The sequence below is a fragment of the Ictidomys tridecemlineatus genome, unplaced genomic scaffold, assembly GCF_052094955.1.
Source record: "Ictidomys tridecemlineatus isolate mIctTri1 unplaced genomic scaffold, mIctTri1.hap1 Scaffold_140, whole genome shotgun sequence".
Lineage (NCBI taxonomy): Eukaryota > Metazoa > Chordata > Mammalia > Rodentia > Sciuridae > Ictidomys > Ictidomys tridecemlineatus.
Genome location: NW_027521246.1, coordinates 90,581 through 234,759, shown reverse-complemented (window position 1 = coordinate 234,759; position 144,179 = coordinate 90,581). Strand labels below are relative to the sequence as shown.

The window sequence follows — 144,179 nt, the reverse complement described above, 5'->3', positions numbered from 1 at the left end:
AATTGGATGAATTAATACATGTGAAGTCCATCATTGATGAAGAGCATGTTGTAAGTGGCTTAATAAATATTAGCCATTAATGATAGTATAGATTTTGTTTTCATGCATCTTGGCTTAGTGCAAAATGAATAGATTTTTAAAGAGATTAAGTTCAAATTCAATACTCCTTATTCCTGAGGAGTGGCAGACACCTCAATGCCCTAGGCCAGGCTTTGGGATCCTAACATCTAAATGCATCAACCAATATCTAAGAAGAAATTGTGTTTAGTAGGTAGTAATAAACTTATTTTGCTAATATAGGTAATAGGTTATTTTTTTACCTTAAGTGAATAATTTCATGCACTAGGAATAAAAAATATCATTCTCTCTAGAATAATGCTAGCACAGTATATATGTTGATGTTATGAAAGTCCTTTTTCATGTACTTTAAATAATGCAATTCACATATACATACACACTCTCACAAAATGAAATATGGCCTAATGATTTAAGATTTAAAGTCTAAAATAAAATGTGGATCTTCTTCCTGGAAGATTCCCCAAGAAATATGTCTTCATATTAAACATTCTTCAAAATTGCTAATGGTAAGTTTGGTCTCCTGAATCAGAGCATCAGTATCTGCTATTTTATTTACCTAAGCTGCTCCTCCAAGTTTCTTCCATCCTTACCATCAAGCACTCTTTTCCCATGAAGTCTTGATTGGCTCTCCATTTCTTTGTTAGTGTCCCTACCTCTGATTTTTTTTGGATTATCTCTGCCATAGTCCTGCACCACATAATAATGACTAGGCAAATTATGTTCCTAACCACACTGTAGACTCCAAAATGAAAGAAAATTGCTTTCATTTTGGTATTTTAGAAGTCTGAAATGGTCTCTTGCAGAAACTCAGTAGATGTTTGATTAAGTAAAGATCCAGTTACTTTACATAATTAGGGTGATATGGATCCTTGATACTTTTTCCTCATACTTTATATTCCTAATTATTTCTTTTTCAGATTCCCTAAATTATTTGAACAGGTAAACCCTATTGCTTTATATACATATTTACCCTGAAAGATTTTACCAGCTGTTACCTTGAAAATACAAAATCTTTGTAATGAAGTTAAAATTTTCACATTTTTAAAAACCTTTATCTAAGAATGTTATAAATATAAAACTTTAATATTGTTTCCATCTGAGGTTGGAAATATTTTCTCTGTGCTACTATCTGCAGATGGTAAATAAATCATAGTTATAAGAAAAATATTGTCTTTGGATTTAAGAAAACTTTTAGTCATCCTTCACAACTCATTGCAGATATAATTTTATATCTCCTTTCTTGTCTGTTCCCTTCATAGGGATCCTTCTAATCTCTGGTCTGTTGCTAAATCTTATAGTGAGGCATGTGCCATTCTATAATATTGTAATTTTTGATGTCCATCTTCATATGTAGGCTGCTTTCTAGTAAAATTTAAATCCTAAACATTTTAACCAGATAAATTTTCTGGGTTGAGACACCACCAGTCCTCACAGGCTAAACTGAAGCCACATCTTTGCCCAACCTGCTTTCTGACATGAAAATCTGAAAAGAAGGGAAACCTTCCTCCTATCATCATCTCCTAAATTTATGTCATCTTAAAGAAGAGAGAAGGCTGAAAGAGGAAATTGTAGTTGGACACAATACCTTTATTTTATTTATTTATTTTTCCTTTAATTGATTTATGTAGATTTAAAATTTCTTTAATCAAATCCTGATATATTGATAGGTTTAATTTTTGCATGAAACTCCTTGTGAAAAAGATAAAAGAAATAGTTTAAAAATTTTAAGTTATTATTTCATTTCAATAGATCAAAAATCTTTAAAAAGTATTATCCTTTCCTAAATTCACTAGTACAAACATCATTTTAATTGAATTTTCAACTACCTAAAATTATTATAAAAAATTAGAGCTTCTTTCTCTGTAATAACGCTATCTGAGGAAAATCCTATATTTATTTTAAAAAAGCATGAGCATTTTAAACAACCATTATTTTGATTATTTCTCACTGTTTATTTATTAAGACATATTAGTTATGAACTTGACAGAACACTGACCATAATGTAAAATAGATATCTTATAATTAAGATAAATCATAACCCATTCTGTTGGAAACCAGTATGCCAGTCTTTTATTTAATGTTACCCATTCATGTAAATAAATAATATGGGTAAGGTGAAATTAAAAGTTAATATTTTCTGGAGATTTACTGATGATTGATATGTTTGAATAAAAAATAATGACTGCATAGAATATTAACAGTATGCAGAAGTGCATCTCTTCAAATTAAGGTTTCCTCTGTTCCCAGCCTTCATTCCTGCTCAGCTCCACAAAAGGCAATAATTTAATCAGTGTGAGAGATTAAGCTGCACAAGCCTGTTCCTGCATTGTTCAGTAGGACAGATGTCTTCAATTACTATGACAGTGTACTCTGTGTGTGAGTCAGAGGTGAAGTGTTGAGATTTTTAGTTGAATTTTATTTGGATCAAATCATTTACAAAGAGCAAGCTAAGGATGAATTGCTAATGGAGAATCTGAAAGAAGTATTACTAGAAGGTACTCTAGGATGGCATGACTCAGCAGAGAACTTCTCAGTGATTTGGGCTGATGACACCCAATCTGATTTGGAGTGTTTGATCTCTTCTGTGTAAAAAGTATAAGGATATTGAGAGATTGTGTTATAACCCATTTTGATTCATGTTGCCTATCCATGAAATATATTTCTTCAAGTGATAAGGACATGCATTCTTTTTTTTAAATTATTTTTTTAGTTGTAGTTGGAAACAATAACTTTATTTTATTTATTTATTTATTTTTCTATGGTGCTGAGGATTGAACCCAGGGTTCTACACATGTGAGGTGAATGCTCTTCCACTGAACCACAACCCCAGCCCATGTGTTCATTTTAATAGTAAAGAAATACTAATTCTAAACTCTTCTTCTCTACTTTGGCATATTCTTGGAATTTAATATTTTTTCATGATTATACTTGAAATATCCAGTTACATATCTCTCAAACCTTACCTCTCAGGCCGAATTTTTGCTTGCAAATTTCCCCAAATACATGAGTTACCCAATATTTCTACAGATTTTCTCAAGATTTAAATCTATTCAAAGAGGGATGCTGGAGTCACATAATTGAAGGGTTTATCAATTTTAAATTGGAGCTCACAGCTTAATTGTAGTATCACAGTGAGATTCCTGTGTCTACTCCAGCTCACAGGCTAACCTGAAGCCACACCTTTGCCTAACCTGCTTTGTGACATGAAAAGCTGAAAAAAAAGGGAAGCCTTCCTCCTAGCATCATCTCTTATATTTACCTCCTCTTAAAGAAGAGAGAGAAGGCTGAAAGAGGAAAGAGATCTACATTAGTTAAGGGTCCTTGATTTGGAAATGTGCATTCAAGAGAAAGTAGATTCCTCCTCCATACCTCTACATACCTTATCTCCATAAATGACCATAACTTCTGCCCACATCAACAAGTGTTCTCATCTTTAAAACAAACTGTTACTTCTTTGAACATCGAAAATCATGGAAGCCTTGTACCTTCCCTGAAACTTTCATTCTTCCACCCAGATAATGGTTTTCAGATGAGTCACATCACTTTTAAAGACTCCCAGTGGCCTTCAAACATTTCAGGCTTCCAAACTTCTGACCTCCGAAATTGTCACATTTTTTTTCTCTTACCTTTTCTCTCCTCTCCCTCAATTCCAGCCAATGAGTCCCCTTTTAATTTCTCAAACACATCAACATACTCTGTGTAAGGCCTGCTCTGCTTAGGCTGATTTTTCACCAGGTCTGCAGCTGGTTTCTGTTTATTATATATGTTTCATCTTAACTATAGTTCCCTCAGAGAGATATTTCGTGACCTCATCATTTCCCATCCAGACATACTTCATCATAATACATATTCCTCCCTGGTACTTTCTAGCTAATTTGTTTTTATTCATTGTTTTCCTTGATTTATTAAAGACTTATTTTATCTCTTTCCACTTCAAAATATTCTGCTTTGTTTACTTATCTTCTTGAAGGCATCTCAGCCCAGAACAGCATATATGACATAATGAAAGTTTAGTAACAGGTGCTGAATGAGTTAATAAATGCACATTCAGAAGATGAGCTGAATGATTATTTCTATTTACAGGATAAAAACCCTTCCAGATGATGTTAGCTATGTGCCAGAGATGTGTAGGTGAAAGGGTACAGTTGTTGTGATTGACTTATGCTTAATGATTTCTCCTGTCATATCATTACAATATCAATATCTTGAGTGAATTCATTTTAACAGAGATTTGAGTTTTATGGAATAAGAGCCTTATGAAAAATTGGTTTTGTTTCTAGACATGTTAAATGTAGCTCAGTGGCTCTTGATTTTAAAATAGAGTGCAAATATCAATTTGGCTTTAGACTGTATTAACCTCTGAGATTTAGGTGTGCCTGCTGACTACAACAGGCTTTTCAATAATTTACATAGATCCAAGAGACATAATGAGAAAAAAAAATTGTGCACACAACTGATTAAGTCAAGCTGTACACATAAGATAAATGTGTGCATAACAGTGATGATAAAGGTGGCTGCCTTTTTTTTTTACTGTATAACAGGTGAGCTATTATGTTCTTTACAGAAATCTTATACACACATATTTTTTTGGGGGGTTACCAAGGATTGACCCCAGAGGTACTTAACCACTGAGTCACATCCCCAGCTCTTTTTTAAATATTTTGTCTAGAGACAGGGTCTCAGTGTCTTTTTAAGTTGCTGAGGCTGCTTTAAACTTACAATCCTCCTCCCTCAGCCTCTAGAGCCACTGGAATTTCAGGCATGTGCCACAGGCTACAGGATTAATTCTTAATTCTTTCACAGTGATGTTGCAACTGAGTCTTAAATGTTAAGAAAATGACAGTTACTGTCAAGTAACTTAAGTTTGAGAATCAGATCAAACCTGGGAATGGATCCAGAAATGTTTTTTAAACTATTGTTTCTCTAAATATTTTTTAATAATAGGAAGGTTCTACAAAGTAGCTCTTTACTCTGTACTTATCCTCATTTAAAACCCTGGGAAGTACTTTTGTGTGAGTGTGGGGGGTGGTGGTACTGGGTATTGAAATCAAGGCCACTCAATCACTGAGCCACATCCTTGGCCCTTTTTGTATTTTATTTAGAGACATGACCTCATTGAGTGCTTAGCACATAGCTTTTGCTGAGTCTGGCTTTGAACTTGCCATCCTCCTGCCTCAGCCTCCTGAGCCACTGGGATCACAGGTGTGCCATGAAGGAAAAAACTCTGGGAGATTCTGAGAATAGAATGGATACCTTAACAGTACAACCTTGGTTCAACATCAGGAAAGAGGTTGCTTATTCTTTTTAGCTCTCTCTCTTTTCTATTTTACCTAAGATGCATTATTTTGAGATCCTGCTGAGGGTGTGGTACAAACTCTGTTTCCTAGCCTCTCCCAACCCATCCACCAGTCAACACAATGTGATTCTTCTGGCAGAGCACATGCATATACAGGTTAATATCCAGTTTCTTGCCTGTTAGATTAGCAGGTACCAGGAGCAGAAGGTTCTCTGAGTTTCAAAGCACAGCCAGGCAGAGAATCTGGGGGAAAAGGTAACAGTGGAAGAGGATTGGAATGGTTAGTGCATGTGTGAGCCCTTAAAAGGTGTTAAGAGAAGAATCCCATAAATATTTGGGAAGAACTGCAGGGGAATGGAGTCTTTGGGTTAACATCTGGGAGCAAAATCTATACATTTTAGTTATTATGGTTAATTTGCAGTATGTAATGAAAGATAAACTTTTTTGTCATAAAAGACTGTAAAATGAATTAAACTTCTAGCAACTGGAAATGAAGAGAATTGTTGTAGTGTTAGTCTCCATATACCAGATAAGTAGAAAGAAGGAGAAGCAAAGGGAGATTCAGGAGCAACAGAAACAGCAGGAAAGAAAGATAAAAATAATTTGATGAATAGACCATCACGTTAAGTGAAAAAAGTCAGACTCAGAAGATTAAGTGTCAGATATTTTCTCTCATATGCCGAAGCTAGAGAGGAAAAGGGAAAGCAAAGGTAAGGGTGAACTTTCTTAAAAATCAAAGGAATATCAAAAGAGGAAAGGCACCAAGAGATGGGAGGTAGGGAGGGAGGGGAGAAATGCTGGGAGGTGATATTGGCCAGATTGTATGGTTAGATTGTGTGCATATACAAGTATATAAAAATAAATTCCATCAATATATATAATTATAATTCACCAATAAAAATATGGGAAAAACAATCATTGAAAAGATAATTAAATTACAAACAAACAAGAATTTAATAGGCTGGTAGAATAGAGAGATTGGAAACTGCCAGGACTGTACAATTTATTACTTACTTCTATGAACATATGTTTCAGGTAACAATGAAAGGTTATAATCAGTTTTATTTATAGTGTTCATTCAGACATTCTCAAATAATACATCTCAGACTTTAAAATTTCTAAGTCTTACTATAAACATTTTATATCAGTAGGCTCTATTAGAATTTTGAGGCCCATAATTAGGTCCAAGATTTCAGAGATCTTTTTTTTAAATAAAATATGGAACACTTCACGAATTTGCATGTCATCCTTATGCAGGGGCCATGCTAATCTTCTCTGTATCATTCAAATTTTAGTATATGTGCTGCCAAAGTGAGCACTTGCAGAAATCTTAAGAAGACTGCTTAGGTTAGTTCTCCCTAGAGAAAATAGCCATGTAGCAGTAACTGAGAAATCATAAATTGCTTTTCTTTATAGAGCTGTAATTGTCCTGACAGAATTGTGAGACTATTTTAATGTTTACATCTGCCCTGAAGGAAATGTTCCTTTTATAAAATGGATATAGACTACTAGTCAAAATCCATTGAGGTGTCCTAGAAGAAGTGTCCGTGCGGGAGGTCAAATGTGTGGACACCTGTTCAAAGGTACAGACAGCTGGTGAACAGAACCTAGTATTTCTTGAACAGAAATATTTTGGGGCTTAAAACCAATAAAAACCACTGCAGTCTCTTTCTGGTGTTTATCAAGCCACTATTTGTTAAGTCCTTTGTGAAGAAATAAGTAATAATCAGCCTTCACCTACAAGGAAGCGTGAAAAATGAAGATACCATTTCTCTTTAAGTAGGTTATATTTGGAACCTGCACTTGTGGCCACACATAAAACCCACAGTAACACCCCCTACACACACCACACACACACACACACACACACACACACACACACACACACACAATGTCAATATCTTGGGGGCCTGACTCCATGCCCAGCACATACTTTGGGCTCCATGGAATTTGTTTGTTTACAGAATGGTTGGGTCCTTTTATATTGAGAGCTGCATGCCAGCAGATCCTACCAACTGTGGTAGTTTCTCATTGCTTACATAAATGCTGCAGAGCCTCAGTCTCATTTTTAGTACATTTTTGAAGATTTTCATGAGACCACTCATGTTCAGCCTAATTACCCTCCATCATTTAAGAAGAGAGATATTTGAACAAATAGGTTTTATTATTTCTACTATCCTTAAGAAATTGAGATTATTGCCTTGTTTTTGATCCAGCTCCTAAATGTGGCTACCTTTTACTTTTAGTATTTCTATCTTGATTGCAGAAGAAAGCTTTAGCTGTAGAAATAGCAGTTAACTAGGAAACTGTGTGTTGAAGCTGTCCAAACAAAGGGCTTCCTGTCGATGCATCCCTCAATTTTCAATTTTCTTTTATTTTGTCATAAAGCTTTTAAATGCATAAATGTTTCTCTTTAATCATAAATATTTACTTAGCATAAAACATGGCAGATTCTATTTTTCATATTACTTCTTTTCTTTAAAATAACTCTGCATGAGGAGAATTAAGAATCATTAAGTAATTGGTTCGAATGTGTAATATTCTGGGAACTTTTCACAGCATCAAACTGCCTTTATTGGTTTGCTCTCTTTTCTCCTTCCTTGACACTGATTATCTCAAAAGATGCCTGTATTGGATTCACTGGATCTGGAAGGGGAAAGGAGAGGGGAGAGAGAAGGAAAGAAGAAGAGAGGAGGATGGGAAGAAGGAGCACATTGGGAAAAGAAAATAGACATATTTAAGTAAATTCAAGTGCCTTTGCGGAATTATTGAAAGCTATATATTTCTTTGCATTATAGGTAAGGGGAAAAATTAAATGCACCCCACTTCAATTCATGGGAATAAAATACATCCTCAAAGAAGCCCTTTTCATCCATAACAACTTTATTATTCCATTATTCATATCAATTTATTTTCAATCTGCTTGCTTGTTCATAAGGGTTCATAGCTAAAAATCTTACTTACATACAGCCAAAGAGATATATTAGGACAATCCAATCCATCTAGATTTTTATTTCTGGAAAGGGATACATATTTTTGAATAAATAATTACATAGGAAAGACAAGTCTATTACATTTTCATTGATTCATCACATGTTATGTGCATTTTTCTCTAACGCACACCAGATATCATTTTTAAGTGCTACCACAACTTCATCCCTTAAAAATCAGCTTATTTGCCATTAAGATGTTTGCATCAGACACCATTTCTGCACAATAGCTTTTCAAAATATAAGCCTCATACAAAGATGACATTAAACATTCTAAATGTGGTCTGGCAATTTACATATTGAAAAAAAAAACACACATCTTCCTCTGTCCTAACAAATAAAAGTAAAAATGATCACTGAATAGAAACGATAAACAGAGAGACAGAGAGAGTAATTTACACCTTCACCTCCAGGATTAATAATAAATTGGATATAATTGAAAAATTTCTACATAATTCATTACTTTGGATGAAGATAGATTCAAAGATTTTTTAATAAGAAAGGAAAAATGCACAGAGAATTGTATTTGTAGGTTCAAATACAGATGCAAAATTATGCCAAGATTTCATAATATATTTCTATTGATAAACACTATAGTTAAATGAATAAAAAAATGATGAATTATATTATTTTATGTAACCATAATTCTATAATTCTCCTTTATTAGGATCATTTGAATGAATAGTATCATATTTTATGCACAATATTCAAATAATAATTTCATGAATAAAAATATTTGGGGAAAACTTCTTTAAATAATATTTTAAACAGAAACATATTTTTTTGCCTTTAACAGACTAGAATATAGTTTGTCAAGCATGTAATTTTTGGAGGGAAAATGTGTATTGTAATTTAGAAGGTACTATTACATGACAGAAGCATTTATTTAAAATTAAGAAAGTTTAGGATTTAGTATTAAAAAGTATCATATAATTGCAGGAATTACAATGAAAAAAGTAGTGTAATTGATAGATCTCAATGTGCTCATATAGATTAAGTAAATTCTTAAATATTTATGAAAAAGTTTTGATTAATTTTAAAGTAATATTTCTTATAAATTACCACTGACATAATGACAGTAAATTTAGCAGCAAATTCCCAGTCTGAAGTTTTGTTTTTTGTGCTTTCAGTTACATTCAATGAAATTGACAATTTCAAAGATAAAAAACATGTTAAGTTTAAAATGGAAGGTTTTTCTGAGTAACAAGAAGAAATATCACACTATCCCACTTCATCCCACCTGGGACAAAAATCATCCCTTAGTCCAGCATACTATTCAGTGTATTCTACTTTGCCATTAGTCATTTCATAGTTGTCTTGATTATCAGATTGACTGTAACATTGCAGCAATATTTATGTTCAAGTAACATATATTTTACTTAATAATAGCCCCAAAGTACAAGAGTAGTAATACTGGAATTGAGACATTTCAAAGAGAAACTGTACAGTTTTTCCTTTAAAAGAAAAGATGAAAGATTTTAATTTAATAAGGAAAGAAATAAATCATATGCTGACATTGCTAAGAACTGTCATAAGAACAAATCTCTATAAAATTGCAAAGAAGGATATGTGAATATTTCCAGTTTTATTCTCATACTTCAAAATGAAAAGACATAAAATACTTAGTTAAAATGGAAAAGGAAAAAATGAAAGAGGCATTAAATCTGTGTATTAATGAATAGAAAAAAATTAGTAAATATAGGATTTGACATTATCTGTGCTTTCATGCATGCACTGAGATTTGCAATATATCTCCCCCAAAGATAAGTGGTGCTACTGTAAATAAATGCAGTTGGCTTCTTAATGAAGAAATGCATAAAATGAAATAATGTCTTAAAATAGTTTCTATTGAGATATCTATATATACTAGATATATTTGAATCCAAAATTTATTAAAATTAAATGCTAATGCTAATTATTTTTTAATCATTAAGAGATTAAAATATCAAAGCATAAATTATAAATAATTAAATTAAATAAATTATTTGTATTTAAAGAACTTTGTTTTTTTCTTTCTACAGGTTTTTAAAATTTATATATTACAGCAGAATAAATTACAATTCTTATTATACATATAGAGCACAATTTTTCATATCTCTGGTTGTACACAAAGTATATTCACACCACCTCATGTCTTTATACATGTACTTTGAATAATAATGTTCATCACATTCCACCATCATTTATAACCCCATGCCCCCTCCTTTTCCCTCCAACAACTCTGCCTTATCTAGAGTTGGTCTATTCCTCCCATGCTCCCTCTTCCTATCCCATTATGATCCAGCCTCCTTTAATCAGAAAAAAAATTGGACATTTGGTTTTTGGGGATTGGCTAACATCACTTAGCATTATCTTCTCTAATTCCATCCATTTACCTGCCAATGACATAATTTTATTCTCTTTTATTAATAAGTAATCATCCATTTGTGAATATGCCACATTTTTTAATCCCTTCATCTATTGAAGGGCACCTAGGTTTGCAGAACAGACTTTTAAAAAATTCTTCCTTAGTTGTAGATAGATACAATATCTTTTTTTTCTTTTTATGTATTGCTCAGGATCAAACCCAATGTCTAATACATGCGAGGCAAGTGCTCTACAACTGAGCCACAATCCCAATCCCTACAGAACAGATGTTTAGATTTATTTCCCTTCATATGGACATGAAATTCAAGGATAATTGTTTTCTTAGCATTTTAACAACAGAATAGCATTATTTCTATCCCTAGGTGGTAACTATTCATTTCTGATACCAGATCATCTCTTCTTATTACATCAAAGTTAGAAGAAAAAATATGCTAATAGGTATTTTACCAAAATTATAAAGCAAAAGGTCTTTTATGCTATATTATTACCTGTTCTTATACTTAGGCTTGAGTGAAGGAAACAACAGAAAACTAAAAAAAAGAAAAAAAAAAGAAAAAATTTCTTGGTTTTGAACATGTCTATATAATCATCACTACAGAGGAAATTTTAAGATTCATTGTTACAATTATTTTAAGAATTAAAATAGACAAAGTTTCATACATGTTGAAAAAAGCAGCTTATTCAAATTTTCTATTTGATTAATATGCAGAGATATCATAAGTAGTTATGTAGAGAATCCTTGGTATGTCTGAGTAATACATTTATAAGATTCTTAGAAGGATCTTCTAACCCAGAACCTTCTTGTTGACAGCTGGTAAAATTATTAGCTGAGGATTTTTCATCATCCTCTGTATATTGTTTTATAGCACAGTCCATGAGACTTTGAGCTGTATCTCTCAAGTTCTTTCTTTTTCACAGGAAGGTTGAACTAAATCTATCTCTGAATCTTCTTACTAAAATAAACTTGTAAAACTATAGGGACAACTGCATAAGTTGAATAAGGATATGTGAAATACAGGAAATAATGCTATATGACTTTGGTATTGAATGTGTGCACCCAGGCATGTTTGTGCATGTATGGTGTGAGTGTTGGCAACAAATTCAATATGAGAACAGTTTTTGGCTTAAGAAGAAATTCAATTGTCAATGAAATAAAATTATTCATTTTATATTTTAAACTTCTTTTATTTAACAGCTTAGTTATTGTTTATCAGGTTTTTTTATTTTGCATTTGAAGATATTGGGCCAATAAAATAAATTTTCATAAACTTTAAATTGCTTTTGCTTAACTGTGGTTACACATGTCATGGTTTTCTTGAAATTTCCAAGGACACTTTTGTAATAAATAAAAGAGAAACCAAGTAGTGAAATTATCATAATGATTGATAAAATATGACAGAAATGCAATTGAGTCATTTGTTAAAGAGATAAAAGTCTCTACAGATTTGTGAGAGATTTCCAGAGCAAATGAGAGAAGGCTACAAAAATTCAGGAAGTGGTGCCATGTGGTATGGGGGCCACAAGTAGGTGAAGAGATATGTAGATACAGAAAATAAGGTAATATCCAAAATTAATATCTATTTGATAGAAAGAGTTAGAATGAGGAGATTTTATGATTTTTTTCTAAATATTTTTATAGAAAATCTGGAAAACACAGAAAAAAGACAACATTTTTAATATGTTAGAATTGACTTATGATTTGAAGAAAGAAATTTGTTTCTTGGTAGAAATACTAAACATGTTAAAAGAAAAATATGAACTCTAATGAAAACATATTTGAATTAATTTTTAAAATTCCATTTATAGCATTATATCTGACATATTTCTCTTACATATATTGGGTTGACTTTATATTCTCCACATTAATAAATAGTGGTGTTCATTCCAAACAGCAATGATACTTCAATTAGTATTTCACAGAGACATACCTGATGCTTTTTCGTTATTTTAATATTAAGATACATGTAAACTAAGGGTACTTTTTAATTTAAGCTTGTTTTTTCCAGACTTTTTTATTTAATTTGTTTTTTTAAATACACTAGGCACATTAATTTTTCTTTTATAGATGAGGAAATTGAGAAACAGAGATGTGCCCTGCAGTCACACAGTCAGCAGTGACAGAGACAGGATCTGCAGCTGGCTCCTTACTGATACATCATACTTTAACATTATTTCCTGTTTCATCTCACACCATGTTGTGATTTGTATGAAACTACAATCAGAAATTTTCAGAACTGAATAACTAAATTTAAGTACTTAAAAGATTGCAAGATAGAATTAATTAAAATCTAAAATTCTTTCAAAAGTTAAAGACTGTATTCTGTACAGTCTTTTTCTGTACAGAATTCTATACAGAATACTCTACCTAGTCACAAAACTGCACATACTTTCTAGAAAAGAATTCTAAAATTATCTAAATATAATTTTATATTCAAGACTGGAAATACACACATTAAAAATATTTTCATATCATGGTTAAATATCAAATGGAGCTTTCACATTTTGTGTTTCTTTATTGTCATTTTGAAGATATGTTTTTGCCCTTGGAGAAGCTAACTGCTTGTTTGTGGAGGGAAAAAAATGTTTTTATTCAGTCCTTGAATATTTGGTACTACTGTTGTTGCAACAACTAATTGTACCAAAGAGCTAACTTAGCACCCTATATTTCCCTCTTCAGTTATTTTCAAGAGTTATTATTCATTTTCTGAAAAATAATTAATACATTATTTCTTCAAATGCAAAATACAGTATTTTTATGCCTTAATATTTTAGTATGCAAAAGTCAATATTTTGTCTAGCTTTCTTTGCAGTATAGAAATGTCCAAAGAGGTACATTTAAAATTTCCTAATAGTATAATTCTCAATATTAACCATCTTGTGAAATGTAGATTGAAATTTTAGGATAATAGCCTATTTGTGAAAATATCAATTTAGAAAAAAATTATTGTCTCGGATTTTCTTTTAAAGAGTCTAATTTTTTGACAAATATCACCATAGATGAATCACCAGCAGTGTACATTCCAATAAGAGTTTGAAGATTTTTCTGTATATTTTTAGTGTATGTTGATTAACTCTGGACATTTTGAGGAACTTTTTTACAAAACAGAAATTGGTTAATGGGTTACTGAAAATTTTATTAATAAATTGATATATTATGATAGTTTTCCTAGGGCTTTTCTACCACAATATTATAGGAGAAGGGTCATACCATGAGCAATTATCTTGCACCTAAAACATTTTTTCTAATTAGGTTTTAACCTAACAATTTCTAATAAAAGTATAAAATTTAGAAACATTGAGTGTTATAGAACTCAGCCTAAATGTAAAATTGGCAAATGTATAAAATTAATCATCGAAATAATATTCCAAGATTCCATATATTCAGAAGGAAATTATAATCTAAGGCCTTATATTTCATTCACAGAAAATGATTTTAGATTCAATTACTATTTAGGGTTTGAGTGTGATGACCAAAAATGGCAAAGGAATTTATCACACCATTGTCAGTGGTGACCATCCTGTGTAAATATCACTCAGATGGCTTTCCAATTTTTAATGGTGATTTTAGAAATATTTTATAGTGTATGTAAACATTTTCAGATATTTAGCATAAGAACATCAATGTTACCTATTTTGTATTATTGTAATATTAATACTGTTTATTTTTTATAATTTATAATGTTAAATGAACTATCCATATTAAAATAATTGAAAAATTGCTTGAATTAGAAAATGAAGTTTACTAAGTCATTTTAACTGGATGTTAATTAACCTCTTAATGGGGCAGATTTTAATATAGAAATCTCTGAACTTCATACCATCTAGGGGATGGCTTTTATGTTTCTGAAATACTCTTTATTACAGCCATTGACTATATTATAGTTCTATGCCACCGTAAAAAAAAATTTTGGCGAGAGAGTCAAATAAAAAAAATCCAGCTAAAAACCACTTAAAATTTATAATTGTGGTCACAGGGTTTTATTAAACACCACCTGTCAGATACCTGGCTTTTAGGCAGTGGGCTCTTGAGGAATATAATTTCGCAGGCCAAGATTTCTCCTGAATTCCAGCCTCATGAAATATCCCCTTTTCCCCCACATCACGGTCCTCTCTCCAAAGCCATCCCATAATCACAACCACAACCTAGCCCTGTCCCGCTTTTGATTGTTTCCATCCTGTGCAACAGGTGAAATCACCAGACCCTGATCCAGAAGTGCTGGTATCCCCAACCCCACCCCTTCCCTAGCTGTGTGGTTGGGGTAGGTGTTTAATCTTTCTAAGCCCCATTCGTCGAACACTTATTGTCTGCTGGTCCCTGATTAAATATTTTACATGCATTGTCTCATTTAATCCTCAAAGTAGCCCTGTGAGCTCAGTACCATCTTTAACCCTGAATTTGGCTAATAGGAAAACCAAGACCAGAAGGACGAGGCCCCTCATTATAACCATTGACCACTGTGCCTGCCTTAGTGGCTAAAGTATCCAGCTAAAACCACTCTGTCCTCCACTCAGAGACGTGACCCATCTTCTTCTCCCTTTCACTCCAAGGGAAGAGTTCAAAACCAGCTGTTGAAGCAGTGTCTCCCCACAGCCTCGTGAAGATGCCCCCTCCTTTCTTTTTCTGATCTCTTCTTCGGCCTCTGACTACAGCTCTTTCCCCAAGCAACTGTGGTCTCCTAGAGCTGCCAGAATAAGGTAAAAATATAAAAGGAGCAGATTCATGACAACTTGGGAGAATTTACTATCTTTGTGAAATCAGGACATTCCACAGAAAGAGCCATGCAAAGCCTCAAGAGCAGGCCAGAGCAATGACTTTGGGCCCATGTTCAGGTCAGCTACAGAGACCTGTTCCCAGGACACAGCATAAGGGGAGTCTTTGGGTGTCCATCTTTATCAGGATTGAAATTCAAATCTGAGATTTAGCTGGAATTCACTAGCGTGGTTGTGAAAATTATAAAATATATACTGGGCACAGTGGTGCACACCTGTAATCCCAGCTACTCAGGAGGCTGAGGGAGAAGGCTTGCAAGGCCAGTCTGGATAACATAGCAAGACCCTGCCTCAAAATAAAATAGAAATGACTGGGGATGTATCTCAGGGTAGAATCCATCTGCAAAGTACTGGATTCAATGCCATGTACCACCAAAAAATTTAAAAATTAAAACAATTATATGTACACACACACACACACACACACACACACACACACACACATACACATAGATATACATATGTGAAATGTGTCTATAAAAGTTAGAAGATCCAGTGCCCCAAGGCCCTCGAATGCTTTCCTAAGGCATTTCTGCCCTGGGAGGCCCTTCATGGGCACCACTGGTGGGTGTCACTGCAGTGCTGCCAACTGGTTCCTTCTAATTCAAAGGGGTGCCTCCCTTCCCTGTGTGTCCCCCTAGTCCCAGATAGAGTGTACCTGGAACAGGGAAGGAAGAGGTCTTCCTGGAGGTAGCACAGAAATATCAGTATTAAATGTTAGGGTCCCTGGCCCCCTGCACTGGTGTCCCTCAGGGGGCTGCTTTGGGGACCTGCAGTCTCCATGGTGCTATTTGCTTTTGTTATGGTTGGGGATGTGATTCTGCGCAGCTCAGAGAGTCAGGGACTAGAGTTGTACTCACCTAACATCGACTTTCCAGAAAGGATGGAAACCCCACAGGATGAGAGCCCCAGGAAAAGGAACACCACCAAGGGATATGCAGGTAACTAGGCATTCAAATAACTCTGCCTTAATGTAACTGTCAAGTACCTAGGAGTGAATGTGAGGGGGTTGGATAAGAGGGAGGATCAAAAGCTCCCCTACTTACTTAAGGTTTCCCTTATTCCCTTAAATGTCAGCCTCAAACTCACCACTAATTAACCCACCACAGATTGCCAATGGGATCTACGACAACTGTAAGACAGAGATGTGAAGCCCTAATTGACTTCCCTCAGTGCAACCCCCATAGCCATTGGGACACCTTTAAGTCCTAAGCGAGCCGTGGGAGCCCCCACGGTGAGATCCAGCTTCCTCCACAGCTTCAGTTCCTGCTCCTCTGCCCCTTCCTATGCCACACAGTCACTTGGGCCTCCTATAGTGCCGCAGTTCTCACCTCCGTGCTCTACTGTCCTTCCTCCAGCCAAGAGTCCTGTTCCTTCCTCTCTGCCTCCCTATTCTGGGAGGATTTCCCTAGGGGCCCCCTCCATTTACACAGCCCTCTGGGTACCCACAGTAACCAGGCTCCTGAGTCACTGCCTTCCCCTTTAACTACATGTGCTATCTAAAAGTTCCATGGGCTCTTTCTGCACAGTGGAGGGCAACACTCATATTGTGTGCATGATGACATCAACCTTGCTCCTGTCCCTGTCTGATCAGCACTTACTGATTCCTCATCTAGAGACAGTATATTGCACAGAGGCCTGGCACTAGCTATCTGAAGGCCAAATCTGCAGCATGACCTGTTTGTTTAATGGGCACATTTATTTCTCATGGTGTTCATTTTTTTTAAAAAGAATTTCCAACAGTTAACAATCAGGGTATTTCCCCTAAATGCCTACATTCCTGGTCCCTAAGTAAATGCACACTGCTTTACCACAAGCAGAATCGGGGTAAAATGTCAGTACCCATCCTTAGTTTGAGCATGTACACAGTCCTAGCACTCCTTCTTCTCCCCCAATTGAGGCAAGTCTCCACTGCCATTGACCATTAGATTTCCACAATTGCTTTCTTAAGACAAAGAACAAAAACGAAATCTGCTTGAGCTTGTGTACCACCCAAAGTAGGTAAACAAGAGAGGAGGAGAGGGTCTCTATTTCAGGAAACCTGGGAAAAGGAGTATCTGAGTCCAGATCTGAAAACCAGTCCTAGATGTCCAGCTGGGTTGAAAGCTTTTTTCTTAGAGTAGCCATGATAAAAACAGACCCAGTTTGCCTCATCACTTCAGTTGCCTGCTGAGGAGGCACTGAGGGCACTGAGCTGTGACCACTAGTGGCTGTATTGGAGGTCACCATTTCTGGTCAGGCCTAAGGAAGGGATTTGGGTAATAGCAACCAACAGAGTCAAGCCCTCCCATTTCTGAAATATACAAGACACTTGTTTCTGGAGAGAGCCAAGCAAGACCTGGGTGCCTCTGCAACAATTGCTGACTTGGAGAAATAGGGACCAGAGCAACTGTGTGGCTCCAGAGGAGACAGTGAGGCTTCCTAAGGTCTTGTGTTCGGCACTAGGCCTTCAGCAATGTGGGCACATCTGTCCCTTACCCAGGAAGTCCTATGCACATCAACAAACCATGATGTATTTGTTGACTTACTGGACTTCATCCATCGCTATGGGATGAAGGCTCCTGGGTACCACAGTTATTGAGAGCCCGTCCTGTTAGGAGCCATTTAGGTACTGAGGATACACCTCAGGGAAAAATGAGGTTCAGACTACTGTGGATCTGATCCATGAGCAGGAAAGGCACAAAATCAACAAGAATACAGTCAGGTTTCCTAGAGAATCAGCAAAGAAATGATAGACAGAGCATCCCAGGGGAGCAAAGGTGGGGAGTGGAGTGAAGGGCCTTCTGAAAAAGTAATATTAACAAGGGATGCCTAGGAATTCCGAGCTCAGAGAGACAAACCACAAATGCAAAGGTCCTAAAGGGAACAGAGTTGGTAAATTCAAGATGTACCAAACTTTTCCCCTCTTTACTACTCCCCTTCCAGCCCTGCCACCCTTGCACCCTCCTTAGCAGCTTCTCTTCCAGACGCCCTAAACCCTTCAACTCTCCAATCACTCTTTCATTCCCAGCTCCCCTCCAACATTCCACCATAACTTCATACTTCCCATCCCATCTCCACTCCACCATTCTTCCTCCATTGACCCTTCCTTTCCCTTCTCCATCCAACCATTCCACCCTACCTTGACCCTTGCCTTCCCTCCTTCCCTCCACCATTCCACCCACCCCTCACCCTTCCCAAGTGGCAACCCCATCATCCTTCCACGCTCCCACAACATTCCCTTCCCTCTACGCCTCCACACTTCCTCCCTCCCCTCACCCATCACACTCCTCCTGAATCCACCCTTCTACCCTCACATAACCCTTCCCAGGAAATCCCCTCCATCCTGTCAGCATTCCTCCCCCTTCTCTTCCCTCCTTCCCTCCAACCTTCTACCTTCCCAGCACCCTTCCCTAGGGGCATCCCCTCCACCCTTCCACCCTCCCTCACCCTTCCCTTCCCTCCTCCCCTCCACCCTTCCACCCTCCCTCACCCTTCCCTTCCCTCCTCCCTTCCACCTTTCCACCCTCCCTCACCATTCAATTTCCTCCTCCCCTCCACCCTTCCACACTCCCTCACCCTTCCCTTTCCTCCTCCCCTCCACACTTCCACCATCCCTCAACCTTCCCATCATGCATTTCCTACACCCTTCCACCCTCCCTTATCCTTCCCTTCCCTCCTCCTCTCCACCCTTCCACCCTCCCTCACCCTTCCCTTCCCACCTACCATCCACCATTCCTTTCTACCTCACCCTTCCCTTCCTCCTCCACTCCACCCTACCACCCTCCCTCACCCTTCCCTCCCTCCTCCCCTCCACCCTCCCTCACCCTTCCCATCATGCATGCCCTCCACCCTTCCACCCTCCCTCACCATTCCTTTTTCTCCTTCCATCCACGCTTCCTTTCTCCCTTCCCCTTCCCTTCCCTCCTCCCCTCCACCCACCCTCACCCTTCCCTTCCATCCTCCTCTCCACCCTTCCACCCTCCCTCACCTTTCCCTTCCCTCCTCCCATCCACCCTTCCACCCTCCCTGACCCTTCTCTTCCTCCTTCCTTTCACCCTTAAACCCTCCCTCACCTTTCCCTTCCCTCCTCCCATCCACCCTTCCACCCTCCCGTGACCATTCCCTTCCCTCCTCCCCTCCACCCTTTCAACCTCACTTCATTCTTAACAAGGGGCATCCTAACCACCCTTCCAGCCTCCCTAACCTTTCTTTTTCCCTCCTCCCTTCCACCATACCACCCTCCCATTTCGCAAGGCGCATCTCCTCCACCCTTCCACCCTCCCTCACCCTTCCCATCCCTCCTCCCTTCCACCCTCCCTCCCTCACACTTCCCTTCCCTCCACCCCTCCACCCTTCCTCCCTCCCTCAAACCCTTCCTCCCTCCCTCACCCTTCCCTTCCCTCCTCCCATCCACCCTTCCTCCCTCCCTAAAACCCTTCCTCCCTCCCCTCACCCTTCCCTTCCTTCCTCCCCTCCACCCTTCCACCCTCCCTCACCCTTCCCTTCCCTCCTCCCCTCCACCCTTCCACCCTCCCTCACCCTTCCCTTTCCTTCTCCCCTCTGACCTTCCACCCTCCCTCACCTTCCCATCATGCATACCCTCCACCATTCCACCCTTTCTCACCCTTCCCATCCCTCCTCCCCTCCACCCTTCCACCCTCCCCTCACCCTTCCCTTTCCTCCTCCCATCCACCCTTTTACCTCCCATCACACTTCTCAGTGGCATCCCCTCCACCCTTCCACCCTCCCTCACCCTTCCCAATCCCTCCTCCCCTCCAACCTACCTCCCTCCCTCACCCATCCCTTCAATCCTCCCCTCCACCCTTCCACCCCTCCCTCACCCTTCCATTCCCTTCTCCCCTCCACCCTTCCACCCGCCCTCACCCTTCCCATCCCTCCTCCCCTCCACCCTTCCACCCTCCCTCACCCTTCCCATCATGCATACCCTTCACCCTTCCTCCCTCCCACACCCTTCCCTTCACTCCTCCCCTTCACCGTTCCTCCCTCCCTCACCCTTCCCTTCCCTCCTTCCTCCACCCTTCCACCCTCCTCTCACCCTTCCCTTCCCTCCTCCCATCCACCCTTACACCCTCCTTCACCCTTCCCATCATGCATTACCCTCCACCCTTCCTCTCTCCCCTCACCCTTCTTTTCCCTCCTCCACTCCACCCTTCCACCCTCCCTCACCCTTCCCATCCCTCCTCCCCTCCACCCTGCCACCCTCCATCACCCTTCCCATCATGCATGTCCTCCACCATTCCACCCTCCCTCACACTTCTCTCCCTCCTTCCCTCCACCCTTCGACCCTCCCGATCCCTTCCATTTCCTCCTCCCCTCCACCCTTCGACCCTCCCTCACCCTTCCCATCTTGCATGCCCTCAACCCTTCCACCCTCCTTCACCCTTCCCTTTCCTCCTCCCCTCCACCCTTCCACCCTCCCTCACAATTCCCATCATGCATACCCTCCACCCTTTCACCCTCCCCCACCCTTCCCATCCCTCCTCCCCTCCACCCATCCACCCTCCCTCACCCTTCCCAATTTTCCTCCCCTCCACCCTACCACCCTCCTGTTTCCCAGCGCGCATCTCCTCCACCCTTTCATCCTCCCTCACACCTCCCTTCCCTCCTCCCCTCCACCCTTCCTTCCTTTCCTCACCCTTCTCATCTGTCCTCCCCTCCACCCTTCTATCCTCCCCTCACCTTTCCAAAAAGGCATCCCCGCCACAATCCCACCCTCCCTAACCCTTCCCTTTCATCCTCCCCTCCACCCTCCCACCCTCCCTCACCCTTCCCTTCTCTCCTCCCCTCAACCCTCCCACCCTCCCTCACCCTTCCCTTCCCTCCTCCCATCCACACTTCCACCCTCCCTCACCCTTCCCATCATGCATACCCTCCACCCTTCCTGCCTCCCTCACACTTCCCTTCCCTCCTCCCCTCCACCCTTCCTCCCTCCCTCACCTTTCCCTTCCCTCCTCCCTTGCACCCACCCTCCTTCCCAAACCCTTTTCTTCCCTCCTCCCTTCCACCCTTCCTCCCTCCATCACCCATCCCTTCCCAGCTCCCCTCCACCCTTTCAACCTCCCTCACACTTCACATTCTTCCTCCCCACCACCCTTCCTCCCGCCCTCACCCTTCCCTTCCCTCCTCCCCTCCACCCTTCCTCCCTCCCTCAACCTTCCCTTCCCTCCTCCCCTCCACCCTTCCACCCTCCCTCACCCTTCCCATCATGCATACCCTCCACCCTTCCTCCCTCCCTCACCCTTCCCTTCCCTCCTCCACTCCACCCTACCACCCTCCCTCACCCTTCCCATCCCTCCTCCCCTCCACCCTTCCACCCTCCCCTCACCCTTCCCTTTTCTCCTCCCATCCACCCTTTTACCCTCCCATCACCCTTCTTCAGTGGCATCCCCTCCACCCTTCCACCCTCCCTCACCCTTTCCATCCCTCCTCCCCTCCACCCTTCCACCCTCCCCTCACCCTTCCCTTTTCTCCTCCCATCCACCCTTTTACCCTCCCATCACCCTTCTTCAGCAGCATCCCCTCCACCCTTCCACCCTCCCTCACCCTTCCCATCCCTCCTCTCCTCCACCCTTCCACCCTCACTCACCCTTCCCATCATGCATGCCCTCAACCCTTCCTCCCTCCCTCACCCATCCCTTCCCTCCTCCCCTCCACCCTTCCACTCTCCCTCACCCTTCCCATCTCTCCTCCCCTCCACCCTTCCACCCTCCCTCACCCTTCCCATCATGCATACCCTCCACCCTTCCTCCCTCCCTCACCCTTCCCTTCCCTCCTCCCCTCAACCCTTCCTCCCTCCCTCACCCTTCGCTTCCCTCCCCCTTCCACCCTTCCACCCTCCCTCAGCCCCCCATCCCTCCTCCCCTCCACCCTTCCACCCTCCCTCAGCCCCCCATCCCTCCTCCCCTCCACCCTTCCACCCTCCCTCACCTTTCCCTTCCCTCCTTCCCTCCACCTTTTCACCCCCCCCTCACTCATCCCAAGGGACATCCCCACCACCCTTTCACCCTCCCTCATTTTTCCCTTTTCTCCTCCCCTCTACCCTTCCACCCTTCCCTCACCCTTCCCATTTTTCCTCCCCTCCACCCTACCACCCTCCTGTTTCCCAGCGCGCATCTCCTCCACCCTTTCATCCTCCCTCACCCCTCCCTTCTCTCCTCCCCTCTACCCTTCCTTCCTTTACTCACCCTGCCCATCTGTCCTCTCATCCATCCTTCTACCCTCCCTTACCCTTCCCTTTCCTGCTCCCCTCCACCCTCACACCCTCCCTTACCCTTTTCTTCCCTCCTCCCCTCCACCCTCCCACCGTCTCTCACCCTTCCCTTTCCTCCTCTCATCCACCCTTCCACCCTCCCTCACCCATCCCTTCCCTCCTCCCCTCCACCCTTCCACCCTCCATCACCCTTCCCATCCCTCCTCCCCTTTACCCTTCCACCCTTTCTCACCCTTCCCATCATGCATACCCTCCACCCTTCCTCCCTCCCTCACCCTTCCTTTCCCTCCTCCCCTCCACCCTTCCTCTATCCCTCACCCTTCCCTTCCCTCCTCCCCTCCACCCTTTCACCCTCCCTCACTCTTCTCTTTCCTCCTCCCCTCCACCCTTCCACCCTCACTTACCCTTCCCATCATGCATACCCTCCACCCTTCCTCCCTCCCTCACCCTTCCCTTCCCTCTTCCCTTCCATCTTTCCACCCACCCTCACCCTTCCCATCCCTCCTCCCCTCCACCCATCCACCCTCCCTCACCCTTCCCATTTTTCCTCCCCTCCACCCTACCACCCTCCTGTTTCCCAGTGCGCATCTCTTCCACCCTTTCATCCTCCCTCACCCCTCCCTTCCCTCCTCCCCTCCACCCTTCCTTCCTTTCCTCACCCTTCCCATCTGTCCTCCCATCCATCCTTCTACTCTCCCTCACCCTTCCCTTTCCTGCTTCCCTCCACCCTCCCATCCTCCCTCACCCTTCCCTTCCCTCCTCCCCTCCACCCTCCCTCACCCTTCCCTTTCCTCCTCTCCTCCACCCTTCCACCCTCCCTCCCCCTTCCCTTTCCTCCTCCCCTCCACCCTTCCACCCTCCCTCACCCTTTCCTTTCCTGCTCCTCTCCACCCTTCCACCCTCCCTCACCCTTCCTTCGCTCCTCCCATCCACCCTTCCACCCTCCCTCACCCTTCACATTCCTCCTCTCCTCCACTCTTCCTCCCTCCCTCACCCTTCCCTTCCCTCCTCCCTTCCACCCTCCCTCATCCTTCCCTTCCCTCCTCCCCTCCACCCTTCCACCCTCCCTCACCCTTCCCATCATACATACCTCCACCCTTCCTCCCTCCTTCACCCTTCCCTTCCCTCCTCCACTCCACCCTTCCACCCTCTCTCACCCTTCCCATCACTCCTCCCCTCCACCCTTATACCCTCCCCTCACCCTTCCCTTTCCTCCTCACATCCACCCTTTTACCCTTCCATCACCCTTCTTCAGCGGCATCCCCTCCACCCTTCCACCCTCCCTCACCCTTCCCATCCCTCCTCCCCTCCACCCTTCCGCCCTCACTCACCCTTCCCATCATGCATGCCCTCCACCCTTCCTCCCTCCCTCACCCATTCATTCCCTCCTCCCCTCCACCCTTCCTCCCTCCCTCACCCTTCCCTTCCCTCCTCCCCTCCACCCTTCCACCCTCCTCTCACCCTTCTCTTTCCTCCTCCCCTCCACCCTCCCACCCTCCCTCACCCTTCCCTTCCCTCCTCCCCTCCACCCTCCCACCCTCCCTCACCATTCCCTTCCCTCCTCCCATCCACACTTCCACCCTCCCTCACCCTTCCCATCATGCATACACTCCACCCTTCCTCCCTCCTTCACACTTACCTTCCCAGCTCCCCTCCACCCTTAGACCCTCCCTCACACTTCACATTCTTCCTCCCTTCCACCCTTCCTCTCTCCCTCACCGTTCCCTTCCTTCCTCCCCTCCACCCTTCCACCCTCCCTCACCATTCCCTTTCCTTCTCCCCTCCACCCTTCCACCCTCGCTCACCCTTCCCTTTCCTTCTCCCCTCCACCCTTCCACCCTCCCTCACCCTTCCCATCATGCATACCCTCCACCCTTCCTCCCTCCCTCACCCTTCCCTTCCCTCCTCCACTCCACCCTTCCACCCTCGCTCACCCTTCCCGTCCCTCCTCCCCTCCACCCTTCCACCCTCCCCTCACCCTTCCCTTTCCTCCTCCCATCCACCCTTTTACCCTCCCATCACCCTTCTTCAGCGGCATCTTCTCCACCCTTCTACCCTCCCTCACCCTTCCCATCCATCCTCTCCTCCACCCTTCCACCCTCACTCACCCTTCCCATCATGCATGCCCTCCACCCTTCCTCCCTCCCTCACCCATTTCTTCCCTCCTCCCCTCCACCCTTCCACCCTCCCTCACCCTTCCCTTCCATCCTCCTCTCCATCCTTCCACCCTCCCTCACCCTTCCCTTCCCTTCTCCTCTCCACCCTCCCACCCTCCCTCACCCTTCCCCTCCCACCTCCCTCCACCCTTCAACCCTCCCTCACCCCCCCATTCCTCCTCCCCTCCACCCTTCCACCCTCCCTCACCTTTCCTTTCCCTTTTTCCCTTCAGCTTTTCATCCTCCCCTCACTCATCCCAAGGGGCATCTCCACCACCCTTTCACCCTCCCTCATTTTTCCCTTTTCTCCTCCCCTCCACCCTTCCACCCTCCCCTCACCCTTCCCATTTTTCCTCCCCTTCACCCTACCCCCCTCCTGTTTCCCAGCGCGCATCTCCTCCACCCTTTCATCCTCCCTCACCCCTCCCTTCCCTCCTCCCCTCCACCCTTCCTTCCTTTCCTCATCCTTCCCATGTGTCCTCCCATCCATCCTTCTACCCTCCCTCACCCTTCCCTTTCCTGCTCCCCTCCACCCTCCCACCCTCCCTCACCCTTCCCTTCCCTCCTCCCCTCCACCCTCCCACCCTACCTCACCCTTCCCTTTCCTCCGCTCCTCCACCCTTCCACCCTCCCTCCCCTTCCCTTCCCTCCTCCCCTCCACCTTTCCACCCTCCCTCACCCTTCCCTTTCTTGCTCCTCTCCACCTTTCCACCCTCCCTCACCCTTTCCTTTCCTGCTCCCCTCCACCCTTCCACCCTCCCTCACCCTTCCCTTTCCTGCTCCCCTCCACCCTTCCACCCTCCCTCACCCTTCCCTTTCCTGCTCCCCTTCACCCTTCCACCCTCCCTCACCCTTCCCTTTCCTGCTCCCCTCCACCCTTCCACCCTCCCTCACCCTTCCCATCATGCATGCCCTCCACCCTTCCACCTTCCCTCACCCTTCCCTTTCCTCCTCCTCTCCACCCTTCCCCCCTTCCTCACCCTTCCCTTTCCTTCTCCCTTCCACCCTTCCTCCCTCCCTCACTGTTCACATTCTTCCTCCCCTCCACCCTTCTACCCTTTCTCACCCTTTCCATCCTTCCTCCCCTTCACCCTTCCACCCTTCCTCACCCTTTCCATCCCTTCTCATTTACAACCTTCCCCCTTTCTCACCCTTCCCAATGTGCATCCTTCCACCCTCTCTTACCCTTCCCTTCCCTCCTCCTTTTTACCCTTCCACCCTCCCCTCATCTTCCCCTTCCTTTTCCCCTCCCCCCTTCCACTCTCCCCTTACCCTTCCATCTCGCATCCCCTCCATTCTTCTACCTGCTCTTCCTCCTTCTTTTAACACCTTCCTTTATTCTTCCTCTTTTCTCTTTTTTATTCTGTCCTCTGTTCCTTTTTCTTTTTTTTTCGTGTTGTCTTCATATCTTTCCTTTTCTCTCTGTCTCTCTTTCTCCTGTTTTTTTCCTTCCTCTCTGTTCCTTCCTCTTAATTCTCTACTTTCCTTTATCCTCCATTCTTTCCTTTCTTCCCTCTACCTATTCCTCCTCTCTTCTTCTTCCCTGTCTCCTTCTTTTTTCCCTTTCCTTCTGTATTCCCTCCCCATTTTCCTTTTTTTCAGTACTTCTGTACTTCCTTCTTTCTATCCTACCTTCCTTTCTCCTGTTTCCTTTCTTTCACTCCCTTTCTTTTTTTCCATTTTCTCTCTTTTGTCTGTCCCTTTTTATTTTCTCTCCTCTCCTCCCCTTACCTGAATCACATATGCTCATTACTTGGTACTTCCTCTTGTGTCCTACAGCTTTCCCTCATATGTGCTCCCAGTGCTCTCCTTATAGTTCATTTATGCTCTCTTTGGAATCTGGCTCATGTTAACTCTGTAGTATGGAACTGCCACAGTGGACTGTGCTTTTATCTTCATTTCATGATTCAAGCAGGAATATGGAAGTATTCCACTCAAAGTAGACGATATTATTATTGCTAACAAGTCTTGGATTTGAGGAGGTGGATTGTATGCACAGAGTGCGCTAAAGGTGGGGAAAGGAGAAGACATTGATACAGAGACAGATTGGTCAGTCAATGTGAGATCAGACAAAGGTGTTCTTTTTCTCTTTGTTTCAGCACTCCATAAAAGGAGTGTGAGGTGGGTGAGAGATGGATTCCATGTTCAAATGGAAATTACTTCAAGTCCAAGCTTTGTGAGTTTGGTCACAGAAAGTGACGTTTCTTGTACTCAGTTTTTACTTCTTGAAGATGAAACAATTTTGTGGCACCTACTCCAGAGTTCAGATCAATTTAGAAATATATATAGAACACTAGTGTTTTTCACATGATATGCAGCAAATTATTATGTTTTCAGCAAAATACGAAGGTCATCAGCTGAGACTAGGAAGAGTGAAAGAGAAATGAAGGTCATCTTGAAGACATGGAAGCCATGTGCTTATTGGTCATAAGATTCACATGAAAGGGCTGGGGATGTGGCTCAAGCAGTAGCGCGCTTGTCTGGCATGCGTGTGGCCCGGGTTCGATCCTCAGCACCACATACTAACAAAGATGTTGCGTCCACCGAGAACTAAAAAATAAATATTAAAAATTCTCTCTCTCTCTCTCTCTCTCTCTCTCTCCTCTCTCTCTCTCTCTCCTCTCTCACTCTCTCTTTAAAAAAAAGATTCACATGAAAGACTCAAGATGATCAAATGGTTTTCTTGTGCCACATTTAATCACTTCAGTGCAGACATGGATTAGACCAGGGAGTCTCCACTCTGGCTGTACATTGAAATCTCAGTCTCAGTGTCCCCCACACCCCAATTCTGATTGCAGTCATCTGGGAAGAGGGTCTAGGAGACTTTAGAAGATACCCAGTTGTGTTACTCATGTTCCTGTCACTGTAACCAATACCTGGGAAGACCCATTTATAATTATAGTTTCAGAGGTCTCAGTCTATGATGGAGTGGCCCCATTGTCTTTGGACCTGTCCTGAGGATGCATATCATGGCCAGCTGAGCATGCTCAAGAGTAGCTGCTCCCGTCAGGGCTGCGAGTCAGTGAGAGAGAAGAGGAAGGGGCTAGGCTCCCACTCTCCCCTTCAAGGGCACACCCCAGTGAGCAGAAGACCTCCTAGCAGACCTGCCTCTTTTCACTGCCTCCCAATTGTGCCAAGCTGGGGATCCAGCCTGTAACCATGGGCCTCTGGGGGACAGTTAAACTCAAACTAGAGCATGGGAAGAGCTGGGTTTAAGTTAGGATTGGGGTCTTCCCAGGGAAATTCAGAAGAGTATTCAGGCATGAAGGGAAGGGCTAATTATGGAGAGTAGAATCTAAGATAAGGAAAAACTTGAGGGCTTTTGTGACAGACAATGAAAAAGTGGTAAGTCAAGGGCCAGAAGCTTCCAGAACAGAAGTGGGAGGCCTCTGTGAGAGCCCACTTCCACTGAACAAATAGCAACACAAACAATTAAGTCAGTTAGCGCCACAGGGGGATTATCTTTGCTCCAAGGACTCTTTTTTTTTTTCATGTCCAGGTAGAGGTTAGTATCCGAATCCTATTGACTTAAACTGGTTTTGTTCTAAAAGGATCACAGTGCTGACAGTTCAGATAAAGAGAACAGGATCTACTTGAACCAATTTATGTAGGAAAGCAAGCATTATGGAGTTTTAAGTGGGTTGCAAAATTGATGAGAGGGCAGAAGTGAGGCTGGATTTCCAGGAATGGATACTTGGTGGGGCTCCACTATAGAACTAGGCTTAGCAATTTTCACGCCCACCCTTGTCCTTGCCCTGCTCCTGTGTTCAGTCGGCATTCAAAGAGCAAAGAGAACCATGAAATAAGAGAAGGCCACATAGATATTCAGCAGTGCCACCTGAAGTCACCACTGACGGTGCTGCTTAGGTGAGGTAGAAATGTGCTAAAAGGTGAGGTGGAAAAGTGTTTTACCATACAAGATGTCCACAAAGTCCTTGAAGGTAGGATAAGCACATTGTTCAAGAGTTGTTGCCTGCTTTGTAAAATAACACACTCAATATGATATTCTTTATCATTCTGATACCTTTTGGGATGGAGTACTCTAAATTTAATGGTTTAATTGTTTATCTTAAAAAATATACGGTCATACTTTTTCCCTGTTTTTATGATTTTTTTCCAGGTTGCCAATTACACTCATTAATTTAAGAGTATCTTGCTGAACCCATGGGACATATTATTTGCAAGAATAAATAATATACTATTTAAACATAAGTTGATTCTGTATTTCTCAACATTGTAACCATTTTTTTAGTCAAAACAGGTATGCCAACTTTCCTTTCCTTATAAAGTTATTTTTCAGAGAAAGACAAAGAATGAGTTTAAGAACAGATCTAGAGAAAATGCGAAGAACAGATGATTCATGGTAAAGCATTATTCTAACCAGATAGGAAAAAAGCAGGGTTTCAAAGAGCCACCTGTTCAGTTAAGTGGAATCGCCTGTTTAGGTTTTAAATTTCACTATCCTTATTTTCTTTGAAATTGTTTTCGGGTGTGAGCGCCTCTTTTATATTTTCTTTACTGCCTTTTCTTTGTTCTCTTTTTTCTTTGTATCCCTCAAGGCTCACAGGAAGTATCAACATTACTAAAAGCAACAGTCCATGTGGGGCCAGAGAGTCTAGATTTCAGCCTAGGCTCTCAAGTAAACTGACTGGGCCTTACATTTGCCTTTGTAACACCCATATAACTGTGTTAAGTGGAGAGAGGATCAAGGGTCTTCTCCATGCACTACCCAAATTTCCCCAGCACAATTTTTCAAAAAGACTATCATTTCCCTCTGGCACTATGTGGTCTATTATGAAATAGGAGAGCATGTGCATGCTTCACTCTGTTTACAGGTTCTCTATTCTTTCTTTGGTTTATTTCTCTGTATGCATATGTAGATATGTATGTATGTATGTATGTATGTATATATATATATATACTGGGCATATATATTATTATGCATATATTATGTATATGTGTATATATACACACATATATAATTTGGTCTTTTTAGATATAAATGACAGTAGAGTGTATTTTGGCATATTATACATACATGGAGTAAAACTTATTCTAATTAGGATTCCTGTGGTTGTACATGATATGGAGTTGCACTGATCATGCATTCATACACAAACATAGGAAACTTCTGTCTGATTCATTCTACTATCTTTCTATTCCCACTACCTTCCTTTCCCTTTGTCTAATCCAATGAATTTCTATTCTTCCCTCCCCCTCCCTTATCATATGTTACCATCCACATATCAGAGAGAATATCTGGCCTTTGGGTTTTGGGGATTGGCTTACTGCACTTAGCATGACAGTCTCCAGTTCCATTCTTTTACCGGCAAATTATGCCATAATTACATTCTTCTTTATGACTGAGTCTCTGTTTGCTTTTAAACCACGCTGAATCAATTACTATTTACACTAAGGTTCTTTTTGTTACTGTTCTAATGTTATACATGACAGTAAAATGCATTTTGACACATCATACATAAATGGAGTACAACTTCTCATTCTTCCAGTTGTACACAATGTAGAATCTCACTGGTCATGTAATCATATATGGACATATATGTCCAATTCATTCTACTGTCCTTCCTGTTCTCATATTCCCTTCTTTCCCATCACTCCCTTCTCTCTAACCCTAAGTACCTCAACTCATCCCTAGACCCTACCCTCTTATTGCGAATTAGCACCCACATATCAGAGAAAACATTTGGCCTTTGGTTTTCTGGGATTGGCTTATTTCACCTAGCATGATATTCTCCAGCTCCATCCATTTACCACAAATGTCATAATTTCATTCTTCTTTAAGACATAGTAATATTCCATTAGTGTGTATATACCATATTTTCTTTACCCATTCATCTGTTGAAGGGCATCTAGGTTGGTTCCATAGTCTGGCAATTTCAAACTGAGCTGCTATACACATTGATATGGCTGCATCTCTGTAGTATGCTGATTTTAAGTCCTTTGTGTATAAACCAAAGAATGGGATAGCTGGGTCAAAGTTGGTTCCATTCCAAATTATCTGAGGAATCTCCAAACTGCTTTTCATAGTGGTTGTACCGATTTGCAGTCCCACCAGCAATGTAATAGTGTGCCTTTTCCCCTACATCCTTGCCAACATTTATTTTTTTGCTTTATCTTTGATAATCACTATTCTGACTAAAGTGAGATGAAATCTTAGGATACTTCTGATTTGTATTTCTCTAATTGATAGAGGTGTTCAACATTTTTTCATGTATTTGTTGATCAATTGTACTTCTTCTGTGAATTATCTTTTCAGTTACTTAACCCATATATTAATTGGGTTATTTTTTTTCAGTGTTAAGTTTTTTGAGTTCTTCATATATCCTGGAGATTGATGCTCTATCTGAGGTGCATGTGGTAAAGATTTTCTCCCAATCTGTAGGCTTTCTCTCCACATTATTTATTGTTTCCTTTGCTGAGAAGCTTTTTAGTTTGGATCCATCTCATTTATTGATTCTTGATTTTACTTCTTGCATTTTAGAAGTCTTATTAAAGAAGTCAGTTCCTAAGCCAAAATGGTGAGGGCCTCCTTTTTCTTCTTTTAGACACAGGGTCTCTGTTCTAGTGCTTAAATCTTTGATCCACTTTGGGTTTTGTGCAGGGTGAGAGATAAGGATTTAATTTCATTTTGCTACATATGGATTTCCAGTTTTTCCAGCACCATTTGGTGAAGAGGCTGTCTTTTTACCAATGAATGTTTTGGTGCCTTTGTCTAACATGAGATAACTGTATTTATATGGGGTTTTTTCTATGTCTTCTGTACCATTGGTCTACATGTCTGTTTTGTTGTCAATACCATACTGTTTTTTGTTACTATGGCTCTGTAGTACACTTCAAGTTCTGATGTTGTGATATCTCTTGCTTTACTTGCTAAGGATTGCTTTGGCTATTCTGGGTCTCATTTCTCCAAATGAATTTTATGATTGCTTTTTCTAGAATGTCATTGGGAATTGCATTAAATCTGTATGACAGTTTTGGTAGTATGGCTATCTTGACAATATTAATGCTGCCTATCCAAAAGCATGGCAGATCTTTACATCTTCTAAGGTCTTCTTCAATTTCTTTCTTTATACACTAATATTCTTTGTATGTTTGTATAAGCCCTCCTCCTTTATTCTTCAAGATTTTCTTGCCTATTCTTGGCTTGTTGAATTTCCATATAAATTTTAGAATCAACTTGTTGTGTTCTAGTGTGAGGGGGGGATTTACTGGGAATTTATTGAAATTGTATTGAATCTTTAGAACAATTTGGAAATAAGTGATATTTTTAGTTTAATATATACCACCAAGTAGATCTTCTTTACCCTGGGATGTTTGAAGTTCTTAATAGAGAAGTCTTTTACTTTTTTCTGTTGGCTTTATCTCTAGGAGTATGGTATATTTACAATTATATGATCAAACATTTTTCTTCTTGGTTATTTGCGGCAAACCCAAGGCCAACATCTTACTGAACACAGAAAAACTGAAAGCATTTCCCTCTAAAATTAGGAGCCAGACAACAATGCCCACTCTTATCACCCTATTAAACATAGTCCTTGAAACACAGACAGAACAATTAGGCAAAAGAAGGAAAATAAAGGGATACATATAGTAAAAGAAGAGGCCAAATTATCAGTTTGCTGATAACATGATCTTATATTTAGAAGACCCAAAAACTCCATCAGGAGACTTCTAGAGTTAAAAAAAGATACAGTAAAGTAGCAAGATACAAGATTAACTTTCCCATATACTCCATTAGTGATAATGAATCTGCTGAAAAAGAAATTAGAGAAATTATCTCATTCACAATAAGCTCAAAAATACAATAAATTGCTTGTGAATTAATCTAATGAAGGAGGTGAAGGACCTCTACAATGAAAACTATAGAATACTGAAGGCATTGAAGAAGACCATAGAAGATAGAAAGACCACCTGTATTATTGGATAAGCAGAATTAATATTGTCAAAATTGCTACACTACCAAAAGTGCTATACAGATTCAATGCACTTCCTGTTAAAATCCCAATGACTTTCTTCATGGAAATAGAAAAAAAAAAACAGTCCTAAAATTCATTTGGAAAAATAAGAGACCTAGAATAACCAAAGCAATCCTGAAAAAAGAAGAGCAATGCTGGAGGCATCTTAATAGCAGATCTCAAATTATATTACAGAGTTATAAGAAAAAAAAACAGCATGGCATTGACACTAAAATAGACCCAAAGACCAATGGACTAGAAGACACAGACACAAACCACATACAAACGGTCATTTTTTATTTTTCATTTTTGTATCAGGGATTGAACCCAAGGGTCTTTAACTACTAAGCAAATTCCCAGCCTTTTTATTTTTTATTTTGAGACAGGGTCTTGCTAGGTTGTTTACAGCTTCACTAAATTGCTGAGACTGGCTTTGAACTTGTGATCCTCCTGCCTCAACCTCTCAAGATGCTGGGATTATAGGCATGCACCACCATGCCTGGTTATACAGTTATCTCATACTACATAAAGGTGCCAAAAACATATTGGTTAAAAGATAGCCTTTTAAAACCAATGATGCTGGTATAATTGGATATTCCGTGTGCAGAGAAATGAAAATTGGCCCCTATTTCTCACACCACACAAAAGACAAATCAAGCTGATCACAAACTTAGGAATTAGACCAGAATATGTGCAATTGCTAGGAAAAAATGTAGGCCCAACACTCCAACATATTGGCACAGGTATTGATTTCCTTAACAAGTCTCCTAAAGTGTAATAAATAAAATCACAAATTAAAAAGTGGGATGGCATAAAATTAACAAGCTTCTCCACAGCAAAAGAAACAGTGAAGAATGTGAAGAGAGAGTCTACAAAATAAGAGAAGATCTTTCCAGCCATTCCCTGGACAGAGGATTAATATCCAGTAAGAAAAAAGAAATTTAAAATCTTGACACACATACATATACACACACACAAAAAAAAATAGCCCAATCAATAAATTGGCAAAAGAACTAAAAAACAGACTCTTCTCAAAAGAAGAAATATAAAAATACAAATGGCCCACAAATATATGAAAAATGTTTAACATCTCTATCAATCAGAGAAATGCAAATTAAAACTACATTGAAATTTCATCTCACTCCAGTCAGAATTGCAATTATAAAAAATACAAATAAGAACTGTTGGTGAGGATGTAGGAGGAAAGGTATACGCCAATATTGTTGGTGAGACTACAAATTAGTACAACCACTCTGGAAAGCAGTATGGAGATCCCTCAAAATACTAGGAATGGAACCAATATATAACCCAGCTATCTCACTCCTCAGTATATCCAAAAGATCTAAAATCTGCATGCTATAGAGATGCAGCCACATCTGTGTTTATAGCAGCACAATTCACAGTAGCCAAGCTATGGAACCAACCTAGATGCCCATCAACAGATGAATGGATAAAGAAAATGTGGTTTATATACATATGAGAGTATTACTCAGCCATAAAGAAGAATGGAATTGTGGCCTTTGCCAATAAATAGATGGAACTTGAGACTAATGTACTAAGTGAAATAAGCCAGACCCAGAAAGTCAAAGGCTGAATATTTTCTCTGACATGCAAAAGCTAGTCAAAAATAAGGGAAAAAATAGAAAAGAAAAGGGGAAGGATTTCATCAAAATAGGATAAAGATCAGGAAGGGGATTGAGGAAGAAGCAGGAGGGATGGGATAAGTGAAGAACAGTGGAATGAACAACTTTCCTAGGTACATATATGAATATACCTCAGTGACTCTCACCATTACATATATTCATAAGACACTAATTGAAAAGAAAAAATACAAGTAAACAGCAGAAAGATCAGTAGAGAAGAGGGAAGGGAATGGGAGAAGGGAGGATGGAAGGGAAAAGGGGAAATACTAGGGACTGACTTCAAGCAAATTATATTTCAGACTTTTATAGTTACATCAAAATGGATCCTAATGTAATGCATAACTAAAAAGAATTAATAAAACTGAATAAAAATTTCTCCATGTGTTTAGAGCTGCTATAGCTGATTTTTAAAAATTCAACCTGCATTTGATAGGCAACTTTAATAAATTTCATCATTAATTTTAATAGATTATCTACAAAGTATTTTAGACTTTCTACAAAGCATATGCAAATAGTAACACTGAAAAGCTTCTAATTTTAACATAGTTTCAGACTTACAGGAAAGTTACAAGAACAATGGAGCCTGTAGATTCTTTAAGTACCTTTCCCAAATGTTAACATTTCAATATAGTTGCTTTCATGTCTCTTTCAATATATAAAACTACTTTCTTTTTCCTGGACCACTTGTGAATAAAGTGCAGACATGAGAATAAGTAATATTCACTCCTAAATATTTCATTGTACATTTCTTAAAAACAAGGCAGTATAAGAATCAAAATCAGGGAATGAACATTCCCACAATACTATCAGCTAATCAAAGTACAAATTTGCCAGTTGTTCCACTATTCCTATCACAAATTGCATTCATCAGATATAGGTCTCTAATCAGAATCAGGTTTCCCACCTTTACTTATCACTCATGCTCTGCATTTTGAAGTATACAAGCCAGGAAAGATGCTACTCAGTAAATATTTTGATGCTAAGTAAATATCCTAAAACTTATTATACTTTTATCCCACTAATTATAGCATTTATTGGTGATTCTTGTCTAAATGACCTAGTATATGTACCAGAGATTTTTGAAATCTATTCTCTCTTCTGAGCTCATGCAATGCAATTCTACTGTGAGCAAAAGGTTTTCTTCATTTATTCATTAGTATTTTATTTTTTTATAATTACATGGGCTTGTGGTTTCTTATTTTACTCAATGTTATGACATATTACTATTGTCAACTTACATGCTCAAAATGTCCTCAGATTTGGCCAATGGGAGCCACTTCAAGGTGATAAGTTCATTTCGATGTGCCCCACCATTCTCTGAGCACTTTCTTACTTTTTGGCATAAGATGCCATAAGGCTCATCTCATTCATTCCCAGCCATACTCCTGGAGTCCACTAATTTTCAAAAAATTCTAGTTCCTTTTTGGTGGAGAATGATATTAAGAAATCAAGATCTGGGTGCCAAGGGTGATATCACTCAGGTGATACTGCTGCCAGTACCTCTCAGTAGACTTATCCAGGAGTTCATAAAACTCAATTCCAATTCAACACCACAGAGTTTGTTTTAGCCTTCCTCCTTTGCATATTCTGACCCTGTTATCCATAACATGTGTAGTTATTTTTCAGTTTTTCAATCCTATTGCAAAAGTTATTCCAGGCATCTTCTGTTGGGATGATTACATTCTAGGAAATCCCTCAAGGAGGGTTTATGGCTACAAAATTCCATGAGTTGTAACATATTTAAAATGATTTTCTTATAGCCTTTATAACTAAAGGATAACCATTTTTATTTTTTACAGTGCTGGAGATCAAACCCAGGGCCTTTCACATTCTGGGTAAGTGTTCTACCACTTTTCTTTTCCTTTCACTTTTTTTAAAAAATATATTTTTTAGATGTTGATGGACCTTTATTTTATTCATTTATTTACATGTAGCACTGAGAATTGAATCCAGTGCCTCACACATGCTAGCCAAGTGCTCTACCACTGAGCCACAACTCCAGCCCCTTTTCCTTTTAAAGTAAGAAAATACCAAGGCTTTATATATAAATCCTTGGTTATATATATATAATCTTATTTTATTCTCTTTTATTGCTGAGTAATATTCTATTGTGCATATATGCTACATCATCTAGGTTGGTTCCACAGTTTAAGCATGTGTGTGTGTGTGTGTGTGTGTGTGTGTGTGGAATAAAATAAGAAGATAGTACTAAGTGAAGTTAGCCAATCCCCAAAAAAACAAATGCTGAATGTTTTCTCTGATATAAGGAGGCTGACTCATAGTGGGGTAAGGAAAGGGAGCATGGGAGGAATAGACAAACTCAAGATAGGGCAGAGGGGTGGGAGGGGAAGGGAGGGGGCATGGGGTTAGAAATGATGGTGGAGTGTGATGATCATTATTAACCAAAGTACATGTATGAAGACACAAATTGGCGTGAATCTACTTTGTATACAGCCGATATATGAAAGATTGTGCTCTATATGTGGTAGTAAGAATTGTAATGCATTCACTGTCATATATAAATAAAAAAATAATTTTAAAAATAGCTCTACTTGTTAGGTAAGTGAAAACATTGTACACAGTTCTCATGAGTAAGATTTATCTGCTTTTGAGGGGTATTTCTAATCTAAAAGGAAGCCCCTCTTGTTTTATTGGGTGGAAACTGTTTCTTTTTTTTTTAACTAGTTTGCTTTTTTGTAGCAATTTTGAATTTATAGAAAATTGAGCCGAAAATAGAATTCCCCTGTACATGTTCTTGCCCACAAGCAGTTTTCTGTATAAAATGGTGTCCTCCACCAACTTCATTGATATATCTAATTAATTAATGATTGCTTACAGTATTCTCTTATGACCTTTTTATGTCTATAAAATGGTTAGCATTATTATTTTTGTATTGTCTCTCTGATTTTTTCTTTCCTCCTTCTAGCTTTGAGTTCAATCTTCTTTTTTCTAATTCCTTACAGTTGAGTTATTGGCCTGAGATCCTTTTTAATTTATAGCCATAAATTTCCTGCTGAGTCCTTCTGACTTTGCTACACCTCCTCCTAAGTTCTATTACATTTTCACTTTCATTCATCTTAAGTATTTAATATTCATCTTTAAAAGTATTTTCTTTGTAATTCGCGTGTGCTGTGTAATTGCTACATGGAGCATGTTAGAACATGTTAGAATTAATGAATCCATACTGATACATTATCATGGAGTCCACAGTTGACCTTAGGGACTCAGCTTTATGTTGTGAAGTTCCATGAGTTTTAACAAATGACAGACATGAGTCCACCCACACAGTATCATACAGAGTAGTTCCACTGTCTTAAAAACTCCCTGTGCTCCACCTCACCATCCCACTTCCTACCCTCTCCCCTCACTCCTGGCAACCCCTGATTTCTGTCTTTGTAGTTTTGCCTTCTCCACAATGTCTTGCATTTGGAATCACAGTCTGTAGCAGTTTCAGACTGGCTTCCTTCCCTTAGGAAACCTTAGGTCAAAGGTTCCTCCATGTCTTTTTGTAGCTTGATAACATTTCTTTTTACCACTGAATAAGACTGGATGGTATGGGCATATCCATTTTTTTATCCATTCACCTTCTGAAGGACATCTTTGTTGCTTCCAAGTTTGGACGATTATAAATTTACTGTGAACACTTCTGAGTAGATGCACTTGAATGTAGGTGTATGTGTACTATAAACATTTTTGTGAACATTTGTTGTTGTTGTTTTAATTCAGTTGGGTAAATGCCAAGAAAGGAGAGCAATTGCTGGATTGTGTAGTAATGCTGTATTTACTTTTGTAAGAAAACTGGCTTCCAACATAGCTTGTCACTGTGTACTTCTGTCAGCAATGGATAAGAGTTCCTGTTGCTCCCAATTATCACCAGCATTTGCTGTTTTCAGTGTATTGGGTTTTAACCATTCTAATAGAAATTTAATGGGATCTCATTGTTGTTTTAATTTGCAATTCTCTAATGATAGAAATGTTGAGCATCTTCTCATATGTTTATTTATTATTTATCATCTGTAGTTTTGTGTCTATTTAGATCTTTTACCCATTTTTAATTAAAATTTTTGTTTCTTTCATGGCTTGTGCCTTTGGTGTTGTGTCTAAAGGGCCATTACAAAACCCAAAGTATCCTATAAACTTGGTATAATTGCTTATTGGATTCAGCAGATTTTGTTTGGGGGTACTGGGAGTTGAACCCATCGGCATTCTACCACTGAACTATATCCTCAGCCTTTTATTTATTTATTTATTTATTTATTTTATACTTTGAGACAGGTTCTCAATAAATTGGTAAGGATGGGCTTGAACCTCCTGCCTCAGCCTCCTGGTTCACTGGGATTACAGGTGTGTCCCATGGTGCCCTGTCAGCATGTATTTTTCTGTTGATTATTTGTGATTTTCTACCCAATGATGTCACCTATAAAACTACCTTTTTACTACTTCCTTTCAAAGCTGTATATTTTAATTTTCTAAGCCAGGTATGGTGGTGCACACTTGTAATCCCAGTGACTTAGTAGTCTGAAACCAGAGGATTGCAAACTCAAGGCTAGCTTTAGCAACTTAGTGAGACCCTGTCTCAAAATAAAAAATAAAAAAGGCTGTATTTCAGTGGTTCAGCACCCCTCACAACTACCAATAACAAACATAAAAAAATAATAATAATTTTAAGGTTGGTGTTGTTTTTTAAATGATTAGAAGAATGCATTCAAGTTTTGGGCCTAGAGTTTTCTTTATGGAAAAGCATTTAGTTAAAATGTAAATTTAATATTAGGTAATTCAAATTTTATTTCTTAATGTTTTTTTTAAAATAAGTGTTTTTCAAGAAATTTAATCAGTTTATCTTGATTGTCAGATTTGTTGGTGTAACCTGATCATCCACCTGTTATCTTTTAAAAATCAGTAAATTCTGTGATGTATTTTCTTTATTCCTGATATTATTAATTTGTATTTTCTTTTTGACTTCATAAATCTGGTTTGGAGTTTATCAGTTTTATAATCTTTTTAGATAATCATTTTTTGGCTTTGTGGATTCTCTACTACATACTTATACACTATTTCATTGATTTCTTCTTATTAATGTACTTTCTTTCTCAAAAGAAAATTTAAAGGTTTAATTGCTAGATTTTCTTTTACTTTCCTCAAAGTTTAAACTGTTAATTTGAGGCATTTCTTTTTGCACATTATACATTCTGAAAGCTGCTTTCTACAAGATTTTAGAATTTTTTCTGTGACATAGCATAAAAGTCATCATTTTAACTGTTTTAAGGTGTCCAGTACAGTGGAATTAAGTACATTCAATGTTGCAAAACCATCACCATCTAGTTAAAACATTTTTTTCATTTCAAATTGAAATTGTGTCCATCAAGCAGTTTTTCCCTTTTCCCTTCTCCTCTCTGTCTCTGCCAACCAGGAAGCTCTTCTCTCTATGGATGAGCCTATCTAGATATGTCACACAAATGGAATTATAAAACAAATGTCTTTTGTGCCAGTTCTCAAGGTTCATCTACATTGCAGCATGTATCTTGTTTCCTGCAATTCTACAGTGAGTTTTGAAATGGAAATTTGTGAAAGACCTCCAACTTTCTTCTTTTTAAAGTTGAATTTAGCTATTGGGATGCCATTTAATTCCACTTAAATTTTAGAATTAGCTTTTCTGCAAAAAAAATGGCCATTGGGATTTTGATAGAAATTGCATTGATTCTGCAGATCACTTGGGTCATCTTATGGACCAAATGTGCCCTCTCCCCAGTCCTATGTTGAAATTCTAACCCCTACTGCCATAGTACGGGGCGGGGGGTGCTTCAAGAGGTAATCAGGTCATGAGAGTAGAGTCCTCATGAATGGGACTAGTGACCTTATAAAGAGACATGCACTTACTTTCTCTGTTCTTCACCATATGAGAATATACAATGATTGCTCTGCACACCAGAAAGTGGGCCCTCATGACATTGCATCTATTAGTATCTTTGTCTTGAACTTCCAAGCATTCAGAAGTGTGAAAAATGTTGCTTGAACCACCTAGGATTCAGTAGCCCAAACTAAGACAGTGAGTACTGCCATCTTAACACTATTGAGCTTTTCAATTCCTGAACATGGGGTAGCTTTCGATTTATATTACATTGATTTTCACTTTAATCCAATCTGAATTCCTGGAACAAATCCTACTTGGTCATTGTGTTAGTCAGATTTTCATTGCTCTGACAAAATAGAACTTGGGGGAAGAGAGTCACTTTGGCTCAGTTTCAGATGTTTTAGTCCATGGTCAGCTTGCTACATTGTTCTGGGCCTGTGGTGAGGTAGAGTTTCATGGCAGAAAGGTATGACACAGCAAAGCTGCTCACCTCATGGCAGCTGGGAAACACAGAGGGAGGAAGAGGCCCTGGACAAGATACAGCCCTCAAGGGCACACTGCCAAGGACCCACTCCCTCCAACTAGGTCCCACCACTGTCCAATAACCCATTCAGCTATGGATTTATGGATTAACCCATATAGAAGGTCAGAATTCTCCCGATCCAATTACTTCCCCAAAGACCCACATCTGCACTGGGGACAGTCTTCAACCCATGAGCCTTTGGGGGGCAATTCAGATGCAAGCCCTGACAGCCATGGTATCTATTCCTTTACCTTACAGAGTTCTGCAGCCACAGTCATCATTGATATTGGTCTATAGTTTTCTTCTAAAGTTTTTCTTTGGTTTTGGTATAAGGCTAATACTCTCCTAAAAGAATGAGTCAGGAAATGATCTTCTACTTTTTTGGCAAGGTTTGGAAAACATTTGATAGAGTTTGCTCGTGAAGCCAGTAGGTCCCAGAATCTTATTCTGAAAGTTTTTTAAAAAATATTATTTATTTTTAAAATTATTATTTAAACTATTGACTGTTACAATCTCTTTTTTGTTATGCCACATTATAATTTTGTTTTTTCTTAGATTTTGGTAGTTTTTTTTTCTAGGAATTTGACAACTTCATTGATATATCTAATTAATAACTGTTTACAGTATTCTTTTATGATTTTTATGTCTACAAAATGGTTAGTATTGCCCCAATTTTATTTCTAATTTCATCAATTAGAGTCTTTTCTTCTTTTCCCTTGGTTTGTCTAATTGAGTCTGCCAATTTTATTGATTTTTTTTCAAAGAATGAACATTTTGTTTCCATACATACATCTTATTATTTTTGTATTGTCTCTCTGATTTTTTCTTTCCTTCTAGCTTTGGATTCAATCTTCTTTTTTCTAATTCCTTAAAGTTGAGTTATTGGCCTGAGATCCTTTTTAAACACAGGAATTTACAGGCATAAATTTCCTGCTGAGTCCTTCTGACTTTGCTACATCTCCTTCTAAGTTCTATTACATTTTCACTTTCATTCATCTTAAGTATTTAAAATTCATCTTTAAAAGTATTTTCTTTGTGATTCTTTGACCCCACTGGTGGTTTAAGCATGTGCTGTGTAATTGCTAGTGATCATCAGAGATCTCCTTCAATGCCGACACTCAGGCTGATTTTTTCCTTGACTGTTCCCTCACTGCTATACATTCTTGATCAATCTCCAGAGTTCCTACAGTCACATTATGCTTTCTACAATTCCTTAGTTAATTGGCTAATTTTGTAGAGGAACGGGTGGACAATTGAAGCTCCCTGTACACCATTTTTCTCTGACATCTCTCAGTATTCTATTTTTAATCTAAGAAAGGAGGTGAAAAGTCTATCTACCTATTTTGTCTACATAAAAGTTAGGGGAGAAAAAGTAAGTCATACACAAGGATAAAAGCAACCTTTCTTATAAATATATTTTATTTTGTAGATTATGGATCTATATATTATAAATAATTATAAAAAAATAAAATATTAAACAAGCAATACACAGGAGCTGTGGTTATAGTTCAGTGGTAGAATGCTTGCCTAGCACATGAGGAGGTGCTGGGTTTGATCCTCAGCACCACATAAAGTAAAATAAATGTAATGCAACCATTAAAAAAAACTTACAACTATTAAAAAAAAAAAGCAATACCCAAAGCAACTGTTCCCAGAGACAAAGTTGCCCAAGTCTAACTTTATGCTGAGAAGTTGAGATTTGGGTTCAGATATCCTAGAATGCTACAATCTTATTATTATGCTAAGAGAAGCAGAACATAAAATATCTAGCAAATCAAACATTATTCCCTCCTACTAACACCTTTCTCAAGGAGGCAAAATAGTTTTGCCATCTGTACTCCAGGATCTGTCTAATAGTGAATAAACCAAGGCTACTTTTTGGAGTAATGATGAGGGAGAAATGTGCCTGTTAGAACAAGGCTATATGTTAGTTCACATTTTCCTTTCAAAATTAAGTTTCAATAAAAAAACTTACTTTTGCAAATCATACACACTATGGGTGCTCTACCACTGAGGTACATCCCAGGCTCCTTTAATTTTTGAGACGGTGTCTTATAATCCTGCTGTCTTAGCTTCCTGAGCAGCTGGGATTATAGGTGTGCACCATTTTGCCCAGCTCCCTGCATGTACTTGAGTAAAAGTGTCCACTAGAACTGAATCCCTCAACTCCTACATTCTATTACCACCACCATTTATCCACTAATATCTGAATCCCACATCTCATTTTCAACACTTATTGACCATTCTGTTCCTTTTAAACTGTATCTCGAATCCAACTCTCATTTTATATTACTGACCTACTGCCTCAGTCTCATTGTGTATTTAACTGTACTATCCAATGACAAACCTTGCCATTTCTGGCCTCCATTCTTAGCTTTTTCTAAATCCATTTTCCATTATGACTTCGCAAAGCTTTTACTAAAATAAATTGAGTGAGGACACTATTTTGCTTATATCCATTATTTGTTTCCCATCATCTACAGCAATGATTTTTCAATATATTCCTAGAAGACTCAAGATCAACAGAATTGCCTCAGTTTCTAGGGATTAAGGCAGAGCCTCAATGTATGAGATTACCTTGTTGACCCAGTTCTTCAACCTTCAATTGGCTGCTTAATTTCTTTAAATATTTGTGCAAGTCTCTTTGTAAAAAACATTTCCCAAACTCTTTGTGTGTTGCTCCTAGATTTCTATTCAGACTTAATTTACTAAATGAAACATTTCTAATTCAGCACATTGGATTCAGAAATGCTTTTGAATATGAATGAATGTGAAAATATGTAGGTATATGTACATGGAAGAACCCTAATTCACCCACCTATAGAAAATATACATAAAATTGCTATGAACCAATCTATATTCATTTAGAAAGTTTAGCATTAAATCTTTTTTAATATATAGGTATATATTCACAAAATATAAAGTTATATATAAAATACATATATTTATATGTAAGATCATAGGTATCAAGGAATTGAGAATCCCTGAAGTTTCTTTTTTTGACCACACCTTTATTCTTTTTTGATAATATCCTGTTATCTACACAGAATAAGAAAACACAAAAAGGAGAAATTGTTGCAATTTTATTTCATATTTTAAAATTATTTGTCTCATATGCTTCAGTCATAAAGTGAACATAAATAAAGATACATATAGGTGCTTTAAACACTGACAAAATCTATAACAATATATATTTTCAAATCAAATTTCCTATTTTTACAATACAACGAAAAAATAAGTTCATAAAAAGATTACATACGAAAATATAATAGTATATTAGTTCATTCTCTGAATATATGGCTCTGAAGGTAGGTTAAAATATTCACTTCACTTGAAAAAAATACAGACACTACACTGCATGTAGATTTAAATTAAGTATAGTCTTCCTTCCGTTAACAGTTTATTCAGTGTGAATCACAGAAGATCCATGAAGGGTCATCACTTAAGAAACTCTCCTTAGGATCACAATCAAAATTGAAAGCCTGGTTGAGAAGCATGGAAATGCCGGCTCTTGATACAATGAGGAGACATGAGTATTTGGAACTCTGGTACCACTCTGGCTCTTAACTAAACTCCTCAGTAACCTCAGGGCAATTAGTACCTCCCTCTGATCAGAGAGAAGTCCTTACTGCTGAGGACACTGGGTCTCGGGGTGGATTTGGAGGACACGTATACAATAAGGTGTGATTTCTTACAAGGTTCTTCTTCCAATTTGCTTGCAGGTTCTTTCCTTTCATTAACATCTGTTTGAAGCATTGACTCAGCGGCTAACCTACAGGCATTAAAGCATCCACTTTGAATTCAAATGTAGTTAAGGAAAAAAATAGAGAAACAAACCCGTAATATATTGAGCCTCTAAGGAGGAATGGTGCTATTTTTTTAATAAGAAAAAAATTAGTCGACTCCAGTACCATTAAAATACTAAATGACTCTTGAAAGGAATTATTCTTATCAATAGACTTGATTTTTAAATGTCTAGTAAATATGTTAAGGTTGATAAAAAAGGCCTGTTAAGGCCTAGATTAAAGAATTAAATCTGATGAGATATCTATCATGATAAGTACACATAACACAAAAATTGAAATGCTGGAGCAGTATTTTAAAGATAACATGACACACAAAAGGCCCATGCACAAGATGAAAACACCATGGGATCCTGGCTGCACAGATGTCTGTCTCAGACAATGAAAACACACTCAAACTGAGTTTCAACTAGGAGAATAGTTAAAGAAAAATATAAACAGTGGGGAGATAATAAAATAGGCCTGTGAACACTTTAAAGAAGTGCATCAATTAAATTTATAAAGCATGCAACAGTGAAGTTTCAAATAAAAGCCACTTGTTATAAAATCATCTTCAGATTGTGTATCTAAGTTAAGCATGCAAGACACAAGGTTGGAAATGTCTGCAGTGAGCAGATGGACTCACACACATGCAAAAAAAATAAATAAATAAAAATAAAGTGTTTTGTGGTATTTTATTTGTTTTTGTTTAACTAGCAAGGCAAATAGTTTCCAATATGCAATTTGAGTCAAACAATTTAATTAGATACATTGAAGCAATATTTTTTCAAGCACAAAAGGGCAGAAGAAGAAATGAAGGCAACATAGCTGGCAAGATATGCACTGATCGGTTCTGGAAATTCACCTCTGGAAGACCATACAGGCCACACACACACCCACACTGTGAGCCATGCAAACCCGCACTGGCCATATGCACACTCCCACAGTGAGCAACACACACACATGCACGGCCTGCAGAACTCGCCTCAGAACAGTTAGCACTATGGGTACTGTCAGGTAGCATCCATTTGTCATTTCCTCAAGAATATCAAGCTCTTATTTTATGTGACTTACAACATTATAAAAAAACTCAAGGAAGGAAATAATTAATTAGTTTTCCTTACAATAACAACAGCAGCTTGAGTTTTATCATTGTTGAGTACATTTAGAAGCACTGAAAATTTAAAGAAAAATCAGATAAAACATACAAGGAAGTTCTTTTACATACGATGGACTGTTTTACTTTTTCGATCAAATGCACACAGAAAATGCCTGACTCTGTTCCCTTCTTTCTAAGAACAAAGTAGCCCTAGTAGCACCTTAAAAACCTCACTTCATTGGAGACAACCCAAGCTGGCTACTTTCACAGAAACAAGTTTGAATTTTACATGTCTAAAAGTATTTATTTTTAATATACCTGCCATTGCATTACACAACCTTCATCTTGATTTCCCCTCCATTTCCCTCACTCACTTCTGTTTATCCTACCCAGATCCTGCTGTGCATGCCCAGAACTCCAGCTGCAGCCAGTTACATCCTCTTCCCTCTGTTCACTTGCTCTTACCTTCTCACTTCTATTCCTTTTAAAGGACAAGGCCCTTCAACTGGTCCTTCAGATACACATATCTGACACTTTCTCTTTTAAGTCACAAATTCAATTATGCAGAAATTGGAGGCTTTGATGTTTTAGAAAAAATGGAAACAAATTACCTTGGATATTTAAAAATGTCAAAATAATTAAAAGTAATGTCTGAAGGACTGGTATAAACATCATCAAAAGCCATAGAAAACTTCACCTACATTTTCTTAACTAAACTGTCTTCAGACTACTGTAAAACCTTTGAGAAGGTAAGTTGATTTTTCCTTCATGGCTACTCCTTTACCAGGAGAAAAGTAATAGCACATTTATTCAAACCAACAAGAGAGATGTGTGGCTTTCTAATGACTCCCTTCTTCAGGAGTCCTTTCCCCTTGCAATCATTTTTGTCTTTCTCAAAGTTTTAGAGAAGTTGAAGGCAGGCAGATGAAACTGGGGGATTAGACTGCATGCAATATTGAGAAGACAGATAAAGAGACAAAGAGCATAGCTCATGCAGCGAGAAGGGAGAGAAAGGGAGGGCTGCTGGCTAACTTGAAAAGAGGACACTGACCTGAGAGAGCCGGGCGTGTTCTCACTTCTTTCACTTAAGGCTTGAGCAAGCTTCACACATTTCTTCTCCTTCTTTGGCTGCTGCACATCCACGGGCAGATTTTTGTGAGGAGAGAGAGGGGCAGTGGGAGTGTTTGCAGATACTGACTTTTCTAACTGCAAGTCACCTTCTGAAGGGTTAGGACAGGACTGTGTCTCCTTGTGAGGTAGGAATCTAGAAGTTCCTTCCCCAGCAGCACCACTGGCACATTCTTCTTCAGCAGGGGTCACATCCAGAGGTAGTACCTCCCGCCTCTTTTTGAGTATAGGAACTTCGATTTTCTCTGAGAATGAAAACCATTAGAAAAATCCAGTCAATAAACAAAAGACAGACCAAGGGAGAGCGGTTATACATAAAGTCTTTTCCTTTTTTCTCTTCTTTCAAAATCCACTCATCACCTCACTGAATCTATTTCTTTTTCTTTCTTTTTCATAGACTGCATTAATAAAAGCTTTTATAGATTATTTTGAGCATAAATTTTTCCTTGGGAACTCAATACAGGAATTCTAGGAATGAATAAAATGTTCTCTTGTGGTATTTTGATAAAAAATTCTAAGGGGAGATGGTTCCTAAGGGTGACCTTGGTGCCATGGAGATAAAGATGCAGTGGCAAACAGTCAGGGAGTTTAGGGTCAAGTCTGTTACTTAGCAGCTGGATGACCTTAGGAAAGTATTTAATCATCCTACATTTTAAGGTTTCTAAATCTGCAAAATGCGGATTAAAAATACTTACTTTGCTTTGTCTGTTACAAGGATTAAATGAAAAGAACAGGTCAAACTCTAAATATTGGATATCCCTTGCTGCTCCTCTGAAACCCAGATCATCTGGATTTACTAACCATCCTTCTGTCCCTTTGCTGTGTTCAGTTCAGCACACTACCCCTGAAATTCCTAATGGGTAATTTTTACTCACAGGAGCTTACTAGGATCAGGGAAGAGAAAAAGGACAAAAGAAAGAGAAGTCTTTTAAAACAATATAAAAAACTTCTCATTGTTTACATTTTCCCCACTATTGACCACAATGAACAGAGTTCAGCCTGTCAACAGGGTGGGGGCAGAAACCCGTTGAGAATCCTTAACCTAAAACATGTTGACAATACCTTTTGGGGAGGGGAGGGAGTTAGGACCATCACATTCATGGACTTCTTTACATTTGCCCTTTTATTTTAAAATTTATACATAGTAAAGTTCATTTTTTGTAGTATACAAGAGGCAGAGGGTGTATTGGGCTATTTTTTGTTGGTGATGTGACTTGCTCTAATAACTGTCCAAACATTTTTCCTTAAAGGCTAGAACTGTAAGAGAAGAGGTCGGGTAGAAATCTCCAGTGATAAATCCCCTACAGAACGACCAAGCTAAATAACTATATGCCACAAAAATACATTCACAAGAACTAAGAAAACTAGAAAAGGTAAGTTAGACTGTGAAGCCCACAAGGGGAAAGGTTCCCTGTTACTGCAACACTTTGTCCCCAAGCTTTCATGGTACCACCTGCAGAAAGCCCCCAGAACTCAGTGTATACACTGAAAAAAGTAAGCAAGAAAAATAGATATTTGACTTCCTCACCACCAGAGTCCCTCTGTGGGAGTCTCACTGCATGAGCTCACAGCAAGCACTGAGAATACTCCATGGGATGCTCCTGAGACCAGCTAGAAGGAAGGAGAAGTAGGGCTCGAACTAGCACACAGAACTTGGCACTGGCGCTCCATCCCTGCCAGAGGAGACATGCTAGCAGATAGAATGTTTAGAAATGTTTACTGCTGGAGGCGGGGTTCATAGATCTTCTGGACTCAAGAGCCTGACTGGCTCTCCCACATGCCTTGAGTGTACTCCATGAATCTCCATGGGTCCATCCAGGTTGGAAACTGCACCAGCAGCAGAGTTGTCAAAAAACCTGCATCTAACCTGAGCTCAGGGTGCCCTCTAATGCTGAAATGGAATACCATAGGCAGTCTGCTAAAAATGTCTAAACAAGCCTACTGGAGTAGAATAGTCACAAACAAGTCCAGACTGGGAAAAAAAAAGGAAGAGATACCTAATTCATCAATGCAGAGACAAAGATATATGTTACAAGGACTAAGAAGAGCCAAGGAAAGATGTCCTTATCAAATGGACAAAACATATTGCCAAAGATAAACCCAAAAGACATTCATATGCATGATTTGGCAGACAAAGAATTTAAAATATCTGGTTTAAAAAAAAAACTCAAGAAACTTCAAGAAAACAAAGGACCAATTAAGAAAAATTTATAAGGAGACATTTAACAGATTGAAATAATTTTTAAAAATAAAATTCTGGAGCTGATAAATAAATGAAATAAAAAAGCCACTGGTGGGCATTAATAGCAGAACTGATCAAGAAGAGGAAAGAATTGGTGAGCTTGATAACAGGCTATTTGAAAACAGAGGAGAAAAAAGAATGAGAAGGAATGAAGAAAATTCATGAGATCTCTGGGACACCATTAAAACAGCAAATCTATGTCATTGGTGTCCAAGAGGATCTAGAGAATGACAAAAGGTTAGAATTAAGTTTATCCAAAAATATAACAGAAAACTTTCCAAATCTAAGATACAAACACCCAATTACAGGATAATCAAAGGTTGCCAATCAGATTCAACCCAAATAACTCTCAAAGGTCAAAGACAAAGAGGACTATGAAAGCAGCAAGAGGAAAGAAAGAAGAAAGTGACACAGAAGGGAATTCTAATATGACTGGTGGACTTCTCAGCAAAAACCCAAAGGACATAAGGGAATGAGATGATATCCAAACTGCTGAAGGAAAAACATCTGCCAACCAAGAATAATGTACCCACCAAAGCTTCTTCAGAAGTAAAGGGAAGACAGACCTTCCCAGACAAAACCTGAATGCACTCATGGCAACAGACTATCTTACAAGAAAGGCTGAAGGGAGTTCTTCAAATGCAAAGAGAAAAAAAAAAGATGAGAATGTCTAATATGAAAACATCTGAAGGTATAAAAACCCACAGGTAAAAGTGAGCATTCAGATACATCCAAAATAACATGGGAACTAGGGGAGGTAAACCATTTATATCCTTAGTAAGAAGCCTAAAGGACAAAACTAATACAAATACAGTAATCTGCTAAGGGATATGTAATATAAAAAGATGTAAATTTTAACATCAAAAACTCAAAATATGGGAGAGAAATGGAGTTGAAGAGTAGAAGGCTTTTTTTCTTTTTTGCTTTTGAAATTAAGTTGTTGCAGCTCAAAATAACCTGTTGTAATTATAAGATGTTCTGTGAAAGCCTCATGGTAATCACAGAGCAAAAACCTTAAATAGATACACTGAAAATAAAAACCATGGGATCAAAACATGCTGATAGGAAAAAAAAATCACTTAACAAAGGAAGACAGGAAGATAAGAACAAAGATGTACAAAACAACCAGAAAACAAGTAATTACATGACAGTACCCAAATCTGACTCTGCTGCCTACAAGACACTCACGTGTAAGGAATAGATAGAGAGTGAACAAATGAAAAAAGATATTCCATTCAAATGGAAACCAAAAGAGAGTAGGAGTGGTTATACTTAAATAAAATATGCTTCAAGTCAAAAACTAAGGAGACAAGGCCATTACAGAACAAAAAAAGAGTATACAACAATTGTAAATATGTCTAAATACATAAAGCAAGCATTATTAAATGTAGATCGATAGGCAACAATTTTTTTGCGGTGATAAGGTACTTTAACAGCCCACTTCTAGCAATGGAAGAGCATCTAGCCAGAAAACCAGCAGAGAAACATCAGATTTAAACTGTACTCTAGACCAAATGGAGCTAACAGAAGTTACAGACCTTTCCATGCACCAGCTGCAGCACATTCCTCTCAACTGCACATGAAATGTTCTCAAGGGTATCATGTCAGGCCACAAAAGAGAACATCAGAAACTGTACAAAGATGTAAAAATTAAACATACTTAGAAGCAACCAATAAGTCAATGAGGAAATTAAAAGATAAATTTAAATATTTCTTTTCACAAGTAAAAATGAAAATATACCAAATATGCCAAAACTTTATGCTTTCAGCAAAAGCAATTCTAAGAAGGAAGTTTATAGCAATAAACTCCTACTTCAAAAAAAGAAGGAAGAGAACAGCTTAGTGGTGGAGTGCTTGCCTAGCACGTAAGATGCACTGGGTTCAATCCTCAGCCCTGCATATAAACCAAATAAAGGTTCAAAAACAATTTAAAATTTTTTTAAAAAAAGAAGGAAGATCTCAATGTCTCATCTCAATAAACTAGAAAAAAATAAGAAAAAAAAATAAGACCAAAATTAGTAGAAGGAATAAATGGTAAGGATCAGAGCACAAATAACCAAAATAGAGGAAAAAAAAGAAAATAAAAGATAAATGAATAATTGGTTTTTGAAAAGATAAACAAAATGAATAAATATTTAGCCAGACCAAAAAAAAAAACTCAAATAAATTTTAAAAAATCAGAGGTGAAAAAGGAAACATAAACTGACCTCACAGAAACAAAGAATTTTAAGAACTAGTAAATACAAACAAATTGGAAAACCTGAAAAAAAATTTCTGGAGAGCAGAAGGCAACAGCATATCAAAATAATTAAATACCACAATCAAATGGAATTCACCCTAGGATCAAAGAATGGCTTAAAACACAAATCAACAAGCTGATATATCACATTTCAGACAAAAGAGCAAACACCATAGGACCATTTCAATAGAAAAAAAATTGATAAAACTTAACATCCTTTTTTGATAAAAACTCTAAATAAATTAGGCATAGAAGGAACACATCTCAGTATATTAAAGGCCATAGATTATAAACCCACAGACATCATACTCAACAGGGTCAAAATCAAAGTGTTTCCTTTAGGATCTGGAACAAGACAAGGATGCCACCAGCATTCACTGTTATGACTCAACACAGAACTTTAAGTCTTAGCCAGAGAAATTAGATAAAAGGAAGAAATAATAGGCAGCCGAATTGTAAAGGAAACCGTCCCTGTTTTCAGATAATACAATCTTTTACAGAAAATTCTGAATACTCTACTTAAAAACTATTAGAACTAATAAATACAGTAAGGATATATAAGCCAATATATAAAAGTCAGTAGTGTTTCCATTCAAAAATAGCAAATTATCTGAAAAAGAAATAAGGAAAGTAATCCCATTTATAAAAGCTATGGTTTTAAAAAAAAGTGAAATAAAATACCTAGGAAAAAATTTAATCAAGGAGATGAATGAGCTCTACAGTGAAAACCATAAAACACTGGTGAAAATTGAAAAGACAGAAAAACATGGCAAGATATCTCATATTCATGAACTAGAAGAATTAATATTGTTAAAATATTCATTCTACCCAAAGCAATCTACAAATTCAATGCAATCCTCATCAAAATTCCATAATTTTCTTTACAGAAAAAGAAAAAAATAATCCTAACCTGTCTTAAACAATAAAATTTCAAATAGTCAAAGAGCAGAAAGAACAAAACTGGAACAATCCTAGTACCTGACTTCAAAATATACTACAGTGCTAAACTGACCAAAATAGCATGGTACGGGCACAAAAACAGTGAAGAGAGCAATGGAGCTCAGAACACATACTGGGGAAAGGACAGTCCTTTAATAAATGGTGCTGAGAAAACATGTAGAACCATGAATATTCATTATTTCTTCATTGAGAACATTCTCAACTTCTACAAAATCAACCTTTTTTAAATTTCACAGATGAATAGGATCATGTAGTGTTTGTCTTTTTGTGCCAGACTTCTCTCTTATCATATACAAAAATCAACTAAAAACTATAAAATTACTTGAAGAAAACATAGGGAAATGCTACATGACCTCATTCTGGGCAAATGTTTTTTAGACAATCCCTCAAAAGCAAGAGAAACAAAAGCAAAAATAAGCAAACCGGATAATATCAAACTAAAAGTTTCTATAGCAAGGAAAACAATCAACAAAGTGAAGAAAAACTACAGAATAGAAGAAACTGCTTGCAAATTATACAGCTGACAAAGCATTACTATGTAGTATCTATAAGGAACTAAAAGAACTCAATAGCAAAAACCCTTCATATAATCTGATTTTAAATATGGGCAAAAGACCTGAACAGACATTTTTCTAAAGAATACAGAGGTTTACGAAAAAATTCTCAACACCACTAAATCACTAAACATCAGGAAAAATGCAAATTAAAACCACAATGAGAAACTATTTCACCCAAGCTAGAATAACTATTATCCAAAAGAAAAAAAAGAAATTCTGGTGAGGATATGGAGAAAGGAGAACTCTCATATACTGTGAGTGGGTCTATAAATTAGTAGTCATTATGGAAAATAGTATGGAAGTTTCTCAAAAATTAAAAATAGAATTAACATGTGACCCAGCAATCCCAATACTAGGTGTTTGTGTGTGTGTGTGTTTTTCCAGATATCTGAACTCCCATAAATGGAGAAAGAAAATGTGATATGTATAAGTAATGGAATACTATGCATTCATAAAAAAGGTATGAAATCCTGTCATTTGTGACAACTTGAATGACCTAAGGATCTTGTGTTAAATGAAATAAGTCAGGCACAAAAAGGGAAACACTACACGTTCCTATTCATCTGTGGAATCCAAACCAGGTTGATTTTGTAGAAGTTGAGTGTTCTCAATGAAGAATGAATATTTAAGGTGATCACATGCTAATTACCTTCATTTAATCATTACACAATGTATATATAAATAGAAACATAATAAATATCCAATTATTATATGTCAATAAAAAATATAGAATTCCCAATATTTAGTTGGAACATGGCCCCTGAGAATCAAGATTGAATTTTCTCAATCTTGCCTTGCTGTGACAGCAAGGCCACATAAATCAACTCTGCTCAATGGGATACTGCAGACAAACACAAAAGGAGTCTGAATCCTGCAATGCCTCCTAGACTTTCATCGGCGGAAGAATAATCACAAGCACTTAAACCTAAACTGTGTTTAGATCTTCTATAAATAATCTGAATTAGCATAACTTCCAACATTAGCTGCTTATTTAACTTTTCGGTATGACAATATGCTACTATTTTAAGTGGATAAGCCTCAAGTGACAGTATGATGAAGCCTAGACATCCAAAAAAGCCACATATCACATTCATGCATACCTAGTCCCCTTTGAATTTTTCAGCTGTAAATTTCCCTTATTAACTACAGATTGATAACCACAAAATTGGTTTGTAATGAGATTTGCTAAAAGCTATAGTTTGAAAAAAATGTTGATACACTTTCTCAGTGCTACTTAGGACTTAAAAGACAAAAACATATGAAACTTGCATACCTTCAGGTTCATACTTCAGCTTTAATTCATCTAGCTTAGCTCTCAGTTTCATATTTTCACTTTCTGCAAGCTGAAGGCATCTTTCATTTGCAAAAAGTTTTCGCTCGATATCCAGGGCCCGCTGGCTCTCAAACAATGCTTTCCTCCGCTGTATGGACAATTCACTTTTGCTGCTTTCATTTTCTTTGCTACAGGAACAGAAAAGAAGAACCAAGGAATGTTAATATATAATTTTGTGAATAACTTAGTGGGATTAATCTTTAATTTTATATTTGAACACTTGGTTAAAAATATATTTCTTTGGGATTTCTAGTAACAAAGAAACAACAAATAATTAAAGTTTAACAATAGCATCCCCCGCTGCCAAAATTCATGCATTATTCCAAGGTGATTCATGCATAAATTCCCTTTAAGTTATGAGATACTTATTCTTGAGAAATTTGGATTATAAGAATATTTTCTACATGAAAGTGCTTTTTACTTACCAATATAAAAAGCTAAACACAAATTATTTACTGAAAGCATTCTTCAGTAATTAGTAATTATTAAATCTTGCATAAAACTCATGTATTACACAAAGACATGTTATTGACTTTCTTTTCTGTGGGAATTTCTTTTGGCAATTTGAACTTAAAAATTTGTTAATATTTGAATACCATCTATTAAAATAAATAAAAAGTCTTTATCTTCCATCTGCCAACCCAGACACCTACTTTAAGTTCTCAAGCTTTAGCTGAAGTAAATCTGTATAATAGGTGTTATCTTCCAGAGCACCAGAGTTGCCTGAAGGTTTTAAATCCATACTTTCATATAAATTCTAAAGAAAGCAAAAATTCTTATTACTTACATAACAAATTAGGTTACTGTATGCTTATTAACAGTGGCAGCAGCCACATGTTAATCTCTCATCCTTTGACAAATACTCTTCAAAGATCCACCCACTTACCTGAGTGCAGTAGGTACAATAACCACCAGTCCTTCCTCAGGTAAGAAAAGTGGCTCAAGGTACTACCGGCAAGTAAATCAAGAGCTAGATTCTGAATCCAGATCTAACTCGCACTCATATCTCTGAGTCCCAACTATACCTGTCTTAGGATTTCACTCTCCTGGCTTTTAGAATGAGAGAAGCAAATGCTTTTGGGGTTGAATTCTGGTATGACAAAGCTATACAATGGAAAAATACGAAAAAAGAGAGGAGATTCTTGAGGTTATTTTTGGTATCCACGCTTTAAATATTCTGATTCACTCTTTGAATATTTTCTTTACTGGAAAAAAAAAGCAAATGTTTAAAAACTTGCAAAGAATTTCAGAGATTGCACTTTTTAAAATCCTCTTAATTTAAGGTCACAATTTTCAAAGTATAGCACAAAGCCCCAGGGATAGACTACATATACCTGCCAAGTGACACACTGCAAATTTAGCTAAAATTATAATACTTTTAATAGTTTTTAGAAGAAACAGAGATAAAGTCATATAAACAAATTTTTCTTCAAAAATGTCAAAATAAAGAAAGAGAAACTGTTCCAGATTAAGGAAGACTGAAGAGACTTCATGGTAAAACATGCAACCTTGGATTAGGCCCTAGAATTGAAAACACTAGATTTTTTTTTTCTTTTAAAATTTGCTTAGGGTATGTTTTCATCAGCTTTTTTTTTTTTTTTTTTTTTTTTGTCTCGGTGACCAAAAGATCTAACAAGAACAATGTAAGGAGAAGTTTACTTGGGGTTCATGGTTTCAGGTCTCAATCCACAGATGGCCAACTCTATTGCTCTGGGCCCAAGGTGAGGTAGAATATCATAGTGAAAGGGTGTGGGGGAGGAAAGTAGCTTAGAAAATGGTAATCAGGAAGCAGAGAGAGAGAGAGAGCTCTCTGCTCACCAGGGACAAAATTCCAGTCACTCCTCCAGTAACTTAACTCCTCTAGTCACACTCTACCTGCCTAAAGTTACTACTCAGTTAATCCATTTAAGTGGATCAATCCACAGATCAGATTAAAGCTCTCATAATCCAAACATTTCTCCTCTAAAAATTCTTGCACTAACACAATAGCTTTTGAAGGACATCTCATATCTAAACCATAACAGGGTATCAATGATAACTGGCAAAATGTAAAAAGTAGCTTGGTTAATAGCATGGTTCAATGCATATCAATGTTAATTTGTAATTTTGACCATTTGCTTATATCTCCAATAACATCATGGTGCTTAGGGGTAAAAGGACGTCTAGTTTGGAACTCAGTCTCAAAATTTAAGAAAAAAACATATAAAAACAGAAAAAGTTATAAATCAAGCGTACAAATAAGAAATAGGGAGCTCTGAGTCAAAGGCATGTAGGAGTACTTTCACTTTCCTGGAAGGTTGCACTAATTGCAAAATAAAATAAATTTATTAGAATTTATTAAAGACATCCATAAATTCCAGTGGATATACAATGTTGATCTGACAAAGCTCTAAAATTAATGGAACAGATAGCACTAAAAAATAATTACTGATGACATTCAGGCAAGAAATCTCACTGACATAACACTGAGCAGAAGACAGAAACAAGGGTATATATATTACATGATTCAATTTATATGAAGTTCAACAGAATGTTCACATAATGTTGACACAAAGTTAGGAGGTGGGAGCACTTCATTTCAATGGGGCTTTTCTGGAGTGCTAGGAATATTTTATGTAATCTGATAGTAATTTTAAGAATATACATATACAGATATAAATGTGTGTGTGTGTGTGCGTATATAAACATATATATGTTAAAACTCACTGAGTTGTACACTAAAGATATAGGTACTTACAAACAATAACCAGATAATAACAACAAAAATAGAATAGATTGGTTTGTCTTTGCTTTAGTAAAAGAAGCATGCTCAATAATACTGAAAAGCAGAGACAAGAAAAAAATAATTTAAAGATTGGGTCAATATGTACTGAAACCGAAACTCAATTATACGATGAGAAACCTATTTAAACTGAAAATTTAAGATATTCAAATAAAAATCCAGCCACATCTTTTCAAGATATTATGCATACCTTAAATTTCTCCAGATTTCTAATTTCACCTAAAAGATGTTTTATTTCACCATTCTTCTGCTCTAACATGGAAAACAACCGTTCCTGCTGCTCAAATTCAGTTTGAGATCCTTTCATCTGTAGCAATGTAGCAATCTGTAACTAGAATCCCCCCACCACAACAAAATTGAGATATTCTGATAAGCATATTTCTGGAACAATTTGTATTTTGTACTAATACTATTTAGAACTTGTTTTGAAAACTAATTAGTTATTTCTAGTCTAATAATTGGAAAATATACATCAATTAGTTTTGTTGTAGACATAACTTTGGAGTACTTCTACTTTTTAATGATATCTGAAGTCTTTAATATAGTTTTACCTAGTTTGTGATACAAAATTGAACAGCATGACTGTGGTCCAGAGGGTGTCATTTAACTGGTAAGTAAGCCTGGATAAATGTGGCCTGCTATTCACCACCTATACTAACTCCTGTTAAAGCGATTTCTCAAAATTCTCCATTAGCTTTACTTAAGTAGGGGAAATTGTTAAGCAGCTCAGTCACAAACATGATATTCACAATGATAAGAATGGGAAGTACCATATGAGTATTTTTCTACACTTTAACCCCAAGACAGTTCTGAGAGGCAAGTTCTATCACCTCTACTTTGTAAATGAGGTATGCCTTTTAGATGCTCTCAGAATACATGTCCCAGGTAACACAACTAGCAAATGACAACTATGCTTCAATCCAGTCCATCTAATTTCAAGTTCAATCAGTGACCTTTCTCAGTTCTCTGGTAATACTGACATCTTGAAGAAAAAAATCTAAACTTTCTTCCAAACACCACCTTAGGAACATCAGGCAGAACAGACCATACATTGGAATTCTAAGGACTGCTATAATCTTGGAATCTTTCTAATTGCCATAAGGTTTTCTGTTACTTCTTATTTGTGTGCAGCAACAACCAACAAAACCCTTAAAATTAAAGGGGTTAATTACATGCTTTGAGGAGCTGCAAGAAAAGAGAACCCTAAATAGTTCAAATTTCCATCTAAAATAAGCCTTCATGAGAAGTGAGAAATGGCAAAAGCTAGTCTCATTTGATGCGGGAACCCAGAAAGATTCAGAATAAGTGAGAAACAAACACTTTTAAATTCCTTTTCCCTATTCTATAAAGATTTAAACCTCCCTGGCAAGGTTAGTGAATGATCATTAAAATAAACAATTAGTAGTTGTTAAACACATTAATGTTTTTCCAAGATTAACTTTTTGATCATAAACGTATCTTATGATCTACCTGGAATTTCTAATTTTTTAAAAAATCATTCAGTTCTAGAAAAAAATATAAAAGTATACCCCTTGAAGGAAAAGATGGATTTTGTGATATATTTATCTATATAATGCTAATATGAAGTAGTTTTAACAAACACTTAAGAGCGGTAATTCCACACCTTCATTCTTTGCATCTGTTCTCTATTAAATGCATTTTGCTTCTTTAGTGACTGATACTTGACTTTCATACCGATAAGCTGGCGTTCCATTGCCGCCCTTCGATCTTCTACCTGGAAAATATTGATATGTTTAATTGTTCTTGTACTAAATGAAATAATAGTTTACCCAATTCAATTATTAGAATACTTGTAAGTACCTCTGCAAACAAAGAGTTGCCCTTACTATTGGGATCCAAGGCTTGCTGGAGGGCCTGGCCCAATTGCACCTGCAGATCTTGATTTGCTACACGAGCTTTCTAAATTCAAAAGAAAATAATTTAGCTAGCAGAGATTAAATTAGCATGAAAACAATTTAAAAACTAGAAACAATACTACTGTAATCATAATACCTCTAAGGCATTATAGTATGAAACTGCTTCTTTCTCCCACTCTTCTTTTTCTTCTTTAAGTCGGTCTACCTGGCGCATTAAGTTAGTACTAAGACGTTCTAGTTGTTCCTGTCTGTACTGTAGTTCATTCACTTCTTCCTTGAGAGCATTCTATTCAACAGAAATTGAAAGACAAAATTCTCTTGAAAATGCTTTCATTTAGCACTTGCTCAGCTAACTTATCTGTAGTGGTTCACATTCAAATTAAAACTACAAAAACCTGTCAAAGTTGTAAGATACCTATTAAAATTTTAAAAATTACTTAATTTTTCAACAGGGAACCAAACAAAAGGCTCTAGAGACTGCTCTTTCTGACTGTGAATTCAGGGCTTTAATTTTTAATGACTCATAGTCTGAAATGAAAAATCTATGTTCACACAAATTTCAACTTCCACTGTACTAACATTTTATATTATGACACAAAATAGGATCAGAAAATGTCTATGTCCTTTCAGAGCTTTCATTAATCTAAAGGTACTGTCTGCCTCATTTAATCAGGTCACCTAATACTATTTTTTTAAATAAAGTAATTCACCTAAACTACATAAAACATTTTTTGGATAGTTAGATAAAAGTAGGTCAAAAAAACATTTCTTCTTCCACACTAGCTCATTAGAATTATTATAAAAACACATAAAATGTATGCAAAAGAAAAATTTAAAAGTCTAAGAAAACACATGCCATAAAAATTACCTTCACACTTTCCATTTCAGTCAGCTCGACCTGAAGAGCCAGCATCTCTGAAGACATGCTTTCGTGGACTCGCTCAGACATCATCCGTATTTCCTCCGATTTATGAGACAGGAGTTCCTTCTGGTGGTCTACTTTGTGCTTTAGCTGCTTTTCACCAAGCCTAGCTTCATCTAACTCTCCTTTCAGTTTTTCTATCTAAAGTAAAAAAAAAATCACAATTTTATAAATCAAAAGGTATTTTCTTTCTGTAAAATATCACCGAATGATCTAAACTTGTACAAGAAACTAGTAGAGCTTCCAAGGACACTCCAATAGTGACCCACCTTGTTTTATAAACAGTCCATTCTAGCCATCCACGTGGTTTGGATGCATTAAAGCTACCAGAAGCACTGTGTAGCTGTGTACACGATGCTGTGACCAGCCATGCAGAAGCAGACGCCTGATTGGAAGGCTACCACAACAGTCTAGGGGAGAGGGGATGGTGGGGACTAGAGCCACAGTAGCCTACATCAAGATTCTGTTGGCCAAATCCCCACAACAGGCCGATAAATTCAACATGAGAAGAGAAAGGTACTGGGAGAAAAAAAAAAGCCAAACTTTTGGCAAAAGTGATTTAAGAACATCAGTAAGACTGAAAATTTTGTATTGATACACTCTTTGCTCTACCACCTAAGCCATCTCTACAGTTGGTCCTTACTTCAGGCCTTGAAAAAATATCCCCTATACTGCTACATTTGTTTATGTAATGAAAGCTACATGAAAAAAAAAAAACCCACCAGGAGAAATGAAAATGCATCATTACCAGTCATTACTGTCTAAAACCAGATTAGTTCCAGACAAGCTAGACTATTTGTCAGTAATGTGCAGGATGACTATGTATTTCACAAAAGCATTATTTGTTTGTTTTACTGTCTATTAGGAAAAAATAAACCAACTCAAATGTGTGATTTCATTACTAAAAATAGAAAAACACTTAGAGCTAAATCAATAAAGAATTAAGGCAGCAGTATAGCTTGTACACAGACATGGAAAAAAATCTTAGAAGATGTTACATAAAAAAATCTAAAAATTGAAAGAGACTTCTGAGAAGACAATAAAAAGTCAAGCGAGTTTTGAAAGAAAGGGTTTGTAAAAGTCTGGATTCCACACGAAGAGGAGCCATGGTGAAGTTCTGGATTCATAAGTAGCAATCTGAAGGCTGGATGGGTGGGGGTGCTAGAAAGGAATGGGCATTCATGAACAGCTGTTGTCTATTTCGTGTTTATGTATGAAGTGGAGCTAGTATGTAATGTGTCATCAGATTATGTAGACACTCAGTGACACAGAATTTGGTGTGAGGAAAACTTGCTTCAATTCACAACTGACAATTTCTAGCTCTCACCTTGTCCAATTTGATTGATCTACCTAAACATTGGTTTTCTCATCAGTAATATGGAATTAACAATAGGATTTCCCTTAAAAATATATTTTGAGAACTGGATCATGTTTTTCCTCAAAAAATAAATTATAAGGTATCAATACTAATATATAGTAATTTATAAGGAACTACTGATTTGTTCTACAGAATTACAAAGCACACCACTAGCTGCAGTAAAGGCTAAGGGACCACTCTTTCTGAAAGGAGACTGCTTGACTATGACCAAGGATGCCTCAATAGTTACTAAATAAATGGATCATAAAAAAATTGCTGTTATCAAAATTGGAAAATTATATGTAATTAGAAGGCTATATTGATACAATTATCACTTTTATAAGTCATTTTATAAGTTTTTGTTTCTCAGTGTTTCTACTCTCAACATTAAAATGACAGAAAACTGATCTATGCTATTTTCACAGTGATACTTGAGAAAAATCTTTATCACCTTACATTAACAGATGGTTGCATCAACATGGGGTATTTTTGCTCTGAAAACATACATATATTCAAACCTTGTTTTTTAGTTCATTCACTTCCTGTCCATGGCTTCTGCTTAGCTGCTCTTCTAATTGTTCTAGCTGCATTTTTGTTGTTGCTTAATAGCTTCACATTCACAGCTCAAACTTTCTAACATGCAACTCTTGAGCTCAACTTCTCTCTGAAGAGTATATTTTTCTTTTTCATAATTCTGAAAATAGATTCAATTACAATTCAATTACATAAAAAAATCACTTAAAACTATTACATGTAATCAGTTCTAACCTTCAACTGGCTTATTTCTGTTTCATACACTTGCTGCTTTCTGAGGTACAACCACATGTTAAATCTGGAATAACTTTGTAGCTCATCAGTTTTAGTGAATCCCTAAGGTATATTCTGAAAGTACAGTAATGTCAAAAACACTCAGGCTGAAGTTAGTACAGGCATCAACTCTAGAAAAGATGCAAGGTAACCACTTTCTAATCTGGGGCTCTGATGCCCCAGTTACCCGCAATGCAAAACGTAACTGGGGAGGCATTCTCTGGATTCCAAAATCTGAATAAAACTTTGTATGATGAGTACCATCAGGCTATGTTAAAATGTCCCTGATTTTGGCTACATTATCAACTGTCACAGCAGCATGTCTTATCTCATGCTGACCCAAAACTAGGTATTTGTTTGACGATTAGGAAAATAAGCTACTTATTATTTCGTACAGTTTGATAGCACAACCTTCAAATCTGGAGTCCATCTGAGAGAGAACACGAAAAAGTAAAGGGACTTTTGGTAACAAAAGACCAGAAACAAAGTCTTAGGCATTCAACCTTCCATCTATTCCACACATACTTACTAAGAACCCAGCAAATATGCCAGGTAACAGAGAAACTCAGATAAATATAAAAAATGATGCCTGACTTCAAGGAGGATCAATGTCTAAAGGAACAATAAACACACAATTCAGCAATTACATTAAGTCACAGTAACTGGTAAGTGCTAGCTCAGAATACACTTCCTGAAAAAAGTAATGTCTATATTGGTTTTTAAAGTATTAGGACACATGCTTACATACTACGTTCTGATGCAGAGAACATCATAAAGTGAATAACTGTTTAACTAGTCAGATCATTCAGGTGTCTGAGCTCCACACACGATCAGATATCATTTGCATTTTATATGCAGGGGATGTTCCAAGACCCTAGGTGGATAGCTGAAACCACAAGTTGAACCAAACTCCATATATACATATGTACACACATATCTTGATGAGTTTTAATTTTAAATTAGGCAAGTTAGAGATTGGTAACATAACTAATAACAATTATAATAATATGCTGTGATAAAAGTATGTGAATATGATCTCTCTCAAAATATCTCATTGTACTATGCCTAGGTGAGGAGAGGAAGTGAGGTGGAGCAGGTGGGATAAAGTAGGATGGCACCAGATTTCCTCACACTATTCAGAATGGCATGCAATTTAAAATTTATTATTTACTTATGGCACTTTCTATGTAATATTTTTAGACTACAGTTGTCCAGAGGTAATCCACACTAAGAAAAGTGAAACTAGAAATAAGGAGGGGGCCTACTGTATGGTAAAGTTCATGATAGAGATATGGTAATTGCTTCACTACCCCATAGAAGGCATTGACAGAGAAGTATTAGTTCAAACTCCTTCATGAAGCTTTAAAGTATAAGATAAAATGAAACTAGAAAAAAGACCTAAAACAAGTAACATTATTTCTCCAAAAGCACTTCCACTTTTGATAAGTTATTACTCCAAATAATTATATATAACATGGTTTTATTTTCTACTATTAGATTTTTAATTCTTTGCTTTGCTTTATAATTAGGTATTGAGCTCGTGGTCAAGAACAGTACCATATGGAAAAACAAGAGCTGTCATTAGTAACTTTTACCTGCTATATTTATTTATTTTTTTATTTTTATTTTTATTATTTTTATTTTTTTTATTGATTGTTCAAAACATTACAGAGCTCAAGACATATCATCTTTCATACATTCGACTCAATTGGGTTTTGAACTCCCCAAATACATAATACAGACTCACTTCTGTTACATACTCACATTTTTACATAATGGCATATTAGTGACTGTTGTATTCTGCTACCTTTCCTATCCCCTACTATGCCCCCTCCCCTCCCCTCCCCTCCCATCTTCCCTCTCTACCTCCTCTGCTGTTGTTCAATTCTCTCCCCTTTTTCCCCCCCACGCCCTTGCCCCTCATAACCTCTTATAATTTTGTGTATCACTGAAGGTCTCCTACCATTTCCATATGTTTTCCCTTCTCTCTTCCTTTCTCTCCCCCCATTCGTTACCTGCTATATTTATAATTTTCAATTTTAGTTTATACCACTGAGGATTTACTAAATTAAACTGATTTATTCATTTTTTCAATAAATATTTGTGTGCAAAGCACTAGAGAATATAGCAGTGAACAAGACAAAATTCTTAACGACCTTGCAATCCTGGAGATAATTAGTACTGCAAAGAATTAAGAGTGAGTGATGCTACCAGGTGCAGTGGTGCACACCTGTAATCCTGGCGGCTCAGGAGGGAGGCAGGAGAATCACAAGTTCAAAGCCAGCCTCAGCAAAGGCAAGGTGCCAAGCAACTCAGTGAGACCCTGTCTCTAAATAAAATACAAAACAGGGTTAGGGATGTGGCTTAAGTGCCCCTGAGTGCAATCCCTGGTAATTATACACCCTGAACTCCCCCCACAAAAGAGTGAGTGATGCCGACTTTAGTTAGGGCTGGACTCTATGACATTTAACTGAAATCTGAAGATTGAGGATTCAATCTATGAAGAGTGGGTGAGGAACAACTAAGCAGGAGGAAGGAGCTCATTTAACCCATAAGGCAAGACTAGGATAGCCTGAACAAGGAAAAGCAGTTTCCTATGTTTGCAAAAGTCCAGCAGAAGTCAAATCACATAGGGATGTATAAACCCTCAGACTGTCTTTTGTAAATACAATTGAAAGCCTTATGCAGATTGAGAAAGGAAATGGCATGATCTCTTGTGCTTTTCCATGAGAAAGAATGATTCTACATTGAGAAAGAATGATCTGAATGGCAATGATGGAGCAGGCAATCTGGTTAGAAGGCTGGGAGAAAGAAGACAGTGGCCTAGATAGATGTTTTATAAATAAGGTCCCTAAGAATTTGTGGACTAAATGTGAGACTTCTAGATCTTTGGGTCAAGCAACTGAATGTCATTCAATTTACTAAATAAATAAACTAAAGACAGAGAATGTTTGATTAGTAGACAGGGAATTAAATATTCTGTTTGTTTATATCAAGTTTGAGATACTCTTAAGTGGGCAATTGAATACATTAATTAAGAGTTCAAGGGAGGACTATTGCTCCTCCCTTGAACTCTTAATTAATTGTTAATTAAACAGTTTAGGTCGCTAAACTACTATGGGGGCATTTAAATGATATTCAAAGCTCCAAAATAAGTGAGGTCACCTATGAAGAGTATGGACAAACAAAACTTAGTGATAAATATGGTAGGTAAATTGTGGTAGAAAGAGTAAACATAATTGAAACTCAGAAGACACTGCTTTGGAAAGAATATCAGGAATTCATTAACTTATTCACCTTTAATGAAAATGGCATAGATAGGAAATTAGATCTTCAGAAAATAAAATAATTACTGCTAGACAAAATAAACCTTCAATAGCTAAGCACACCCTCACAAACAGAGGAATCCATAGTCTTACCTCAGTCATGGTCATCATTTCATTACAACATTTATCTAATTGATTTTGTAATTCACTTTGGCTCTCCAATAGTTGTAAACCATACTGTGCAGCTTTTAGTCGCTCTTTTTCAACCTCTTTGAGCTTGCTTCGAAGATCTGCAATATCTGCCTCCATGTTCTTTTCCTGTTTTTAGACTATTATAAATAGAAGAAATACAATTTTTTGAGCTTAAACAAAAAAGCCCCCTACAATAAAACCAATAATAAAGGAACCATGTATCCCCAGTGCTACTATCATATAAAAACATAATATTGAGATTTTATTCCTGACTTGTAAGGAGTTAAATTTGCATTCTTGTTCTAAGAGCAAAAATTGTTCTGATAATTTTTTTACTTGAGTTGAGACCAAACCAAAAAGAACAGAAAAAAAATACACTCAATTGTGCTCCTAAGAAACTCAGCATTAGGAAACTATTCAATTGTTCAATTGTTATATGTTAAATGTCCATAATTACTAAGGTAGAATTAGTCTCATAATTGTGTTACTGTCAAATAATCAAAGTAAAAAGAGAGCAATGACAGAAACCAAGAAACTTTATGGTATGCATGCATGACTGCTACTTAAGAGTATAAAAAGACAGTTTTAAATCAGACTTACAAGATAAAGTAAAGAATATCCTGTCTTATTTTTTATAGTAGTACTACTTTGCTGAATGTATTTGTTTCATTGGAAACAGATTCACAGTATTTTTCTAATTACTCTTAACAGAGTATGTAAATAGAAACTATGTTCAGAGCAATTTCCAGGCTAAGCCTTACAAGTTTATACATAGGATAACTGTACTTTAACTTAACCTCATTTATTGTCCCTTCCTCTTTGGCCCTAGTCCCTTTAAGCCAAACTGAAACTGGACTTTGCTTTCATAGAGCATCAGATGATTCCCTATGTCTTAATTTTATAGAATCATGCATTTAACAAACATTTACTGAATGCCCCACTAGCTAGGCTTCATTCTGGGCACTTCAGATCATTATGGCGCAAAACTGGCAAAGTTACTCATTCATTAAACTTACATTCCAAGAGGGGAAAATAATAAGTAACAGCATAATAATTAAATACATTAGAAAATAGAATTGGAAGGGAAAAAAAAGCTCAAAAGAGATAGGTGGTGTAAATAGGAGGCAAAATATGGGAAATAGGTATGCATCATTGTGTGGAAGAAATGTTCCAGGCAGATGGGAAACCCTAATATGGAAAGAGTCCAAGATATGAGCTAGAATTTAGGTCACAGATAATAAAGGAGCCGGCAGATCAATCCATTATAAAGAGTTTGGCTTCTAGCGTGTGTAAAATGGGAAGTCACTTCCAAGTCTGAAGTAGACAATTTGGTAAAATTTAAGAGAATCATTTCACTGCTGTGTTGAATAGTTAGAATGAAACAAAATTGGAAGCAGAGAGACCATCTGAGATAATGCCTCATGCTAGGTGGTGGCATAGTAGGTGAGAAATGCCCAGATTCTACCTATATTTTAAAGGTAAAGCCAACATGATTTTCTTATATATGGAATATAGCAAAATAAAAAATGCCTTTAAAAAGTAAAAATACCTTCAAGGCTCTGCCCTGAGCAACTAGCAGAATGGAGTTGCCCTCATTTGAGATATTGATGTAAAGTTTTTGGGGGGGCCAGGGGGACCAGGATTTCAAGTTTTGCATGAAAGATGTCAAGCAGGCAGCTGAATGAATATATATGTAGGAGAGGGGTATAGGCTAGAGATATAAATTTGGAAGTTATCAGCACAAGTCCTTCAGATTGAGTATCAACAGAGGATGAACATAACAAAGAGAAGAGGACGAAGGACTGAACCCTACTAGAAGGTGAGGAAAAAGATGTAAAGTATATTCAGGAGTTAACAGTGAGGTAAGGAGGAAATCAAGAGCATGTGCTGTCTTAGAAGCCAATAAACAAAGTGTATTAAGGAGGTAGGAGAGCTCATATCAAACGCTGCTGCTAAGTCAAATTGGCCACTGGATTTTGAATTTATGGAGGTCACTGGTGACCCCAAGAGAATTTTGGTGGGAAGATGGGGTAAAAGCCCACTTGAAATGAGTATGATAGAGAATGGTAGGAGATGAAAAAGTGACAGAAAATACAGTTTTGCTTCAAAAAGCAAATAGGATAGTAGCTGGAATGGAAGTAGAGACAAATTTACTTACTATTTTAAAGATACAAAACAATATGTGTGTATACCCTAGGATAAATTCATGACAGAAGATGACATAGGAGATACTGGAGAACTGCCAGAGTGATGTCCTTGACTAGAGGATGAGGTCTAATGTACTGAGAATGTAGCATGGATATCTTCTCTAAAATGAAAACAAAGCATACAATATAGATACTGATTAACTAGGGAGATATAGTAGGGAGTATATTGAAGTAAACCTAGTTGGTTTTTTGTTCATTTATGTTTTGGTAGATTATGTATTGGGGATTGAACCCAGGGCCTGCCTGGCCCATGCTAGGCAAGTGCTATACCACTGAGCTACATCCCCAACCCTAGTGTGACCTTTTAAATGCCTCACTTATCACTGAATTAGAAAACAAAGTTCTTAACTGAGAATCAGTAGGTAGGAGATATAGGGTTTTATAATAGGGTAAAATAGATACCATAAACTAACCAGTGCAGACTACTTTAAAATGCAAGACCTTTTCAAAACCTATATACAGTGAAGCTAGCCAGCTAACTGTTGCTTTATTAACAATAACTTATATTTGTTGGGGATTTACCACCTGCTAAAAGAAGTGCTTCAAATACATCATCTCATTTAATGCTCTTCATGAGCCCATGTTAAGCCATTATTATTATCTCCATCTATCAAAATAAAAATGAGGTTAACCTCAAGGCCTCCCATTAAGGAATACACAAGGAAGCCAAAACATTAGTTCTCATTCATTCAAAAAATTTGCTGGAATTTTATTACATGTCAGACAATGCGCTTAGTGTTGAGGATAAAATAATGATCCAAACACTAGAAAATATTTTGTCTTCTTGAATTTTATAGTACATTAGTAGAAAGGCATCAAATCAAATAACTAAACTATAATGTTACAAGTGTGGTAAGTGCAAAAGGGAGAGCTGTAACTAAGGTGGTATCTAAGCCTATAACAAGAGGGAACAGTTCCCTGATTACGTGACTTTTCAGCTGAGCTCTAATGAGTGAAAAAAGAATTAATCTATCAACCTGCAAAGAGTTAACCTATCCTTTAGCCATGGACGAACTAAAACTAATATGTGCCATAAATTTTGCTTGGTACTCTATGTACATTTTCTTAGCAATGTTCTCAAAGATCTCATAGGGTAGAAGAAGTTACATTTTAAACATGCAATCTTAATGTGGCACAGAAAGGTTAAGTAACTTGCTCAGGGTTATCAGTCACTCAGGAGCTAAATGAGATGGGAACCAGAGTCCATTTCCAAAGCCTGGTGCTCACATTTCTGTCTGGCCTCTCAAAACAGCATACAAGCCATGTGCAGTGGCTCACGCCTATAATCCCAGTGACTTGGGAGGCTGAGTCAGGAGGATCCCAAGTTGAAAGCCAGCCTTAGCAACGGCGAGTCCCTAAGCAATTCAGTGAGATTATATCTCTAAATAAAATACAAAACAGGGCTGAGGATGTGGCTCAGTGGTTGAGGGCCCCAGAGTTCTATCTCCGGTACACCGCTCCACCGCCCCCCCCCAAAAAAAAAACAGCATACAAAAAACATTGGAAGACAGGAAGCTCTAGAAGTCAAAGCTGCCTGGGCCCTTCCACCTCCATCCCTTACTGGTGGCACGAATTCGGACAAGTAACTTAACGCCTTGTTTCATCATCTTCAATACAAGGAGGGTAATGACCATCTTACAGGCTTATTGAGAACATTAAACATGATAATGGATGGAATACAAATAGGGCAGGGAGACACGCATGATTTGAAAGTTTCGAGCAACGTTTTAAAAAAGTAAACAAAGGACAAAATTCATCTTGACGTTTTACTTGACCCAATGCATCCAAAATATCATTTCAACTCGTAATCATAATAATTGCCAGAGATACAGCTCTTGTGGGATACTACCTTTAAAATCCAGTGTATAATTTACATTTAATTCGGGTTGCCACAGTGGCTAGGGGGCCATTGTACTGGACAACGCACCTCCAGGGGCCATCAGTCTGAGGCTCCCAGCAGCCGCCTGGCCTTCCATATTTATCCAGAGTTCCCCAGAGAAGCGAGAACGTCCAACCGAAGACTGGGGCCCGACTGGAAGCCAGCTTATAAGAATTTAGGGTTCCGGAATCGAAGGCGTTCCGGCCAAAGCCTCCGCCAAGACCCAGGCCCCAGGCTTCCTCATGCCCTGCTCCCCGCCGCCTACCGCTCCTCTCCACTCTCACTAGTCTTTACCTCTGTCGTCCTCACTCCTTCCCCCAGCTGCTGGCAAGAGCTGAGAGGTCTGGGCATCCAGATCCGTGATGCTAACCTCAGCCTGCCAGAGAGTTGCCCTCCCATTCATTTACCTAGTAGTCCTGTAAGCGCCAAGGCTTTTTGAACACAGTTCCCGCGAGAACTCTCACTTCTCACGAAACGTTCCTCTAACAGCGCGAGAAAAGCCAACGCCGAGGAGCGTTCTGCAGAAGCGCCCCGCCCCCCGCAACGACTGCGCAGGTGCGAGTGGAGAGCCCTGGGCTGGCGCAGGCGCAGACCTGGCCTCTTGGAGTGTCAGTTTTACCTCAGGTGGTTTTCCAGGCTTTCCTCTAGGTGTCTGCTTAAAATTGCTATGTTTGTGGGGTTTGTGGTTTTATGACAGGGCCTTCTGGAGGGACAGTGTCAGTTGGCGGGGATGGGTGGGACTGACCTTGGGGGCCGTTGTCAGCGTTGTCCACCCACCAACGGACTTCGCGCGTGCCCTCGGAGGACCTTCCCGCAGAATCTCTTGTGGTTCTAGGACCCGGAGTCTGGGTGGCGACGTGGGTCCACGGTTACCATGTGGCTTTGTGCCCCACCTTGTAGCGCCTTGGCGCCAAGTTGCACACGATACCTGTCACCTTCAGAGGAAAGCCAAGCCCCAGGAAGAAAAAAATGGCTGTCTTAAGTGACAGAATCTCAGTATGAACTAATGCAGTCCGATTCCAGGCTCTTGAGAGCATGCGTGTTTAAATAATCTTATTTTGTTAACCTAGTGTCTATACGTTATTTTAAAATTTAAGCATTCATTCTTTCGTATAGGTAGCGAACACTGCTGAGTCCTAGTAACCATTATGGGGTCATCTTTTCTTGCCTATTTTAGGACTTGGTTTTTGGCTCCCCTCCCTTCCATCATCAGCTTTTTTTTCATTTCTGTTGGACGGTCCCTCTCCACAGGAAAAAAAAATGTTGTAATAACTGCCTTTGCAAAGTGATCATAGTAATAATAATAATAATAGATAAAATTCTGTAATAACTGCCATTGCAAAACAACAACAACAATTTCCCTGACTCCAATCAGGTACAACCCTATTTGTTTGCTTCTCTTTGTAACAAAACACCTGAAAAAAAAATGTTTACAATTACTAACTTCATTTTCTTACATTTTATCCCTGCCTGCTCCAACTTCAGCTGGGTTCAATTCCAGACAATATATTCCATCTCAAGATCACCAGTGATTTTTTTTTGTGTGTACTGGGAATTGGACTGCTTGCTTTGTATGTGCTAAGCATGTGCTCTACCACTGAGCTACACCTCAAATCCACCAGTGATTTGTATCTTGCAACATCAAGTAGTCAATAATTAGTTCTTCCTTCTGCTGAAATTTCTCAAGAGTTGATTGCTTTCATTGATTTTTTGTTTTATGTTTTGGGGTGCCACACTCTCCTTGATTTTTCCTCTTTTCACTTTCTTTGGATACTTTTATTCTGACTGAGTAGATCAGATTACAAAAGACTAATCTCAGTTTTAAGATAAGCAACAAAGATAACAGATGCATCTGGGGCCTGAATGAACCAAATGCTCATTCATTTTTAATCAACCCTGTGTTCTTTGATAAATGAAATAAATACCATTTCCCCTGTCATTTAACAAAGATTCCTCAACTCAGAAGTCAGGAAGACACTATTCTAGACTGGACCAGTAATGAAATGAAATAACTAATCCAAAGATCTTTCTTTTTTTTTTACCTCCTCCTTTTACAGGAGAAAGTAAACTCAGTATCATTTAAGTAAAGGATTGAGTGGCCACCATGAGGTAGACATAGCAGGAGGAATTCAGAGATATGATAACTACTTTCTGGGAGATGCTTACAACATAGTGGAGTATTGAGAAATATAAAAGTAACTATAGGGCTGTATATGAACACCACTTGCGTGGTATAAGCCTTACAGTAAATATTATATGGACAGATACGTTTTGTTTAGTCATTTAAAACTTTGCAGTGTAGGTGACATTTTAAGAAAAGTCTTGAGGGATGGCAAAGCTAAGAAGAAATGAATTCAGGAAGAGGGAACAGCATTATCATAGAAGCTACTCATATAAAAATTGTTAGATAAAATTTGTAGGAGGACATAAATTTGGAGTAGACTCCTGTAAAGGGTTCAGTAAACCAAACCAATATGAAATCACTCTTGCTAAATGTTTAATGAATAGCTGGCCTTCAGTCAATTTCTACGATTGAGCTTCAGTCTATCCTAAGTAGCTACCTGATTCAAATCTGTCAAGGTGCTGAGCTCTAACCCATTAAACTATCAATATGCCTTATTTTTGTTTACTATCTGTAAATAACTATCTGATCATGTTGCTGGAAGGAGGTCTTTGAACTTGTGGTCATGCAGGCTGCCCAATTTTAGAGTTGTTAAAGTCAGTTATGATTTTTAAATTAGTTGCAATTTGTCTAGGAATGGTCTAATGAGAGTGCTACCAGTACCACCACTAGACACTAGATGTCACAAGTGAAATGAATTCTAAAGAGTTTCTGCTTCTGTTAACATACTTCAGATTTATAGTTCAAGATGCAGATTCCTATACCCCGATAAGGTCCAGATACCATTCCTTAAATGCCAGAGGCCAGACAAATAAAAACATAACCTTTTATCTGTAATTTTCAGTTTATATAATGAGAGGCCGTTTCCTCCACAGTAGTTATTACCCAGCATAGAAGGGGACTCTAGATACTGGGAAACAGCAACAAAAAAAAATCCGGCCTACTTCCCATCATAACTCCTAATATTATAGCTGTTCAAAATGTAGATAGACAGATGTAGCTCGCTTATTATCTTTCCTTCATTGTGACTGCTTTAGACCATTTAGTTAGCAGAAGTGGTGTAGAAGGAGGTGCTGTATTGCATTGACAAGCTGTGTTTATTTTGACACAAACTTATTTAATAGTTGCTTTAGGTACTACAGCTTCCTTCTCCCTGTGACCTTTCCTATGTGTGTACACAGATAGAGACAGAGAGACATATCTGGTGTCTCTTCCTCTTCTTACAGGACATTAGTTGTATTTTAGGGTCCCACGCTTATGACCTTATTTAACCTTAAAGACCCTCTCTCAACTCTCATTGGAAATGAGGGCTTTGGCATATGAATTTGGGGGTACAAATCAGTCCATAACACAGGGTATTAATAAAAAATCCACTTTTCTAGAGTCCCAGTGACAAATCTCATTGGCTTGGATTCATTCACATACCCATCTTTTAAACAATCACGGAATCAAGGTGATGGGTATCCCAGAGCTGAATGGTAGAATAAATTGTAAGGAACCAGCATGGCTGAAAATGAAAGGCAAGATGAATCACTCAAAGAACAAATGCAGTGCTTTTGGCAGGAGTGAGAGAAATTGATGCTAAGAAGTTAACCAACAAATGCTGACCATATTGGGATAGCACACACTTGCTTTGAGTGAGGACTTCATCTATGAAGAGCAAAATAGAGCTCGTTAAAGAGCTGAAGATGGTCCTACACACTGTAGCTCCCAAAGAGACTGGGTTTTATTACTGTTGTTACAATTAAACAGTCAAATTTGCCTGCCTGGAACAATTATTCATTTTGATATCCAATTATCACAGTGGGAATTGTGACAATTCAATTTCCTGGTCTCCTGCTTGTTGCCACTAGGTGACAGTCTTTGCAAATATTTTTTCTGAACAAAACATTCCTGGCACAGAAATTAAATTCTGTTGGAAGAGGTGGTTTTAGTTAGATTAGCCAAATGCACATATTTTTTTAAATCCTGAGACTTGAAGTTCTTTTTTTTAAGAGAGAGAGAGAGAGAGAGAGAGAGAGAGAGAGAGAATTTTTTAATATTTATTTTTTTAGTTTTTGGCAGACACAACATCTTTGTATGTGGTGCTGAGCATCAAATCCGGGCTGAGCACACATGCCAGGTGAGCGTGCTACCGCTACCATTTGAGCCATATCCCCAGCCCTTGAAGTTCTTCAAAATCATAGTTACCCCTCATCTGAAATACTCTTTCTCTACTTAATTCACTTTTCTCATTCTTTCCTCTAAAGAGATCTATGACTAATGTTTAAGTCATATGCATATAACACACATTCAAGAGTCAGGTTCCGTGTTCCTACTGCAGGCTCTGTTACTTCCTAGCCGTGGTTTTCTTTAACCAACTAGTTGGCCTTTCAGAGCCTCCATTTCCCTATGTACAAAATAGGATAATCAGTGTACCTGATTTAGTATGTGTGAAGCTTAAATGAGCTAACACTAGCATAGTGTCAGCAAATATTAGTTGTTATTTTTGAGAGCATTGTCTTGACTCAAATGTCTTTTCTGTTGGGACCCTTTTCTGAATTCCTAGCCTAGGGCTTGTCTTCTACATAGAATTCATAGCACTCTGTGCTTATCTTTCAAAACACTTATGATAATTTGAGTAGTTTATGTCTGCCTCCTCCACTAAACTGGAAGCTCTTGGAGGATGGTCACCTCACTACAGTTTCTCCCAGCAAGTGCCACATTGTCCAGGACATCCCAGTGATTGAGTCTGATGAGTGAATAAAAAATACATATTCAAAGCACTAATATTAAATGCAATTTATTGATATAAATAATGAATCTGTAAACCTTTGTATCTCCTTGAGAGATTAAAGTACTTGTAAAAGAATTATGATTATTTATCCTTAGTTTTTTATAAATAAAATGCTGAACATTTGTTAAAAATGAACATTTGTTGGAAAATGCTGAACATTTGTTAAAAATCAGTTTTCATGAAAAAAATCTCCCTGGGAGTATATACTAAATAAGTGTTCGGATTATTTGATATCCTCTGCAATTTCAATTGCTTTATCTATCTATGACATTATAGGTGTTCTTCATTTGAACCAATGTTTCCTCACTGAGAATTCACCCCTTAATGTTATGATTCCAATTCAAACATTTTGTTCTTTTTTTTTTTCCAGTGCTAGGGAACAAGCTTGGGCTTTGCAGATGCTAGTCAAGTGCTAGATCCCTATCAAGCATTTAAAATTAAATAGTGAATTTAGAATGCAAAATAGCTGTTTTGGAGATGACTACAAAGCAAAGAAACCTTGGCAGAAGTAAGTGTTCATTGTGTCTAATACAGAGCTTTATATATTAAGTTCTATTAAAAGGAGAACTATGCTTGATGAATTTAAAGTTTTACAACTTGTACTTTTCTAATATTTCCTCAGGTCCTGGGCAGGTTTATTTATATCCTGGTAAAAACAATGTGGTACATGACCTATTCATTTTCACACATAAAAAATATTTGAGTGTATTATTTCACTAATCCTTAAAATTCCTTAGCTATGAAATGAGCAACTAAAAAGGCCCAAAAGCACAGTCGTGAGAAATGCTAGAGAAATGTTAGTTGTTTTCTAAAATATAATTTAATGTTTCCAAAGTATTCTCAAAATATGAGAAAAGGAGAAAGTGCTTTGTGGGCTTGAGATAGCCCATACAGTCAAATCTTTGTTTTGTTTGTTTCTTTTTTTTTTTTTTCTTGTGGTGCTGGGGATTGACCCAGCACCTTGTGCATGCAAGGCAAGCACTTTATACCAACTGAGCTATATCCCCAGCACCTCAAATCTTTGTTTCTTCCTACCAGGGTGATGAGACTTCAGGCAGTTCTAAAATAGCTGTCTCATTTCTTTGTACTAATGGTTGTACTTAATGGTCCACCACCTGGCAGACTGCCAGAACTGTGGCTTTATCACAAAAGCATCCCATCAACTTGCCCATAACATGCTACATGATGCTGGCAGCACTTGGTCACTTTGATAAATTGGTCAGTCTGGTGAAATACTTTTCTGAAATGAAGTCCTGGAACTCATCAGGTGTCTTCTCTTACAGTCATATCTTCCTCTGGCTTTCAGATTACCCAAGCAGCTGGGCCAAAGCCCACATCCTCCCACAAAGCATGCTTCCTTGGAAATTCAGATCTTTGCAGTTTTGGCACTAAAGTAATGCTCTTTCATTTTGTGTTAGATCATGGCTGAATAATCTCTTGGGGTTGAGTAACTTTTTAAGTGTTAGAGGACAAACAGTTCCAGGGGTCAGTGTGCGTTTAGCAAAGGTCAGAGTTCCTTATAACTACATTTAAGCCTGGATTATGTTTTGCTTTCTTGTGTGTTAGTCTGGAGGTTGGTGTCACTATCTTCCCCTCAGGGGAAGCAATCTATACAGAAATGAAGTATGGCTTCTTAATTGAATTGGTGTAATCACCAGCATTTTTATTACCTAGTCATGGATTGCTTAACAACAGGGCCACGTTCTGAGAATTGCATCTTTACATGATTTTTGTGGTTGTGTGCATACCATAGAGTAAACTTGCATAAACTAGATGATATAGGTCAATCACTTGATGTGGACTCTTAATGTATTCAAGAGTTGTGGTAAAAATGAGATGGATGAGGCTGTTGTTGGTGAAACAGCATGCTGTTATAGTAACTTTTTATAGATAGGAGTACACTCTAAAATAAGGAGAGAAAGCATGGTATTATGAATACATAAACAAGTCACATGGTCGTTTATTAGCAAATATCATTTACTGTGTTTAATGGTTCTCAGCTTCACTGCTTATTGGTATCATGTGGCATCAGGCAGAATGTAAGTATCAGAAATATTTAGGTGTTCCCTGAGTGACTTTAATATTCAGCTATGGTGGAGAATCACTGGACCAGCTGATCATATAAAGAGGTAGGATCAAGTGAGTCCCTTAGCCTTTTTTTTCCCTGGCTGTTAAGAGCTTTATGCATTGTTAAAATTCCTATTCAATAGCTTTGTGGAATGAATTTTCTTCTTCAGTTCATTAGGCCTTAAAAGTTCAAACATTTTCACAAATCTCTGTGCAATAGTAGTGTTGCCTGATAAAATACATGATATCCAGTTAAATTTGATTTCAGATAAATGAAACTTTTTTAAAAGTATGCCCAGACAATGTTTGCAATGGATAATAAAAATTATTTACTGTTTATCTGAAATTCAAATTGAACTGGAACCTTGTATTATTTTTAATATCTAATTTTTATTTTTTTAGTTGTTGATGGACCTTTGTTTTACTTATTTATATGCTGTGCTGAGAAACAAAACCAGTGCCTTATGCATGCTTGGAAACACTCATTGGTAGGAGAACATGGCTTATCCTTGGGAAAGACAGCAGTCAAATTTGGATTGGAGAGAGCACCATCCCATTAGTCCTCAGAATCTGGGATTTTTACTTTAGCTCTGACCCGTTCTAGCTGCATCAGTGGAAGATAAACATGCAGGGACTGGAGGTGTATGTCAGAGTATGTGTTTAGTATGCATGAAGCATTGGGTTCAATTCCCAGTAACTCCCAGCCACCCCTCCCAAAAAAAAGGCATCAGCATATTAAGAATTAAAGACTGCTTAAAATCCCCCAGTGAGCCAAGAAGATTTTCCTTTTCCTAGGGGTGTTGTGAAAACTGCAGAAGAGGAGGGGTATGGCTATGCAAAGAGATAGGATACAGAAGAGGTGAATACCTGAATCTGGAGTCTAGGATTTGCTTTCAGGAATCTTAGCTGCAGTAGTGCTGGGATTTCTTCTTTCTTTCTTTCTTTCTTTCTTTCTTTCTTTCTTTCTTTCTTTCTTTCTTTCTTTCTTTCTCTCTTTCTTTCTCTCTTTCTTTCTTTCTCTTTCTTTCTCTCTTTCTCTCTTTCTCTTTCTTTCTCTCTTTCTTTCTCTTTCTTTCTTTCTCTCTTTCTCTCTTTTTCTTTCTTTCTCTTTCTTTCTCTCTTTCTTTCTCTTTCTTTCTTTCTCTCTTTCTTTCTCTCTTTCTCTTTCTTTCTCTCTCTTTCTCTTTCTCTCTCTCTCTTTCTCTCTTTCTTTCTCTTTCTTTCTCTCTTTCTTTCTCTCTTTCTCTCTCTCTTTCTCTCTTTCTCTCTCTTTCTTTCTTTCTTTCTTTCTTTCTTTCTCTTTCTTTCTTTCTTTCTTCCTTTCTTTCTCTCTTTCTTTCTCTCTTTCTTTCTCTCTTTCTTTCTTTCTTTCTTTCTTTCTTTCTTTTTTTTGTCATTTTGAGTCTTTTCTATGGTTTAAGACTTGTTTTTCCTTATTCTTTTTTCACATTATAATTCCTTAATCTACCTGAATATCAGATACCTTTTGCCCTGGCTGGAGTTAAGATTATTCCCAGCTGGAACTGTTCTCCTAGCCTAGTGAGTCCGAACTAATGGAAACTTTCAAAGTCCCTGACAGTCTTGGAAGAACCTTAATCTCAGGAGGCTTCTTAAGCAGTCTGGATGCCTTTTGGCCTGAAACTCAAAGGACTGTTCACCTCTATCTCATTCCTGATATTTCCTTCCTCCCCTCCATCCCAAGAAGGACTAAAAGTCATGGTTGGTGTATTTCTTGGGCAACAGCAGTATCCACAAAGGGAAAAGGAGTGAGATTTCACAACAATTTCCAGAAAGCAGAAGTTGTAGTTATTTGACCAAATTGGTGCTTGACATTTTGATGAACAACTCTTGAGCATCCCCTTATAATTTCCTCCAAGTAGAAGATGGGCAAACGGGTAAAGTGTCAAATCCCTCAGTGCTAGTCCAAGTTAACTAATGGAAGGAAGTGAAACAGGTGAAGCACATTAACTTTTAACCTGATAACAGTGATTTTTTTCAGTAAGCATTGGATGTTTAAAAGAGAAATGTCTATTGGCAGCAAGAAGACAAAACAAAGGGGCCATGGGAAGGGCTGAAGCTGGCCCGAATCATGCAACACACTTGCAGATCAGCTGGGCCCACTTTGCACAGATGTTTTTATAGGAACAAGAGGAGGGGCAGGTATTGTAACACTTACATATTAGCAAAGTGATGGAATGATTGTTTCTTCACCATGCTCCTCCTTTCTCATGTGGCTGGAAAAAAAGAGGCTTTGGGTTAATTGTCACACCTGATTCAAGATAATCATATATATTGAGAATAGACCCCCATCGATTCTCAGCCTTTTGGCTAAGATCAAGTGGAGAATAGATCTTTAAGTCCACATAAAATGGGTTAATTTATCTTTTAAGATGCCAACACTGAAAATCAAAAAGCTGCATCTCTATTTACTTATGAATAAAACAATCATTATCAGCTATTTTATTCCTAGATGAACAAACTCAAAACAATTTGGAGAAAATGCTTCTAAAAATCTATCTCCTTCTGCCTAAATGTTGACATTGTTTTAGCACATTCCAGGATAAATCCTTGTTTTTCCCAATTGTCTTGGTCTTCCAGTTCTTCTGGAATTTTTCAGTACTATCTCTGGGCAATACTTGTTACAGAAAGTGGAGAAAGTTGGGTTTCCATGTAAATTTGTGTACAAATTAGTAGCCCAACATTGCCACATACAGTGTAGGAAAAATCTTTGAGCCAAAATTAGAAATGGAATATGTATGGAATATGCACACACGCGCGTGCGCACACACACACACACACACACACACACACACACACATTTGGATTGTCAGCTTGTTTTAGAAAATCAAAATGTTTTTTTATCCTGTACCCACATTCCTCATCTCAGTAATTCATTCTGATCTTTGGTCTGGCTGTACTTTTTCCAGTTCACCACTGCCTCTTTTCATTTTATTATTATTCAGTAAGGTGAGTCAGATATAAGGAGACAATTATATTACTTTCATGCATTGTTCCTGTATACATTTGAATTTGCCAGAAAGATTTGACTATGGTATGGCTCCACTGTCCTCCAACCTGATTCTGTGATTTTCTTTTATTCAAATGGAATTCTCAATCCTGCTATAGATAATCTGATATTTGCTTGGGGGAAAGAACTCAGCTATATTGTAGCTATAAAGTTCTGTAATTTCTGTCATGTTTCAATTAGTTTGTTTAAGGCATGAATGAATTTGTGACCAACAGAATAACTCTTAAGTTGATTTTCTTCTTTGGCTGTATTTTCATTGATGAAGAATTAATTTTGATCATTTGGATAAGCTCATCTATAAATGGAAAATGGAATTAGCAATTTGAATGTGGCTTCAAGTGTAGGCAAAATATAGAGAAGTAGTTCTCAACTTTTGGATCTTCTCTACTTAGTATCAGACAACTTTAGCACTAGAAGGGACTTCATGGACAATAGCTGGTCCCATAATTTACAAATAAAACTGAACTTATCATAAGTAATTTGTTCTTGATCACACTATGGGTTGGTGTCAAAGCTGGCACACAAACTCATCTCTTTTGAATTTAACCAAGGCTGATATTATTTCCTTTACCCTTAGTGGCCTTCAATTATATAATAGATACAATTTTAGGCTTATTTATCAGTTTTCATTGTTGTTTACTATTTATTTCAGGAAGCATTATTTATAACAAAATCATAACATTGTCAATTATTTTATAAGTTTCTGAATTATTTGTGATAAAATTATAAATAATTTTGTAGGCTCTTTTCTTAAAAACATGAAGATGACCTCAATAATGAAAAATTTGTAATTCATATTTTAAGAAAAAGGACTTCCAAACAAAAAAGCTATCAGTAATTAGTTATCTTTTCATGACTTTATATGGCTTCTCCCACTCTTCTCTTTTATTATCTTGTGTACATGTTTTAATATTACTTTTATAATTGTTAAAATTTTTAAGAAGTTATATGCAAGAAACAAAAGCAAATCCAATCTGATAAAGACATGAAGCATTTATGTGATATTAAAATCTTTTCACACTTCATTTATTCCTGTGAGTGAGATGTGAAGACCATTTCCTGTGACCCAAATATGCAAACACACAGAGAAAAGATTTGACACTTTCCCACAGTAAAAGAAGAATGTCTGGTGGCCGTGACTGCCAAGGGCATGTGCTGAGAGCTGTGACCAAGAGTGCATCACAGGCTGAGTGGCACTGTCTTTAAGGTTAAAGTCCCCCAAATCTCTCAAGGATGACCTCCTCACAGTATCTGGCTAATCAACTTTCCCTATATTCTGGTATGGATTTTTATTTTCTCTGAAATTCTGAAAGCTAAAGAGAATTCAAAATTTAGAGTACTTTTGTCTGGTTCTAGGGAACAAAAAGGCATAAAAGTTAGTACCCACGCCCAACCTGTGTCCAGAAGGAAACAGCTGCATGGTTGCCAGGGGAAGAGTTAACTTGGAGGGCGAGAGAAAACACTTCTTAATAAATAATGTGTTTTTATGACTTCTGTTTCTGGGAAACCTGATATGTACAATGCACCTACACATATTTGAGGTCAAGTTCCAACTGTGTTTTTATTAAATATTTGACTGTTTTATGTGTTTTTAGACTGAATTTGAGACCTGGGTGATTAAGGAGTATGTCTGTAAAGAGTTTGCCTCTCTGTCTTGTCTCTCTTCTGTCTTATCTCTCTTCTGTCTTCTGTCTTCTCTCTCTCTCTCTCTCTCTCTCTCTCTCTCTCTCTCTCTCTCTCTCTCTCTCCTTCCTTCCCTCCACACATACAAACATACACACACAAATACATATGCATATACACTCACACCTACATAGCCCATATACTTTACATATGTCTGTACTAAATTTTGTAATTAGTTGACACCACTTTCTCATGCTCCTTAATTTTATTTCTTAAGAAGGTAAAGCATCAAAAACCACTGATAGCTTGAAGTCAATCAGTGAATCAATATCTTCAGTTCTCTGATATCTTCCCTGAAAAGCTGGGCTGCTTGAGAGAATGCTCTTGATAAGCAAATCCTATATTTTGCTTCTGTGAGGAAGGCACTATTTTACTTATTTCTTCTCAATAATGGAAGAGACACAAGTCCAGATATTCTGTTACCCTGGAGAAATATACTAAATTTCAATAAAATATCATGGCATTTTTTTTGAGTATGTGGGGGGTCGGTATCAGCACTTAATTCTTAGAAGGAGTGCTTCATTTGTAAACTTTTGGCATGTTTCTAGATTTCAGGACCCCATCCATCTCTCTCTCTCTCTCTCTCTCTCTCTCTCTCTCTCTCTCTCTCTCTCACACACACACACACACACACACACACACACACACACACACACCCCTAGCCCTAATCTACATTTACACACCAGTACTGCAGTTAGGTTAGAACACTTCTGCTGATTGGAAGAAGCCCTTCAGGCAGAGCCTAGTGACAGTTCACATGACACAAGAGTGAATCCCTCCCTCTGACTTTTTGGCTTTCTCAGGGTTGAGAATAGTGAGCAGTGCCTTCAGCCTGGGGTGACTGATGCTCTAACTCCTAGGAGGGTACTCAGAAGTGGCACCTCCACTTATAAGGAAGAGAATGGACAAATTCTCAGGCTGCTCCATTCAGTTGTTTTTAGGTCGCCCTGGAAAGAAGCTTCATTCATGGTTATTCTTGCTTCTCACTTTACAATGATGCCTCTGAAACCTTACAATTCTCACCCTAAAATAAATACAATTATACATTGATAGTTATAAGTATTAGAAAGGAAAATTTCAAAAAGGAATTTTACCATAAGATTTGGAAAGTCTTTAAAATATATTTCAAATGATTTTGGTTTAGAACACTATGTGCATTGGAAAATGAGTGAACCTTTTATCAGACCTCACAGTATGGAAAGTACTAATAGAAACATTACATTATTTATAGGAAGAAAACAAGGGCATTATGTGGAACAATTAAATTTCTGATTGAGTGTGGGGGATTGGGATATTTAGGAGAATACTACTGACAAGTAAATCCATCCAATCTTGCAATGAACAGATTTGGGAGAGGAAACATAGAGAGGTCTTGGACTGAAGGATATGATGGAGGAAGCACCTAGCTTTAGAGGTCCCAAGCTGGCACTGTAGAATGGGAATCATACAAAGCTTGATTTTAATCTCAGCTTAACTTCTTTACAGAATAAGGACTTTGGAGCCACATTTCTTGGATCTAAATCATACTTCCACTGCTTATTCTGTGAACTTAGAAAGGTTTTCTTATCTAAGAAATGGATATAATAATACCATCTGTGGCTGTTGTGAGGATTATATAGGATGTGATATTCAATGTGTTTGGAAAGGTGCTGGTGCTTCATTCATTATTAGCTACTCTTATTGTATGAGTGACCTTAGCAAAGACTAGTCACTCGGCTGCCCCTATCTCAATATCCCCATATGTAAAAGGAGAGGAGAAAAATATTGTAAGGATTAATTGAGAGGGTGTGTTTTAATAGCTTATTTTATCCTTTTTATTTAAAAAATCATAAACACACATGAAAGTAAAGAGAGACTAATGTGAATAATCCCAATGTGTTCACGGTCAGACTTCAACAATAATTTTTTGAGATTTTTGTTTTAACAATTTTCCCACTAATTTTTTTTCGGGGATGTTTGCAATCACATCACAGATGATATACCATTTTTCAGTATGCAAGTGTGCTATTGTTTGAAAGATGTTCACAATGATGCTTCTGTGTGGAGCCTCTTGGCAATCTTATTTTCGCTCCTTTCATCAGGGGATGAAGTTTGTTTTTGAACCCCCTTCAACCTAGGCTGGCCTTCTAGCCTGTTATGTCTAAAGATGTAACAAAAGTGATGTTGGGAGATTCTAAACTCAGGTTTTGTGATTTCTAGGCTGAAGAATCATTGAGCGGAACCCAGCCCTTAGTGCTGACTTTACAGAATTGTAAGTAAACACCTCTACAATGTTTGGAGTGGCTTATTATCAATTGATAGAGAACTAGCACAGTGATGTGTTTTCTTAAAGTGCCTAAAGCAAGTCTTTAATAATGAACATGAAGCTTTTACCACCCTGTGCAAAGGACTTAACTCATAAGGCATGAGGCATTTTACAACTCTCAGGGAGGATGTCAGTGTTGTAGGGTCCATGTGGAAAAAGCCTTTCGTGACAGTCATCCTAACTAGAAGCCTTCTGAGGTGGAATTATGTATTCCATTTTAAGGTCTATAGGATGCTGCTTCTTGGTCCTGAGCTTTATTGGGTTATAGTTTACTTTAGTGAAATATATGGAACATCTTAGAAAAAATGCACAGTGCTCTTTGCTCCCCTGCCCTCTGCAAACACATACATAGAAGGTATGCTTACTTCAGGGGGTCGTGGACCAGTAAATGCATGGATACCAGTTAAGAATCTCTAATCTGAATTCTCAGGGCTACACAGACAACTCTAACTGCCAAGGAATATGTTTATTACTGTTTTCAGCTATTTCTGACAGAGGCGGATCTGTTGGTATGGGTTTCTGGATGAATTTCAGGTTTAGAGTCTTAAAACTTCTTGCCCAGTAATTTGTTTCAAGGTCTTTCAAACCTTTCAATTTATCCCTCTAGATCACACCCCTAGACCTCTATTTACTCCAAGCATGAGTGAGAATGCTCAGTAAACTCATCTTCCCAGCAGAGCCTCAGCAACTGCTGGTGCTACCCATTGTGCTGGATGCTTCCAAGTGCCATGGCCTGTACATTTCTTGAAGATTCCGGCAAACATTTATTAGGCTTGGGTGGACTATCATTGTTGTCTTGGTTCATATTTTGCCACTGCTTTACTATTGTCTATCCTGTCTACCTCACTTAATTTGCTAAAGATCTTGTTATGGAGGTGGCTGGCCCTTTCGCCTTTGAATCCATCTTTTTCTAATACTCCATAGGGCCAGTAGTCTGCAGGACTACCTCACCAGTAGGTGAGGACAGAAGGAAGCAAGCACATGTTGTGATAGAGAACAGCCCCTAACTCAAGTGAATTGAGAAATTGGAATGTCACTAAGTTTGATATTAGAGTAACTTTATTGTCTACAGAATAGACCAATGAAAGTTTGATTCTTGATCAATATATAAATAATATAAAGAAGAACCTACCACACATCTTCTTCCTTTTTCTTTGCTTTATTCTTTGTAATAGCACTTATCACTGTGGGTAATAATATACATTTACTTGTCTGTTGTTTGACTTTCTTCATTATAAAGTAAGCTCTATTAGAACATGGACTTTTTTTTAGTTCAGTGTTTAATTTCCTGAATAGTTACTGGCACATAGGTACTTAGTAATGATTTTCATTATTTTTTAAGAAATAGATGTTATTAAACTGGCATATTCCTAAATTTTTCCAACATTGGTATTTGTAAGAATCTCCTGGGAAGGGTCTTTAAAATATGTAGCTGTCTGGCCTATATCTTTGGAGACTCTCATTCTTAGTGTGAAAGTTAAGCTCCAAAATTGGGTATATATATAATTCAACTCCAAGTGATGTTAAGGTAAATGGAAGCTTTTTGAAAAAGGTACTCTATGTGACTTATATTCCCTCCAAATAAGGACTCCAAGAATACTTAGCAAACAAGTTGAGGCTCATTTTAGCAGTTTGGGACAGATCAAAATAATGGTAAATCAAATCAAAACATATTCAAAATAAAATAAATAAAGCAGATAATTCAATACCTCATTCTCATTAAAAACAGTTTTCTTCCTGCCCCTGCCATCTTTCCACTTTTTCCATTTTTATAGGTTTTACTAAAGAGATGTGTCTCACAAATGTAGAAAATTTGCCTTTACTATACATTTCTTTCAAACTGAGAAGAATTTGGTAACAGTCACTGAGAATGCAAAAGAAAATGCTTGGAAATGGGCAGACTCACTTGTCATTGGAATTTTTTCTTTAAACATCATATCGGACAATTAACACCTATAACAAAAAATCAGTTAATTTCTGGGGGAAATAATCAAAATAATCATTAAAATATGAATTTTATTGGTTCTTTTTAGTTATACATGACAGCAGAATCCATTTTGATATAATTATACAAGCATGGAATATATCTTATTCTAGTTAAGATCCTATTTTATGGATATATATGATGGTGGGATTTACTGTGTTGTTTTCATATATGTACATGGGAAAATTATGTCATATTCATTCCACTGTCTTTCCTTTTCCTATCTTGCTCCCTTTCCTCCAGTCTCCTTTGTCTAATCTACTGGACTTCTCTTCTTCCTCTCACACTACTCCTTATTGTGGGTTAGCTTCTACATATCAGAGAAAACATTTGCCCTTTGATTTTTTTGTGGATTGGCTTATTTCACTTAGCATGATAGTCTCCAGATTCATCCATTCACTAGCAAATATCATGAAGTCTTTCTGTTTATGGCTAAGTAATACGTCATTGTGTACACATACCACATTTTATTTATCTATTCATCTGTTGAAGGGCACCTCGGTTGGTTCCATAGTTTAGCTATTGTAAATTGAGCTTCTATAAACATTGATATGGTTGCATTACTATATGTGCTGATTTAAAGTACTCTGGATATATACTGAAGAGTGAGATAACTCAGTTGAATGTGGTTCCATTCCAAGTTTTCTGAGGAATCTCCGTACTGCTTTCCAGAGTGGTTGCACCAATTTGTAGTCCCACCAGAAAAGTATCCCCACATCCCAAACAATACTTATTTTTTGCTTATATTCTTGATAATTGTCATTCTGACTGAAGTGAGATGGAATCTCAGTGTAGTTTTGCATTTCAAAAAATGGTTAAAATATTTAAATTTTTAATTATTTTTACTAATCAAAGAAATACAAATTTAAAGATGGAATTTTTTTCCTCTAAGTTTGGAAAATTAATATTTTGTGTTAGAAAAGGTGTGAGAAAACAGGTGTTCTTGTACACAAAAACCAGCACCCCCTACATGGCCTGGAACAAGTTTTCTGATGAGAAACTCAGAAATAAGTCTCAGAATTTAAAATGTGGATGTTTTTTGGTCCAGCAACTACGTTTGAGGGACTGTATCCTTAGGAAATTATTAGACAACTGTATACCTTCAAGTATATTAATGGATGGACTATTTATAAAAGTCAAATATTTTTAAAAAATTTAATATTTATCAATTCAGTATTAATAAAACTGCTTGACATATATCCATATAATGAAAATAGCTGACATTAATTGAACACTGTTATTTAGCTGTCACTGTACTAAGTGTCTTATAAGGATTAACTCACTTAACTTTTGCAACAGTCCTCTGATAGATGGTATTATCTCATTTGAAAGATGAAGAAATTGAGCCCTAACCAGGTTGAGTGACTTGCTTGTGATATCAGCAGGTAAGAGTTGTATTGAGATTGACATCTGACAGCCTGGCTTGAATCTTTGCTTTTACCACCAACACGTCATAATAATCTAACACAGCAATTGTGCAGACAAGGTAAGGGTAAATTCAATAGAGGAAAGCAGATTTCAGAAGGACCTATCATAATGGAGCAGAGGAAGAAGGAAAATGTATAGAATGCTTGGAAAGAAAGGGGGTCACTTTTGCTTTATTTATGATTCTTTACAATTAAAAGTCTTATTGGGTATAAACCAAGGAGTGGGATAGCTGGGTCAAATGGTGGTTCCATTCCCAATCTTATAGTAGTTTTGATTTTTATTTCTCTAATTGCTAGAGACATTGAATACTTTTCATATATTTGCTGATCAATTATATTTCTTCTTCTGTGAAGTGTCTGTTCAGTTCCTTAGCCCATTTATTGATTGGATTATTTTGGGATTTGTTTTTTTTTGGTGTTAAGTTTGGTCTTACAATCAGCATACTGTGATGCAGCCACATCAATGTTTATAGCAGCTCAATTCACAATAGCTGGACTATGGAACCAACCTAGGTATTCCTCAATAGATGAATGGATAAAGAAAATGTGGTATATATACTCAATGAAATATTTTTCAGCTTTAAAGAAGAGTAAAATTATGGTATTTGTCAGTAAATGGTTGGAGTTGGAGAATATCATGCTAAATGAAATAAGCCAATCCCACAAACCCAAAAGCTGAATGTTTTCTCTAATATGTAGATACTAATTCACAATAAGGCAGGGGGCACTAGGGAAGAATAACATTACCTTAGGTTAGATAGAGGAAGTGATAGAAGGGAAGGGGAAGGGATGTGGGGATAGAAAAGACAGTAGAATGAAACAGACATTATTACTGTATGTATATATGTGACTAAATGACCAATATGATTCTGTCAAATGTATACTCAGGAAAATGAGAAATTATATCCCATCTATGTATGATATATCAAGGTGCATAAATGCATTCTACTGTTACGTATAACTAATTATAGCAAATAGGAAAAATTTTAAAAAGATTCTTATTCAACCTGTATTTCCAAAAATTAGAAAAGAAAAACCTTTTTCAAAAACAGTTCAACCATTAGACTTGGTTTGTTTTGACAACATTGAGGACTTCCCATTTGACTCCCTTGGTTTTAGTTTTCTCAACTCATGTTTCCTATAGCCAATGTCTTCACAAATTTAAATTCTTCCATCATTTAGTATTGGTTCCATGCCTATATTTTGGTGTAATATCCTGGGAGTTATAATTAAGGAGACAGAAATAAACAGAGAAGGAGTTATAATTAAGGAGACAGAAATGAAATAATTGTAGTAGACAAAATGAAGAGAAAGGGATCTCCACTCTTCAGGGTGGAGATATAAGATACCCAGCTCTGTAGCCACCCTTGGGTTTATAGTTGCCTGGGTGACACATAAAATCAGAGGTTCTGGCTGCTGCAGGGGCTTCTATAAAGCACTTTGTTTGCTATATAGAACCATAGATTGGCATTGTTCCCTTCTCCCCCAGTCTTCCAGTTATTCAGTACATTTATGAGGATGTGATTTTTACAATTATTGGAGCCAGTTTGTGAACTGGAGGCTATAAGATGGGGAAAGACCACGAGATAGTCTGGCCTGAACATTGTGGTATTGCTCAACCAAAACCTGTTGAAGTCTACCTCCATAGACTTTTTATTATGTGGGAAAACCCAACATATTTGTTTAGGCTACTATTAACTTTTTCATTGATTACCACCAAGCATATTCTCAATGGATACAGTACTCAAAATCTTCAGATATTATTTCTTTAAAATTAGAACTTAGAATTTGTCTGGTTTAATATCTTCTTTTTACATATAAAAATTGATTTTAGGTAGAATAATTGATTGGTATAAGGTTATATGCCTAGTTTTTTTTTCTCTTATAACTTTGCTTGGGGACATCTTCAGAAGGCCCTCTCTGTTGACTACAAATCATAAGCAATATGACTTATGGTATATGAAGTCCAAAATGATAGATGAACAGCATCCTACAGCATCTCAATAGATAAACTGCCTGGAAAGAAATATGTCTGCTCCTTACCCTGTGCATGGGAACTGCTGGCTGATGAATTCACAGAAGATATGAATGTAAGAATGCTTGCCTGCATGTGTTGGTAACTGCTCTTCATCATAAGCACTTACAGATTAATTTTGTTGGATGATTATGGTCAGTGATAGAAGTAGAGATGTGTGTGTCTAGGGCAGCTGGTGGAGCAATGAATTCATTATTTTTGTCTACAAGACCAGTTCTGTTCCCACTGAAATATCTTTTGTGGATTTTTATATCAATTATAGCTAATGGGTCTAGGTTTGCCACTTACATTTCTAAAATGAATTCCAGTGATATGACAGCACTTGAGGGTGAAGCTTAACAAGGAAGTAGATAGAAGCTGAGCATATTGAGAGTGAAGATTTTAAAAGGAATTAGACTAAGTGTGTACTGTACAACCACATCCATAAGATGTATATTCAATAACTTTATTTAAATGTGTGTTAAGAAGATCTTTTTTTCACGTCCAAGTCATAAGATGACCCCCCAAAAATAAGAACATGATGCTGTAACCTAAATCCCTATATTTCAAGTCTCAGCTGAGAAGTGACCTCCTTTGGAATGTCCACTGGCCCCTTGGTCTGGTGTAGTACCAGCCAGTCTATGACCAATTGCTCCATGTTTGTTCCTTCTTGGCTCATATCACCGTCTGACTGTTATTTTATTAATGTCATTCCCTGTTCATTGCTTCTATCCCCTGACTAGCATGTCACTGTGGCATCCTCAATGAAGATGGCAGGCCAGGCCACAGAGAAGGAGTTCAAGAAATATTTGTTGAATGTATGAAAAGTGGCTAAAATACTCTAACAACTCAACCATTTAGTCAAATCAGTAAGTTATCTCTTAAAGGTGATAAGAAATAATAAGATGGGTTCTCTCTAATAATGGTATTTATTAGTTCGTCAGCCAAGCACTTTGCATCTCAGTCCACAGAGTTACAACATACATGCATGGCGAAGATGCTAGGTGACAAGAACTGCATGTGCCTTGGTCACAATAAAATTCATGTTTATATATGCATATCTAGGTCAGGTGTACCTAACTTGCTTTTGCCTGAGTGATCAATGGTCTGGGTTACTGAGGTAAAGATACAATTTTAACTGTTTTATAATGATAATATTTTTACATTTCATGGAAAAATATATTATACAGATATTTTCACAGATTTTGGTTGAGCCTGTCATCTATGCATATATATACTTTGGGCTGTGACACCACTGTAAAGGGCATCAGAAATCAGGGAAGTGTTAGCTTAGCTTAGGAAACCCACAGGGAGAGGAATTGAAAGGAAATTTAGGCAACCGTTAATAATAAGAGCAAGAGCTTGACTTTGTGCCCAAAAGAGAAGAGTCCCTAGAGAGCCCCAGAGCACCCCACCCCACCCTCAGTCATTTGGGATGTGGTGTAGCAAAATCATTATTCAGCTTGGAAGAACAGCTAAGCTAACCTGCTAGCAAACTAAATTTTCAGAGTCAAATAAAATGTTAATTACAGATGTCAAGATTAGAGTTTGCTTTTCCCGCAAATTCCATGGGGTCTCTAAGCAACTTGATCCCCTGAGATACTAAACATCTATAGAGAAGAGATCGAAGAGATCGTTATCTTAATGTTGCAAGAATCCTCACCTTGAGTGCTGCCAAGTAAAAATCTAGCTTAACAACACAAACTACAAGGAATATTTATTGTTTTTTTTTTGAAGGCTGACATTTAAAACACAAGTTGATGATTGTAACTGTAAAATCTTCTAAAATTCTACAACTATATATATATAAGGTGCCTTGTCTGACTTAAAGAAACAACTATGTAATCATCAAGATTAGATTTTAATGTTATGAAACCTTTCCATGCTCTACTGTACTGATTGCTTTAAGAGTGTTTGTGATTTTACCAGAGAAGCACTTCCCAAGAGGAATTTTATGGCTGTAAGACAAAATGCTGAGTCTTCATGTTCGGTATTCATATACATGAATTAATCTCCTCCCTTCTTGTCTTAGTCTACTAATCCTGATCACAGGGAATCCTTGGGACAAAATACAGATTAAATGACCAATGCCCAAGGCAGAATAAATTGCTAACATTCAAGCTATATTTGCTTGTTAGCACATATTGTTGTGGCTACAGAAACACAGGTATACAAGAAATGTAAAACTTCACATTTTTCTTAAGTACTAAACCTCACATCAATATTCAACCCTCATTCTCTTGAGTAGAACTAAACATAAAGTTAGTCCCTTGTGGATAAACTCAGTCTTTCCTGATTTAAACTCAGCAGGCTGAGCATCCCTTCTCTCCATTCTTCCTGAGTGGCAGGTAGCATCATGGCATTAGGGAGGTGAGTTAGCTGCCAAAAACTCATACATCTCTCTGCAGCCAAGGAAATGATGCACAGCTCATTGCTCTGCTGTGCCTTGGGTGATGTGGCTGGCCAGTTTGGATTCTCTTGGCCCCACAAATCCATGCAGCCCTTCTCATCTATCCCTTCATGCAATGCTACTTGCCTCCCCAGATCTAGGTGGGCAGTGTGTGTGTGTGGGGGGGGGGAATTCCCTTCTCCTATCTCATCATCACTCTCCTTTCACAGTCAACACTAGCCTCCTTTCTGACTCCCTGACCAGATTATCACTGTTGTCTTTTTTTTCTGATTCTATTTTTGCCTATCTACAAAAGTGTCCAACTTTGAAAAGCTCAATTTTCAGAAAAGTTGTAATAATAATAATAAATATATGTAATCCTTTATCTAGATATAGTAATGGCTAACTTGCAGCCTCATTTGCTTACTATCTCTCTCTCTCTCTCTCTCTCTCTCTCTCTCTCTCTCTCTCTCTCTCTGTCCACACACTCACACAACTTCTCCCCACAAGAACAAGGCATTCTTCTGCTTTCTCAAATTTGGAAATTTAATATTAATACAATGTCATTACTAATAGCTATGGTTTAAATATTGTTTGTCCCCACCAAAACTCATGTTGGAAGCCTGGTACACAGTTTAACAGTGTTAAAAGGTGATGGGGACTTTAGGAAGTGTTTTGGGGCAAGGGGACACCATTCTTGGAGGGATTGATGTGCGTTTCGTGGAACTGAATAGTTACCATTAGCGTGGATTGTTAAAGTGAGTCCACCTCATGTTGGTCTTATTTTTCATGCCTGCTTCCCTTCTGCTTCTTCAACATGTTATAATGCAGGCAGAGGCCCTCATCAGAGACTTGTATCAGGCGACTTCCAGACACTAGAATTGTGAGTCAAATAAACCATTTTTTTTTTGGTATGGGGAATTGAACCCAGAGGTGCTTAACCACTGAGCCACATCTCCAGGTGTTTTTATTTTTTATTTTGATACAGGATCTTTCTAAGTTGCTAAGAGCGTCTCAAAGTTGCTAAGGCTAGTTTTCAACTTGTGATCCTCCTGCCAGAGCCTTCCAAGTCACTGGGATTACAGGCATATGTCACCACTCCCAGTCCCATTTTCTTTTTGATATGGGCTCTTACTATTTTTGCCACTCTGGCCTCAAACTCTTGAGTTCAAGTAATCCTCCTGTCTCAGTCTCTGGAGTAACTGGAGCTACAAGGATGCCCCTCCACATCTGGCCACCTCTTCTCTCATTACCCAGCATCAGGTATTTTGTTATAGCAACACAATGAAAAAAGACACCAATATACATGCATATTAAAGATTTTTCAGTTTTTCCAGCAGTCTCCTTTTCAATTTTTTTTCCTAATCTAAGATTTAACCTGGAATCATTCATTGTGTTTGGTTGTCTTGGACCTTTATTGAGAATTGAGTAAAGGGAGCTTTAATTGAGAATATTAGCTCAGAAAATTATCAGAGTACAGAGAGGGAGAGGAAGTGAAACTGGAGAAGGTAATACTCATTTTATTCCTTAGCCCTTGGATTTTAAAGCTTGCAATTGATTCTTTTGTCACTGTTTGCATTTTTTTGAGCATAGATGCCTATCTTGTGAGCAGTGACTTCCAGCAAAGGATGATTAGAAGCCTCCTCTTTGAACATACCAGTTAATATTACACTGTCAATTATTATCCTGCATATCTCAATGTTGTTACATAAAAATGGATTTGCATCTTCTACTTAAGTGGATGTTTCTCCTTGGGGAGCTTTTGAGAGTTCCCTAGTGTCAAATTGTTCTGTCTTACAGAAGCCATTCCCTGGGAGGACAATGTTCCCTCCTTTCACTTGTTCACACTCTTTTCTGATTCTTTTCCTGTGGGGTATTATTGCAACTGGGGCTAGAGAGCAAACACTTTAGATTGACTTTTGGAAGAAATTCTTGAACAAGTTATATGAAGCAGGTATGAAATCAGTGACATTGCAGATGAAAATTTATAGGGCCCTGGTGAAGAACGAAATACTTTTCCACAGACCTCACATAGCTGAAAGGATCATTAGCAGCCTGAAGTTGTGTGTAGCAGGTTAGGAGTGTCTTAGCTTTATGATTGTCTCTGAAATGGATTTTTGGAGGATGAACTCAATTTAATTAGAGCCCATAATGTCTGAACTTTAAATAAGTTGCAGATTTTCAGCATGACAACTTCATTACTTCTGATAGGCTTGCCTTATATAAAGTCAACAACTTTATGACAGTTAACTAAGGGTTCTTTGTGCTGTTCTAGACAATATTTTATTTGACATCAGGGAGATGTATAAATATTTCACTGGTAGAAACACTGAAGAGTAATTTATCTTGTTCCAATAATACCATAAACAATTGAGCTCAGATTCTGGGATTTACTCAACTAACTCTTGGAGTATATGTTGCTGCTGAGATGTACAAAAAAAAAAAAAGAAAGAAAGAAAAAGAAAAAAAAAAGAAAGAAAGAAATAAAAGAAAAGAAAAAAACTTCTTTCTTTGAAAGATAAGTTATAAACTGGAAAAAATATTCTCTATGCATCTATATGGCAAAGGACTTGTATCAAGAATATACAAAGAATTCTTATAGTTCAATAATAAGAAAATGAAAATAACACAATTCAAATGAGCATAGATACAGACAACTTTGGTTAATAAGCCCACAAAACATAGCTCAGAATCACTAACTGTAGGGAGATACTATAGACTAACTAGGATAGCTCAAGTTAAAAAAGCTCAAGTTGAAAAAGAAATTTTAGTGACTCTGTTGTCCAACAATATTTGAATGGATAAACAAATTTTAGTATGTCCACACAAGGGTAGCCTACTAAGTACTAGTAGAAAGAATCAAGGAATAGCATGAATAAATCCCAAAACAAATACACTGAGAAAAAAAAGCAAGCAAAAAATGAGCTCACATTATATGATTTCTTTCATCTAAAACTCCAGAAAATCAGTAATGTACATAATTGAAAGCAGTGGGGGTGAAGAGAAGGGGAGGGAGGGGTTACATAGGGACAAGAAAAAAAAAAACTGCTGTGTATGATTAGTATATATTCTATATCTTGATTATGGTATTGTTTTCCCAGATGCATAGATATATGGGAGAAAATATACATAGATATTTGAGAGAAATTTGCAATATATTACAGATAAAGGATTAGTTATCAGAATATTACAAATATTGAAAGGCCATAAAAATCAATAATGAAAAGTGGAAGAAAATTGGCAAATATCTCTAAAGGGATGTGTATGTGATTATAATAGCACAGAAGTAACATCCTTGACTTTCTTAAGAATTCACAAAAGCAAACATTTGTGTTAGATTCAAATTCAAGGTGAATATTAGGGCTGGGAATGTGGCTCAGTGATAGAGCTCTTTCCCACTATGTGTGAGTAAGAATATATAACTAATAAGGGAAATGTAATAGTAAAAATCCATAACATAGAAAAAAGGTATAAAAGAGAAAAAGACTTGAGAGCAGGGGAGGGATTCTAAGTTTGGATATGGAGACCCATAATTAATTATCATTATTGTTTTATGAAGTTAAGAGATATAGATGTATCCATAGACATTTTCGCTGAATTCCCATTGTTACGTATTACTTCTGTATCTCTGCTTCATTCTGCAATTAGCTTCCTTCCACTTGAGTAACTTATTTATACCTTTACTGTGAGCCTGCTTCTAACAAATGTTTTTAACATTTTATCTTTAGGGCTGGGGATGTGGCTCAAGTGGTAGAGCTCTCGCCTGGCATGCGTGTGGCCCCAGTTCAATCCTCAGCACCACATATGAACAAAGATGCTGTCTCTGCTGAAAACTAAAAAATAAAGATTAAAATTCTCTCTCTCTCTCTCTCTCTCTCTCTCTCCCCCCCTCCCTCCCGCCTCTCTCTTTAAAAAAATAAAAGTATCTTTATTTTTGACTACTTCTAAAATTTTTGTTGGGCATTAAATTATAAATCAATAATTTTCATTTCCTATTTTCCAGATACAGTTCCACTGTCTTCTAAATTCCACTACTTGTGTTGAGAAGTGGATATTGTTTAGGGGTTCTTGGATAGTGTTGAGAAGAGGGTATTGTTTTGGGCTTCTTTGTTAGTCATGTTTATTTCTTCTTTGCCTACTTTTCTTTTTATTTTGTTTTTTAATTGATTTTTTTAAATACATGACAGCAGAATGCATTACAATTCTTATTGCACATATAGAGTACAATTTTTCATATCTTTGTATATAAAGTATGTTCAGTCCAATTCATGACTTTATACATGTACTTTGGGTTTTTTTTTGCATTACAATTCTTATTACACATCTATACCACAATTGTTCATATCTCTATTTGTATATAAAATAGGTTGACACCCAATTCGTGTCTTCATACATGTACTTTATACATGATGTCTATCACATTCCACCATTCTTGCTAATCTCCTGCCCCCTTCTTTTCCCTCTCACCCCTCTTCCCTATCTAGAATTCATCTATTCCTCCCATGCTCCTGCTCCTATGAGTCAGCCTCCTTATATCAGAGAAAACATTCAGCATGTTTTTTTGAAATTGGCTAGCTTCACTTAGCATTATCTTCTCCAATGCCATCCATTTACCTGAAAATGCCATGATTTTATTCTCTTTTATTGCTGTGTAAAAATTCCAAAGTGTATATATGCCACATTTTTTAATCCATTCATCCACTGAAGGGCATCTAGGTTGGCTCCACAGTTTAGCTATTGTGAATTGTGCTGCTATAAACATTGATGTGGCTATGTCCCTGTAATGTGCTGTTTTTAAGTTCTTTGGATATAGACTGAGGAGTGGAACAGCTGGTTCAAAAGGTGGTTCCATTCCCAGATTTCCAAGGAATCTCCATACTGCTTTCCATATCGGCTGCACCAATTTGCAGTCCCACCAGCAATGTATGAGTGTGCCTTTTCCCCCATATCCTCACCAACACTTATTGTTGTTTGTCTTCATAATAGCTGCCATTCTGACTGGAGTGAGATGCTATCTTAGTGTGATTTTTATTTGCATTTCTCTAATTGCTACAGATGATGAGCATTTCTTAATATATTTGTTGACTGATTGTATATCCCCTTCTGAGAAGTGTCTGTTCAGGACCTTGACACATTTATTGATTGGGTTATTTGTTTTTGTGGGTGCTTGGCTTTTTGAGTTCTATATATGCCCTAGAGATTAGTGTTATATCTGATGAGTGAGGGGTAAAAATTTGCTCCCAGGATGTAGGTTCTCTGTTCACAAAGATTGTTTCTTTTGCTGAGAAGAAACTTTCTAGTTTGATTCCATCCTATTTATTGATTCTTGGTTTTAATTCTTGTGCTATAGGTAGCCAGAAAAATTAGACAGATGAAAGAAATTAAAGGGATATTTATAGGAAAAGAAAAACTTAAATTAGCACTATTTGCTGACAATATGATTCTATACCTAAAAGACCCAAAAAACTTCATCAGAAAACTTCTAGAACTAGTAAATAAATTCAGCAAAGTAGCAGGATATAAAATCAACACCCATAAATCAAAGAAATTTCTGTATATCACTGACAAATCCTCTGAGAAGGAAATGAGGAAAACTACCCCATTCACAATAACCTCAAAAAAAAAAAAAAGATACTTGGGAATCAACTTAACAAAAGAGGTGAAAGATCTTTATAATGAAAACTACAGAACCCTAAAGAGGGAAATCCAAGAAGACTTTAGAAGATGGAAAGATCTACTTTGCTCTTGGATAAGTGGAATTAATATTATCAAAATGACCATACTACCAAAAGCACTATACAGATTCTTTTCATTTTGAAACAAAAAGCTATGAAAATTTTGAAAATATAATACAATAAAACCTGTGTCTACTTTAAGATATACACCATTTATTAACACTGTTCACAAATGTGTTGTGGGTCTTTTGGAACAAAAGACAGATGACATTGTTGTAAAAGTTTAGTTTTGGTTGGGTTTCCTGGGATCTCATTTTGAGGACTCTTGGAATGAGTCTCTTACACTGGATGTTTATTAGTGGGTTCCTTTAGGATCCACACCTGTGAAGAAAGGAAAAGGGGAGCAGGAAGAGGACTGGAGCAAACACTTTTTAGACTAGGGATTTTGTCTTAAATGTGAGAAAAGAGTCCTTGTTTCCAAGTGTCCTTTGCCTTAGAGTTACAGGGTTGCTTGTGGAAGCTTAGGGAAGCAAAAGTCATCATAGAACTAAAATATTCAGCAATGAGCTGACCATTCAAAATCCCTCCTCAGAACCCATTCCTCTTGACTGTGGAAACTGTCCTAATCTAACCTGTTAATAACTCTGCTATTTTACTTTTAAATTTAGAGATTCTCTAAACATTCAAACAATATAAATCCTTGAAAAATTTTAAGTGTATTGGTTTTCTCTTACTGTAAGACTTTACCAAACTTAGAAGCTTAAAACATCACATATAAACCATCTCAGTTTCTGTGGGGCAGGTGTCTTGGTATGGGATAGCTGGATCTTTTGCTCAGAGTCTCTTGAATGTGAAATTACAGTGTTAAGAAGGACTGTGATCTCCTCTGAGATAGGGGTCTTCTTTCATACTCACTAGTTGTTGGTAGGATTTAGTTCCTATGGCTATAAGACATAAGTTTCCATTTTCTTGCTGTTAGCTAGGACAGCTCTTAGCTCCTAGAGGGTGCTCTGAGGCTTTGCTGTGTCCCCTTCCATAGATACTTGACTGCTTACTTCTACCAGGCCAATCTGAGGTTCTCTTTGCAGTCTTGTATAATAATACATAATTAATTATAGAAGTCACTCTCTCGTCATAATCAGTCTCCTCCTTCACTCCAGGAGAGGGGATTATATAATTATATATACCAGGGGGCAGGAATCTTGGGGGCTGCCTTACTGCAACAAGATTTAATGTCATCAATGAAAGCCATCTTTGGAGAACTGCTTGGTTCCTACTCACATGCACTGTGAGTCCAGTTATCAAATGAAAACAAAACAAACCAGAGAAAAACAGTAGCACTTCAAAAAGGAAAGATTTGACCATCAAATAATTAAGAGATGGCCTTGGGGAATATATTTGTTAAATGCATTATTTTTATTTAAAAAAAGTGCTTAGAGACTCAGTCATGAAACAAAGGGTATTATTGTATTAGCTCCCATAAAGTTTATTACAGAATTTTATTCCAGTACAATCAAAAGTTGATTCAACATTTGTCCTAGTAATAAGAAGTTAACTACAACAAATTTGTAAGTTATTAAAAGGTGAGTAATTTTATTTAAAAAAATTTTGTTTTATACAGTAAAACCCCAATTACTTCCTTGCCCCATTTACTAAATTTTGAACCCCCTTTTAAGTTTTTAATCTGTGATCAATTCCATTGGGGAATGAAAGCCTAATTTGAAAAGTGCATGGAGTTTGGGGAGATGATTCAGTTTGGTGTATCATATTCATGAACTTTTACCCTCTAGTGGTTACCTAGATGCCACCCAGTTATATATCTATAGGTATGAACTCAGCTAGATTGGTAGAACATAAAACTATTTGTTGAGCCACAGTCTTACATTTTCCCAAGGATGATATTCAAAATTATTTATAAACAGCAAAGCATAGATACTGACCAGCCAGAATAGGTGAGTTCCATAAGCAAATGATAGGGCCATTCTGGGGCATTTCAGATACAGAGTATATGGTTTAGGTCATTTTATCTTACTCTAAGCCAGTCTCTATTGCGCATTTCTAACCTATGAAGCTAATTTTACAAATGATTATGCTGAAATCACTCTGGTCAAAAAATTCCCTGTTGAACCATTTGAGAGTCCAAAGGTCAACACTCAGGCATTTAAAAAGACTCTCTCCATACACTCAAAACAATCTCCTTTCCTTTCTCAGGATGACATTCCCAAAGGAAAACAGAAAAGCTAGGAAGAGGGTAGGACTTTCATTCAGTTTGCATTTTAGTAGATTGTATATGAGATATGTTAGACTTAAACTCAGTGGTTATTTTTTTGTGTGTGAAGAGAGAAAGAAATCTACCATTATACATTTCAGATACTGGTTTTGTACCAGACTTCTCTAAGAAGCTGATCCTTTGACTTTAGGCATATTTTCAATGTAATGTTAGACTAGTGTGAGGTCTAAAAGTCCTGAAAGTCATTTCCCTAAATGTGAGTGCCTCTCTAAGTTTTCTGTCCTAGGCACCTCACTTGACTCATCCATATCTTGTCCTTGTGTTAGACCTTGACCATACACTGAAAACCTCTGCTTCTTTTTTCCCTGAAAACTAGATTATTGAAACAATGCAAGCACTCACTTGTTCAAACATTTTTGTTTCCACTGTTCCTTTTTATTCTTTACTTATTTGTGTCATTTTATGGTATTTTCAAAAGTATACATATTTTAAAGTACATAAGCAATAGTTAAATATGTGTTTATAAAATGGCTCCCAAGATATACAACTATAGAGAGGAAGAAAGGGAAGGTCTTCCTGATCTTCCGACCTCCACTCCCACTCTTTTTCTAGGGAGGGGTGTCTATTGTTGGCCAGTCTATGCATTTAGTACTTGCAGATGCACATTTAAAAAAATTAAGATCATCCTTAACATATTGTTCCATCATCTTTTTGTCTCACAATATGTTTTAGAGAGTTTTCAATGGAAGGAACCATAGCTGTTCAAAATAGTAACTGTGCTAATATGAGTTATGTACATGTTATAGGTCAAACAATGTTCTGGCTCTTTAAGAATGGTGCCTTACTTTATTTTATTATCCATACAAAAAAAGAAAATTTTTATCATCTTCTTTTTAGCTTTGGGGGAAACCAAGTCAATGAAAAGTTAAGACATTGGACAATATAACATAGCTGGTAAGCAGTGGGTCTGAGCTCTGAATCCAAGCAGCCTAGTTCTGAAGGCTCTGTCCTAGCCATTGCCCTTTACTTCTAGTATAGCGACATCATACTTTATTTAATATGTCCTTACTGCTGGGTATTTAGGTTATTAAAATTTTGATTATTATAAGTGATATTACATTGCAAATCCTTGTCTATATGTCTTTTTTGTTTACGTACAAATATTTATGTGAGATAGAGCCCTGAAATTGTGCTCTCTGGGTCTGAAGGTGTGTACTTATCTAAGTATATTGATTTAGTATGAGGAGGCCTGACCATTACCATATTTAGAGCACAGTATGACAGTTTCATCTGCAGGACTTGAGGAATGTCTGAGCCCTCAAGCCCTGCACTTTATACCATGATCTCATCCTCCATGTCACCCTCCCACTTTCCTCTCCTGATCTGTCTCCAGAGAGGAGCTGGCTAACCCACAGACTTCTCTGTGAGTTTGTTTATTTCATTTGCATTCAACATGTCTTATAATGATACAATTAGCATATAAAGGAGGTTCCATTGCCCAGGAGACTGTGAGTGGTACAGGGTTCCATCTTGCTGGGATGTCCTAGAGTCTCTTTTGTTGGTTGGATTTGAACAGAGCTCTTGATTATTCTTATTCTTGCAGTCACAAGAATGTAAACTCATCTCCTCTGTCTTATTTGTTTATTCAAAGGTCTCATCAGCCTATATCCTTTTTTCTTAAAGATTTTCATTTAACTCATTTTACTTTTACTAGTTTTAATACATTTATTTCACTATAATGTAGTCACTTTTTAAACAATATTGAGCACTCAATATAAATGCCATTTGTTCAAGGTCATATGTCTATCTTACCTCTCTCCTTTATGGAAGCCTTAACTGGATAAAATGAGCTGGGTCAGGAATGAGAAGCTGGCTGTGGGAGCAAGGCCAGGGTCAGGGATGGGGGACTGGCTGTGGGAGCAAGGCCAGGGTCAGGGATGAAGGACTGGCTGTGGGAACAAGGCCTGGGTCAGGAATAGGGAGCTGAGTAGAGCAAGGACAAGGTCAGGGATGGGGAGCTGGGAGGAGAAAGGCCAAGGTCAGGGATGGGGAGCTGGGTGGAGCAAGGCCAGGGTCAGGGCAGGGGCCTGGCTGTGGGAGCAAGGCCTGGGTCAGGGATGGGGGGCTGGCTGTGGGAGCAAGGTCAGGATCAGGGATGGGAACCTGGGTAAAGCAAGGCCAAGGTCAGGGATGGGGAGCTGGCTGTGGGAGCAAAGCCAGGGTCAGGGATGGGGGGCTGGGTGGAGCAAGGCCAAAGTCAGGGATGGGAAGCTGGGAGTGGGAACTAGGCCATGGTCAGGGCAGAGGACTGGCTGGGGGAGCAAGACCAGGGTCAGGGATGGGAGTTGGGTGGAGCAAAGTGAAGGTCAGGGATGGGGAGCTGGGTGTGGGAGCAAGGCCTGGGTCAGGGATGGGGAGCTGGGAGGAGAAAGGCCAAGGTGACCTGGGTGAGCAAGGCCTGGGTCAGGAATGGGAGACTGGCTGTGGGAGCAAGTGACCTGGGGAGCAAGGCCAGGGTCAGGGATGAAGAGCTGCATGGAGCAAGACCAAGGTCAGGGATGGGAAACTGGGTGGAGCAAGGCCAGGGTCAGGAATGGGGAGCTGGCTGTGGGAATAAGGCCAGGGTCAGGGCAGGGGGCTGGCTATGGGAGCAAGGCCTGTGTCAGGGATGGGGAACTGGGTGGAGCAAGGCCAAGGTGAGGGATGGGGAGCTGGGTGGAGCAAGGCCAAGGTCAGGGATGGGGAGCTAGGTGGAGCAAGACCTGTGTCAGGGATAGGAAGCTGGCTGTGGGAGCAAGCCTGGGTCAGGGATGGGGAGCTGGGTAGAGCAAGGCCTGGGTCAGGGATGGGGGGCTGGCTGTGGAGCAAGGCCTGGGTCAGGGATGGAGGGCTGGCTGTGGGAGCAAGGCTTGGGTCAGGGATTGGGGGGTGGCTGTGGGATCAAGGCCTGGGTCAGGGATGGGGAGCTGGGTGAAGCAAGGCCAAGGTCAGAGATGGGGGGCTGACTTTGGGAGCAAGCCTTTGTCAGGGATGGGGGGCTGGCACTGGGAGCAAGACCTGGGTCAGGGATGGGGAGCTGAGTGGAGCAAGGTCAGGGTCAGGGATGGGGAGCTGGGTGGAACAAGGCCAGGGTCAGGGATGGGGGACTGGCTGTGGGAGCAAGGCCAAGGTCAGGGATGGGGAGCTGGCTGTGGGAGCAAGGCCTGGGTCAGGGTTGGAGAACTGGGTGGAGCTATTCCTGCTTCAGGGATGGGGGACAGGCTCTGGGAGCAAGGCCAGGGTCAGGGATGGAGATCTGGGTGGAGAAAGGCCTGGGTCAGGGATGGGGAGTTGGGTGAGCAAGGCCAAGGTCAGAGATGGGGGGCTGGCATTGGGAGCAAGCCTGTGTCAGGGATGGGGAGCTGGGTGGAGCAAGGCCTGGGTCAGGGATGGGGAGCTTGGTAGAGCAAGGCCAGGTCAGGGATGGGAGCTGCTTGGAGGAAAGCCTGGGTCAGGGATTGGGGACTGGCTGTGGGAACAAGGCCTGGGTCAGGAATGAGGAGCTGGGTGGAGCAAGGCCAAGGTCAGGGATAGAGAGCTGTGTGGATCAAGACCTGGGTCAGGGTTGGGAGCTGGGTGGAGCAAGGCCAGGGTCAGGGATTGAGTGTAGGCTGTGGGAGCAAGCCTGGGTCAGAGATGGGGAGCTGGGTGGAGCAACGCCTGGGTCAGGGATGAGGAGCTGGGTGAAGCAAGGCCTGGGTCAGGGATTGGGGACTGGCTGTGGGAACAAGGACATTTTCAGGGATGTGGGACTGGCTTTGGGAGCAAGGCCTGGGTCAGGGATGGGGGACTGGCTGTGGGAACAAAGCCTGGGTCAGGGATGAGGAGCTGGGTGGAGCAAGGCCAAGGTCAGGGATAGAGAGCTGTGTGGATCAAGACCTGGGTCAGGGTTGGGAGCTGCGTGAAACAAGGCCAGGATCAGGGATTGGGAGCAGACTGTGGGAGCAAGCCTGGGTCAGAGATGGGGAGCTGGGTGGAGCAAGGCCTGGGTCAGGGATGGTGATCTGGCTGTGTAGCAAGGCCAGGGTCAGGGATTGCGGGCTGGGTGGAGGAAGGCCAAGGTCAGGGATGAGGAGCTGGGTGTGGGAACTAGGCCATGGTCAGGTCAGGGGACTGGCTGTGGGAGTAAGACCTGGGACAGGGATGGGAGTTCAGTGGAGCAAGGCCATGGTCAGGGATGGGGAGCTGGATGTGGGAGCAAGACCTGGGTCAGGGATGCCAAGCTGCATAGAGCAAAGCCTAGGTTAGGGGTAGGGTACTGGCTGTGGGATCAAGGCCAGGGTCAGGGATGGAGAGCCGGGTGGAGCAAGGCTTGGGTCAGAAATGAGGAGCTGGGTGGATCAAGACCTGGGTGAGGGGTGAGGAGCTGGGTGAAGCAAAGCCATGGTCAGGGATGGGGAGCTGGCTGTGGGAACAAGCCTGGGTCATGGATGGGGAGCAGGGTGGAGCCCGGCTTGGGTCAGGGATTGGGGGCTGGCTGTGGGATCAAGGCCTGGGTCAGGGATGGAGAGCTAGGTGGAGCAAGGCCAAGTTTAGAGATGGGTGGCTGGCTTTGGGACCAATCCTATGTCAGGTATGGGGAGCTGGGTGGAGCAAGGCCTGGGTAAGGGATGGGGGGCTGGCTCTGGGAGCAAGACCTGGGTCACGGATGGGGAGCTGGGAGGAGCAAGGCCAGGGTCAGGGATGGGGAGCTGGGTGGAACAAGGCCAGGGTCAGGGATGGGGTATTGGCTGTGGGAGCAAGGCCAGGTTCAGGGATGGGGGACTGGATTTGGGAGCAAGGCCAGAGTCTGGGTTGGGGAGCTGGGTGGAGCAAGGCCAAGGTCAGGGATGGGGAGCTGGCTGTGAAAGCAAGGCCTGGGTCACGGGTGGGGCACTGGGTGGAGGCAGGCCTGCCTCAAGGATGGGAGACTGGCTGTGGGAGCAAGGCCAGGGTCAGGGATGGAGAGCTGGGTGGAGAAAGGCCTGGATCAGAGATGGGGGGCTGGCTGTGGGATCAAGGCCTGGGTCAGGGATGGGGGACTGGCTGTGGGAACAAGGCCTGGGTCAGGGATGGGGAGCTGGGTGGAGCAAGGCATGGGTCAGGGATGGGGGACTGGCTGTGGGATCAAGGCCTGGGTCAGGGATCGGGTGCTGGATGGAGCAAGGCTAGGGTCAGGGATGGAAGCTGGGTGGGATTGGGGACTGGCTGTGGGAAGAAGGCCTGGGTCAGGGATGAGGAGCTGGGTAGAGCAAGGCCAAGGTCAGGGATGGGGAGCTGTGTGGATCAAGACCTGGATCAGGGTTGGGAGCTGGGTGGAGCAAGGCCAGGGTCAGGGATTTAGAGCTGGCTGTGGGAGCAAGCCTGGGTCAGAGATGGGGAGCTGGGTGGAGCAAGGCCTGGGTCAGGGAATAGGAGCTGGCTGTGGAGCAAGGTGTGGATCAGGGATGGGGGGCTGGCTGTGGAGCAAGGCCTGGGTCAGGGATGGGGTCTGGCTGTGGGAGCAAGGCTTGGGTCAGGGATTGGGGGCTGGCTGTAAGATCAAGGCCTGGGTCAGGGATGGGGAGCTGGGTGGAGCAAAGCCAAGGTCAGAGATGTGGGCCTGGCTTTGGAAGCAATCCTGTGTCAGGGATGGGGAGCTGGGTGCAGCAAGGCCTGGGTAAGGGTTGGGGGGCTGGCTGTGGGAGCAAGACCTGGGTAAGGGATGGTGAGCTGGGTGGAGCAAGCTCAAGGTCAGGGATGTGGAGGTTTCTGTGGGAGCAAGGCCTGGGTCAGGGATCAGGGGCTGGGTGTGAAAATAAGGCCAGTGTCAGGGATGGGAAGCTGGGTGGATCAAGGCCTGGGTCAGAGATGGGGACCTGGTTGGAGCAAGGCCAGAGTCAGGGATGGGGAGCTGGTTGGAGCTAGGCCTGGATCAGGGATGGGGAGCTGGCTGTGTAGCAAGGCCTTGGTTAGGTATGGGCGAATGGCTGTGGTGCAAGGACTGGGTCTGGGATGGGCGGCTGGCTGTGGGAGCAAGCCTGGGTCAGGGATGGGGAGCTGGGTGGAGCAAGGCCTGGGTCAGAGATGGGGGCCTGGCTATGAGAGCAAGACCTGGGTCAGGGATGGGGAGCTGGGTGGAACAAGGCCTGGGTTAGGGATGGGGGGCTGGCTATGGGAGCAATACCTGTGTCAGGGATGGGGAGCTGGGTGGAGCAAGGCCTGGGTCAGGGATGGAGGGCTGGCTATGGGAGCAAGACCTGGGTCAGGGATGGGGAGCTGGGTGGAGCATGTCCAAGGTCAGGGATAGGGAGCTGGCTGTTGAGCAAGACCTGGGTCAGGGATGGGGAGCTGGGTGGAGCAAGGCCAAGTTCAGGGATGGAGAGCTGGCTGTGGGAGTAAGGCCAGGGTCAGGGATGGGCGACTGGGTGGAGCAAGGCCTGGGTCAGGGATGGGGAGCTGGGTAGAGCAAGGCCAGTGTCAGGGCAGGGGGCTGGCTGTGGGATCAAGATCAGTATCAGGGATGGGAGCTGGATGGAGTAAAGCCAAGATCAGGGATGGGGAGCTGGGTGTGGGAGTAAGGCCTGGGTCAGGGATGGGGAGCTGGGTGGAGCATGGTCTGGGTCAGGAATGGGAGACTGGCTGTGAGAGCAAGGCCAGGGTCAGAGATGGGGACCTGGGTGGAGCATGGTCTGGGTCAGGAATGGGAGACTGGCTGTGAGAGCAAGGCCAGGGTCAGGGATGAAGAGCTGGGTGGAGCAAGGCCAGGGTCACTGATGGGGGATTGGCTGTGGGAACTAGGCCTGGGTCAGGGATGAGGAGCTGGGTGGATCAAGACCAAGGTCAGGGATGGGAAACTGGGTGGAGCAAGGCTAGGGTCAGGGATGGGGAGCTGGCTGTGGGAATAAGGCCAGGGTCAGGGCAGGGGCCTGGCTGTGGGAGCAAGGCCTGTGTCAGGGATGGGGAGCTGGGTGGAGCAAGGCCAAGGTCAGGGATGGGGAGCTGGGTGGAACAAGACCTGGGTCAGGGATGTGGAGCTGTGTGGAACAAGGCCAGAGTCAGGGATGGGAGCTGGGTGGAACAAGGTCTGACTCAGGGATTGGGGACTGGCTGTGGGACTGGCTTTGGGAGCAAGGCCTGGGTCAGGGATGGGGGACTGGCTGTGGGATCAAGGCCTGGGTCACTGATGGGGAGCTGGGTGGAGCAAGGCCAGGGTCAGGGATGGGAGCTGGGTAGAGCAAAGCCTGGGTCAGGGATTGGGGACTGGCTGTGGCAACAATGCCTGTGTCAGGAATGAGGAGCTGAGTGGAGCAAGGCCAAGTTCAGGGATGGAGAGCTGTGTGGATCAAGACCTGGGTCAGGGTTGGGAGCTGGGTGGAGCAAGGCCAGGGTCAGGGATTGAGAGCTGGCTGTGGGAGAAAGCCTGGGTCAGAGATGGGGAGCTAGGTGGAGCAAGGCCTGGGTCAGGGATGGGGAGCTAGGTGGAGCAAGGTCTGGGTCAGGGATTGGGGACTGGCTGTGGGAACAAGGCCAGGTTCAGGGATGTGGGACTGGCTTTGGGAGCAAGGCCTGGGTCAGGGATGGGGGACTGGCTGTGGGAACAAGGCCTGGCTCAGGGATGAGGAGCTGGGTGGAGCAAGGCCAGGGTCAGGAATGGGAGCTGGCTGTGGGAGCAACCTTGGGTCAGAGATGGGGAGCTGGGTGGATCAAGGCCTGGGTCAGGGATGGGCAGCTGGTTGTGGGAGCAAGGCCTGGGTCAGGGATGGAGAGCTGGGTGTGGGAACTAGGCCATGGTCAGGTCAGGGGACTGGCTGTGGGAGCAAGACCTGTGACAGGGATGGGAGTTCGGTGGAGCAAGGCCAAGGTCATGGATGGGGGGCTGGATGTGGGAGCAAGCCCTGGGTCAGGGATGCGGAGCTGGGTAGAACAAAGCCTGGGTTAGGGATAGGGGACTGGCTGTGGGAGCAAGGCCAGGGTCAGGGATGGAGAGCTGGGTGGAGCAAGGCCTGGGTCAGGGATTAGGTGCTATGTGGAGCAAGGCCAAGGTCAGGCATGAGGAGCTAGGTGGATCAAGACCTGGGTCAGGAATGAGGAGCTGGGTGGAGCAAGGCCAGGGTCAGGGATTGGGGGCTGGCTGTGGGATCAAGGCCTGAGTCAGGGATGGGGAGCTGGGTGGAGGAAGGCCAAGGTTAGAGATGGGTGGCTGGCTTTGGGACCAATCCTGTGTCAGGGATGAGGAGCTGGGTGGAGCAAGGCCTGGGTAAGGGATGGGGTCTGGTTCTGGGAGCAAGACCTGGGTCACGGATGGGGAGCTGGGTGGAGCAAGGCCAGGGTCAGGGATGGGGTACTGGCTGTGGGAGCAGGCCAGATTCAGGGATGGGGGACTGGCTTTGGGACCAAGGCCAGGGTCTGGGTTGGGGAGCTGGGTGGAGCAAGCCAAGGTCAGGGATGGGGAGCTGGCTGTGGGAGCAAGGCCTGGGTCAGGGTTGGGGCTCTGGGTGGAGCCAGGCCCGCCTCAGGGATGGGGGACTGGCTGTGGGAACAAGGCCTGGTCAGGGATGAGGAGCTGGGTGGAGCAAGCCAGGGTCAGGGTGGGGAGCTGGCTGTGGGAGCAAGCCTGGGTCAGAGATGGGGATCTGGTTGGAACAAGGCCTGGGTCAGGGCATGGTTGCTGTCTGTGGAGCAAGGTGTGGATCAGGGATGGGGGGCTGGCTGTGGAGCAAGTCCTGGGTCAGGGATGGGGGGCTGGCTGTGGGAGCAAGGCTTGGGTCAGGGATTGGGGGCTGGCTGTGGGATCAAGCCCTGGGTCAGGGATGTGGTGCTGGGTGGAGCAAAGCCAAGGTCAGAGATGGGGGGCTGGCTTTGGGAGCAAGCCTGTGTCAGGGATGGGGAGCTGGGTGCAGCAAGGCCTGAGTAAGGGTTGGGGGTTAGCTGTGGGAGCAATACCTGGGTAAGGGATGGGGAGCTGGGTGGAGCAATTCAAGGTCAGGGATGTGGAGCTTGCTGTGGGAGCAAGGCCTGGGTCAGGGATCGGGGGCTGGGTGTGGGAATAAATCCAGGGTCAGGGATGGAAAGCTGGTTGGAGCCAGGCCTGGGTCAAGGATGGGGGACTGGCTGTGGGAGAAAGGCCAGGTTCAGGGATGGGGAGCAGGGTGGAACAAGGCCTTGGTCAGGGATGGGTAACTGGCTGTGGGACCAAGGCCTGGGTCCGGGATGGGGAGCTGGGTGGAGCAAGTCCAATGCCAGGGATGGGGAGTTGGGTGGAGCAAGGCTAGGGTTAGTGATGGGGCGCTGGCTGTGGGAATAAGGCCAGGGTCCGGGCAGGGGCTGGCTGTGGGAGCAAGGCCTGGGTCAGGGATCGGGAGTTGGGCAGAGCAACGCCAAGATCAGGGATGGGGGGCTAGGTGGATCAAGGCCTGGGTCAGAGATGGGGACCTGGGTGGAACAAGGCCAGGGTCAGGGATGGGGAGCTGGCTGTGGAGCAAGCCCTTGGTTAGGGATGGATGGCTGGCTGTGGTGCAAGGACTGGGTCTGGGAGGGGGCGCTGGCTGTGGCAGCAAGCCTGGTTCAGGGATGGGGAACTGGGTGGAGCAAGGCCTGGGTCAGGGATGGGGGGCTGGCTATGGGAGCAAGACCTGGGTCAGGGATGGGGAGCTGGGTGGAGCATGTCCAAGGTCAGGGATAGAGAGCTGGCTGTGGGAGGAAGGCCAGAGTTATGGATGGGGAGCTGGGTATAGCAAGGCCAAGGTCACGGATGGGGCGCTGGCTGTTCAGCAAGACCTGGGTCAGGGATGGGGAGCTGGGTGGAGCAAGGCCAAGTTCAGGGATGGGGAGCTGGCTGTGGGAGCAAGGCCAGGGTCAGGGATCGGGAGCTGGTCGGAGCAAGGTCTGGGTCAGAGATGGGGGACTGACTGTGAGAGGAAGACCAGGGTCAGGGATGGGGGACTGGGTGGAGCAAGGCCAAGGTCAGGGATGGGGAGCTGGGTACAGCAAGGCCAGCGTAAGGGCAGGGTGCTGGCTGTGGGAGCAAAGCCAAGGTCAGGGATAGGGAGATGGCTGTGGGAGCAACATCAGGGTGCAGGATGAGGGCTGGCTTTGGGAGCAATGCCTGCTCCATGGTGGGGCCTGACCGTGGGAGCAAAGCCTGTGAGCAGACCCCCCAGCAGGACCTTCTGGAGCAAAAAGAGGCTGTCTCTCAGCTAGTGATGGATAATTCACCTCCTAAAGGGAGGGTATACAGGTCTGGACTTTGAATTGGTGCTGTCTGCGCTCCTCAGCTGACTGAGTTGCTCAGTGTACATGTGTGTCTGCAGAGAGCAACTGCAGAGGACGAAGGCTGCCTAGGAGACAGGGATTCTGGGGTGAACCCCCATAACATGTTTTTCTTTCATTTATGTTTTCTGTTTATTTCTGGTACTGGGGATTGAACCCAGGGGTACTCTACCACTAAGCCACATCCCCAGCCTTTTTATTTTTCATATCTTATATATATTTTTAGTTCTAAATGGACACAATATCTTTATTTTATTATTATTTTTATGTGGTACTGAGGATCAAACCCAGTGCCTCACAAGTTCAAGGCAAGTGCTCCACCACTGAACCACAACTGCAGCCCCCTTTATTTGAGACAGGGTCTCGCTGAGTGGATCCCCCTCCTCAGCCTCCAGAGTTGCTGGCATCATAGGCTATGCCACTACACCTGGCTGTCTCCTCTGTATTTTTATGAGAAACATGAAAAAGGTGATATGTGCCAATGCAGAATGTGGAACATACCAGCAACGAGAGACCCTCTGTCCACAGCCAGTGCCTGTGGGTCATGCTGTCTGACCTTAAGCCCTGCTGCCCACTCCTGTCAAAAGGCATCAGGTGAACCTCATGTCTTAGGCCAGAGGCCATTTACTTGACCCACCAGTGTTTCTCTTCAGACGTAAGGTGACCCATATGTGGACACAGACTCCAGGCCTTCCTTAGGGGACAGTAACCAACATCCCCAGGGGTTTCCTGTCTCCGAGATTGCCACCAGGCTGAAGCAGGTTTCCAGGAGACAGAGCCACACACACACCCTGACCCTGCGGTGCAGAGCACACCTGCCACCCCTCCACTGCCCTGAGGGTAAGCAAGGGCCCCCAGGAGGCAATGAAGATGCCCACCAGGAGTTATTCCAGCAGGGCACCAAGGCTCTACCTTATCTCAGCATCTGGTCCAAAGAAGCGGTGATTGGAGACAGTGGCATCGGGCCGCACACTGCAGTAATCAAGCAAGAGCATGAGGACTGCAGGAGGAAGCAGAGGCTCAGGTGCTCAGTGGCCAGGACAAGGACCCGGGGCCCTGTGGGCCCTGATCACAGACACGACTGGAGTCATGACGTCACAGAGGCTGCAAGGCCACGGGGTCCTTGAGTCTGACCAGCGTTCTGAGCTGCTTCAGGGGGAGTGGCTGAGGATGGGGGTCCACAAATGAAGAGCAGGTACCTCTCTGCACCCTGGAGGCAGACCCTTGTCCTCCAAGTGCCCTTCCACATCTCAGGGAGACTTGCCATCACCCTTCAAGCATGAGCAACAGACCCTAGGACAGACTGATGGGAGTGGGTCTGCCAGTGCCCTGGAGGAGGTGACCCCACAGGGACCCAGCGTAAGGACAGTGGCCAACACATGGTCATGGGCTCTGGGTGTCCAGTCCTCTGGGTCAGGGCCCCTTCAGCTCTAGTACTGGCCCCATGCAGTACTCTCCGGCTGAGTAGGCAGGGCTTCCCAACACTGCCCACATGCCGAGACCCTACCAGAGGCAGCTGCTGGGAAAGCCGGCCTACCATCTGCCTCCCAGGGACAAGCCGCAGTAGGGTCTCTCCTGAGGGATAGCCATGGCAGCTCTGATATTCAACGTGGGCCCCGAGGCTCTGTGTCCCCCACCTTGGCTGGCCTACAGAGGGCTCCCAGTTGCATCGAACCCAAGGGGGACAGAGGTGGCTGCTGGGGTGATGGACTGAGCCCTGAGTTGGTGAGCTGGCTCTGCTCCTGACAGGGAGCTCTGGACACTGCAGGTGGGTCTGCCTGTGCTCGCGTCCACCCAGTGCTGGGGCCTCTCCATGGCTTCATCAGAGCCAACAAAGCAGTGCTGACTCTGGGACTTCCCCTCAGAGGGGCAGTCACCGATTGTGTGCACACCTCTGTCACAAACACTCCTACCCTCAAGCACAAGGACGGCCTCCTCTAGAGGTTCACTTCCTGCGTGCTTGTGGAGAAGGTTCCCTACCTGCCGCCTGAGTAGGTAGCAGCCCCCTGGACTTGCCCTGGGTGCAGATAGAGGCCTAGTGTGGCGGGGGGGCACCCTGGAAATGCAGGGCCGTGCCACATACTGCCTCTGGATCAGGTCCAGGCCCCGCTCAACCCTCTGCTGCTGTTTCTCTCCCTAACACTAAACACCAATGTGCATACCCTGTATCTCTCTCCTGCCCTGTAACTAACAGCAAAGTTAGTGGACTCACAGTTTGTCCCTCACCCAAGGCCCCCTCCCACCTGGCTGGCATGCACTTGGCCCCCTGAGGTGAATAATCAGCTAACCGCAACATCAGCAGTTTTTAGGCTGGCTGGAGAACACATCTTTCTTTAAGCACCAGGCAGGGCTGGGACCAGGTCTCCACCCTCAGGAAGAACCACTGCACAGGCCAGCGTGGTACCTACCTCCAGGGAACATGGTGAGTGCCTGCTGGATCAAGAGGGAGGCCTTCTCTCTGGCAAAGCTGAGCTCATGCTGTGTGAGGTCTGTCTGCTGACTCAACAGGAAGTATGCCAATGGAACCGAGAAGGCAAAATTTGGGAGCTGCGACAGGTTCCGATGAGCCTACAAGGGAGCAAGAAGCCAGGTGAGGGGCCTGCCCTCTGTGAGGACCAGGTGCACCACAGTGAGCTGACAAAGCGGGCCACCCCCACACCTGGATGGAGGACTTGCTCCACCTGGGGGTCTTCAATGTGCAGAAAGGCAACATCAGTGGGAAAAGAGCTCTGTTGAGCCCCTCAGGCTCAGCACTGTGGGGGACAGGAGCAACTCCCTCTCCCCACACAGCAGAGTCCAGAGTTAAGGCAGCCAAGCTATGACTGCCCCCACCTAGAGGGGCCACCACCCTCTTCAAACATTTCCCCGCCTTTCTCTGTGTGCGATGTAACAGACATGATCTACTCCATGCTTTTCCATTAACAGGGAATGCTCATCTCCACAGAGTTCTGTAATCTTATAAACCACCACAAACATTCTTCTGTGGCTGGTTCTGGGGATCCCGTGGGTTTCTTATAGCCATTCTCCTAAGCTCCTGGAATCTCTGTAAACTAGATCCCTGGAAGTGAGACTTCTTGACCAACTGTATAAAAAGTTATGTGATTTTAAATGATTTACCTGTTTTTTATTACTTATTTTTTATGAAAAATGTATTTCTTTATTCATGAAAAATATGTACTGTGAAAGGTTCAAGCAGAAAAGTAGAACAAGTACAGGCTCCTCCCCCTCCTCCCCTTCTAGGCCTGAGCCCCCTCTGGACAAGCTCTGTTCAGCTGTTTGTCCCACTCAGTTTGCAGCAGCTACACTAAAGTGAGAGGTGAAACTGATCTTCACACGTGGAGCCTGACCCAACACACCTATACTGCTGCTTCGACTTGTGTGCAAACCCCACCTGTAGCAAGATAGTGCATGCTCTCTAGCACTCAGTGGGGCCCAAGACAAACCCCACTCTCCTGGGTCTAAGGCCCCAGGATGGCAGGTGGCATTTATGTGCGACTCTGACCTGGAACATGTAACCAATCGTGACTACCCAGACTGTCGTCCCCACACTCAGGACCTAGGGTCCCTGTCAGCCCTGCATCACAACTTCCCTCACTGAGTGGCTGTCCCTTTCTGTGCCTAGCATGCCCAGCTCTGTGGTCTGCCTGACTGTCCATTACTAAGCACAATCTCTACACGCACACTCGATGCAGTTGTGTGCTCATCTTGAGGATCTAATGCAAGGCTGCTTCCCTCTGGAAAAACCTGATTCTGCTCAACAGCAGAATTGAGGGAGACTAAAGGGCAGGAGGTCCCTGGAACCCACCCTGGCTCTGCTTCATGGCCTCACCATGGCTACTAGTCACACTGCAAGCACACACCTACCTCCCACTCCTGGAAGAGGCGGATCAAGTACTCATAGTTCCGGGCCCGCAAGGCCAGGTGGTCGACAAGCAGCAGCATGCACAGCGGGTCCTCGTGTGGCTCAAGGCTTCGCAGGCAGTACAGTGAGGGAAGAGCAAAGAGAGCAAGGAAAATGTCAGGGCCCAGGGTCTCTGCAGCCCAGAAGCCCCTGCCATGAGGACTGGCAGGAGTGGATCCCTGGTGGACACTCACCTCAGGATGAGCTTGCAGAACTCCAGTGCGGTGCGCGGGCAGCCACGCTTTTCCAGGAAGCTCATCTGCTTGTAGAGGGCCAGGTAGAAGCTCCTACATCCAAAAAGGTCCATGTGAGTTCAAGTGGCAGCAAACAGCAGAGCAGCCTCTGAGAGCCACCTGGCTCCACGCCAGTGTCCAGGTCATCATACGAGTCTGCGAATGCCTTTTGTGTTTGGGAGAAGCTTTGTGTGTGCCTGAAGAGCTGAACACACACAAATGTACTGAAAGTTTTTTAAAAATTTTTGTTGTTGGGGCTGGGATTTTGGCTCAGCTGTACAGCGCTCGGCTAGCACAGGCGGGACCCGGGTTTGATCCTCAGCACCACATTAAAAAAGGCACTGTGTTGTGTCCATCTACACCTAAAAAATTAATATTTTAAAAAAGGGTTTAAAAAAATTTGTTGTTGTTGTAGATGGACAGAATATTTTTTATTTTATTTATTTTTATGTGGTGCTGCTGAAGATCAAACCAGTGCTTCTCATGTGCTAGGCAAGAGCTCTGCCACTGAGCTACAGCCTCAGCTCCCTGAAAACCAAGCTTTTTGAAATCATTATCTTGCTTTTGGTTTGCTACTTGTTATTCAAGGGAAATGAGCTAAAAACGGTAATAATTATGAACTTAATTTACCTTCAAATTTCAATGGCGCTACTGTTGCGTACATAAAGCTATGTGACTTTAGTCATCCTGTAGACTTATTTTTAGAACTGAGAGTTTACTAGAAAAAGAAACCAGTGGAGAAAGTCTAGACAGAGTGCCCGGTGCAGCCACGTTGCTGCACTGAGACAGGGCATGGTGGCCATAAGGTGGGGACCATGCCACAGCCAAGCAGCGCTGCCCAGAGCAGCAAGAATACACACAGGACAGCAGGAAGACTGCTGCGGTCATGCAGGCTTGCCTCGGGGCTGATGCCAGAGGTGGTCAGCACAGAAATGTCATAAAGCAGAGCATAGACCCAGGTCTGCTCTGTCAGGCTGAATCTGACTTAAGCATCACTGATTTAAGAATCAAGACACAGGCCTGTGAGGCCTGCAGAAGTATCCCAGGCCCACAGGGAGGGCTGCCCTCAGGAGAGGCAGTTCACCTGTTCTCAGGTCTGTGGTAGTCCAGCCGGCATGTCCCACTGGTGAGACTGAACAGGGGGTGGAAGGCACACTCCATGCTGTACAGCGCTCGCTCTGTGGGCAGCAACACAGAGGCAGGAGTCAGCCACAGTAGGCGCCTGCAACTCCCAAGACCCCAAACAAGCGAAGCATTGGAAAGAAGGGGTCACAGAATTGGGACCCTGCAATGGGACCTCCTAGGTTTCCCTGGTGCCATGGCATTAATTGCAGCCACAGAACATGTGAGCCTGAATGAGAAACGCCCTCGACACCATGGGGTGCCACTGCCACATGTCCTGTTCATGCCCAGTCCCCAGGTGATACAAACACGGCCCAGACACCCACAGCAGTGTGCGCACACACACGGAAGAGCAACCAGAACCACCAACTGATGACGGATTCGCCAACCACGTCTGTCCAAAGGGGGAGTACTATCCAGCCAAGAGCACATGCAAACCTGGGTCACACCACACATGGGGCACACAACCATGGGCAGAGACCATGCACAGTGCTTCCACTGAATGGCTCCCCACACAGGTAGGGCCACGGAGAGTCTGACCAGAAGTCAAGGGTTCTGGGGCCTGGGGGAAGATAGAAGATGGCAGGCTGTTTTCCTGGAATGGACTGCAGTGATGGCTGCCCAGTTCCAGGACACACTAAACCTGGCATGACACACCTTCCACAAAGTGCTACATGACAACGTCCTGCCACCTGCATCTGCTCTAGTGGCGAGAACAGGCAGGCTGCACTGCCTACTGGGTCTCATCTATGAGGTCTCGTGCCATCTCCTGATCCTCTTGAAAGCGACAGGCATCACTGAGCTGCAGGAGTGAGTCCACATGGTAGGGGCTTGTCTGGAGCAGAATCTACCAGAAAAGAAGGGCAGCTCTGGAGGAAGGTCACAGGCAGGGACCCAAAAGACACCCCTGCAGTCCACCAGGACCTGTGCACACCAGGAGAGATGATCACCAGGTGACAGACAAAATTCCCTTTGGACTCCAGGTGTGCACTGCTATTACCCAGCCAAGGCCTGGACCTGGCTCCAGGTGGGAACTGGGGAAACTGCCTGCCCAGTGGGGCTGTATTCACTCCCAGGTCTCAGGACAGAGGACTGAAAGCAAGCAGGTTCCCGCCCCCCCTACGTGGGGGACATGGGGCCAGCAGGATCTACATGCTCCCCCTACCTCCCCAATGAGGCCCAAGACAGAGGCAGCACCTGGGAAGGACCATAGTGCCACTACACGCAGCTCCCAGCAGGAGAGCACCTGAGTGCCAAGTCTTCACAGTGCCCCTCGGGTCCGGGGGCCCCACTGCCAAGGGAGCAGCAGCCCGGGCACTCGCCCTCCACCCACTGGCAGCTGTGGGGCCCACATACCACAAGGTTGTTTGGCTCCATGGACTCCACGGCCACCAGGAACTTGTGCTGTGCCTGCTGGTACTCCTCACTGTGTTCAAATGCAAAAAAGGAAAGCCCTTTTTTCGATTCCAACAGCCACATAGACAGACCTGGCAGGTGAGAGTGCACAGAGAGGGTGTGCTGGATGCCAGGACATGGCGCCTCTACAGAGCACAGTAGCCCCAATAGTCTCCCTTGTGCTGTTCTCAGAAAGGACTCTGTGATACCAACCCACTCGATCTGAGGAGTCTCACAGGTCACCCAGCCTCTCTGGGCCAGAGGCTGACGTCCAGGGACTCTCTCAGAACACCTGGGCCTGCTTCCCACTGCTTCCTTGGGCTGTCCCGGGAGCTAGCCTCCGTTTGCTTTCCACAAAGACCCACTTCTCTATAGAATTCAGATGAGCTCTGGGAAAGGATGGAGACGAAGTGGCCTAGCACAACAAACCTCAGGGATGGGAGCATGGAGGTCCATCTGGGTGCCCGATCACATCTGGTTGGGACAAGCAGCCAGGGTGGCTGTGAGGAGCTGGGGCAGAAGGCGAGCAGTGGGCACAGGGCCAGGTCAGAGGCCTTGGCCATGTGTAACCCCTGACCAAATATGGTTCTGCTCCTTTTGTGTGACTGTGTGGAGGGAACATTTCCTCTGGTTAACCTGAAAAACTCAGTCTGCTAAGACAATCGCTAAATGGCCAATGGTTCTCATGGGCTTCCCCTGAGCTACTCCATCCTGAGAGCCTGGCCCAAGGTCCAAGTCCTGCAGATTGAGACAATGAGCCCCTATCTCTACCATGTTCGTGATCCTTTGCTAGAAGGGCAAGAGTCCTGGTGGGAAGAGAAGATACATGAGAGGCATCAGGGTTGATCCTACAGGTACAGGTCCTGACCTCCCAGGTGATCCTCACTGGGAGTCCAAGGGGATTCTTCTAGAATCCCCAACCCCACAGGCACAGCAGGTGAGGTGCGTTGGTTACCACCCTCCACACATGTCCTCTACACACCCATGACCTCTTCTACAGTATGTGCCCCATCAACCTGCAGAGGGATGTCTGGATGCTTCTCTATGCTGTGTAGCCGATGTCCAGAGAGAGCATTCACTTCCTACCCTGCACCTTCTGCATGGCTGTTTTCTTTAAACGTAAAACTATCATACATTATTGATTTTTTAAAATATTTTTAGTTGTAGATGGACACAATCCTTTATATTGCTTATTTAGTTTTATGTGGTGTTAGGAATCGAACCCAAGGCCTCATACATGCTAGGCAAGCGCTCTACCACTGAGCTACAACCCCAGCCCCCAAATTATCATAATGTGAAAACAAACTCAAGGGCTGAGGATGCAGCTCAGCAGCAGAGCCCAGGCTGGCATGTGTGGCTTGGAGGGCTCAGGCTCAGTGCCAGCACACACACACAAAAAAACACTTAAAAATGCAAGTGTCTGTTCAGCTGCTTCCTGTAGCATGGCACCCAGAGGACGAGGCAGACGGCAAGGAAGTTGAGAGCTTCTGCACAGGTCAGGCCAGCTGGGGACATACAGGCTGCTGCACCCTCAGGAACACCATACTTCACACACAGCTGCACATGGTGCTGCAAGACCCACCCGGAAGGCACTGAGGCCAGCGTGCCAGCCCCCTGCTGCAGGAGTGACAGACTCACCTGGCTTGCTGTACTGCGGCCAGGAGCTCTTGGGGGTCGTCAGCCACGTGCACTTGGGTTATACATGCTGCCTCTGCCGCGGCCTGAGGAGGAGGAGACAGGCACAGCTTTACCTCCACGGGCCAGGGGCCAGGCTGGCCGCCCAATCCCTCCAGCTCTCCCTGGAGGCAGAGCAGTGGGAAGGTGGCACACAGGGAGGGAGAGCAAAGCACTGCTGCATGAAGAGGGGACCCCAGCTGCGACCTGTGCAAGCAGCTACCATCAGGTCCAGGGGAACAGGGAGGCCAATAGTCCAGCACGAAGGCAAGAAGGACAAAAAGGAAACAAAAGTGAAACCCTACAACATGGTGCAGAGCAGGAGCTCAGGGCCACTGAAATTCCCTGAGCAAACGAGCTGACTCCTGTGGGACAGGCTGCACAGGAGGAATGCCTGGCTGTGGCCAGAGGCAAATTAGGGAAGTGGACCTCTGACCCAGACCCCAGTAATATGACTCCAATCTTTGAAAAGGAAAACATGGAAACAATGAGGAAAACTGAGGAGGAAATTGACATATTTCTGCAAGGAAGAAGACCGAGAGCAGAGTGTTGAGGTTCCTCAGGCACCCAGCTCCCTGCGACTCTTGTGTGAGCGACAAGTTGAGGGTACCAGGGCCCCTTTGGGCAAGGGTTCTTAGCTGCTGTTAGGGGGTCTGGCTCCCTTGCCAGGTGGCATCTTAGCCAGGCCTGGAAGGGCTGCACCCTGAGCTGAGTGATGGGATGTGGATGTGTGTAGACCAATCTCTAGGCTTTTCAACAGTGCCCTATTTCACTAAAACAAAACAAGGAATAAGGAGCTGGACTACCCGGAACAGGACAAAACAGCATCTTTCTTTTCTCAAAAAGAGACATTAAAACTGTGTGAGAAGAACAAATACACAAAAAGAAAAGCATGGCCAGAGGCTGAGAGGCACAACATGGCACAACTCTGCACACGCAGCAAGCAGTGGAAAGGAAACCTCCAGTGCCTGGAATTCTACAGCATCCTGGGCACCGCCAGGTCTGTCTGAGGTGAGCTTCCAGCCAGAAGTCTAGGGGAGGAGGCAGCCCTGACGGATGCTGGAGGGAGGGTCAGGAGGAGCGACACAGGGGGTGTGGAGACAGCACAGACAGGGGGAAGGGAGCAGACCCCATCTGTCTCAGGAGGAAGTCAGATTCCCCCCAAAGATCAGTGCACAGCTATATGGAAACCCTGAATGGTCACCAGGAGGGAGGAACAGAAAGGAGCTAAGGTTTGGTCTCTGAACAACAGGACAAGGGTGGGGGACCAAGGAGGAGGGAACCACAGCTTTTCACTGGACATACTTCAGTAGGACTTAAATTTTTGAAGAAACAAACAACAAAAAAGTGTGCTACTATAAAGGTAGTAAGTGAGCTGACCTGGTTACAGACCTGTGGTCCTGGCTGCCTGGGAGGCTGAGGGGGAGGCCCATGCAGACTCATGAGTGTTCAACCAGCCTGGGAAGCAAGGAGGGCCTCACCTCAAAAATAGATACATAAAACTGAAATATGTGCAGGGGGCCGCTCAGAGGTGTGTGGCTCGAAGGTGTGTGGCTCTGAGGTGTGTGGCTGTGGGTTCACTCCCTAGCACCACAAAAACTAAAAAAGAATGTAATTATTAACTAATGACTGATAATAACTATAATTTACAAAAATAAGATGATGCAAAAATGTAACACAGGGGCAGGCAGACAGAGCTGGGCTGAGCGGCAGAACTCAGCCTGAGCAGCGCAGGTAATGGCTCATGTAAGTGCTTTTCACAAATAACCCAAAACACACAGAAGTCAGAAACTCATGAGTCCTCAAACACATAAAAACAAAAATACAAGGCAAAAACTGTTAAACACAAGGAAAGTGGGAACAAATGAAGTCTAAAAATAATCCTTGGCCCACTCATGACCCAACAGACACCAGTCAGACAAGGGCGCCACGTGCACACCTCACACAGTTTCAAGGCACTGTGTGGTCGAGGATGTAGCTGAGGGCAACCGAGTGCAGGTGGGCCTCGGTGGCACCGTTCCTGGGTGGGCAGCTGGGCAAGGCACAGGTACTCAAGGAAACCCACAGTGGGCCACTTCTCGGAGGGCTGCATGGATGCAGGGGGCCTGCAGCCAAGGTGTGGACAGGCCTATCCTTGGCCTAACAAAGAACCCTGTGCATCAGGCACAGAGGACACCTGGGACTCCGACATGCCAAAGCCAGCAAAGCTTCCTCGAGAGGCGTGCAGAAAGGCCTGGGGACATGGCCACAGGTGATCGGAATAAGAGGGAACATTTCTACACTGCTTCAGAGCTTTAACAAAAAGCATTCAGCTCTATAATCAGAAAACACATACTTAAAAAGACACAAGCTTCCAGATGTTTCGGTACGGAGATGGAGAGTGGAATTCCCACCTCCTACAGAAAGTCCCAGGATGGGCCCTGACTTCCCCTGGAAAAGCCAAGGGACACTCCACTGCCTGCTCACCATCAGCTGACACTGCAGAGGCTGACTAGCCAGGAACGAGTTAGGTGACATAAAACTGATCTCAGAACCCAAACTTTTTGTCATTTTTCCTGCTGGTGGAGAAACAAAATGGATCTGGCTAAAATTTCAGGATTCAAAGTTTAACAGCTTGTAGGACCTTTTTAAAAATATGGCGTGCACAGTTGAGAAGGTGTGAAACAGCCTGGCCTCCTTGCGTCTCAGCCACCTGCCCAGGCCCTGGAAGGGCTCCATCTGTCCAGTGTGGCTTTCAGTACTCTCCCCCAGGGTTTTCAATGGCTCCCCCACCCATAAGAAATGAAAGCAGGTAAAAACAGCTTGAGAATGCAGCTGCTGTGGGCCTTACCTTTGCTCCCCCAGGACCGCTCGAGCACCAAAATACCGTTTCAGTTCTGTGTCGGATTCAAGTGTCTAGAATGTGGGAAATGTGAGGAAGAAAAATTAAGTCAGGCTTTCCTACAAGGACCCGAAATTGCAGAGTGCAGCCAAAGAACAATGATTTTGGGCTTGAAAGGTGATTTCTAGGCCTGCTTTCTTTAAATCTGCCACCTGTAATAGGACCTGACCACTACTGGCCCCTTGGGGCACTCAAGGGATGCAGTGGGTCACTGCTAGGAGAGAACCTGGGGTAGGTCTCCCTGTGGGTCCAGTGTTCATCTGCCATGCTTCGTACAGGGAGCATGCACCCTGACGCGGAGTGGAGGGCCTCAATGATACAGGCAGCTTGCTTGTCAAAGCTGGCAAAGATCAGGTTTCATTAAGCACCCACCAGACCAAGAGATGGGTGATCGTCCAAGGGTGACACTACACTGGTACAGCTCAAAACGCCTCATGAGACATACAAAGGCAAGCTGTTTGGAAGTCCTGAGCTGGGCATGATGGTGCCACACCCGTGTCTACTCAGAGGCCAAGGCAGGAGGACTCCTTGTTAGAGGCTGATCTCAGCTACTTAGCAAGCCCTAAACAAGCTAACAGTCTCAAAATCAAAAATAAAAAGGAGCCAGGTGCAGTGATGCTCGGGTATAATCCTAGCATCCAGGAAGATCGAAAATTTGAGGACCACCTCAGCAAATTAGTGAGGCCCTAAGCAACTTGGTGAGATCCTGCCTCAAAAAAATAAAAAGGGCTGGGGATATGGCTCAATGGTAAAGCACCCCTGGATTCAATTCTCAGTACCAAAAAAAAAAAAAAGTCCTTTGAAACACAGATGTCTTTTCCTTACTTCTTTCTCCTTTTTTTTCTACTTCCTAAATGTTTAATAATGAACTCTTAACACTTCTAAATAAATAAAGACAGCAAACTGTCCTCTTTCTAAATCACTCCTCCCCATCAAAATCAGAGGCCGAGGCCATACCTGTGCTCCACATACAGGACATGCTTCCTGGAGCTCAGTGGTGGGGGACCCGGGCGGCTGAGCCCACTGCCATCCTCAATCCTCTCCAAGATGCGGTCGATATCCTCCATCCCACTTTCCTAAAAGCCCAGAAGGAACTGTTAATCGCCACACTGGCTTCACTCCAAGTGCTCTGACAACCAATAACAAGGAGTTACTTTGAAAAGTTATTTGGTATGTACTTTCTAAAAGATGATCTAACTCAGAAGGAGGAGATGTATTATAGGAGGAAGCTCAGAACCATCACTAATCCAGAAGGCCCTGGGAACCATCGGGCCAGAGAGCCACACTTCATGTCTCACAGGTGAGCTCACATCCTCAGTTGAATGGAACTGGGACCTGTGACTCCAACTGAACAGCAACAAAGCTACCACCTCTCTTCAGGACGAACAATGAGACAAGGAGGATCAAGGCAAGAACGGAAACATTCTGACTGAGGGGGATCTGGTCTGTGGGCTTCCACACCCAGCACCCCTCGTGCACTGGCGGGATGAAGGCTGGGTGAACAGCAACAGGGAGCAGGGCTGGGAAGGGACTCTCCCTGCAGAGGGCAGCTGGGACACGGAGACTAGGAGTAGGCCATGACAACCAAGGAACAAAGGGGCAAATCACAAGCAAAACTGTAGGTGACTCTTCTTTGTCCTTGACCTCTTAGATAGTTATACTCCTGACAGGAAAAAATGAAGACATCAAATAAAATGGTCTTCTCCCAGCACCACCGTGAGGCACGGAGGGATTGGGCAGGGGCCAGTCAAGTCTGGTCGCATACCGAGGCTTCTCCTGCACTGTTTTTCTTATTTTTCTGCTTCTTTTTCTTCTTCCCGAGTTTTCCACTTGCATTAGACTAATAAAAATAAGATGTTCTAATCAATGGAGAGAGAAGCAAAATCTTAAAAACTGAGAACCAAAGCAGCAAGCCAGCACCACTTGGAGCACCTGCGGCCCCTCACATCCTTCTGCAGCAGGACCCTGCCTGTACCCCCTGCTGTCAGTGTGGCCTCTCTCTCCCACGCTGCCCTGCTGCAGAGCTGGTCCAGGCTGCCTGGGGCACCCACCAGCTCCTGACTGGGCCAGCTCCTCTGGGCAGTGAGAAGCTCCTCAGGGACGCTTCACCAGAAGTGGTTGCTCCCAGAAGGCACAGAGCTGCCTGGAGCACAGTGGGCAGCAGGCAGGGCAGGGACCTGCATGCAGTACCCCTGGGGCCGCCACTGATCTCAAGGACTTTAGCACAAACTTCATCAGGGTTCCCACGGAATCAGCCAAAGCAAATTCAGAAAATTATACCTCCAAGAAAAACCCGACACAGGTGGCACGTGGCAGGATGCCACAGCCCTTCCCTGACATGCCAGCCTCCTTGTTACCACGGGGTCCCCATACCTGCTCCGGGGGTGCAGCCTTGGCCACATTTCCTTCCCACTTGGTCTCTGGGTTTCCATGCTGAATCCTTCCTTTGTTCCCTGACACTGCAGCATCTGTTAACACACAATCAGACTTCTCTCCCTCCGTTCACCACCAGGTCGTCCTGAAGATCCTCGACATTTATCTGGAGAAACAAGCCCAGGGAATTTCTACACAGGGCTCACAGTGTACATGGCGAAGTAGAGCTGAGCCAGATGTGAAGACGACTTGCCATGCCTGTCACCCCAGAGACTCTATTTGGGAGGCTGAGTCAGGAGGAAGGCAAATTTGAGGCCAGCATGAGCAACCTCAGTGACAAAGTGAAAAATAGAGGGCTGGGGGTATAGTTTAGTGGTACATCACCCCTGAGATCAATTCCAATACTTCAAACTAAAAAAACAAGGGGCGTATTATAAGGATTATAATTTTCTCTTTTTTTTTTGAGAGAGAGAGAGAGAGAGAATTGTTTTTTAATATTTATTTATTTTTTTTTAGTTCTCGGCAGACACAAAATCTTTGTTGGTATGTGGTGCTGAGGATCGAACCCGGGCCGCACGCATGCCAGGCGAGCGCGCTACCACTTGAGCCACATCCCCAGCCCTATAATTTTCTAATATTGTTCTTGTTCATGTTAAAATAATTTTGTCCTCAAGTCTGATGAGGCAATTCTCCTGTCCCAGCCTCTAGAGTTACTGGGGTTACAGGCATGACCACTATGCCCAGCAGGGAGTTTTGTTCTTGATGAAATCAACATCAAATTACTAACTGTTGTCACCACTCTGGAAAACAGCATGGAGATTCCTCAGAAAATCTGGAGTGATACCACCATTTTACACAGTTATCCCACTCCTCGGTTTATACCCATAGGACTAAGTTCTATAATGATACAGCCACATCAATGGTGATAGCAACTCAATTCACAATAGCTAAACTATGGAACTAACCTTGGTGCCCTTCAACAGATGAAAGGACAAAGAAAATGTGATTGGTGTATATATATATATATATATATATATATATATATATATATATATACATATACATATACACACACAATGAAATATAAATGTATATATTTTTATGTATGTATATAAATATATATATACTCATATACACATATGTGTGTGTGTATATATATATACACACACACACAATGAAATATTAATCAGCTTTAAAAAACAATAAAATTATGGCATTGCTGATAACTGGACAGAGCTGGAGAATATGATGCTAAGCCAAATAAGCCAATCTCGAAAAACCAAAGCAGAATATTTTCTCTGATATGTGAATGCTAATTCATAGCAAGTGGGAGTGGTGTGGCTAGGAATACTAGAAGCGCTCTGGATTAGATAGAGGGGAGTAAAAGGAAGGGAGGGGGGATGGAGGTAGGAAGAACAGTAAAATGAATCGGACATTATAACCCTATGTGCACATATGACTACATGAACGGTGAAACTCTACATCATGTACAACCAGAAAACAAGAAGTTATACTCCGTTTATGTATGATGTGTCAAAATACATTCTTTTTTTAAAAAAAATTACTTTTTAGTTTTTAGATGGACACAATATTTCATTTTTTTGTGGTGCTGATGGAAACCAGTGCCTCATGCATGCTAGGTAAGTGCTCTACCACTGAGCCACAGCCCCAGCCCCTGTCAAAATGCATTCTACTATCATGTGTAACTAATTAGAATAATTTTTTTAAAAAATTATTTATATATGACAGCGAAATGCATTACAATTCTTATTACACATACAGAGCACAATTTTTCGTATCTCTGGTTATATAAAAAGTATATTCATACCAATTCATGTCTTCATATGTGTACTTTGGATAATAATGTCCATAACATTCCACCATCATTTCTAACCCCATGCCCCCTCCCCTCCTTTCCCTTCCCACCCCACTGCCCTATCTAGAGTTTGTCTATTCTTCTCACGCTCTCCTTCCCTACTTATGAATCAGCCTCTTTATATCAGAGAAAACATTCAACATTTGCTTTTGGGGATTGGCTAACTTCACTCAGCATTATCTTCTCTAACTCTATCCATTTACCTGCAATGTCATGATTTTATTCTCTTTTATTGCTGAGTAACATTCCATTATGTATATATGCCACATTTTTTTAATCCATTCATCTGTTGAAGGACATCTAGGTGGTTCCACAGTTTAGCTATTGTGAATTGTGCTGCTATAAACATTGAGTGGCCGCATTCCTGTATTATGCTGTTTAAGTCCTCTAGGTATAGAACGAGGAGAGGGATAGCTGCGTCAAATGGTGGTTCCATTCCCAATTTTCTAAGAAATCTCCATACTGCTTTCCTTATTGGCTACACCAATTTGCAGTCCCACCAGCAGTGTATGAGTGTTCCCTTTTCCCCATATCCTCACCAACACTTGTTGTTTGTATTCATAATAGATGCCATTCTCACTGGAGTGAGATGAAATCTTAGAGTACTTTTGATTTGCATTTCTCTAGTTGCTAGTGATGATGAACACTTTTTCATATATGTTTTGACTGACTATATATCATCTTCTGAGAAGTTCAGGACAAATAATTAAAAAAGAAATAAAATGACTATCACAGGTGTGGTGGTACATGCCTATAATCCTAGTGGCTGAGGCTGATCGTAGGTTCAAAGCCAGCCTCAGCAACTTATCAAAGCTGTAAGCATCCTAGTGAGAACTTGTCTCAAAAGAAAAAAAATTGGGACTGCAGTTGTGGCTCAGTGGTGGAGCGTTCACCTAACATGCATGAGACACTGGGTTCAATCCTCAGCACCATATAAAAATAAAATAATAAAATAAATATATTGTGCCCACTTATAACTAAAAAAGTTATTAAAAAAATAAAAAAAATTAAAAAGTGTTGGGGATGTGGCTTAGTAGTTAAGCACCCTTGGGTTCAATTCCCAGTACCAAAGGAAAAAAAAATCAAATGACTATCAAAAATAAAGATGACAGTGTTGGCAAGTTTAAAACCGCCACAGCATTTCAAGTCTTTATTCCAGCCTAACAGCAGCAGCCTGAACACTGAAATTTATTTTTAATTTTTTTTTATTTAATAGCACAATTGAAACGTATTTCAATTACCATCAGGGAACAGCAACTATACTGTACACAAAAACAAGACAGACATACACACATAATTCTTTGAAAGGGACTCAGGGAAAATTTTTCAATGTAATAAAGTAAACTCATGATTTTTAGGTATCTGGTTTCCACCAGCATGTCAAAGTAGCCACTGGTCCCAAATACTATGATGTCCTGCTGCATAACATCATTTGTCAATGGCTGCACTGCACTGTCACTCCTTAGCATTTGTGCGTGCACAGGGAGGTGGGGGAATGTTTCCAGTCCCCTCTATGGAATGTGTCGTGTTTGCACAGAGCCTGTGCACACCTGTGTGTTCTGCCTCTCCTCTGCATCACCACATACCTAACCTAACTCAAATCCTGTCTCAGTAGTCTGCACACTGTGCAGTTCAGGGAGCGATGACAATAAACACATCTACACACAAGCAGCACAGCTGTGAGTTTGAGACATATTTCGACCTGTGGTTGGTGGGAGCTGCAGGTATGGAGGGCCAACTGCATCAGGTTACATGCCCCCTGTAAGCAAACCCGCCCACCACAGCACTTAGGTCAGTTATGAGGTCAGGTCAATGCATTCACGTTCCGGCTGTGCAGTCATGAAGCAGCTCCATGTCATGCATACCTCTGCTTCCTCATACAGAACACTAACAAATGCTGTGTGTACAGGCACATATGCATGGTGCTGGGGATCAAACCAGGGCCTGTGCATGTGAAAACACTCCTATTATTTCCACCTATGAGTTATAAGGGCAAAAACCTATAGAACACTTGAATTGACTGAATAGAACCTCTTTGGAAATCCATAGGCAGCAGAGAGATGAGCAGCCACATGTCTGCCCAGGTGTCAGTGCTCCATGCTCACAGAGCAGCCTGGGAATCCACCACAGGTAGCAAAATGTGAAGAGACGGTTCACAAAAGAAGACAAACAGGGGCTGGGGTTGTGACTCAGCGGTAAAGCGATCACCTAGCACATGCGAGGCCCTAGGTTCAATCCTCAGCACCACATAAAAATAAAATAAAGATATTGTGTCCATCTACAACTAAAAAATATTAATAAAAAGAAGACAAAAAATGGACAATAGGCACATGGAAAGACACCCAACAACATCTTTATTGAAATGTAAATCAAGAGCCAATGAGGAGCACTGTCCCTGCTGAGGGCTGGGGGCATAGGCTGCCAACACCAATTCCCTGGAGGCTGGAGCACCTTCAGCCTCGCACAGCCCATAGGCAGGTGGGATAAAACGCTGGAGGAGAAAGGTAGCAGAATACAACAATTACTAATTGGGCATTATGTAAAATTGTGGATGTATAACCGACGTGATTCTGCAATCTGCATCTGGGGTAAAATTGGGAGTACATAACCTACTTCAATCTAATGTATGAAATATGATATGTCAAGAGCTTTGTAATGTTGTGAACAACCAATTAAAAAAAAAAAAACGCTGGAGGAGTGCTCAGCACCTACTGGTCCAGGTATACGCATCCACTCCCGATGCAGCAGTTCTCCCTGTAGATGCCCCATCAGCCAAAATGAAAACCAAACCCACAAAACACCTGTCCTTAGAGCTCAGCAACTCCAGGCAGAGCAGCCCCCAACCAGAACTGAGTCAGACCCCTGAAACACCACGGATGAACACCCTGCAATACACTGCTACTCAGCAAGAAGGAGCTGACCGCGAAAACCCACAGCCTGCATGAAACTCAAAAGCACAGGCTAAGCAAGCAAGGACAGAAGGAAAGAGCATATTCTGGAAGACTCTGCTGGTGGGAAATGCAGACACAGGCAGGACTCACACACACGCAGGGAAAGGGGGCACAGGCTGCAGGGTGGCAAGCTCTCAGAATGTGGTGTGGCACTCATGCTGTGCATGCCTCTGTCAAGACTCACTACATACCCCTGGGGTGCATCTGACTGCACTTCATCTGACTGAACTTCAGTAAGCTGTCTTTAGGACCCCCTGACTGAGACAGTAAAGGTGATTTCTAACCAAAGCCAAAGGAACACCCATGAGCCATGCATGACACCAAGGTCCACACTCTAGGCGGCAGGTGGGGACCAGGCCTATAGGTGTCTGCGTCCATTTCCCCGGGAGGCTTTTCTTCTAGAAAAGCTCTCTTGCTTCCTCCATTTCAACATCACATCATTTCCGTGCTTGCTGAGTGCCCACTGAGGGCCCAGCATGTCTTCACCACAGTCCCACAAGGCCAAGGAAAGCATCCCCAAAGCATTCATCAGGTATCTAATCAATGCTCCTACATCCAGAAGAGGTGGATCCCACATTGGAATGGAAGTCACTGACTCTACAGCCCAGGAGCCTGCACCCTGAGGAAGACATGCCTTCGGTCTTCCAGGAGGAGCTCTGTGCATGCCTGCTGGGTGGTGGGGACACACAGCTAGCAACAAAATTCTTTCAGGAAGCAGACACTTCAGCCCCAGGAAGCAACCCATGCAAAACACAAAGAACAAACAAGTAATGTATACAGTATGTTCGCAGGTAACTGCCAGGAGATGGAAAAGGGCCAGAATAGATGGAATGGGACTGTAGGGCAACTGTGACCATAATCAGACTGTATGGCAATGTGACGGGGAAGAGACTCTGCCTCTGAGGGAGGAAAGATCCAGCCATGTGTTGGTACTTGAACGTGGGGAGTAGGCATAGAGGGCAGCAAAGGAAGGGCAGTGTGGCTGAGCAGAGCAGGCTAGAAAAGCGAGTGAGAAGAGCTGTCTAGGCAGCCTGGACAAGTGGAGACTGGGAAGAATGGGTCATGACCCTGTGCACTTAGAGCCACGCAGGACTTTTCAATGGTTTGCACAAATGTCAAGAGACCAGGGACATCTTCCAGGTGGCTGATCTTGGCATGTGGTTTTCAACAGAGACAGGGAAGCCTGAGGAGCAGGTAAGCCCTAGTCTGTAAGGTCAGGTGCATTTGGACACATGGATACAGATATAGAGCTCATGCACAAATCCAGAGACTGGGAAGGAGACCTAAGCCAGTGATACTAATACCCTCAGAAAGCAGGGGCCGGGGTGCAGTTTGGTGGAAGAGGATACTTAGCATGCATGAGGCCCTGGGCTCAATCCCCAGCACCAAAATACAAGCTCCCAGCAACTGGAGAGGCTGAGACAGGAGGACCACCAGTTTGAAGCCAGCCTCAGCAATTCAGTGAGACGTGCAGCAATTTAGCAAGACCCTGCTTCAGTAATAAAATGCCCCTGATTCAATCCCCAGTACAAAAGTCAAAACTAAACAACAACAACAACACAACAAAACACCCCACACAACAAGCAGAAGGCTTACACAATCACAAAGCCCCAATCCAATCTCTTGGACCAGAGTGATTTCAAGGAGGGATTCACATAAGCATCATTTTTCCCATTCAGACATACAATCATCTCTTCTTTTTTTTCATAACCCTGAACACCTCTATTTCTCTATTCACCCACCAATTTTCACCAGCAGGGACAATATCATTGTGTGGTTTAGAGAGCACAAGGTTCAAATAAAAAAGCCTAAATTTAATTATGTGTATGTGGGTTTTTTTTCTGTTTTCTTCTTTGTAGTGCTAGGGATGGAGCCCTTGCCTCCAATGCCTGAGGCAAGTGAAGTAAGCCAATCCCTAAACACTAAAGGTCAAATGTTTTCTCTGATGCTTATCCCTAATGGAGGTGGGGTGGGGAGAGCATGGGAGGAATGGAGGAACTTTGGATAGGGCAAAGGGAAGGGAGTGGAGGGGAGAGGGCATGGGGGTAGAAAAGATGGTGGGATGAGATGGACATCATTACACTACATACATGTATGAAGACATGAATGGTGTGATTCTATTTTGTGTATAACCAGAGAAATGAAAAATTGTGTTCTATATGTGTACTATGAATTGAAATGCTTTCTGCTGCCATGGATAACAAATTAGAATAAATAAATTTTAAAAATATAAATAAAGTGTATGCATATCTTGTCACCCCTTGCTATTGTCTATTGTTTTTATTATAGTTGCCATCCTGGTGGGTGAGAAGGGGGGGTGTCTCCTTGGGGTTTTGATTTGCATTTTCCTAAGGATTAATGATATTGACTATCTCTTCATGTAGTTAGCCCTTCATATACCATCTTTGGGGAAATGTCTTTTTGGAAATCTATATTCATATATTCAAAAAATCAAATATGTCATGGCATCTATTCTTGATTTTTAAAAATTTTAAATGAAGAAACAATTTTAAAAATAAGGTAGTTTACAGAGCTTAATGGGAAATCATACTGCATAAAAATATTAGATATTTCTTTAATTCTGGGAGCAAATGGGTATCTTCCTTCCAAATTTAAAGAAGTTTAATTTAAGAAGTTTAGGCAATGCAGTAACTACCACAGGGTAGTTTCATTTGAGATAGTATCAAGCTAGTCCAGAACCCTCTCATGGGTTAATGCTTAGGAAGAGGGGTGTGGATCAATGTGCATACCATGAGATCCTGGGGACTGTGAAAGGGGGTGAAGAAAATGGAGATATCTGGTTTCCACATAGCTTTTGTCTTCCTGTCTCAGCACTTCTTTTCAAGGTACTTTGTTATTCATATGGGCTAATCAGGGCGAGTTTCTCTTCTTCTTACCAGGCCTGTCATCCCAGCTAATCAGGAGACTGAGGCAGGAGGATCATAATTACAAGCTAGCCGGAGCAACTTGGTGAGACCCTATCTCTAATTAAAAAAATAAAGTCTGGGGATGTAGGCAGTGGTAGGAAGAATGCCTACCTAGCATGTGTAAGGCCCTGGGTTCTATCCCCAGTACATACAGACACACAAATGCAAAAAAATTAAATTAAATTATCATTAATTATCATTATTAATAGATAATCTGATGAAAATGTCAACCCCCACAAAAAAAACTGCATAAAAAATTTGTAAGAGCAATTAAGTAAAATAGTGGTTATAAAAGCCTATAAAAATGAACAACTTTCAAAAAAGAGCAGTAAACACTTAAAAAATAAATTTCACCAATATTTCCATTCACAATAGAGATAAAACTACAATATAGAAGCAATAATTTCAAGATTTGTTAATAAGACATTTTCAAGACCTATTTGAAGAAATTATAAAATATTACTTAGGACTGCTTTTAAAATGAGATACATGATACAAATATATAATAAAACTGAACGGTAGGGCTGGGATTGTAACTCAGTGGTGGAGCATTTGCCTAGCATGTGTGGGGCACTGAGTTTGATCCTCAGCACCACATAAAAATAAATAAATTAAAGATATTGTGTCCATCTACAACAAAAAGAATTTTAAAAAAATAAACAAACTGTAGGTATATCAGCACCCAATTTAAAATTTTAACATCTTTATTATATATAACAACCTAATGTAATGTTCTTTACACCTGAAGTTCATATGAAATAATAAATATATCAGAATTTTCATTAATATTTTGAAACCAAAGAAATATTAAGAGATAACGCCAAGTATATATTAGATAGTTTTAAAAAGATGGAACTGGGGATTAAACCCAGGGGTTCTCTACTACGGAGCTACATCCTCAGCCCTTTATATTTTTATTTTTGAAATTAGGGGCAGGTGTACCAGGTTGCCCATGCTGGCCCCCAATTTACAATCCTGCCTCAGCTTCTGAGATAACATACATTATAACCCTGCACTACTGCATCAAGACATGCAACCTATTCTTCAACCTCTTTGTTTGAATGCATTGCTTGATGAAATATTTTTTTTAATTTTTAAGTAATACAGGTTCATTCATGAATTGTATGCCTATTTTACCTAAGCTATTAATGGAATCACATCTTTTCCCTTGCATTCTTTGTTCTCCATTAAGCTTCTAGTTTTTGAGACAGCTTCCATGATTTATTATTTCCATTTTGCAAAAGTGTTATAGACATATCATAAAAAAAGCATGTTTTCTACACTTTCAAAGCCTAAACACACCTAGGACACACCTAGGATGGATGGAATTCATGTGTCTCCAGCACAGTGCTAGCTCTGGTGACTAGTCAGCTTACAGATCTTGTTTACAAATTAACATTTATAGCCCCATGGAGTTTGCAATTACAGAAAATAAAAAAGATACAAAATTTAAAATAGTGCTCAGGAGTTTCTGCTTCCACCCATGTAGAAACAGGCAGTACCGGGCTGGGGTCCTTGAGAAAAGGGAACCAAATGAGGGCAGAGGTTGGAAGGCTGGCCTGGATGCATGTTCTGGTCACAGCTCACAGAGGGGAAGCAAGAGGAGCACATCAGTTTGCTGAGTTGAGGAGCCAGAGAGTTAGGTTAGACTGACATGGCTGGAGTTGAGGAGTCCGAAAATTGGAAAGGAGAAATGTACACCAAGAAAGAGCTCCAGAAATCTGAAAGGGGTTCCTGAAATCCATTGCTAAAAACTTAGTGTTGTGTGTGTAGGCTGAAACTTCACCCAGGAAGGAATACCACATATCTGTAAGTGCTGGAGAAACATGAATTCCATCCAAGCATAGAAACAACTTCACTGACCACCTGAGATATCAGTAAAAATTCCAGAAGGGTCACACCTACGTGGTACGGCTAAAGCAGCCCTAGAATAAAGGCTCTTCTCATCCGAACACAGCTTAAAAATAATTCTTGAAAGGATCAAGCTGATCTGCAAGCAATTTAAGTGTTAACCAAAATGAAGTCAACATTCTTAAAGGAATCCACAAATGCAGACGCTCAACAGCATGATATCCAGCATCCAGTCAAGGTCACTAGTCAGTCCAAGAAGCAAGAGAATGTGACCCATAAGCAGGAGAAAAAGCAGTCAAAAGAAACAGATCTAGAAACGGCAGGGACAGCTGCAGCATGGAGGTGACTGGAGCACTTCTTAGGGATGCTCCTTCCAGACCTGATGTGCATGTGTTTCATTCACATGTCTAAGTGGCAAACATCTGCCCCTTGGAACCCAATCCAGGTACCCTAGTTCTCAATCCTGGCTGCATGTTGGAAGAACCTGGGGGGGATGGGACTTCTAAAGGTCTGTGTGGGGATGCAATCTGACCAAGGATTGCAGTCACTGAGGCTAGAGCCCAAGGCTCCCCAGGAGACTACAATATGCAATGGGCTGAAGGAGCCCAGTGTTGGAGGTCAGGCATGGAGGCCCATGCTCTCGGAGCAGCTCTGTCACACCACACTCCCCTACAGAGCCAGACTCTGGGGAGCAAGGTTATCCTAGCCTGGGCCACTCCGTGTTGCAGGGCACAGGTGGCTTCCATGTGTTTCCTGGCTCTGGGCCTTTCATGGAACAGGTGCTCAACAAATGTTTGCTGCAGGGTCAGAATGAGAAGCAGGGCCAGGAGGAACCCACTGAGGTCACCGACCTGTGGTTAGGACAGCGGAATTGGCCATTGTTTTCAAAAACAGATGAGGTTAAATCCTAAATTAGCTCAACCCATTTTTAGTTAGTGATTGCATGTAAGTCACCAGGGCTGCCTCTGTGGAAAACAGAAAGATAAATCATCTCATCTGTAAAATGTGGATGATAACTCTCACCTTGAAGAGTTGATGGAAGGATTCAAACACCTGGCACAGGGCTTGGCCCATAAAAAGTGTTGGGCAAACAGTGGACATTACAGTTCCCTCAAAGCATGAGAGGAAGAGGTCAAACAGAGAAATTGAATCAACAAATATTTATTGGTCACTTGCCATGGGGCAGGCCTTGTGCTGAGGACTGGGGGCTACTATACCCAGGCCTCTCAGTTGAAGGTGAGAGAGACTGTAAACAAAACAGAAAGTTACAGGGGGGGGAAGAAACTTAGCTAAAGGGTCTTCAAATTTCTGAATTTATATTTGTAATATCCTAAAAATAAATTTCATTTTGTCCTTCTAGTTATTACATTCCAACTAATGAGGGTTTGGTTTGGTTTTGCAGTGCAGGGCAACTGAACTTGGGGCCTCACATATGCTTTACCACTGTGGGTTCTTTACCACCCAGATGAATTCCCAGCTAAGGGGTTCTCTTTATTTTTACTGGTATTGAGAAAGATAAGAAGGCAGGTTCTAGGCTCAGCAGTGCACTCATGTAACCCCAGCTCAAAAGACCAAGGCAGGAAAATTACAAGTTTGAGACCAGCCTCAGGAATTTAGCAAGACCCTGTCTCACAAGAAAAAAAAAAGTGGGGGATGGGGATGTAGCCCAGTGGCAAATCACCCTGATTCAATTCCTAGTACCAAAAAGAAAGAAAGAAAGATTAAAAGCAGCATAGAATATAGTTTCCTATGAAGCACACTGTTGTATAACTAGAAATCATTTCATTATAACACTATAATATTCTTTGAATCTTTAGGTACATCATTAATGGCTCCACCATACTTTAAAGGACTTAGAGGGAAATCTTCAACAGAGGGAACTCAGAAGATGTAATTAGATCAAGACCAGGAATTGAATTGCAAATGGGTAAGAGTAAAGATCTGATATTTAAAAATAAATATTTGACTTATTAAGAAAAAAATGGCATTTAAAAAGTCATCCTACATGGTGGGAGATCTTTGCTGGGAGGACTAGGCCTTGTAAAATAATCTGAAGGCATCTCAGGTTTTCCACACTTTAAGAATGTTTGATGTGGCTTTGACATGAAAAACTAATCAAAGAGCAAATTATTTTTCTCTATACCTATAATAGAGACCAGTTGTCTCTTACAGAGATAAAGAGATTTAAAACCTCAATCCAGATCCCTTCCTCTGCTAAATGTCCTCCAACAGCCTTCCCTTGCCCCCAGCATTTTTATAACTAGTATTTCTAATATTTTTACTTACAACTGTCATTTCATGTTAACAATAGCCAAATATTAATTTAGTAACATTTATTTAACTACCTCCTATAATAACCTAATATTAAGCTAATGCATAATATAAGCCACCTTCACACATAAATTTTAGAAATCGACATAATACTACACTATGATATAAAGAAGAAATAAAGGAACATGTGCTTCAGTAGGTTGATTCTCTGGCAGGCACGTACACTAGAAGCTTCTAGAACACAATAGTGAAGCACTTAGTGTGTGAGCCCACAGACAGAATTTTATCATGTGCATAGTGACCAACATAGTTTATTCAGATGGGTGTTGTATGTTGGGGACTCAAACACTTTGAACAGGAGAGTGAACAGATCTTGGTAAAGTTCAGGAAAATCAGAAATACAATCAAGTCTCAAGCCTCTACTTGTATGATACCAGCATTCCTGGTACCTTCAAGTACATTAAAACTCCTAAGATACTCAGTTTTGTACATAAAATGGAGTGAGGGCCTCAACTTATACTGCCCAATATGGCAGCCTTGGGTCACTAGCCACCTATGGCTATTGAGCACGTGAAATGTGGCTGGCTGCTCTGGTTGGTCTAGACCTGGGACAAAAAAGAGAGTACAGTCTACCTCATTAATGATTTTTACATTGATTTAAGTTCAAGTATATACATTCAGAAAATATTTTAGATATACTAGGTTAAATGAAATATATTGTTAAGATTTGTTTTACCTGTCTATTTTTACTTAAGTAGTTATTTGAAAAATCTTGAAATCATGTATGAGTTCACATTGATGGACAGTGGTTCTGATGTTAGCTGAGCTTAGTGGGACTCTGGATCCCAGGTCATCTCCAACCAAAGCATCCTCGGATGGCTCCATAACATCTAGCCCAGGGCCAGAGGTGCGGCACCACCCATGCTGAGACATGTTACACCTTGGAGCTGCCTTTTCCTCCTCCGCCTTTTCTCACAACTCCTGCCTCACACCTGTGTTTCTGAAGCCTGAGTTTGCTCCAAAGTTGCTTCCCTCTTGGACAAGGTTTTGAATCCCACTGGTGAAACCACAAAGAATGAGGCCCCCTAAGAAAAATCCTCCCCCCTTCCCAGGACCCTGTACTAGTTGAATGTAGTATTAATCAACCAATGCATTGTTGAGTTACTATCAGGATGTGAATTGAGCATTATTAACAATTACCAAAAAACTTTCTTCTTGGGTTATTTCCCCACTTACTTTGTGACCTCACTGAAAGCTGAGACTTTAGATACTATGATTTCCAGGTGTTTAAGAAATCGTTATGGTTGGTTTGTCACAAAGCTATCAAAGTAACATTTTTAAAAAAATAAAGACCTCTTGCAACACTCCCTCTTTTTAGCCAGACATTGGGCTTCATTGCTCCCCTCCCATCATGAGGTTAGTTCTCTGAACCTCACCTCATTCTTTCCTAACTCTTAAGGATTCTTACCTAATGCAATGGGTAGAATTATTTTCAGATGATTTCAGTTCACGAGTTCGACATTAACGGAGCGCCTACTTTATGGTTCTCAGTTTTAAACAAAACCCAGCCTCCCCAGCTTCACACGGCGAATTAACTTGTATGAAAACACATATAAGAGAGCACAAAACCAACCTATCGTAAGAAAAATATTTTTTCGTTTTTTTGTTTTTTTTAAACCGGACATGCCACAACTCATGTTAAAAGCTCAAAGCCCAAGCAACTCGCGTACAAAGCTAAAGGAGGTCCTCCCCGTGAAAGTTAACACCCAGATTTCCACCAGAACCGGGATAAAGGCCGTGGGCCCGAGGGGGAGGGGCGGCGGGCGCGCCCCGCGGACGTCCACCGCGCACGGGGCACCGCTGGCTCCCGCTGGAAGTGAGAGCGCCCTTCCTTCCCCACCGCGTCCCTACCTTCCCGGCCTCGGGTTAGGCCACAGCTGGCAGCCAGACTTTTTCAGGAGGAACACCGAGGCAGCGCACCAGGAGCTCGACCTTCCAGCCTCTCAGGGGCGGCGTTCCGGGAGCAGGAGGGAGGCCGCGGCGCAGAAGCCCAGCCTCCGCCGAGCGACCTCCCCGCCCCCTCCAGCTCCGCTCCGCGCCGGCAGACAGCGCCCCCGGGGCTAACTCTGCCGGGGGAAGAGGAAGCGACGCAGCGAGAACAGGCTGTGTGGACCGAGGGGCGACGGAAGAGACTGTGAGTGCTCGCCGGCAAGGCCCTCTCACCTTCCCTCTGCCGAGCCCAGCCGGCTCCAGTCACTTAAGGAGCGCACAGGGACGCCGCCGCGTAGCTCTCCGGAGTGGGGCGGGCCGCGGGGCGAGAGGGCGGGGCCGCGCCGGCAGGAAACCATTTCCCGGCCCAGTACACCCTTTCCCCGTCCCCGACGCGACAGCGGTCTGCGCCGCTCCGGGATTGGGCGAGCCTACCTGTCAATCAAGTGCTGTGCTGGATGTTGAGGGAGCTGAGGCTGCTCTATGGTAAAGACAGAGGTTGAGGAGCCCTGGGTCTGGTGGTGTCTAGCGGTTTGCCTCCCCGACCCCACTGGCTCTGACCTTAATGCTCCTGCTTAGCGCTGCTGCAGAAACTCCACAGCAAAACCCGACTGCGTCCGGTCCGGAGTTCAGCCCTAAGTGCCTTGGTGGTTACCTCCTGATTTGTGCACCTGAACAGGATCCTCCCAGCTGAAGATTCTTAGCGGGAAGGAGCGACAAAGAAAAACAAACTCCTGGAAATGGAAAACATTTTTTGTAAGACTTATGCTTAATTTGAGCCACAACTAAAATAAACTGAGTCTAAGGGTCCTCAAAGCGCCCTTGTGCGTGTTTTCCACTCTCAGCTTAACAGCCCGGTTAAAAGGACTGTTACCCTCCGATCTAGATCTGCCCATTCTTAACAGCCTGGCTCCAGCCACCTGCTGGGACATCAGTAAATTGCCCCGCCCCCCATGGACACACGCACACTCCACTACTACAGTCCCATCACCTCTACCACCAAAAAAAAAAAAAAAAAAAAAAAACTTGCTTCATTCCTTCCTAAAGATCTTTGTGATTTAGTTAAGGTGTCGCTGTTCAGGGAAGCCTGCAGGGTTAAGAACCTTTCTAGGAACAGGTATTGCCCCATCTGAACTGTAGCCCTTCCTAGATTGTAAACTCCATTAAGTCAGGAACAATGTCAGTTCACTTTTCCCCAGTGCTCAATTCATGACATGTGGTCAATATTTTTGTTGAAGGCATTAATATATTTTCTTTTCTTTTTGGTCTTGGACCTGACTGTAAGTCTCAAAAGTTCACAGTTTTTTGTGTTCAAAACTATTCACTTGAGTGCTAATGGATATATGTGGTTAACTTGCCTTATGTAGGATCACAAGGAAAAGCACAGATTAACTATGGCCCCTACCTAGTCTCAAATTTGCTAGGACAAGTAGACTATAAAAATGGAAAGTAACTACTGTCTGTCTACATTCCATCATTAGTATCCAAATTGAATAATGCCTGTGAATTTTGGATTTAAGGGTTTAAAGTTGAGGGTTATCATACCTACCATGGACTGAATTATATCCCTGCAAAATTCACATGCTGAAGCCCTAACCCCCAATATGACGATATTTGGAGATAAACTATATTTGGCGATAGACCTTTAGAAGATATGTAAGGTTAGGGCGGGGCATAATGGCATTGGCCTGTAATTTCAGCAGCTCAGTAGGCTGAAGCAAGAGGATAGGGAGTTCAAAGCCAGCCTCAGAAACTTTGCCAGGCCCTAAGCAATTCAACGAGACCTGTCTCTAAATAAAAATACAAAATAGGGCTGAAGATGTGGCTCAGTAGCCAAATGCTCTTGAGTTCAATCCCTGGTACAAAAAAAAAAAAAAAAGGAGGGGAAGCCAGCAGTATAGGGATGTGGCTCAGTGATTAAGCGCCTCTGGGTTCCATCTCTAGTACAAAAAGAACCAGTAAGGTTAAATAAGGTCATAAGGATGAGAACCTAATCATATAGGATTAGAGACTTCCGTCTTTAAAAATAAAAATAATAATAAAAAAGATCCAGACATGTTCTCCACCATGTGAGAACACAGAGAGAACACAGTCTTCTGAAGCCTGGAAGAAAGCCCTCACCCAAAATCAACCATGATCTTGGACTTTCAAGCCTCCTTAACTGCGAGAGAAAAAAATTCCTATCATTCAAGCCATCCAGCCTGTGATATTTTGTTATGGCAGCCCAAATTAACACATGGTTTTCTTGATACACTTTATGAAGTTTATGGGTTGAGATACTATTATCAATTTTGAAGAAACCATTGTCCAGAAGTTAAAACTAGTTCTCCAAAATAGTGAACTTAGCAGAACGTGAGTCAATTTCAATTCTAGTCCCAGATTCAGCAAGTGATGGAAGCAGAAGGTATGAATACAAAAAACAAGAAATAAAATACAATACTTAACTTCACACTAATTAACCCAGAAAAAAAATGTGTAAATCATAAATTTAGGTTTTATTTTGGAAGAGAATCTGTATTTTGAAGGAGCCAATGATCTAAGTAGACCCTTTACAAGATTTTGATCCAGATCTGTTGGCTATTATATGCCATCTATTTAAGGAATAAAAGATGTTTGGGGCTATGTATGGGGTGGAGTCTCAGTGTAGAGTGTTTTCCTAGCTTGCACAAGGGCGTGGTTTTGATCCTCAGCACCATAAAAGAAAAAAAAAAACAGCTCCAAATGAGCCAGAGGCTCAAGGCCAGTCACCAGGACTTGGTGAGATCCTATCAAAATAAAATATTTTGTTTTAAAAAACACTAGAGGCTGGTCACAGTAGTACACAACTGTAATCCCAGTGGCTTGGGAGGGTGAAGTAGGAGGATCACAAGTTCAAAGCCAGCCTCAGCAACTTAGCGAGACCCTGTCACAAAATTTAAAAAAGGGCTGGGAATGTAGCTCAGTGGTAAAGCACCTCTGGGTTCAATCTCCAGAACCAAATAAATAAATAAATAAATAAAAGAACTGGGGATGTAGTTCAATGATGGAGCACTTTGCTAGCATGTGCTAGACCCTCAATTCCCTGTACTGCCAAAAACAAAAAGACAGATGTGCATGTGCACACATGCGCAAGCACACATACACACACACGCAATATATATATATACATATATATATATATGTATATATATACGTAATATATACACATATGTGTATATATATACGTTTATATATACATACATGTATATATATATATACGTAATATATACACATGTGTATATATATGTATATATGTATATATATATATATATATATATATATATGCAAGAGGAGTTGAAGAAAAGGAAACAGTGAAAGAGAGAAGCATAGACTGGAAGGATAGATAGTCAGAAAGTCTTGTTTGAATTACACTTAGAAGAAATAAAGTCGTGTTCTTATGGGGTAGAAGTTGTCTAAGAGACTTAGTTTCACACACTCTTATCTTCCCAGCTTCCAAACAGGCAAGTGGCTTAAGAATCATCCTTGTTAATTAGTGTTGAATGGACCAGAGACTAACTAGAATTAACCAACAACAAACTTGGGTCAAACCTCAATGACCTGGGCTGGGGATGTGACTCAAGCGGTAGCGCGCTCGCCTGGCATGTGTGCGGCCCAGGTTCGATCCTCAGCACCACATATAAACAAAGATGTTGTGTCCGCCGAAAACTAAAAAATATTTTAAAAACAATTCTCTCTCTCTCTCTCTCTTTCTCTCTCTCTCTCTCTCTTTAAAAAAAAAAACTCAATTACCTACCCAGGTGTGATGATACATGCCTAAGACCCCAGTGATTCAGGAGGCCAAGGCAAGAAGATCATATATTCAAAGCCAGCCTGGGTAACTGTGTGAGACCCTGTCTCAAAATCAAAAAGTGGCTGAAAATACAACTCAGTGGTAGAGGATGCTTGGGCTCAATCTCCAGTACCACACACACACAAAAAAAAAAAAAAAACTTGATGACCTATGGACTGGATGTAGGTAGCAAATGTCTAAGATAAAGACATGCAGACAGCTTCCTTCATTAATCCCGAAAGAAAGTATCACAGAAAACAAGGAAGTGAAAAGTGAACCTTCATGTCTCAAGACCTTTCCCAGGAAATTATTGAGGGCTTATAATCAAAACTAATTGGAGAGAATAACTGTTAGACATAAGTATTTAGGGAAAAAAAGTCCTATGTACCAATTAGCAAGGCTGGACTATAAGGTATAGAAATTACAGACTCCTGGTACTAAATTTAATTTTTAGATTTAGCACTGTTATGCTTTTATGGTAATTAATATAATAAAAATGTGTTAAGGGTTCACTCAGTAGTAGAGACTACAGTAGGTACTGGATATCTAAAAAACACTTAAAGCACTTTGTAAGTACTCATGCCAATGTCAGAAATTGAGATTTAAGTAGACATATTATAACAATAAATAACAATATATGTGTATAAGGAGGACATTAAGACCCAAGAGAACAAATTGTGATCAAGCTAGTGAGACAATTAATTAGGCAAAAAGAAAGATTTTCTACTTATTAAAAGGCACTAAACAACACTATTTCCTGGAGAAGAAGATGATTAGAATAGTAAGCAATAGGTTATGGAAGTCAAGAACCTTAATGTTTATCCTAAGGACAATGAAAAGACATTGAAGGGCTTTCTTTCAGTCCTTTAAAACTTCTCAGGACTGAGGATGTAGCTCACTGATAGAGAGCTAGTCTCATGTGCACAAAGGCCCCAGGTTCCATCTCCAGTATTACCAAAAACAAAACCAAAAAAAGTCACTCTGTTATTTTTTGGCCTCCAATGTGTCCGCTGAGAAGCTAATTGTAATTCTTGACATTATTTTCCCTATATCATGTGTTTTTCTCTGGTTGCTTTTAAGATTTTATTTCTTTATCTTTGTTTATCAGCAGCCGTACTGATAATAGTAATTATACAGTTATCAACAGTTACACTGTCTGTAGGTATTATTTCTCTTTGTATTTATGCTGCTTGGGGTTTACTTAGTTCCCTGGATCTCTGAGTTGGTGGGTTTAACTTATTTTCTTTCCTTCTTTCTCTGATTTTTTCCTCCTGTATTTCTTTTATCAAATTTGGAAAAAGAGTAGTCAATATTTTTACTGCCTCTGAATTTTTTTCCTGCTTCATTCCCTCTCTTTTCTTCTTCTGGGACTATAGTTACAATTATACCAGATTTCTTACTTCATGTCATTCAGGCCCTGTTCTCAGCCCCACGCTCCCTTTAAATCTTTTTCTGTCTGTGCTTCAATTTGCAAAATTGCTATTGAGAACCAATGTCTAGTAATCCTTGAAAAATCTAAATGTTGACATTTTCCCAAAGTACAGATGCCTTATAATTAGTGACTGTGAATTCTTTGGAGGAAGATTTGGAGACATTTAATCATGAAAACAAAAATCACAAGATATTACAACAGAGAAAATTTAATTTGGGCTGTTGATGGACAGGAAAAAAAGGGAACATGAAGTAACCCAGAGGTGATAACTGCATGGAGCAGCTACCACCCCTATGGCCAGGGAAAAGGATAATCAAAGTTGGATTATCAAGTCTCAGAAGCTCAGAGGAATGAACCAGAGGAACCACAGCTCAGACCCCTAAGAAGAGGCTACTATTTTTTTTCTTTTGGTCCTGCTACTTCTGAGAGGGATTTGATAAGGCTAGTAGTTTGCAGGGAGGGGCAATGCCAAAAGAAGCTCAAGGCTAAATTCAGTACCTCCTTGCTGAAGCAAAGAGTGCTTGCTAATGGCTTGGGTAACAGTGACAGGAACTATAAGCAAAGGAAGTCCCTTCTCCCCTTTCATTTTCCAGTCTCCCTTTAGGGTCCTTCATTGCTGGAACCTAGGAACACCAGCTAACATAGGAAATTTGTAGATTTGTGCCATGGATTGTAGGTCTGTGCCATGGCATTCTATACGAAAGTATAGAGAGGTGAGCTAAGAGAATTTGCAGCTAAAAGACAATAGTTTAAAAAACAGGCCCATTTCAACATTTGTGCAGAATTAATAGTGGTGCCATTGCTGGCCTAAAATAAAGTCAATGCTTTTATAGACTTTGGGCCCTTTTGAAAAGGATCTTAGGACACCATGTCAATTTTCTGCTATATTATGATTTTTGTTGGTAATCATCAAAAGAAGTAATTTTGCTGGAGCTCACTTATATACCTGCCATGAGATCATGAACAAGGGCAGATTTGAGAGATAGCTAAGGATAAACAGATCCTGCTCCAATGTTAGGTCTCCCACCATCAGGCACATGAATTATGTAAAGCTGGCAAGAATTCAGCCTTCTCCCTATATCTCTTTCCCATGCATTGCCTAATGTGGCTGTAGCAAGGGGAAGACCAATTTCCTGTTCTAACATTGGACCCTTGTCATTGAAAACCAGCTCCTTTCCTTTGTTCTCTCATTCTTGCTTCAACTCAAACTCTTTTACCCACCTCTGTCATCTCTAGTTTTCTAGTGCAAGTAGATGACAAAATAGCACTTAGTGTTCAACATTTGACCCTACAGTATTCTTTTTGCAAATGAAGATTTTGAACATTGAAGGGTTTTGTTGAATATTTGTAAAACTTTGGATGTGATCATTTTTCAAATTTGGGAGCTTGTGGGACCACAGAAGTTTCACCTGAAAAAGTCACTTCTTGGGGCTGGGGTTATAGCTCAGTAGTAGAGCACTTGCATATGTGAAGCACTGGGTTCAATTCTCAGCACCACATAAAAATAAAGAAAAGATATTGTGTCCATCTTAAAAATAATCTTTTAAAAAAAGTCACTTCTTCGAGTTTTGTGACCTTTGCAATGGAAATTAACATTCCACAATCACCCAATGTTAATAAATGTAAAGACACCATGTTTTTGACATATTTTGCATATTTAATATCTATATTTGAATATATTACACTATAATAATTTTTCTACTATATTTATTATATATTATATAGCACTCTGAAGTATATAACATAAAGACATTATAGGTAAACATTAAGTTGGCAGTGTACATATTAATAACTGAGCATTAACAAAATTACAATAACCAGGTATTATTTAATGGGAGAGTCTAGTATTTTCTGATAATCTTGCCTTTTTAAATTCCTCCAATAAAGTTTATAGCCAGCGAGGACAAATACACTAATCATAATGATCACCCCTCCAAAGACATCATACACACTAGGAAATATGTGTAACACTAGAAGCTGCAGGACCATAGCTACCACAATCTCCAGATGCTGTACTGTGCTGACCAAAGCTGG

The 144,179-nt window shown here is 41.0% G+C and overlaps 1 non-coding gene and 3 pseudogenes across 3 annotated transcripts; all 4 read right to left on the bottom strand.

The window, feature by feature from the left end:
* Positions 1-6,586: 6,586 nt before the first annotated feature.
* On the bottom strand, positions 6,587-6,693 carry LOC144372654 (U6 spliceosomal RNA). The gene has a single exon (XR_013432597.1). It is a non-coding gene; the product is annotated as a U6 spliceosomal RNA (small nuclear RNA).
* A 37,238-nt stretch (positions 6,694-43,931) lies between these two features.
* On the bottom strand, positions 43,932-69,697 carry LOC144372647 (protein Spindly-like; annotated as a pseudogene). Its single transcript, XR_013432595.1, has 12 exons — positions 69,541-69,697; positions 65,368-65,543; positions 61,660-61,835; positions 59,731-59,925; positions 58,999-59,148; positions 58,807-58,905; positions 58,610-58,720; positions 57,176-57,316; positions 54,857-54,960; positions 54,144-54,331; positions 46,796-47,117; positions 43,932-44,635 (listed from the first exon to the last, which is right to left on the bottom strand). The product of XR_013432595.1 is annotated as a protein Spindly-like (transcript).
* Positions 69,698-73,168: 3,471 nt separating this feature from the next.
* On the bottom strand, positions 73,169-123,769 carry LOC144372649 (ribosome quality control complex subunit TCF25-like; annotated as a pseudogene). The gene is made up of 14 exons (XR_013432596.1): positions 123,764-123,769; positions 123,041-123,206; positions 122,433-122,507; positions 121,625-121,743; positions 120,617-120,681; positions 117,751-117,833; positions 116,074-116,204; positions 115,448-115,564; positions 114,680-114,771; positions 113,557-113,649; positions 113,326-113,431; positions 111,870-112,029; positions 78,634-78,691; positions 73,169-78,389 (listed from the first exon to the last, which is right to left on the bottom strand). The product of XR_013432596.1 is annotated as a ribosome quality control complex subunit TCF25-like (transcript).
* A 20,080-nt stretch (positions 123,770-143,849) lies between these two features.
* LOC144372641 (solute carrier family 35 member G2-like) overlaps positions 143,850-144,179 on the bottom strand; it is a 1,369-nt pseudogene continuing 1,039 nt past the window's right edge.